Raw genomic sequence first — 142,820 nt, 5'->3', positions numbered from 1 at the left:
GTGGCTCCTCCTTCCCCCGAATGTGTCTTTGCTGAGGCAGTGCAGAGGACAGGGAATGGGGGTGCTGTGGGTCAAACTGTGTCCCCCAAAAAGATATGTTCAAGTCCTAACCCCTAGAACCTGTGGATGTGACCTTGTTTGGAAACAGGGTCGGTGCCGACGTAATCCAGTCAAGATGAGGTCAGGCTAGGTTAGCGTGGCCTTCATCCAATTAGAGTGTCCTTATAAGATACAGACTCCGGGAGAGGCTGCACGACAACAGAGGCAGAGATGGGAGTGGTGCCACTATAAGCCCAGGGGTGTCTGGAGCCCCCAGGAGCCAGAAGAGGCAGAAAGGCTCCTACTCTAGAGCCTCCAGAGGGAGCATGGCTTTGACCTCTGGTCTACTCCTCCTTGAACGGTCCACTCTTCTCCAACTTGCTCAGACTACAGGGCTTGGAGTCACACCTGCTCCTCTCCTCTCTGCCCCCACCGTCCAATCCAATCCATCAGCATTCCCCTTGGCTCCACCTTCAAGCACATCCAGAATCGACTTCCTCCAGCACCTGCACTCCCTGGACTGCTCCCTGCATTTTCATCACCGCCCTTGTGTGCCAGCACCATGGGAGGAGGCACAGAGCTGCATCCTGCCACTTCATGGCTGGCTCCATGGTGTCCCCTGAGGCCCCGACATGGTCCCTGCTTTGCAGGTGAGGAAACCGAGTTATGGCAAATTCTGGGATTTCCTTTCCCAGAGTGGTGACCTGAGTCCAGGGTACCCTGGAGGAGAACCTGCATGGGCAGGAGCTCTCAACTCCAGCCACCCTCTAGGGGTCTCTGGCCACATGAGCCACACTGTGGTCCTCGAAGGCCCAGCTCAGTTCCCTGTCTGCCCGCAGAGGGGCCCGCTGCAGGGACGAGTTGCCTGCGAGCAGGGTTCTGCCTGGTCCCTATGGGGTATAGCCTGAATAACGCTGATACTCATCCCGGACAAGCCCTGGCTCTGCTGGCTTCAGAGAGCAGCTTTGGCTGAGACCCTGGAGAAAACCACTCCCTCCCTGGCCCTCCGGGTGTTTTTCTTTCATCAGTTGGAGAAAAAATAGGAAGAAAAGAAAAGAAGGATATTTTGCCAGAGACTGAAAAAGGCATTGTGATCCTGTTTATCTTTGATGGCGTGTGGGGTGCTGGGTACAGGGAGTCTCCTCCCTCTGGCCTTTGAGGTAGAGGTGAAGAGAGAGGAGCCAGCCTCGAGTCAACAATGGTCTACAGGACACAGAGTTGGGGATGGGGGAGAGGGTGCGAAGCCTGTGTGAACCAACCACTTGGAGCCAGAAGTGAGCCTGAAAGAGAGAGAGAGAGAGGAGAGAGAAGATTCCACAAGGTCAAAGGTATAACAATTCAGTGCTGTGCTTATAGCTGGTGCTCAATAAGTACTTGTTGGCTGGATTTATAAGGGGGCTGGAAAAGCCATTCTGAATCCCATGGAGTCTGTTGACCCTAACTTCTTATGAGAGCTGTCTCCTTGTCTTGGCCTCATGATGACAGCCCCTTCCTCTCATTCCTCCATCTTTAATTCCCCTCCTCCTAACTTTGTTTTTTTTACAAAGTATCTGCCTTCTGCTCTAAAAAAGGACTAAATGTGGCTTAGAGAAAATGATGTCTATGCCACAAGATGGTTAAGAGAGATACTAAAAGCCAAAAACCTTGCAAGAGGTCCAAATAGAGCTTTGAGCTTCCTGGCTACCAAAGCAAAAAGGGAACAAGGCATAGCAAATTCATCTCTCCCATTATCTGACCACAGCGGCGCACACATGGGTCACATAGTTTTTCTGGGATTCTTCTAACCAATCCCTACCTCACAGCATTGTGGTGAGATTAAAAGAGATGCAGGTGTTGCATGCCTGGTACACGGTAAATGCATGATGGCTGTGAATCCCTACCATTTGTGCTTGAGGTGAGGAACCAGAGACTCAGTAAGGTACATGACTTGAAGGTCATCATGTAATAAGTGAGTGTAGGAGGGTGGGTGCTGAGAGGGGGCCAGGGCTCATCTTCCATTTGCCCATCTTAGGGCAGGGAGCCCTGGCCCACGCTGCTGCCTGTGTCTGACCTCATGCCCAGCCAAGCTCTCTGAGCCACCAGGAGCCTGGGAGGGGCGATGTGGCTTTGACTCACTTGGCTCAGGCCCTTCCCCAAACCAAGTGGGGTGGCCCGGGAGGCCATGGGCATGGACACTGGACAATATGTGGTCCTGCCATCCCAGACTTCTGGTGGCTTCTCATCCTGCTAGGGGCAATCACTAGAAACCTAGTTTGGGGAAGCTCTTGAGTCAGCTAGGGAGGAATGTGGTGGCGCACCTTTTTCTGCAGACAGGTGACTTTGGGGGTAACGCTGACCTAGGTTGATTCTGACATGGGATGACCTCAACATGGGGGTGACCCTGATCTGGGATAACTATAACCTGAGTGATCCTGATCTGGGGGACCATGACCTTGTGCTGACCTCTACTCCAGAGCTGAGTCTACGGGATGCCACAGCCTGCACCTCCTCAAGATGTGGCTCCTGCATCTTGATAGATCAGGTGGGAGTGGAGACAGAGATACGGCAAGGCTCAAGATAGCTCTGTGCCAGATGCTTCCGCCTGGCCCACCCAAGCCCCTTCAACCTCCAAGTTGCTGGCCCTGCTCAGGGTAGGCCACCTGAGCTTGGGCTCCCCGGCTCGGCCGTGGTCCCAGTGGAGTCTGGGGAGCAAACACAAAGTGCTGCCCCCCCGGGCTAGTCTGGGGTGCGGAGGGGGCCAACCAACAGATGCCACAACACTGCAGGCACATCCTGCTGGTCTCTCAGTTTCTAAAATAATGTGTTTACAGGGAGGCTGCCAAAACAAAAAGGCAAAGAAACATGGCCCAAATGAAAGAACAGATCAAAACTCCAGAAAAAGAGCTAAATGAAATGGAGATAAGCAATCTATCAGATGCAGAGTTCAAAACACTGGTTATAAGGATGCCCAAGGAACTTAGTGAGGACCTCAAAAGCATAAAAAAGACCCAGTCAGAAATAAAGGATAAACTAATTGAAATAAGGAACAATGTATAGGGAAATAGCAGTAGAGTAGATGAAGCTGAGAATCATATCAATGATTTGGAACAAAAGGAAGCAAAACAAAATAAAACTAAAAACACCAATTAGAACAACAAGAAGAGAAAAGAATCTGAAAAAATGAGGACAGAGTAAGCAGCCTCTGGGACAACTCCAAGAGGCCCTACATTCACATCATAAGGATGCCAGAAGAGAAAGAGCAAGAAATTGAAAATCTATTTGAAAAAATAATGAAAGAAAACTTCCCTAATTTGGTGATGGAAATAGACATACAAGTCCAGGAAGCACAGAGAGTCCCAAATAAGATGGGTGCAAAGAGGTCCACTCCAAGACACATCATAATTAAAATGCCAAAAGTTAAAGATAAAGATAGAATCTTAACAGCAGCAAGAGAAAAGCACGTAGTTACACACAGGGGAGTTCCCATAAGACTGTCAGCTGATTTCTCAAAGGAAACCTTGCAGGCTAGAAGGGATTGGCAAGAAATATTCAAAGTCATGAAATGCAGGGACCTATAGCCAAGATTGCTCTACCCAGAAAAGCTATCATTTAGAATAGAAGGGCAGATAAAGAGCTTCCCAGACAAGAAAAAACTAAAGGAGTTCATCATCACCAAACCATTATTATATGAAATGTTAAAGGGACATCTTTAAGAAAAAGATCAAAACTATGAACAATAAAATAGCAAAAAATACATATCTATCAACAATCAAATCTAGAAAACCAAGCAAAACAAGGCAGAATCATGGATACAGAGAGCATTTTGACAGTTGCCAGATGGGAGGGGGGTGTGGGGGAATGGGTGAAGAGGTGAGGGGATTAAGAAGTACATATAGGTAGGTACAGAATAGCCATGGGGACGTAAAGTACAGCATAGGAAATGGAGAAGCCAAAGAACTTACACGCATGACCCGTGGACACGAACAATTGTGGGGGCGTTGCCTGAGGGAGTGGGGGGATGCTGGGTGGAGGGGGGGATGGGGCAGAGGGGGAAAATCAGTACAATTATAATAGCACAATCAATAAAATATAACTTTAAAAAAGTAAAAAATAATGTTGATACTAGTTTTTAATTAAGAAAAAGATTGTAGGAAATAAAAGCAAAGTAACTTGGCAACCTGAAATCCCGTCGATAGCACTTGTTTGCTCAGCACGGGACAGCCCCCGGCCCGAGGCCCCCTGTATCACCTTAAAACAGAGCGTGCGCGATGGTGGTGGGATGGGCTCTGCAGAAAGCGAGCAGAGCCATCTGTGCACAGATGGAGAGGACCCTGGAGATTTCTGAAGGGGGCCTGGAACAGGGGAAGCTGGCCTTCTTACTTTTTAATATCCCTGTCTTGAGTTCCTGACACGGGGCAGGAGTTGCTTTTATAAGGACAACAGTCAAAGAACAGGATCTTCTGCAGGACCTTGCTCTCCCCTGCTGAGCGCCAGGTGCTGCTGCCCCTGCCTGCAGGATCCCTCTGGGGGAGGGCAGGCAGGGATGGCCCACTGGGGGGCCCTGCAGGGCGCCCTCTCATTGCTAGGGAAACTGAGATCAGGAAAGGCAAGGACCCCAATGGGGCCAGGGCCGGTGACCCACCGAGCCCCCAGGTGACTGGCCACCCCCTCCACAGCCCTTGCATCACACCCACACTCTGCCCTCCTGCCCTGTTCCCAGAGTCAGCTCGGGGCCCCACGGACACGCAGTCTCTGTGCAGGTCCCACCTTGTGGGTTCTGGTTGCTCCTGAGTCCTTAGCAAGTTGTCCCTGGCTCTTGCCAACTTCCAGCTTTTAGCATCTCCTCTGGTCTTAATTAATTTCCTTCAAAGTCGTCCCCAAAACAGATCAGCTGCACTTCAATGTGCATGGGTCTTTTTGGGGGAATTGGGCAGGTGGGAAAATGGAGAAACCATCCTGAGTTACTAAATTGCAGGGGCTTTTCTGCTTCTGGGTCCAAGGGCTGCAGGGCTGGGGAGCACTTTTGGCTCCGGCTGCCAGGCAGGCTGCACGGGGCTTGGCTGGGTGGATTGCGACCACGAGGGACATTGTGGCCTCACTGTGGCAGCTGAGAAGGGCAGCCCCCTGGAGACTCCAAACCTTGCCTGCATTTCCTGAGGCCTCTGAGCACCTATGGGGGCTGCAGGGCCCACTGCGCCATCTGCTCCGCTGCAGCTACGTTTAGCAAAGCCTTGTTTGTGTCACCTCACTGGGGACCGGTGGCCCCTTTTTCAGCTTCTCCCAGCCACAGTCCCTCCCAGGCCCCAAGGTGCAGAGGCAAATGCCCAAGGGGCTGGGTAACAACACAGTGAGACAGGGGAGCTGGGGATGGGCAATAGAGGGTGGTGGGGACTGAGTCCAATGGGAGATTCACACCCCATCCGAGGGGGTAGCAGCTGCTTGGTCCCGCCCATTTCCTGGTGGCGTCTTGGCTCACTGTGGATGCTTCTTTTGGATTTCTAACCGTAGCTTGGATACCCTTGTGGACTTCTATGATTTTAAAAACAGCCATGGCCGACCAGTCACATTTGCTGGGTGGATATGACCCCAGGGGCTGCCAGTTTACAGTCCCCATCCTGCATGTGGCTGCTCCCCAGGGTTCAGGGCTCGAATCTTCTTGTTCTACTCCCTGGTCCTCCCTTGCATCTGCAAATGTTCCCTCTGTGTGAAAATCTGTTCCTTGCTTGCCCAGCACCCATCCTCCTATTCCTGGCAATAGCACCTCGAGTTTCCTCTGGGGAACAGCCCTCCCCTCTCCTCTGTCTGTGTGGTCTGGCAGAACGGACCCTCCCTATTCTATTAGACTAGGTTCAGATGCCACTGTCTGAGTATCTGGATCCAGCTGTGCCTGAAGCCTTCCCTGCCTATCCCAGTTATAGGAGCCAATAGAGTCTCGTTTTTGCTTATCCCATTTTGAGTTGAGTTCTGTTCTGATGTGGCTAGAAAGCATCCTGGTCAAATACAACCTCACATGGGACTCACAGGGGACCTCTTGGGTGTTGGCTTCTCCTTGTCTTGGCCTCTGGCTGTTCTGAGGGGCCCGATGTGCCCCATGACCTGTTCATTACCCTTCTCCTTGCATAGCTGCCTGAACTTGCCTTTCTCAGTGGTCTGTGCGTCCTTCCTGAAGCTCCCCCTCTCTTCCCTGCCAGCTCAGAAGGTATGAGGCCCCCAAGGACATACCTGTTTGTGCACTAGCATGCGCTCTGTGCCTGTCCTGGGCCTCGAAGCACCTATCCTAAAGCAGAGATTTCTAAACAACTCTAAGGCCTCCTGCTCTTGCCATGAGACCCGGCACGGACCATGTCCACACCCCAGGAGACCAACAGCTTCCTGGGCCTCGCCCCTTCCTTGCCCTGCCAAGAGGGCCTGAATTCGTTCTGGTTTCTATTAAAAAGGCAAACAACTCATTCACACTGGCAACTTGTTAATACACTACTCAAAACACCCTGCTGGTTGCCAGTTTGTCACACCTTTGAAGGGCCGGCTGATTTCCTTGATGTCTTTACAGGCTACATGACGTGGCATCGGGGGTTTGCTTTAAGGATCACAGGAAGAATAAGCATGGGGGCAGGGACAGACGGAGGCAGATTACCTGGTGTCCGTAACCCTTGCAGCTGGGTGACAGGCATGAGTTTGGGTGCCCTTCTCACTACTTCTGTGCATGTGTGAAAAACCCCACCATAAAAACACGAGGACACTGACCCCCTAAAACAACGACCACCACACAAATTCCAGCTGTTGCTCAGGAGCCCAGGACTGCAGAGGAACCCTGGGGCTCTGGACAGCACTCAGGCTCCATCTGCACGGTCGGTTCTTGGGGGAGGGATGTCTAGAGAGTCCCTCAGTGTTGCCCCAAGAGGTGTGGCCAGTGGGGGTCCTCTTCTTGGCCTCTAGGCAGATCACAGAATGTGCCTGCTGTCCAAACTGGACCCTTCTGAGAGTAAGGTAATTTAAGTTATAAGTGTATAAAAATTGCAAAATACAAAGGAATCCTGACCGAGGAGATAAAAAAAGCCAGTAGAGGTTGACACCAAAGGAGACCGGGAGGGAAGGCTGCTCTGGGGGTGGAGGTGGGGGTGGGGCTGGCCACACCCCACCCCAGCCCACCCTCCCTGGGACTCTGCCTCAGGGGGTGGCTCGCAGGCTCCTCATTCCATCCATTCCCCCACCCTGCTCCTCGGGGTCTGGACCTTGTAAAAGTCAAGAGCATACTGGTCTATATGTATTTCCCACATATTTGAACTCTGGTATGTGCAACTGGGGTTGCATTTATGGTTTTCTCTTCCTAGGGAGAGCTGACCTTTTTATGTGGCCTTTCCGTTCCCTCAGGGTGGGTCGCATGAGGGAATTGGCAGACCTGGGCCAGCTTAACTGGCCATGTGCCCCGGGTCAGCCCCGTGCAGTCCTGTCCAGCTTGTTTCTCACCAGGAAAATGCAGAGGGAGATGAATGGGAGGTGATCCTCTGCCCTTGGACAAAGGTCCAGGGACAGGAGAATGATGCCTGGAGGCAGCAGGAGGGACCCGCCCCCTCTCCGTGCCCCCAGCGGAGAAAGCCCATCCCATGAAGGCTCGGGGAAAACAATAATGGTGGGGGTCTGGGGCCCAGGTGTGAGCCCAGGCTGACTGTGGGGGCGTCAGAGCTGCGAAGAGGGGCCAGGGCACGTTCCTGTTCAGAGAGGGGGAACCAGGGCTCCACTGGGATGTGACATGCCACACAGCATCCTCTCCTCACTCCAGCACCCCAGACTGCCTCCTCCTTAACAACTGCCCCCCTCCACACCCGCCAATCATGCTCCTGTGATATGATAACCCTGCTGTAGTGAAGTGCCCTCCCCTGGCACTGGGGGGCTTCGAGCCACCATTCACCTGGGTTAATTGCCGTCTGTGTTGGTTGGGAAGCTCCTGGAGGACAGGCCATTGTTTGGCAGATTCACCCTTGTGTTTACTGCTTCGCACAATGCCTGGCAAATGCAGTCATTCATCCACTCATCATTTACCATCCGTCCATCTACTCCATCCACCATCCATCCATCCATCCATCCACCATCCATCCATCCATCCATCCATCCATCCATTCACCATCCATCCACCCGTCCATCATCCATCATCCATCCATCCATCCATTTCCACCCCCCGGACTAGAATTGGGTCCTGGGGCCCTGAGTGCTATACTCTAGGCCTAAGCTCACTGCTGCTCGATACCTTGGAGTAAGCAACTGCCTCACCATCTGACCATTTTCTACCTCCTCACCCCCTGCCCTGCCAGTGGATCTGACATGATTGCTGCTGGGTGGCCTGAGTGCCACAGCTTTGTCCCAAGGCTGAGAGAGGGGATAAGCCCCAAAACTCCCCTGGGCTCGCTCCTGGTTAGCTCTGGGGTAATGTGTGGGCAGGGACGTTATGCAGCCATCTGAGGTCTGGGTCCACATTTCTGCTTTGAGCCTATGGAGGGTCCCAAGGCCTCATGGGCTAAAGAGCTGGTGCGGGGCTGGGCTGGGAGAGCCAGCAGCGACGTGGGCTGTGGCCCAGGCTGCGACCATCCTCCCCACTGGGTGGGTGTGTCTGCACGCCCTGGGGAAGACACTGGCCTGCCGTCTTGGTTCCCTTCTCTGGGTCGGCCCAGCTCTGGCCTCAGCAGTCACCGTGCTGGGGTGCTTAAAGAAACCCACACTGCCCCAAGAACGGGGTCAACTCTGCCTGGCCACTGAGGTGCTAAGAAGCACAGGTGAAGCTGGGGCGTGTCCCAGCTCACTCAGTCTCTGACCGGGACCCTGATGCTGCGGCCACCAGCTGACCCACAACCAAGCCAGCCCTGAGCTCTCCCTTTGCTGCTGCTGTTTTCACAGCTGAGAGGAGGACGCGTCTGGAGAGGCTGGTCCTGGACCCCAGGAGGCCGCCGGGCTGGGAGGTCCTGGAAAGCAGGCATAAGCAAAGCACTTCCAGGAGCTCCAGCCGTGGTGTGACTGAGCTCCTTCTTGCCTCACCAGGCCAGGTGGAAGTGCTTCTGGGGGCAGCAGAAGCCATCCTGAAAGGCCTGAGCCTGGGCCGGCCTGCCAGCAAGTGGGCCTCAGTTTCCCCACCTGGAATATGGTGCTGCCATCCTTGCCCGCTGATTTTGTAGCTGAGTCTTTGAGCTGCCAGACTCGGGAGGAAACGGGTGCCGGCCTCAGTTTCTGAGGCAGATCTGCTCAGCTCGCTTGCTGGGCGGGGTTATGAGTATGCTGAACTTCAAAGGTCATACATGGGCTGGGCAGAAATGGGACTTGGGTGCACTGACCCTAGATGTCAGGCTCTTCCACTGGCACCCCAGTCCCCTTCCACCACGAGGGCCACTGGCCCTGTGCTCCCCAGCAGTGGCCATGCAGGCAGGCGCAGAGGACGAGCAGCTCAACTACCGCTTCCCTTCGCCCCAACGCATTCCTCCACCACCCAGGCTGATTCGCATGCTAATTTGTGAGGCTGGCACAGGAATGAAATCCCCATCTCCTCACTGAGGAGCTGAGGTCCAGAAAGGTGTGGAGACTTGCCCAGTGTCACGCAGCCAGGAGCCCCGTGTGCTTGTTCCACCCTGAGGCCGACGGGAAGCCTGGAGTGTGGCCCTCACCTCCTGGGCGCCCTGCTGGGAGAGCGGAGGCAACGCTGCCCACCTGTGGAATCACGAGAACGATAGAACACTGTTGGCTGAATCCCCTGGTCAGGGCTGTTTGGCACACAGCCGTGGAGGGCTGTAGTAGTCAGTGTCTCTTGGCTTTAGTTTCCTTATCTGTCAAGTGGGGATAAATAGAACACTCCCCCGCTGGTACCCAGGGACGTGGGAGGGTTAAACAAGACGGTGCAGGTCCAGCTCTCAGCACAGTAGGGCTGACAAATGACTGCTATCGTAATTTCATCTTCATCTGTTCCTGGACCTATGAGAACGACTGTTTTTCTGCGGGGAAGAAACTTGGATCCCATCTGACCATCTGGTCACAAATCCCATCCCAGATGCTCTGGCTGCTGCAAATGATCCAAATCCACATTCATCCTCAAAGCGCATGCCTCTCTTCATGCTGGCCACCTGACTTCTTCCAGGAATCACTGTGCTTTTGCATTCGCATCCTGAGCAGACAGACCAGAGGTGAGGGGGGACCCAGCCCCCACACCAGTCACTGAGGAGCTGGGCTTCAGGGGCCCCTCCAGCTGCACAGCTGGGGGCGGGGGCAGGGGTCAAAGGCTCTGTCCAGGAAGGAGAGCTATCACTTCCTCCAGCATTGTCTTCATTTGCTGATAGTAAGTGCTTTCTGAGGCTTTTGTTTTATTTTCTCTGACCCGGTGTTGTCCAGTGGGCGGACTGAGGCCTTGCCTTGCCAGCCTGACTGGAGCGATGCCATCTTCCTTGAGACTGGGTAGGGACAGAGGTGCCTCTGAACTGTGCCCGAGGGTCTGAATGCCCTAACACCAGGGGACTGCGCCCCAATGAGGGGCTAAGGAGCTAGGACCGAGCTCCTAGCCTGACTGTCACTCTCAGCCTTCCAGAAGCGAGCATGCCTGGGATGGAGGGGGTTTTTGGTCATCTTAGGCTAGGGTGTTCCAACATGCATAGCCGCTGACACCTTGACTCAGATGTCCAGAAGAAATCTTATGGGGGGCTCTATCTATCTATCTATCTATCTATCTATCATCCTACCTACTTACCTGTCTACCTACCATCTTTTTCTATCCTCTCCCTGTCTCTCGCACACACACATACATACACAACGCCTATGTACGTAACGCCAAGTACAAATACTTGGATTCATACTTATATGTTGGGGCAAACATTACTAACATGGGAAGACGCACAGCCTTGTCCTCCTGACCCTCTGGGAACCCTGAAATTTGCCAGCCCAGTCTCCCTCCTCCTCCTTCCTACCTTCCTCGGTGGCTGGGAAGGGCCCCCAGAGAACAGGAGTGAGGGAAAGAAGGGCATGGCCAGGCCGTGGGACCTTGGTGGGGCTCGTCTCACCCCCAGGTGACCCAGACCTGCCCAGCCATGTGTGCTGGCCATGCGGATGGGGTGCTGGCAAGACGGGGGTCTATCAAGAGGCTCCCCTGGGAACGTTTGCTGGGCTCTTATGGGGGACAAAGGCCTGAGCCAGGGGGCCCTCTTTGCCCTGCTTAAGGAGGGCCTCCTGAGAGAGAAGCCAAGACCGCAGAAGGCAACGTCAAGAGATGGAAAGAGGCCCACTTCTGAGGACCCACCTCCACCCAAGGCCTGCCAGTGCATGGGCTTTTCAGTCCCACAGGCCAGTAAGTACCCTTCTGTGTTGTAGGAGTTCGGTTGTCGCCACTTGCATTCAAGAGGTCCACAGGCCAAGAAGACATAAAACAGCTCAGTGGTCAAGCTAGAAGTGGGGTCACAAGGAAAAAGGGCCCAGAGTTGAGGTGTAAGAACTGGCAAATGCGTGAATGGATGGTGGGTAGCCCTGTGGATAGCCCCGTGGATAGTTCTGTCTTGTTTGGGCCCCAACCCGGCCATACGCCTCCTGCCGGAGTGAGCACCTGGGCGGAGGGATCTTGGCCTGTGCTGAGATGACTAGATTGGGTGCAGCCTCCGGGGTTTACCTGGGGTAGCTCAAGGTGGTGACCTCCTGGACAGGTGTCTAGAGGGACACAGTCTGAATGCAGTGGCTGTTCTTCACTCACTGGGGCCGCCAAGTGGGACTGACACGTGACAGTCTCCTGGCACTGGGGGTACCGTACGTGGACTACGGCTGCCACTGGACTCTGGGGCGACCAAAAGTGAAGGAAACAGGCCTCAGATGTGCACACCTAGGTCCAGCCCCTTCTTCCTGATGGGTGTACAACCTCAGGCCCTCAGTGGTAAGTACGGTGTGAGAGTGGGGCACTGTGGGGTCGGAACCAAACAGATTGGACTAAGGCCTAGCACAGCGCCTGGTCCATGGTACCCAGGAATGGCATCTAATAAGCCAAATATGTACTTTATATATAAAGTCTGCACAATTACATATGACAAGTATGCATTATATAACACACTATATATGTATATAATAACATGTATGTAGGTATTTCATCCCTGTATAGCCTCCTGTCTCTAGAGCTCCCTAACTGGCTATCCATGGTCATAAGAGAAACCTCCTCCTCTCCACAACTTCCCGAGGCCCTGCTTACAGAGCTTGCCCTCAGGTAAGGGGGTCCAGGGGCTGATTCACTCATGGGGGTGGGGTGGGCCACTGAGCAAACCTGAGGCTGCTAGGGCTCAGGTGTTGACCAGGGGAACAGGGAGGAAATGGGTGAGATGGGGTTCGGGGTAGGTGGAAAGGTGCAGGCGCCCTGGGGTGGGCACGGGTACCTGCAGGGCCTGCCGACAGAGAGCACAGGAGGACCACAGTGTTTGGAGTCCGTGAGCTCCTGTCCCTACAGGAGCTGCCTCTCTCCATCCCTCACTCACCGAGCACCCGCATCTCTCCTGGCCTTTGGGGTCTGGGGAGCTCATGGGCCAGTGGAGGAGTCAGAGATGGCAGTGTGAGCTGAGAGAGCAATGCCTAGGAGCCGGGGTCTGCAGTGTGGCCCCATCCTGCACCCCGAGTGCCTGAGGAATGTGAAATGGCTCACTGATCATTTCTGCAGACCACGCGTTGAGATGAAAGTGTTTTGGCTATGCCGGGTTAATAAATATATCATGAAAGTTTGCATCACCTGCTTCCTCTCCCCATGCAGCCATTGGAAAGTCTGAAACCACCCCTGTGGCCTGCACCCCGCTTCTCCGGATGGCACTGGTGTGGACAGTGAGCCTTTTCTCCATGAGGCCCCACTGCGGGTCTATACTTCTCGGCCCTAACGATCTTTCCAGAAGGCCTATGCCTGGGCAATCTGGTTGCCAGGAGGCTGGTGCAGTGCTGTCCACTCCTGTCGGAATACCAGCTGCCAGACTCCAGGCCTGGCCCGTGGCTGACAGAGCTCTTTCGGGCTGACTACCGAGCACACGGGTCTTCAGGTCCATTCTAGGAGGCAGGACTTACGATGTTTGTGCACAGGTGGGGAGACTGAGGCACAAGGAGGTGAGATACCATAACAAAGCCCCACAGCTGCCTAGCTGACCCTCTCCTGAGTCCTCCTCATGCATGACATGACAGAGTCTCCCGTCCTGGCAGGGCTCAGCTCACACACGCCTTGGTAAGAGTCCGGCTTTGATCTTTAACTCAGCAGGCTCTGGGCAATGTGGTCCCCGGGGGCCTCCGGCCTGAGCTCGCAGACCCAGGCACCCACCGCCCAGCAGCGGGCAGGTTCCTCCGGGGCCTCTAAGACTTTAATTATTCCCCAGGCACCGGCCCGGCATAAACACAGCCTAGACATCCAAGAAAAGCAAGCTGCCGGTACGGGGAGCCTTTCCCGGAGCTAAATGCAGCCTGGGCGCTAGGCATGCCGGCAAGCACGCTCAGATAACAATCGGATTCGGCAGGCCCTGAGCTGACCCTGGAGCGGGCACGCTCCCACTCACCGGGAGGGACGGCCACGGCCAGGCTCGAGGGCCGCCGGCTGCCTTTCTTCCGCTGGGAGGGCACTCGGGCAGGCGGGGAGCAGGAATGCTTGTGGGCTGGTCGGTGTTTAGAATGTATTTATAGACAGGGCACGGCTGCCAGGCGAGCGGTACCCTCGAGGTCAGCTTCCTGCCAGGCCCTGTGGCCAGATGTTTACTGAGATTGCAGAGAGACCGACCCACCCACGCAGGCCCGGATTCATTCCACAACCGTGCTCGGAGGCCGCTCAGGACTGAGGGCTTACTGGGCTCTGGGAGTTCAGAGAGCAGAGGGCAGTCTCGGCCTCCATCAGGTGCCGCACTCTAGGGACGATCGAGCCCAGGGCAGATATAGGAAGGAGGAAGGTGGGGGAGGGGACTCACGCTGCCTCGGGAAGGAAGCCTTCTCAGAGGAAAGGCAGGGCAAAGGTGGAGGTGGGTTTTGAAGGATGGATAGGAGTTTTCCAAATATCCCCCCAAAAGAAAAATACCACGTGCAATGGTGTGGTATCAATGGTATCAAGGAAGTGGCGCCCTTTGGGACTGCTCCTGTCCAGGGTGCCTAGACGTGGCAACTAGCGATACAAAGGTGAGGGCTTAACAGGGTCTGTAACTTCAATGTGGGCAACTCTGGCAGGGGAGCTGGTTAAGATGCAGATCCCAGGCCCTTCCCCAGTAGTTCTGATTCTGCCCAGTTTGGGAAACCAAGGCTTAGGGGAGGAAGAGCAGTCTGGGGAGGCTTCCTGGAGGAAGCAGTGAAAGGGCAAGGAGTGCTTGGACAGGAGGGGGACTATGCTCGGGGCGGGTATCAAGGTTTCCACAGCTGAAGGTGCACATGGCTGGTTAGAGCTCAGACTGGTGCCAAGTGTAAAACACCCATGGGACCTCAGGAACCTAAACTATCTCACCGATTTTATATTGATTGCACATTGGAATGGTGATATTTTGGATATGCTGTATTAAATAAAATTAATTTCATTTTTAAAATGTTTTAAAATGTAGTTACCAGAACATTTAAAATTACCTCTATACCTTGCATTTGTGGCTTGCATTTTATATTATACTATACTATATTATATTATATTAATGCACATACTCATAGCCACAATGACATACACCCCCCCCACACATGCTCACACATGCGTGCACACATACACAGCACACACGTGCGACCACTGTCATGTGCACACACAGGCACACAGGCACACTCATGTGGGTGTACCCCACTCCCCACTATGCACACACAAGCACAGACACGAGCACACACATTTATAGACATGTACACACATGTGCACACATGTGCACACACATTCACACAGGCACACTCTCACACACTCACACACATCCCTGCTCTGAAGGCTGCACTCTGCCAAATGCTGGGATAAGAGAAGGCTATGGTTTCTGGCTTTCTGGATCCGGAAGGCGGCCCCTCAGCACAGGCACCCGCAGCCCTCCGGCTCCTTAAAGGGGTTCTTGGGGCTGGGAGGTGGGCCTGGTGAGCATCCACTCATTGCCTGACCTGCCTCTTGGCCATGTCCAGGGCCTTGGACTCTTGATGACAGTTCCTCCCCACCTCTGGGTCTCAGTTTCCTCATCTGTAAAATGACCACAGCAGCCCCACTTCCTGGGGGAGGGAGACACAGCACTCGCAGTCGCGCTGCCGCCTGCCCACCGCGTGCCTTCCCTGAAGACCGGCCCTCGGAGGTCGAGTGGGGGGTGGTGACCCTACTGCCTATGGCAGACCCTGGCCATGAATCCCACGAGGACACTGTCTTCCCCTCAGCCCCTCTCCTTTGGGCCCCGGACAAAAGGGTCTGCAGTAAGAACCAGGGGGAGTTCAAGCCCCGACTCCGATGCTCATATAGCTGTGGGATGGGGGCAGCTGTTCCCCCTTGACCTTTGTCCCTAAAGAAGGGGCTGACTGGGCCTGGGCTACCTCCCAGCCTCCTCCTCGTTCTTTCTAGGATTGGCGCTGGGGATATGCCATCCCCACCAGGAACACCTTCTGTGTCCTCTGTGGCCTCATCTGGTTGGCCTCCCCTGATCCTGCCCAGATGCCCCTCCTTTGGCACCTGAGTGAGCCTTTTCTCCTTTCTTACAGTTGCTACATAGGAAGCCACTGCTTCCTCACCCTGCTCCCTGGCTGCCCCCAGCCAGACTGCGAGCTTCTGCAATGGAAGAGCGGTTGGCCAGTTAGCAATGGCCCTGACGCCTGGAGCAGAGCCTGGCCCCTGAGTCGCTCTCTGTAAGTGATTCTGTGATGCAGGCATGAAGCCAGAGGGTGCCCACCACCTGGCAATGTCAGCCTTCCTGGAGAGGACAGCATCTCTTCTGACTCTGAGTGAGCCTAAGGTTTAGGAAGTCAGCCTGTGCAGGGGGACACTGAACCCCCCGCCCCTCTCTCCCATATGGTAGTGTCCACGTGAGACACTGCTCGGCAGGGGCCAGTGCAGGAGAGCCCAGGGAGCGCACACCTGCCTGTTGGAGTTGGAGACGGTGTGTGGTGCTTGTGGGCCTCACGCTGGGTCAAGCAACCTGACTCCTCTGACTTCTCCCAGCTGTGCAGACTCTGGGCAAGTGTCTTAACCTCTCTGGGTTCTGTTATTCCTCAGCCTGGATGTACTCCGACTGTGCATTCTGAGACTGAGGCAGTAACCACAGGACAGGTTTGTGGGGAGGCTGGGGAAAAGGTGAGCAGTATAAATTGGTGTCCACGTAGCAGGGTCCTGCCTCTTCACTCAAGGGAAGACAGCAGGGAGGGGACACGGAGAGGGCCCAAGGCAGGCACCACGTTTTCAGGAGCCCCTGCAGGATGCGACTGTCCTGTAAAGACACAGCCTCGGAGCCACGGCTGCCACCCTTTTTGCCTCAATTTCCGCATCTGCATGCTCAGAGCTCGGGGCACCTGGGCAGAGGTTGAATCCTGGGCCCCACCTTTGCTGTGCAGCCCCAAGCCAGCACCGCTGCCTCCCTGCGCTGGTTTCCTGTCTGTGGAAAGGGGGTGAAGAGGCCCCCCACCCCCCACATGCTGGTGGGAATGAGAAGAAGTGGTGTGGTTGCCATAGGAGACACTCTGGCACCTCCTCCAAAGGTTAGCCTGATCACGTGACCCGCAACCCCATTTCCAGGTGTCTACCCAAGAGAAATGAAAACACACTTCCACGCAAAAACCTGCACACGAACGTTCACAGCCGCGTCACTCAAATGTCCACTGGCATGCGAACAGACAAGCAAAACGTGGTCCATCCACATCCTGGAGCATCACTCGGCCTCAAGAAGGAACGAAGCCCCCATACAGGCTACCACACGGATGGAACTTGAAAACATTACAACAAATTAAGAAAGGCAGTCACAGAAAGAAAAATATTGTGTGATTTCATTCATATGAAATGTCCTAAAAAGACAAATCCACAGAGACAGAAAGTAACTTAGTGGTTGCCAGGGGCTGGGGGAGGGGGTTGAGAGTGACTGCTGATAGGCATGGGCTTTCTTTTTGGGGCAATGAGAATGTTCTAGAACTAGACGATGGTGATGGTTGCACAACCATGTGGATACACTAAACTGCTGAACTGTACACTTTCAAGGGTGAATTGTGTGCTATGTGAACTCTATTAAAAAGTAAACCAAAAGGTTCCTGTCGTGTAGGGCTGATATAGGACGCAGATGCCCCCCAGCACCCGGCAGCGCAGCTTCCACCCCCGGCACCAGTACCTAGCTCCTCCACCCTGTCCGGCAATGGCCTTGGTAAACCCACACTGACCACTCGCTGGCCCTGTCACATCAGCCCAGAGAAGCCCCATTCTGCAGCATCCCTAGAGGGCAGTGCCCTGCTGGCCATAGGAGGGCTCAGAGGAGCAGGCCCTGTTTACACACGGCCACCTTGGCCCGGCAGCCTGCAGGAATTCAGAAAATGCAATGGTCACATTCTGCAGGCAGAGGCCGTGCCCAGGCCGTTGGAAAGACTCAATGGCTGCTCATGAATGTGGATTCTGTTTGGCTGCTGGCTGGGGCGCTGGCCCTGCGAGCAGCCCAGAGTCAGGACAGAGGCTGTTAGCAGGCAGCCAGGGGACAGAATGTCCCCTGTCCTGCCAGTGCCTGCCTGCCCACAAGGAGGGCTTGAGCATGGAAGGGCAGGCTGCTCTGGGCCTGGTCCCACTCATGGGCTCCCCACTTCATTCCCGTGTGTGGGTGCACTCACCCGGTACGCTCACCTGCCCACTCACTCACTCGCTCACTTGTTCATGGGCACACAGCCTCCCTCCCTCCTTCCTCTGGGATCCAGGTGAGGTGACCCAGGACAGGTAGCTAGGCACTGCATCTTGAAGGCAGGCCTACCTGGCCCCCTCGGTAAAGAAACCAGGCCTCCAGGTATGTGTGTGTGGGGAGGGGGGCTGGCCACTGCCCGGTTCTGGCCACATGGCCTCTACTTGGAGGCCCTGAGCCCATGTGTTTTTCACTCCAGGGAGGGTGGAGGGCTGTGGGTGTGTGGATCCTCCCAGGGGAAGGAGAGGAAAGCTGTTCTGCCAGCTCCTCAGTGGACGGTGGTGGGCCCCCTCTTGCTTTAAGTGCTGGGTGAGAGGAAAGATGGGGCGAGGAGGCGGCCTGGGACCACACGGTCAGGGTGTACATGGTAAGCCCCAAAGGCCCCCAGACAAGCCCCATCTTCTAACCTTCGTCTGCAGGCTCTTCCCCCCCACGGTCATAAAGGGAGCTTATATTTGGAACTGTCCTCCCCAAAGCCAGCTCTATTTAAACAAGGATGTAATTCTCAGAGACCACTTCAATCCCAACAAGAGCGGGGATGAGTAATGAGCAGGGAACCTATAGTTTGATGCCGGGGTCATAGCCCCCAAACTCCTGCCAACGAAGTGGTGATCTCACGTTCTGGTTGCTGGGAGTCAGGACCAGCAACCGCAGGCGGCTGTGTGAGGGGGCGGAGCCCGAGGGCTTTGAAGAACATCTGGAGGCAGGAACTGGCAGTGCTAACCACAGCCAGGCCCCGAGTCCCCCGGCACCACCGGGGTGGGTCCCTGCCTGCCCGCTGCCCTGCTTCCCACCCCTCTCCACAGTCGTCTCGGCACACCCGGGCCGAGGAGGAATCTGCAGGAATGACGTGGACCCAGGAAAATGCTGAGGGGCCTGGATGCTTGACAGCACCTGATGAGGGAGGAGGGAATCCCAAGTCCGAAATGACAGATGCTTTGGCATTCAGGGCCTCTGGCGGGGCAGCTTCCAGGGCGCACACGTGACAGGGTTGCGTGTGAAGTCCTCAGGAGCGAGGGCAGTGGTCCATGCACAGCACACATGTCTAAAGCGGTGCCATCGCTCGTGCTCCAGCGCCTTCGGGTGTGGAGCACGGGGTGTTCGCAGCCCCAGCAGGCCAAGGCCTGAACGGCGGAGTGGGGGCTGGGGAGCCTAGCGAGTGACCTGCCCAGCTACACAGGCCCATCTTTCCTTCCACTCAGGGAAATGGTTAGTCCTTAGCTGAGTTGATGCAGGGACTGAATTAAAGGATTGTAGTCAGTCCCCGAGGGCAGCCTCAGCCACCCCCGGCCACCCCAGCCGTGGCCACCATGTGAATGAATGGCGAGGATACACCAGCAAGGAGAGACTAAAGAAACAGGCCCCAGCCACCTGCAAGGCCATCCCATGAAACTCGCCCCTACCCTCCGCCTTCCATCATGCTCAGTCGGGCCCCCACCGGGTTATCCGCCAATTCCACCAGAGAACGAGGCTGGGGACAGAATCCTGAGTGTCCTCCAGCCAGTGTGTGCTGACTGCCTATTGTGCCTGGCTGAGTAGGTTGAGGCTCTGGACAGGGTGTCGTCAAAGGGGACAGTCTATCAGGAACACACACAGACCACCAAGGTGGGGTCTGGAAAGTCTGAGGGCAGAGCAGAGGAAGGGGCGTTCTGATGGGAAGGGTGGGACCACGTGGCATGGCAAGGAGGAGGCCGGCTGGTGGAGATGGAAGATAGGACACTGGTTGTCCAGGGCTGGAGGGGGCGGTGGGGGAGCCAGTGTTCTGAGAATGGACCATGAGGACTGTCTTGGGAAGAGAGAACGGGGTTGGACCATGGCCAGCCTCGAATGCAGGGCTCCAGTTCTAGCTCTGCCTTCAGTGGGCAGGAGAGCAGGCTGGTCACACTCTTTCCCAAGTCTCTTCCCCATCACGCGCTTTTAGAATGAACCAAAGGAAAGGTGGGCCGCTAGCTTGGGTGAGCTGCTCTCTGGGGAGGACCAGAGAAGGTGTGGCCAGCAGGACCTGGGCTGCAACCTGCCTCATCTGCATGACTCAGTCCTGGACTTTTAGCTGGTAGCCTGTACCCTCCTAATTTTATTGCATCTTGAAAACACTTTCTGCAGACCCTGGGAATCTGTCCAGGCCCGTGGGTAGTAACCGCAGTAGCTAGCATTTGCTGCATGCTCACAGTGTGCTAGGCCTGCGCTGGGAGCCCTCTGCCCCTCAGCCCTTCCCACAATCCTTGTGAGTTCGCCTCATTCTCCTCATTGGGGAATCGAGGTGAGAGATGCTGGTGCCTTGCACACAGCCCCTGAGCAGCTGACTCTGAAGCCTGCACTCCTAATGAGTACCTCACCTTCCCCTCACTCTCAGCCCTTCATTTTGGATGAGGAAGCAGACCAGTAACTGAATTCTCAGAGTCAAAACCAGAAGGGAGTGGGGGTGGAGCTTGGCTTGGAAGTCTCGGGGCTCCAGAGGAATCCACGGTGTGAACTGATGTCAAGAAGCACAAGCGTCTTTGGCACCATCCGTGGTGGCAAGGTTCCAGAGGGAAGGAGGTGAGAGCAGGTCTCTGCTTCCAGGCCACCCTGGTGTTCAGCAAACGTGAAGACGGCCAGACACCTACCGGCCTTCTCCAAGGGAGGAAGGCAGGACGGTGCCTGACTTGGAAGGTCAAGTCAGGAAAGGCGCAAGACCTGAAAAGATTAGGCCTAAAGGGACCTAATCGCTCTGTTAACATTCCCCCAAGGCAACCCTGCGTGAGTTAACCTGACATCTTGTGTGCTGCCCATGATGACAGAACCAGGGTTCACCAAAAATACAGGTAGGAGGCTCTTTGCTCAACCGGAAGAGAGCTTTCTCATAACCTTTGGCTTGCTCCAGGGGTGGGATCATGGAATGGTCTGCTGTGAGGGGGAGTGAATTCCCCATCGCTGGGGGTATGCAAACAGAATCAGTAACCTGGGCAGGGTATGGTGGAGACTGAAGCCATGATGAAGGGGCTGAAGTTCATGACCTCTAAGTTCTCTTTGACCCTGAAATTCTGGGACTGGTTTCCTCACCGCGGGGGCTGAAGCCGGCCTGAGGTCCGGGCACAGCGAGGAGGCCACATGCTCTCCACTTATGCCTCCCAGGCTGAGACACTGTAGGAGCCACGGTTTCCCCTCAAGACACCCAGCCTTCCCATCCCTCCCTCTTCCCACTCACAGGTGAGCTCTTGGCAAACTCTTCCCTGAGGTTCCAGGTCCGGCCAGGCCTGGCACATGGCACAGAAGGGCAAGCCCTCCTAGGGGCTGGCAGGGCTGCGCTTCCCAAAGCGGTAACTGCCCAGCTTCCCACCAGCTCCCAGTCTGATACTATCCTGGCATTTTACCTGTTTATCTTGTTTGTTATCAGGAAGGCAGGGGTCTTTGTGGGGCCTGCGTGGGACATAGAGAAGGCTCAAGACACATTTTTCAGCCAATAGGCAGATGTGGACTGGAGTCTGTCTGACAGAGAATACCAGCTATCGCTGCTCACCAGCTGTGCAGCGCTGGCCCAGTTACCTAACCTCTCTGACGCTCGGATTCTTCCCCTAGAATATGGGTACCACCTAGCTCATGATCTGAAGATTAAAAGCAGCACCACGTGGCACAGTCTCTACATTGTACCGAGTGTAAGCAGTGAACCGTGCAGCCACCAGCAGAGCGCAGGAGGCCACTCGCTTCAAAGCATCCCCACCGCCTCCCCAGTGCCCACTAGCCTGTCCCCCCGCCCCCACACACTTTGCTGCCCAGGCCGAAGGTGCAGCGTCAGGGTCTGGGTGGCCGCGGGAAGTCCCTGCGAGCCCCGCCGGCCTTCCCTTCCGGCCGCCGCCGCGCGGCGCCGCGTCCCCACGGGTCCTTCCAGCCGACTCCCTGGACGCGGGAGCCGGCCAGGGGCACGGGCCGGGTGGGGGCGCCGCGTGGCCTTCCCTGCAAGAGCTCAGCGGCGTGGAGTCTCCGGGCGGCCCGAAAGACCCCACCCCGTCCCATGCGCTGCCTCCGCCACCGCCACCGCCCGAGTGTTGCGGGCCAGCCAGCATGCCCGGGGGCCGCCCGGAGGAGGCATCGGTCCGGCTTGAGAGACCCACTGCTCTACTCCTCAATGAATGAGTCAGTCCACGGCTGCGCACCCCCCGGAATCCCCAACCCTGTCTCCCCGATCCCCGCAGTACGGCTGGGTGGACCCTGCTCCCCGGCGTTCCCGCTCGGTGGCCTCGGCGGGCACGCAGCATCGGGCATCCGGGCTGCACTTTGCAAAGTGCCCCTCGGACCTGGTCGAGCTCTGCAAACGGCACTGGGCAGGGTTAAGGCCGGCCAGCCCGCGCGACCCCGCCGATTCCCTGGCGTCTTGGCGTTCGTGGCACTGCACGTCCCGGGGCCGGACGAACGAGGTCCGGGAGCCGGGCCGGGGCCGCGGCTCAGCGAGGCCGGGACAGTCCGTTCGGTCCCGCCAGAACACCCTACCGACCCTACCGAGGGCACGGGTAGGAGTCAGGCCGGGGACGCGGGGGCAGGAGTAGCTAGGTGACACGGGGGTCCGAACCCATGTCCCTTTGAACCGGAGCCGGTGGCCCTGCCGGGAAGCGCAGGCGGCGCGGGGCGCGGCGCGTCCACACTCACCTCCCGCTCCGAGGGCCCCGCTCAGCTCGCCGCGCTGGCGGACACCGATGAGCGCTCTGCGGCGCGGAGCGCAGTCCCATCCCCGACCGCAGGCCCGCCCGGGCCGCGCAGACGGGCCGCGCGCCCGCCGGGCACCGAGCCGCCCCGCCGCCGCCGCGCTGCGCTCTACCCCTGCGGGGCGGGGTGGGGAGAGGAGGAGAGCAGCCTCCACCCGCTTCCCAGGCCGGCGCGCGAGCGGGCCAAGTCCTCTCCAAACAAGTTCTCGGCAGTGGCTGGGTGCTTGGAGGGCCCTCCGCCCAGCGTTGGGCAGCCCGCTGGTCAGCCCCCAGGCACAGAGTCGGCTTCGGTTACAAACTTCACCCCCACTCCTGCAACCTCCCCCCGCCCCACTAGCTATTTTTAGCACGGCTCTTCCTAGGTGTTCATTTCATGGGATGCACTGTAGTGATGGGTGTCCCTCATGGGAAAGGTATGGAAGCCACCAAACCCTTTGCCCACGCCCCCTTGCCAGCCCACCCCCGAACAGGCAGGGCTGTGTTGCTCTGAGGCAAACCTGGATTTAGCACGGCTCTCAGAAGTGCTGGCATAAGTGTGCCCATGTGGTTTCCAATGCTCCTTTATTCCCACCCCCTGCCGGCCTTGTCTGCGGCCCTGGACTGGGTGCCAATGCATTCAACATTCTCCTTTTGTGCCTCTGGGGAGGAGGGTGCGGGGGTCACACCACAATGGTCACTGGGCACCTGCTCGGGGGACTTCACTTTGAGGTCCCCCAGGTGGGCACCTTGAGGGCACCCTGGAAGAGGTGCTCTTTTCTAAGGTGGGAGTTGATGTTCCCTAGAATCTTGGCGCCTTTGCTCTGGGTCCCCTTGTCCAGCCTCAGGCCTGTCATAGACTGGCCTGGTGGATTCTGGAACCCAGGTGGTGGGGAGCTGGAATCATGCAGGCTCCTAGCACGGGAGGGCCAGTATGGGTCATCTATTCAATGATGAGGACATTGAGGCTTAGCAAAGGCAAGGGACATGCTTAAGGCCACATAGCCCAGCACGTGTGACACTGGCTGTCTTGGGACAGGCAGGAGTGAGAGGCTGTGGGGTCTCCTTCAAGGTCAGGATAGCCCTCATTGGAGGAGTCCACTGACAGATACGCCCCTCCCCCACTTTAGACAAACTCCAGCTGTGGACTTAGGGCACTTCCAAGCAGTGAAAGTGTGGGAGTGATACTTCACTTTGCAGAAAGGCATCCTTTCAGAATTAGTCCTTTGAGCCACATTCCCCCTGAGAATGCTGCAAGCATGCTTTAACTTATGCAAGTTCAAATTTCACACCCTCTTAGGAGCACCTTTATTATGTAAAGCAAGGCATAGGTAGAGCACAGGATCCTGCACACTGGCTTGGAAATGAGTGAATGGGCCTGTCCCCGGGCCCCGCCTGCAGCATTCTGGGTCCGCACGAGGCCGTGAAGCTCTGAGCTCTCCGAGAACAATTTACAATATGCAAAAATACAATGCAAGCCCAAGCTGCTTTTCCTGTGCCTGTTCATTATAGCATCTGAAGGAGGTTCCAGAAACTCCTGCCAGTTGACTTGAAAACTTGAATAGAACAAGGGACAAGGGACTCAGGGGCCCCTGCCCCCCCAGGCCCTGCTTGGCACTAAGAGGCTAGGAGCCTCAGCTCACGTTTCTGTGGCATCATTCTGGGCTCGCCCTCTCCATGGAAAATGGCACGGAAAGGGGCTGAGAGCCCCCCTCGAGTTAATCGGTATTTCAATCAAGTTGGTTTCCTAAAGTTTCTAGTGCCGGGGATCCCCTGGCTCAGACAGAGTTCCCAGAAGGTATTTTCTTCCTAGCCCTTCCTACTGGGTCTATTATTGTTTCTAAGAAAGGCCACAGTTTCAGAACTCACTTGTGTGTGTGGCGTGTTTGTGTGTGGATGTGCCCAGCCCACGGCACACAGGAGCGCTGCTTGGGGGTGAGGGGCCAGTTCTCGCTCACGAATGTGTGGAGGTGGCAGAGCCCTCACTTAGTGCTGGTGCCCAAGCCCAGTCCTGGGCACTGGTGGACCCTGATGTTATGCAGATGAACGAACCCCACAACCTTGCTCTTCCACTTCACGGGGAGGTTTAACCCGTGCCCCAGGCCATGCAACATGCCATTCTGCCCTGGGGCCACCGCCACAGAGCTGGGAGCTCGGCCCTTCGTGTAGAGACCCTGAACTCTCACCCCAGTCCTCCAGGCCCGCCTGTTTCATGTAACCCTGTGCTTCTCAGTGGGAGGGGTGGACTTTGTCCCTCAGGGCACACTGGCAAAGTCCAGAGACATTTTTGGTGGTCACGGCTATGGGGCTGCTATGGCATCTAGAGACCAGAGATACTGCTAAACCTCCCATAATGCACATAACAGCTCATGACAAAAAATGACTTGGCCCCAGATGCCAAGAGTGCTGGGGGTGAGAACCCTGGTGACCTCGGTCTCCTGGGGGAGGCCAGTGGTCCTGGCCCCTGGATCCCGGCACTGTCCCGCCTGGCCCAGTAGCACCTTCTTTCTCTTCAGCCAGCACCACACGTGCAGCCACATCCACCCCTCCTGGAAGGAGTTGCTCAACATCGGACACCCACGGGTGTTGAGGAGGGGCCCGTGGGCTGGCAGGGTCTCCCGTGGGAGTTCCTGTCCCTTTGGGCCGAGAGTCTCTAAGCTCCGTGCAGAGACAGCCCAGTGGGCGTGCTGACTGACTTGCCCAGAGCCAGAGACATGGAGCTCAGCTCTCCTGCTCCCGGCCAGCCCCCACACCGCCTGGTACCTGAGCCCCACTACCCACCACCCGCAAGGGGCAGAGGCTCCCTGGGCCCCCCGAGAGAGCCAAGAGATCCAGTCAGCACTCCTGAGTCATCCTCTTGACTTTTGCTTGATGTCAAAATGAAACCACGGACCCAAAGCCAGCCCCGGGGTGGGAGGACTGAGAAACCTCCAGCAAATTCCAGGGGCATGGTGTCACATGGCTGCTCCGGCTTGACACTGACAGTACCTTGGTATGTGGACACATGTCTGTCCAGACAGCCTCGAACCTTGAAAGCAATGTCCCATACCTGTGCAGTGAGGAGGTCCATGCCAAACCCAGTGGGGTCCCCAAGGACAAGACCCTTGTCCTGGTGAGATGAGACCTTGGCCCGTGGACCGGGCCTGTGGCTATGATATGGGGTGTCATGTGTTTAGGCTCTCCTCGGGTTTTCATAGTAAGTCACCTGTGATCTCTTGGGCTACTTCAGGGTCCTTACCCCCATTTGCCAGATGAGGAAACCGAGGCTGGAAGAGGCAGGGAGCCTGGGTGCTGCTTCTCTGCTTCTCTGCCTGCTGCTGGCCTCCCCACAGAGCTCTGGGTGAGGGTACGGTGGCCCACAGCTGCTTGAGCCCTGGGGTAGCGTTCCAGCCTCACAGACATGCCTCCTGGGTGCCCCCACTGCTCCCCAAGGCCCTGGCTGGTCGATGGGGGCACATGGATTTGTTGATTCTCATGCCCTGTCCCATTAAGATGCACTTTAGTACAGAGGACAGCAACTGTGGAAGTCCGCAGAACCTGAGGCCTCTTCAGGAACGAGCGACCTGGCCTGTCAGAGCTGATCACCTGGGCCCCAGCCCCCAGTTTCCAGAAAGCAAGCTTCAGGGAACCCACCTTAGGAACACAGTCACTGTTGGTAGGGTTCACCAATTGGCCGTGAACTCAGGGAACGGGGCGCAGGCAAGCCTGGCCAGCTGTATGTCCCTGGGCAGGTCAGCAGCCTCTCTGAGTTCCTGCCTGTTCGCCTGGGAGCTGGAAGTACTGAGGCCCACTACTCGGGGAGGGTTTGCGAGGCCAAAGGGCAGAGCCAGCCCCTGGGGTGTGGTGGGGCAGCGCCAGCTCCTCCTGAGAGTGGCTGGGACCTCTGGGGGTCTCAGAGCAGTGGGGCATGACAGTGGTGTTCCGGGGAGGAGGAACAGTGGCCTCCGGGACCCTCGATACTCAATGCCCGTTCCTGCAGCAGACCCTCTCTGGTCCTGCGCCCCTCAGGCACCCAGACCCGGGTCTGGTATATCCGAACACATACAGGCTCTGGGGTACAGAAAGGAATATGCAAAGTGGAAATGAATGAATTTTTATCTACCAGGAATGGCCTTACCTTTCCTGCTCAGCTGCCATGCAGCTTCTAATGGTCGCGCGTAGCCCTGTGTTTGGTGAGTCTCGTGGGCGCATTTACAGGATCTGCTGTGACAGGGTGAGGCCCACTCGAGAAAAGAAGGTAGATGAGGGGAGAGGAGAGAGAGGGGTAGGAGGGAGGTGAGGAGGGAAGGAGAAGGAGAGGAAGAGGAGAAGGGGATGGGAGGAAGGGGTCAAGGAGGAGGGGCAAGGAGGGAGGGAGGGAGGGAGGAAAGCCCCAGAGTGGCTCAGCGGGTGGGGCTGAAGCCCAGGAACCTCTTTCCAAGGAGACATTCCAGACTGACGGTGGCGGTGGCGCATGACTCAGCCACCCTGAGAGAGGTTGTTTTTGCCCCTGTCTTCCTGCCTTCCAAATGGTCCCATTTGTGAGCAAAAAGAGGGCACGGAAGAGGTGCTGGAGGAAACTCTCACACAGAGACACAGGCACGCCCTCCGCTTACATACCATGCTCTCAAATGCTGAGCCAGCCCAGGCCATAGGACCCACAGCCCAGCAGAGAGCCTGGGCATGTAGGATTTTCTGAGGCGGGCTCTCCCCCTCCTCCCAGACACCAGCTCCTCTGCCTCCAGGAAGCCCTCCTTGCCTCCACACTGGCTTAGGTCTTCTGTGTTTTCTGAACTCCTCCCAGCCGGGCCCGCAGGCAGCTGGTGGCTCAGGTTCAAACCCAAACTCTGCCTTCTGCCCACCACGTGGCCTGAGCCTCAGTTTCCTCATCTGCCACAGTAAATGGGCTGGGGCCCATGAGTGCTGGCTGTTTACCTCCTGACAGTCTCAGCAGAGCATCCTGGACTCAGCCTCTCGCAGGCCTTCAATATGGGAATCCTTCTAATGAAAAGAAAACAGAGGTCGACAGAGACTGGCCCAGCCACGGTAACCCAAGCCAGCAGCCTGGTACATGAATGGGCCCTTTCATGGGGTGGCCGCAGTGTGAGGGCCTGGGGCGGAGCTATCCGTGCTAGGCTTATGGAATGGCAGTGCCCGGGGCAAGGAGGAGAGGGCCCTCGGCCTTTAGCTCCGGCCTCTGGCTTCGGGACCTCAGGGCCCAGCCTCCTCCCCTCCGTGTCCTGGATGCCCCATGACACCAAGTCTGGCTATAGGAAAGGAGCCAGCCATCCCGGTCCAAATGCCACTGTCCTTGTTTTTTTTCTTATAATTACATCTCTGAGGGATAACTACAAATTTACATTTTGCTCAGCTCAGTCATTTATTCAGAGCTTGCGCGGAAGGCCAGGCTGTAAAAGGCGCATTGATGTGTGTTTTCGTGTTGCTGGGGTGACTGGCTGAGGCTGTGGACACAACCGGCCCTTTTAGCCAGGGCGGCGCTGCGAGCAGCATCGCCCTCACCACCTGGGCCTGTGCAAACGCCTCCGCTCCGGTCGCCATGAATGACTTCAGTGTAGAGAGGTTTTCTTTTTCCATACCTGGCCACCAAAACTTCCAACATTCTTCTAGAAAAAATGTGGCAAGCTTCCCCGAGATCATTTTCTCGCCGAATGGCGCATCCATCCTGGTCCCGCCCAAACATCTGACAGCTCTGCTTCAGCTTAGCGACACTGGAGACAGACTGTGCTTCCACTTTTGCCACCTGCTGCTCTGGTCTCAACAGGGGTCCCCTTCTGACTCTATGGGGGTGAAGGCTAGCCGTCAGCCACTTCCCTGAGTCTTTGAAGGAACACCGACAGGCTGACCAGGTAGCCCTCTGCCCTGACTGCCCTGAGGGTATCCAGCCCACAGAGGTGATCGGGCCCCAGTCTGGGTGCAGAACCAGCCGGGTGGGCCCTGCTCTGGACCTCAGCAGATATTCAGGTGGCCCCCAGCCTGGGCGTAGGCTGTCCTTGATGTCCCCGCCCACCCCTGCCAGGCACTGCCAGGATGCTACCGCTCTACCCTGGCCAGTGACCTTCAGAAGGACACCTCCTCCAGGGAGAACGCTGATGCCAGGAGAGGAGGGGACGTTGGGCAGATGGGTAGGTGGCCTGACCTCAAATCTGTGTGCGAGTGGATGCATGTGCACGGATGTGTGCACACAGGCGTGTGCATGTACATGCATGTGAGAGGATGTATGTGTGCCAGTGTATTTATATGTGTGAGTGCATGTACCATGTACATATAGGTGTTAGAGCAGTGGTTTTCAATGGGTGTTCTGTGAGAGTTTTTAAAGCATGCAGTACCTGACTATACTGACCTGTTTTCCCTTAGATATTGGTAAATAAAAAACTGACAACAGCCAGCACAACAATAGCTGTCTGGTGTGAATGAATCAAAATTATGCCTATTTTTTTTGTCAGATTGGAAAAAAAATTTTTGGTGTGCTGCAGAATTTTAGTAATTAGTTTGTTATGTGCCATGAGATAAAAAATGTTGAATCTAGTTGTGTTAGAGGATGCGTATGTATGCATGAGTGTGGGTATATTTACATGCGTGTGAGAGAGCACATACAAGTAGGAGCATATATGTGTGTCCAGGGATGATTCATTTTTACACATGTGTGAGTGTGAGCATGTGCCAGTATGTGTGTGTGTGGGCATGTGTGAGGAAGTATGTATATGTATGAGTGTGGGTATATGTGAAGGAGTGTGTGTGCATGCTTGAGAGTGTGTAGGTATGCATGTGTATGCATGTGAGTGTGTGTTCACACCTGTTTCTGCTGGAGTGCAGGATGCGTGACCTGGAACTGTCTCGCTCAAGCTGCAGGCTCGGTGCCTGCGGCGGGGCCTGGCGCGTGGAAAAGCCCCTACTTGTTGAGTGAGTGAGGGTCATGTGATAGCCTAACGACATCTGTAGGGGCCTGGGGAAGATGACGAGGGTGAGCCGGGGACCACTGATGGTTCGAGCAGCCTCAGGACCCGCGGCCCCAGTCGGGGGGCTCTTCAAGGGCTTCACTGGGTTAATTTACTTGGTTCTCAGAACTCACCCAAGCTGCGAGGGGCCCAGAGGCTTCTCTGAGAGGCTGTGTGACAGAGTTTTGGGTTCATGCCCACTTCTGTCTCTCATAGTAGGTCTTGGCAAGTGGCTTTCTTGCTCTGTGCCTCAGTTTCCCCATTCCTGTCCCTGGAGGGTGGTTGGATTATTGACAGCTGGCTACAAAACACTCAGAATCTGATGGATATGAACTCATTATTATTGTCAGGGCCTTTCTTGGGTGACTTATTTATTTTCTCCTTCACATGTCCCCAAATTTCCACAGTGGTCGTGACTTATAGTCCATAATCGGAACAGCCCAGAGTGATCGCCACTGCCCCATCTCTTGTTTCTGCTGCTTGAGTCTGGGCCTGTCTTTTCCCGTGACCCACCTCACACTTCCCTGCCCCCTGTGCAAGGTGCTTAGCCTCTGGTGACGTTCAGAGCCCAGGGCCCCAGGCCCGCAGATGCTCCACACAACAGCCGGGGAAGATCGGGTCTTCCCATGCCTCACCCCCAGGCCTTTTTGCTTGTCCATGCCATGGCCAACCAGGGTCCTCGGGGCGGGGGGACACACTCCCATGTGGCAGGGCACTCTGCTGGCTTCCTGTCTGAGCACAGTGGCCTGGACAGTGGACTTTGTAGCATCATGCTGGCCCAGGCCCCTAGGGCTGGCTGCGAGGTCTTCTCAGAGCTCTCAGATAAACCCTTGGGACTGCAGGCTGCATCCTGGTGTCTGGGCTGGACGGCGTGTGGGAGTGAGGGAGAGGCAGGGGGTTTACAGCCCAATGACTGGGTCCTGACCCCACAGAGCTCTCTTGTCCTGGTTCCTTGTTACTTCCAAGTCCTCCCACATCCTGGGCCTCAGACCCCAGCCTAACCTCCCTCCTGGTTCTTGTACACATCTCTCTTCCACGTTCTGCCCGCTCGCCTCCTGGCCTCATCCGCGTGTCCTGCTCTTCTCCCTGTGCCCTGCCGCCCCCTCTCCCTTGGCAGTCCCAAGCCTGCCCCCTCCACCACGTCTGGATGCTCATTACCTGCCCCTCCTTCTACACTTTCCCTGGGCCAGCCTGCGGAGGGAGAGGGCTGTTCATCTGCAGCCCTTTTCCCAGGCCAGCACCTTCCTTGGGGAGGCCTGGGAGCCTTTGGAGAGAAGAGCAAACAGTGTAAACAGCAGCCCTGTTCTGGCCTCATCTGTTACCAGGGCAGTCTGCCCCTTCCTCCCAAGCCACGCTGCCATGGCCAGTAGCTGCAGGCAGTGTTTACATTCAAATTAAAATTAAAACTCAATTTCCCAGTTGTGCTTGCCACATTGCAAGCGCCCAGTGGCCACTTGTGGGTCATGGTGCAGCGCTGGGTGGTACAGGCGGGACCCGTGGCCTGAGTTACAGGCAGTGCTGGCAGACTTGCAGCTCGGGACGGGGGCTACACGGTGCACCCGTGGCAGGACGTAGACATTTCTGAGTCTCTAACCCAATTCCACGGCACCATTTCCTCCTCCCAATAGTTAGGGGGCAAAATCCCCCCAGACGTGCACCTACGAAACCTCTATACTTTACCAAATGAACTTGCCCTTGCCCATTTAGGCCCCATCGCTTCCAGCAGCGGCGGCAGATGGAGAGGTGAACAAGTGGTGTTCCAGCACCCAGGACAGACGACACCAGTCAATCACATCTCCCTGTCCTCCTCAACTGCGCCTCCCTGGCAGTCCTCCCACAGGTGGGAGCGGGCACCCGACACCGGTTCACACCTGGCCAAGGACTCAGAGGAACTGTAAAAACCCACTGTCGATGGTCCGTGTGCATGGTCCTAGCGTTCCTGCCCACACGAGGTTTTTATGAATACAGCCAGTTCTCATGCCTTCAAGGCCCTGTGCTGTCTGGGCGTCTCACTGCCAGCTGTTTACTTCAAGCAAACGAAACATTTATGTATCACGTGCACTCCGGAACACACAGGGCACCACGCCACTGCTAGAGCTGAAGCACGGCCAGCCGCTTCCAGGGCACAGACGCTGCCTCAGAACTCAGGAGCAACACGGTCCCAGCACAACCCTGCGCACACTCAGCTGTTTGTTAGTGAAGTTCCAGTTGTGCAGAAACGGCAAAAGTGGGTTAGTGTCAACAACAGAACGGTGTCCTCCTCATCGCAATAATGTCCATGAGCACTTCGGGGTGATCTTTCTAAAACACAAACTTTGCCACGCCACGCCCCTGCTCACGAGCCTCTGTGGCCCCCCTAGTGCCCTTAGGAAGACATGTACCCTCAGCTGGAGATTGAAGGCCTTTTGTGCCTGGCCCTAAAGCAGTGTTCCCGGTCCCCACACCTGTCCCTCTTCTTCCTGGTGATGATGATGGTGATCATGGTGAAGGTCATAGTGATAGTGATGATGATGGTGGTGATGATAAAGATGATGGTGATAATGATAGGGATGGTGATGATAATAGTGATGGTGATGATAATAATGATGGTGATGGTAGTGATGGTGATGATGTTTTCACTACTACATCCTTCAAAGAATGTTCCTATTTCCTGCTTTGCTTGCTTGCAACATAGACCTTCATGGGCTGCTGAGCCCTGGGTGGGCAGCAGGTGTGCAGTGAGTGTGAGGGGAAAGAGCTCGTGTTCTGAGTGGCGTTGGCTACGTCTCTTCCCCTCTCTGGGCTCTGGTTTTCTTATCTGTGAAACTGGGTGAACTGGATGATACTTCAAGTGTCCTTCTGGGTTTAAGGCTTTCTGACTATCGGTTTTTCTATTATATCAAGCACTTTCTCGTGGTCTTCCTTCTTCCTTGAGATACCTGTGCTTTCCTGGGAGAGCCGCTCCATCCCCAGGGACAGGAGTGAGTGGGGTGCAGAACTTGGGCTGTCCTGTCTGGACAGGCTGGCTTCTCTAGCCTTGGGTGAACTTGGGTGATGAAGGGCACATTCTGAACCCCCTGGACTTAGTTTCCTCCTTGAGTGACTGTCCCACCGCTCAAGGAGGCCCGAGGACACACAGAACAAGGCAGAAAAGGCCTGGGCTCAGAGTCTGTGGCTCTGCAAACACTTGGGGACACCCAGCTCTGTCTGGCACTGTTTCAGAGTCTGGGACACAGCTGAGAAGGGACAGATGTCGTCCCTGTCCTCCTGGGCTGTCCTCTCCATGACCTACGTCCTTCTCTCTGCTGGGAGGTGTGGTGCCCGAGGTTCTCAGCCATGGTCCCTCAAGAGATGGTCCGTGGGCCTCCTCTCAGGAGTTCCTCTCAGACCCCAAAGAGTGGCTCTCAGGAGACCTGGCATCTCTTTGTGAGGGCTTGTCTTTCCAATGAGCCCAGTGTACTGGGTTGAGATGGGTCTCCTAAAAGATGTGCTCAAATCTAGACCCCAGCCAGCCCCTGGGAATGTGGCCTTCTTGGGAAAGGGGTCTTGCCAATGTCATCCAGATGCAGTACTGCTGGGCTGGGATGGCCCCTGATCCAATGGCCGGGGTCCTTATGAGAACAGGGGTTTTGGACACGGACTCAGGGAAAAGATCACGTGCTCGTAAGGGCAGAATGGAGCCGAGAGGCGCCCAGAGTCCCTAGGAGCTGGAAGAGGTGGGAGAGATCACGCATGCAGCCCTCAGAGGGGTGTGGCCCTGCTGACATCTCAGTTTTGGACTTCTGGCCTCCAGGCTGTCAAAGGGTCAATTTCTGTTATTTTAACCCACCCATTAAAAATTTATTTTGTTGTATTTTTTCCATCATCACTTAGCCCCTTCTACTCCCACCCCTGCCCCACCATAACTCACCCACTTCGTGGTGGTTTGCTCCAGCAGCCCCAGGACACTAGGATACCCAGGGACTGAGGGACAGGCTGGGGACACTGACAGACCACGTGACAAGGCAGATCAGCAGCCAGTGCACACGAGTGCCCAGTCCCAGGAAGGGACACGGAGCTGCACTGTTTTCTTTAGCAAACTGCCAAAAGCTCAAAGACTTAGATTTCCAAGGCTGGCCGGCATGCAAGATGATGGGGGTTCCCGTACTGCTATGTTCTGGCACATTCCTCCGTTTTGTGAGTCCCTCCTGAGGAAGAATCTGATTCAGGGTGAAGAGGTGTCACCCGCACTCTGTGATGTCACAGGAGGGCAGACCACACAAACGCTCGCTGCAGAAGATGGTTTAGCTACATGCACCATGGCCACGTGGCACTGGGGAGTGATGCTTCTACTGATGTGGGAAGTTGCTCCTGGTGCGCAAGTGCAAAAGGTCAGACCTAAGAGATGCCTGTGCTAATTTTGTAAAAAGGCAATGGAAGGAGATGCTCGCCCCTGGGGCAGGGAGCCTGTAGGGGAGTTCGAAGCGGGCACCTCTGGGCCCCAGAAGGGTCATTTTGAAATTCCCCTGTTTGGACTTTGCAGTGGTCCCCAAACTTTGTGTAAAGAGCAGGCGTTATTTTTGAAACATGAAAACAATGCAGTGACAAGCAGCAGACTCAGCCTGAGTGCTTGAGGCCATCGCTGCCCAGGCCAGCTGGCGCACGGGATGGGGCGGAGCAGAGTGGTGGCTTCTGAGGGTACGGCAGGAGCAGGGTGCCGTGCTGGTGCAGGCATCTCTGGGGCCAAGGGTCGGGCCTTCTGCAACTGAGCTTTACTTGGCCCCCCTTCAGCGGGTCTATGCTCAGCCCATGAGAGCTTGTTCTGCCCTCTGAGAGATGGGTGGCGGGATAGCATCACTCCATAGGATTGTCCTGACAACGGGCACATGCTGGGAGAGTGCCATGTGAGTGTGAGCTGCATCATGAGTACCTCAGTGCAAGATGAGAGCTGGGCTCAGAGAGGCCAAGCAACTTGCCTAATGTCACACAGCGATGGGCTGTGGGCCAACATTAAACTTGGTTGTGTCCAAATTCAATTCTCATATACTTCCTACATGGGTTGGTGGCCCTTCATGTAGAGAAGCAGGACAGGAGGTCCCAGAGGCACCTGTCCTGCTGGGTGGCCCTCATTGGGCTCCCTGGGCCAGCCACATGCTGATCTGGAATAGAAGTGGCTCAGCCTATATGCTGAGAAGTGCCAAGGAGAGTGGAGGAGCCCAGGGAAGAAACAATAGGTCTTGGTCCAAAGGGGTGGATTTGCATGTCACTGGCGTGCTGGGCTGAGATGTGGTTCTCTGATACATGGGTGCGGGCATGGCCTGGGAGATGGGCTTACCCGTGATAGAGCCAGGGAGGGACCTTTGAGGTCACTGATGGGTGGCCAGAGCCATGTGTGGGACACATATCGCAGGGTCAGTATTTTCTCTGGGATCCTCACCATCAGCTGGAGGCCAGCCCAGACCAGGTCCTCCTCTTGGAAGTGACACTAAGGCTCAGAGGGCTGGGTCACCTGACTGAGGCTCCCAGCAGGAAGTGGCCCTGCTCCAGAAGGGATCTGTGCTGGAGCTCCAGCTATCCTGGGGGAGGGCTTACTCCCAGTGGGGGCAGAGGAGTCCCTGTCCAGACCATCCCTAGAGGTCAGCAGTTCGCCCCCAATGCTCTCCAGAGGAGAGTGGTGGGGACAAGCCACTCAGATTTGAGGAGTGAGAGGAGCACAGCAAGCCAACATTCACTGCAGAGGCCACGCTCTCTGGGCCACACTCTGCCAGGGCTGCTCCCAGCCAATGACTACACTCCATCCTCGAGAAGAGAGCCCAGAGGCATAAGAATGCTGCAGAGAGGAAGGACAGAGCTGCTGCCTTGCAGTGCCCCTGGGGTGCTCTGCCTTCTGTCTGCTGCCGGAACAGGGCCATGTCCATCCCCAGGAGAACCCTCCGCAGACTCTCATGCACATGGGGTCTCTCGCCCCCTCCTCCCTCCCCTCTCTTCAGTTCCACCCCGGCTGTGACCCAGAGGCTCAGCCATCTGTCCAGAAAGGCCAGGCCCTGATGCCAAATCCCCTTCCTGGGGCAGAGGCAGGGTGAGCAAGCAGGCGTTTGTATTTGATATAAGTGCTGGATTGTTCTCTCTGCCCTCGTTGGCTATTATGCACAGGCAAGTCCTAAAATAATATTGCACTTCCTCTCTCATAATTTGGAGGGAGGACACTCATCCGGAATTGAGCTGGATGGAGATGCTTTCATGTACGGGCACCAGGGACTGTGCACTGCCTCCTGGCGTGGCGGGTAAGAATGCTAGGCTCTGTGCTGGCCACGTTCTCCAAGCCTGCCAGCGTAGGGGGCTGCCCTGGGAGAGGACTGCTCTTGTGTTTTAATGAATATGTCTCTTGGAAAGTTGGTCTCCTCATCGGATTGTTCAGCATTCTGGATGGGGCCATGAGTCCTGGGCCCCAGAGACCCAAGCCAGTGACTGGCTGGCGACCAACAGTGAGTCTGGCTCGTGAAGGCACCCCTGGGAGATGGTGGTGCCTGGCGCATAGTGGGTGGTCAGCACATACTCGAGTTGACTCCGGCACAAAGAGCACTCACATAACAGCCTTCTCTTTGCTGCCAGGGGTCGCATTGCTTTGATTGCTGAGTGTTGCTTTAGCTTGTGACAGTGGCTGGGATGTGCATTTCCCTCTGTGTCCTTAACTCCTTTCTGTGTTTGCTGTCCTGGCAAGTGTTCTGGGACCCTAAGCATTCTGGGAAGGGGCAATCATTCTTCCTGGTGGAGGTGAAGCACAGGCTTCCACGCCACTCACACCTCGTTCAAACCCCAGCTCCACCTCTCATGCTGGGACCTGGGGCTTCACCTTTCCTGTGCCTTGATTTCCTCACCTGTAAAATGGGCTAAAAAATACTGACCTGGAAGCATTGCTGTGAGGATTGAGATAAGATAGCATAGTGCCCAACATCTAACTTAATACACGATGTTACCCTTATTCAAATGAAGAACATGTGTGTAGCTGGACTGTGTGCCAATGTCTTTCATTTACTCCACAGGCACTCACAGAACAGACCCTACGGGGGGCACCAAGGGCACACAAAGAGGGACGTGGATCTTGTCCTCAGGTGAAACAAGATGCTGATGGTGACATTGATGAAGGTGATGATGGTGATGGTGATAGGATGATGGCTATGATGACTGTGATGGTGGTAAGGATGGTGAAGATAACGACAGTGGTGATGATATCAGGTGAGGTGATGGTGATTGTGATGATGGTAATGGTGGTGATGATGGAGATGATGGTGATGATAAAGAGAACAGTGAATCATGCACCTCCCAGATACATCTACCTGGGAACCAGTGGATGTAAACGTGTTTGGAAAAAATGTCTTTGAAGATGTGATCCAATTCAGCTGAGATAACCCTGGGTGTCTGGGCATGCTGTAAATCCGATGGCTGGTGTCCTCACACAGAAAGGCAGAGAGGAGTTTGAGACCCAGATGCAGGGGAGGCCATGGGAAGACAGAGGCAGAGGCTGGAGTGATGTCTGGCGCCACCAGAAGCTGAAGGAGACAAGGAAGGATACTCCCCTCGAGCCTTTGGGTGGAGCGAGGCCCTGGGACGTCCCGATCTCAGACTCTGGCCTCCATAACAGGGGGACAATAAATTTCTGTTGTTTTAAGCCAGCCAGTTTGTGGTCATTTGTTATGGCAGCCACATGGAACTGATATAGTTCTCCCGGGAGGCTTGGAAACATCCAGATTTCTAGACTGCCCCAGACCAGTTAAAACCAGAGTCTCTGAGGGTGGGGCTGGGCATCCGTGTTTTCTAACACCTGCTGGAGCACAGAACTCAGACTTTGGGGCTTGCCCAGGGCTAAGGGGGCGGGGCCTGGGGAAAGGCATTCATCGGGAGTCCCGAGTCCTGAGTTCTCACCTGCACTTGCCACCCACTTGCTGGGTGACTTTGAGCCCATGGCCCCTTCCCTGAGCCTCCATTTCTCCATTGCCATCTGGTTCTTCAAGGCATTCTGCCAGCAGCTGGGCATCCAGAAGGTCCCCTCTTTCAGAGTTTACAGACCACAGGCATTTGAGCTAGCCCCTGACCCCTTCCCTGGGCTAATCAACAGGGACTTTCATGGAGAGGGGGCTGTTGGGAAAACTCCTGCCAGCCATGAGCAAAGGCAGTTCGACCAGCCCCACGGCTCCCACTCTGTCCCACCCAAGTGCTCCCGACCTTGTTTGCAGTGATATTAGAATAAAAGTAAAGACCCTTTGACACACACAGTTTCAAAGGCATTTCCCAGTATGACGAACAGGACCCATGGTGGAGATCCAGTTGTTTGCCCTGTTTGTAGAATCACAGTGACCGGGTCAGATATGCCTGCAGGACAAAGAGGGCTCCGTGTCTGGGAGGGCACTGCCATTGAGTTGCCCCAAGGGAAAAAGGAATTCCTAGTAAATCTCTAAAAAGCAAGAGTACCATCTTCTCTAACGTACACTCAGCATTTGCATTCCTGGGAAAGTCGGTGTATGCTAACACTGTGCACAACTGGGACCGGATGGAGACAGTTATTGTAAAGACATGTGACCTGCTCGGACGTCCTGCAAGACGGTCCACAGGCAGATGGGTGGTGCGACACTTCTTCACAGAGAAGACAAATTTTCATTTTGAAAAATGACAGCAGCTCCCACAGTTTGGGGCACTTCCAAGCAGTACCTCAAGATCCCCCTACCCACAATTATCCCTTGAAAACTGCACGCTGTTGCTCGGGCACTGGCTGTCCTGTGTGTTGTCTCAAACTGTTACAATGTGCACTTCTGGGGTGTAAGGGCTCCAGGCACAGACAAGCGAACTGAAGAGGCTGTTCAGCTTCCTGCCCCAGGAAAGAGGAGTTTGTTTTCACTTTGGGCAAAACCCAGCTGCTCTCATGGTTCCAATGCAAGTTCCAAAAGGGCTGACAAGTCTGGGGCAACCTTAGCAACAAAATTAATAATGAGAGTAGTTGATTATAACCAATAGAATGAAGTAAATGGCCGCTAGTCCACTGTGGTATAAGTAATTGTCTCAGTACATAAACTGGGGGGCACAGGCAACCCCTCTTACAGCACATCCCAAGTACAGCCACAGTGGGAGTGACACACACAGGGGATCATTTTGTCCAACACCGAATTATAGTTGGTGGTGGCAAGAACCATCAGTGGATGTTAAAATTGACAAGCCAAAGTACAACAAGAAATAGAATGTTTATGTCCTTGCAAAGATTCACCCACAAGATACTTCTTAATTACAAAGAGAAAAAGAACAGTTTACAGCCCAGAAATCCAGTACCACTTAACCCAGTGATCAAAGCTACTCCTGCCCAGAAAGGGCCCCAGAGGCGTCCTGGGCTCCCCAGCTCCTGCGCTGAGAAGGACCCAGTATCCCTTCTGTGGGGCTCCTGCCACAATGCACAGCCCATCTCATCTTGAAAAATGTCAAACACAAATTGAGAAACATTATCAAAGTAACGGGTCAATACTCTCTTCTCAAAAGTATCATGGTTGTAAAAAACTGAGGGATGGGCCTGAACTGAGACCAAGGGACACCACCAGTGAGTGCAATGGTAATAAATTATAGCATATTGACTTTAATTACCCCATGGTCTTGGTCCAAAGGGGTGGGTTTGCATGTCACTGGGGTGCCAGGCTGGGATGCAGTTCTCTGAGATGTGGGTGCGGGCATGGCCTGGGAGGTGGGCTTGCTTGTGATACAGCCAGGGAAGGACCTTTGAGGTCACCGATGGGTGGCCATCCCAGGCTCATGTGTGGGATGAGTGTCACAGGCTCAGTATTTTCTCCATCAGCTGGAGGCCAGCCAGGAACAGGTCCTCCTGAAAGTGCCACTAAGGCTCAGAGGGATGGGTGACCTTACAACCTCTATTGCAATCTCACAGATTTTCTAGGCCTCAGCATCTCCTGCTCCTTCTCCTTTTCCTAAGGCAGAGCGTAGATGCCTCCACCATCCTGGTCATGCTCCTCTGAATGTGCTCCCAATGGCCAAGATCTTTCCTCAAGCCAGTGCAGACAGAGTAGGGACTGAAGCCAGGGGGCAGAGTGCCAATGGGCCCCGCCCTCCATGTCTCTGCACCTCCATCACCTGGTCAGTTGCGGTGTACTCATGACTCCAGTAAAGACTTGCAGACCACATGAGCCCCGTCCCTGGCTTTCACCGCCTGTCCCAACCCTTCTCTTCTATGCGCCCCTTGAGAAAAGCACCTGTGGTGAGCAGAATAACGGTCCCCAAAGGCATCCGTGTCTGAATCCCGGGCTCTGTGGATATGCTACCCTATGTGGCAAAGGGACAGTGAAGATGTGGGGAAGCTGAGATGGGGAGAGGGGGAGACGGTGCTGGGGTATCTAGACAGGCCCTGGGTCATCATGAGGGTCTTTTTCAGAGGGAGACAGGACAGGCAGAGCCCCTGGGAGATCTGCAGAGATCTCCACACTGCTGGTTTAGAAGATGGAGGAAGGTACCATGATCCAAGGAACTCGGGCAGCCTCTGGAAGCTGGAAAAGGCAAGAGAATGGATTCGCTTTTAGAGCTTCTAGCAGGAATTGGGTCTTCAGACACCATGATGTTAGGCCAGTGACACTTCTGACCTCTAGAACTGTGAGGTAATAAATGTGTGTTGTTTAAAGCCACTGAGTTTGTGGTCATTCGTCACAGTAGCCGCAGGACACTCATACACTGGGTGAAGCAGTGGTAATGATAACGAATTAGGTTATCTTGAGTGCTAACCCTGTGCTTGTCTTGATTTATATCATTAACATGTTGATCTCTACAAGAATGCTGAGATAGACAGAATTATCTCCACCTCACGGACTCACAAGCTGGGGTGAAGCTGGCTGCCCACACTGGTAACATGGAGGCAGGGCATGTAGCAGCTGGGATTCAAACCCAGTAACCTGACTCTTATTGCTTTCTGATGGTCTGTGTGGTGACAGCCCCTCTGTTGTGATAAGCTAAATGGGACCCTTGCCTCCCTTCCCCTACTTGTTCCAACCACAATTCTTATTTTTCAAGTGTTCCAAGAATGGTGGAGGACATTCACAACCAAGATCAGCCCTGTGGCCTATAATAATCCTGTGGAGTTGATTGCTGGTGGCCAGGACCCTCTGGTGGGCTGTGACAAGTGACAGAAGAGCCAGCCCAGATGAGCCAAAGCTAGAAAGGGACTTTTTTTGTTAATATATTTTACTGATTATACTATTACAGTTGTCCCATTTCCCCCCTCCTCTCCCCTCCACCCTCTACCCCCTCTCCCACCCACGTTCCCCCCCTTTAGTTCGTGTCCATGTGTCATACTTATGAGTTCTTTAGCTTCTACATTTCCCGTACTATTCTTGCCCTCCCCCTATCTATTTTCAACCTACATTCTATGCTACTTATTCTCTATACCTTTTCCCCCTCTTTCCTCCTCCCACCCCCCCTGCTGCTAGCCCTTCATGTGCCCTCCATTTCTGTGGTTCTGTTCCTGTTCTAGTTGTTTACTTAGTTTCTTTTGGTTTTGCTTTAGGTGTGGTTGTTAATATTTGTGAGTTTGCTGTCCTTTTACTATACATGTCTTTTCTTCATCTTCTTTTCTTAGATAAGTCCCTTTAGCATTTCATAAAATAAGGGCTTGGTGATGATGAACTCCTTTAATTTGACCTTATCTGAAAAGCACTTTATCTGCCCTTCCATTCTAAATGAGAGCTTTGCTGGATAGAGCAATCTGGGATGTAGGTCCATGCCTTTCATGACTTGGAATATTTCTTTCCAGCCCCTTCCTGCCTGTAAGATCTCTTTGGAGAAATTAGCTGACAGTCTGATGGGAACTCCTTTGTAGGTTACTGTCCCCTTATCTCTTGCTGCTTCTAGGATTCTCTCCTTCGTTTTTACCTTGGCTAATGTAATGATGATGTGCCTTGGTGTGTTTCTTCTTGGGTCCAACTTCTTTGGGGCTCTCTGAGCTTCTTGGATTTCTTGGAAGACTGTTCCCTTTGCCAGATTGGGGAAGTTCTCCTTTATTATTTGTTCAAATAACTTTTCCACTTATTGCTCCTCCCCTTCTGGTACCCCTATAATTCGGATGTTGGAACGTTTAAAGGTGTCCTGGATGCTCTTAAGCTTTTCCTCGATTTTTTGAATTCTTATTTCATCATGCTTTCCTGCTTGGTTGATTCTATCTTCCTTCTGGTCCAATGTGTTGTTTTGAGACTCAGATTCCTTCCTTTCACTATTGGCTCTCCTCCGTATATCTTCCTGCATCTCTTTTATGGTAACCTGCATCCTTTCATTTAAATTGCGCCTAAAGTCAATCAATTCCGTGAGCTTTCTGATCACCAGTGTTTTGAACTGTGCATCTGATAGATTGGCTATTTCTTGGTCGCTCAAAAGGATGAGTCCTGGGGGACTGATCTGTTCTGTTGGAAACATATCTTATGTCTTTCCCTATGTCTCCTTGTTTTTTTTTTCCAGACTGGTCGCTCTTGTTACGGTGGGGGGCGGAGCCTTAGGTGTTCACCATGGCTGGGCACCCCAGTCGCTAGATTGTGACGTTATATGTGGGGGCGGGGGTGGGAGTGGGGACAGGAGGGAACAATGGCGGTAGTTCCATTCTCCTGGGCTCAGACCCTTCTCTGGGCTCCTGGGCTGCGAGTTCTGCCCTGGTCCACAATCACTGCCTCACTGGGTCCCCCAGCTGCAGCTTGTGTACTCAGGGATCACCGCTGCGTTCTTGCGCCCCGGATGGCTGTCGCACCGATTTTGTGCCAAATTTTCCCCGACCTCCGTGCACCACTGACTCGCGCCAGCCCTGTGCCTGCCCGGCTCGTCATCTCCTACCAGTCTGGATGGACATGTCTACTTCAACTTCTTGGCTGTCTGACTTCCATTCAGATAAATCCTCTGTCAGTTCTGAGAGTTATTGCCTATAAATTATTGTTCTATTCTTAGTTGTGCGAGGAGGTATGGTGCGTCCACCTATCCCTCCATCTTGCCAGAAATCCCGAAAGGGACTGTTTTCACTAACATAACTGAAGAGGCCACCAGCGGCCCTGGCGGTAGGAACATAGCCACGACAACCTTAGCCTCGAGCCCTCCTGGTTCTGGTTCAGCAACAAAAGGGGCCTAATTCTCTTCCAACAGCCCCAGAGTACCAGATCATTGCTGCTGAATAGGTCACATGCCAATCATGGTGGCCAGGGGGATATGCTACTCCATTGGAGGTGCTCAGAACTAGGCCCATCCTTGAGCTGTGGGTAGAGTCAATACCAGCTTGATCTCAGGAAGATAAGCAGAGTGGCATAAACCAAAAAAGAAGGGAGAGTGTATGTTGATGGTTAAAAACTTGACAAATACCTAGTACCTAGGCATAGCTTCTATTCTGCAGATAAGAACATAGAAATCAGGAGATCTACCTATGATTACTCAGCTAACACTTACAACAAGGTCCAGGACTTGACTCAGATCCGCAACAGTGCTATTTCAATGTCTCCACAAACAATTAGAAAACAAAATAAAAAAAATACCATTTGAAACATCAGAAAACATCAAGTATCTAGGAATAAACTCATGAAGAATGTCATGAAGACATTCAAACAGAAAACTAAATAATTTTACTAAGAGAAATTAAATAAGAACCAAATAGAGCTTCCAGGCAAGATGGAGGCATAGGCAGATAACACTTTGTTTCCTTACACAACCAAAAGAAGGACAGCAGCAAATTTAAGAACAAAAAACAACCAGAAATGTCGGAAAATTGAACTGTATGGAAATCCAACAACTAAGGAGTTAAAGAAAAAATATTCATCCAGGCTGGTAGGAGGGGTGGAGATGGGCAGTCAGGGCAGGGAGGATGCATGGCAAGGTGGAAGCTGGAGGACTGGAAGGGCAAGAGGCTGCTGGCATATCTGTGTGGTCCCACATCCACGTGCAGACAAGCTGGGAGAAACAACTGGAGATCAAGATACACCATGCAACACAGGATTCCAGTGCAGGAAACTAAAGCCTCAAGGCCTCTAGCTATAAAAACCTTTGGGGGTTGCAGCGGTGCCAGGAGAAACTCCCAGCCTCACAGGAGAGTTCACTGGAGAGACCACAGGTCCTAGAAGGTACACAAACCCACCCACCTGGGAATCAGCACCGAAGGGCCCAATTTGCTTATGGATAGCAGTAGAAGTGACTGAAAGTGGGGTGAGACCTGAGTGAGTGGCATTGTCTCTTCTCTGACCCATCCCCCACATACAGTGCCACAATACACCAATGTGGGTTACTCTGCCCTGTCAAATACCTAAGGCTCCACCCCTTACAATGTGATAGGTGTGCTGAGACAAAAAAAAAAAAAGGCCCAAATGAAAGAACAGATCAAAGCTCCAGAAAAAATATAACTAAGTGATGAAGAGATAGCCAGCCTATCAGATGCAGTTCAAAACACTGGTGCTCTGGCTGGCGTAGCTCAGTGGATTGAGTGTGGGCTGCAAACCAAAGTGTCACAGGTTCAATTCCCAGTCAGGGCACATGCCTAGGTTGCAGGCCACGGCCCCCAGCAACCGCACATTGATGTGTTTCTCTCTTTCTCTTTCTCCCTCCCTTCCCTCTCCAAAAATAAATAAATAAAATCTTTAAAAAAACCCACTGGTAATCAGGATGCTCACAGAATTGGTTGAGTACAGTCACAAAATAGAGGGAAAAATGAAGGCTATGAAAAGTGAAACAAAGGAAAATGTACAGGGAACCAACAGTGACAAGAAAGAAACCAGGACTCAAATCAAAGGTTTAGACCAGAAGGAAAAAAATAAACATTCAACCAGAACAGAATAAAGAAACAAGAATTCAAAAAAAAAATGAGAAGAGGCTTAGGAACCTCCAGGACAACCTTAAATCTTCCAACATCTGAATCATAGGGGTACTAAGAAGACAAGAACAAGAGCAAGACATCGAAAACTTACTTGAAAAAAATAATGAAGGAGAACTTCCCCAATCTGGCAAAGGACTAGACTTCCAGGAAGTCTAGGAAGTTCAGAGAGTCCCAAAGAGGTTGGAACCAAGGAAGCTGGACTCAAGGAAGCACACACCAAGGCACACATCATAATTACATTACCCATCTAGAAATGTAGAGTTTCTAAAACACGTCACTCCCAATGTCTAGGGTGCAATTGAAAATAAGGAGAGATTCTTAAAAGCAGCAAGAAAAAAGGAGAGAGTTACCTACAAAGGAATTTCCATAAGACTATCAACTCACTTCTCAAAAGAAACCTTACAGGCAAGAAGGGGATGGAAAGAAGTATTCAAAGTCATGAAAGGCAAGGACCTATATCCAAGATTACTGTATCCAGCAAAGCTATAATTTATAATGGAAGGGCAGGTAAAGTGCTTCCCAGATGAAGTCAAGTTAAAGGAGTTCATCATTACCAAACCCTTATTATATGAAATGTTAAAAGGACTTACCTAGGAAAAAGATAAAAACTATGAACAGTAAAATGACAACAAACACAACTATCAATGACTGAACATAAAAGAAAAAACTAAAAACAAACTGAGCAAACAACTAGAACAGGAACAAAATCACAGAAATGGAGATCACATGGAGGATTACCAGTGGGGAGGAGGAAGGGGGCAAATGGGGGGAATAAGAAGCATAATTGGTAGGTACAAAATAGACAGGGGGCGGTTAAGAATAGTTTGGGAAATGGAGAACCCCAAAAACTTATATGTATGACAGAGGAGATGAACTAAGGACGGGGGATGCTGGTGGGAGGGGAGTTGCAGGTTGGAGAGTGATAAAGGGGAAAAAATGGGACAATTGTAATAGCATAATCAATATAACATACTTAAAAAAGAGAACCAAATAAATGTAGGGAAATACCATCCTTCTGGAGTGTGTTACTCGAATGTGTAAATGTGTCAATTCTTCCTAGATTGGTCTATGGATTAAATGCAATTTAAATAAAAATCCAAACAGGTTGTTTGAAATCAATAAGCTGATTCTAAAATTTATGTGGAAATGTAAAAGAACAAATATAATGACATGTGGTTTCTAAAATATGTCACTTCCAATGTCTAGGGTGCAATCCAAAATTATATGAAATATGAAAAAACAAGAAATTATGACACTTTTTCAAGAGAAAAGACAACCAACAGAGGTCAACTATGATGTGAAACAGATGTTAGAATCGGTAGACAAGGATTTTAAAGTACTTTCACCATGATCAAGGATATAAAGGAAATTATGTTTGTAATAAGTGAAAAGACAGAAAATCTCACCAGAAAAATAGAAACCACAGAAAGAAAGCAAATGGAAATTCTAGAACTAAAAAAACCCACAATGTGTGAAATAAAAATTCTCTAGGTGGGTGAAACAGCAGAATGAAGATAACAGAGAAAAAAGTTAGTGAACTTGAACATAAATCAATAGAAATTATTTAATCTTAAATCAGAGAGATAATGACTAAAATTAAAATGATCAGAGCCTTAGGACCTACAAGACAATATCAAAAGGTCTGTGATGTATAATTGGGGTTTCAGAAGGAGAGGAGGGCAAGAATGGGCAAAAAAATTATTTGGATAAACAACAACTGAAAATTTCCCCAATTTGGTGAAAGACATATATTTACAGATTTAAGAAACTAATTGGATCCCCAGAAAGAGAAATACAAGGAAGACTACACATGGGTGTGTTATGGTCAGACTTCTGAAAACCAAAGATAAAGGGAAAGTCTCAAAAGCAACCAAAGATCAATGGCACCCAAAATCCAGGTGACCAATGATCCAAATTACCAAGGAATTCTCCACAAGCACAATGGAAGCCATAGATTCTGGATTTTTCCCACAAGAGGTTAGTTTTTTCTTGTTCTAGATCTTATATAGAGGGAATCATATACTGTGTCCTCCCTCCGTGGGATGCCAGGGGGGCACAGATTACCTGGGATAGGGCATGAGGGTACTATCTGGGATCCTTTACCTTGACAGATTTTGGCTTATATTTGTTGGAACTCATTGAATGACATCTTTAAGATCTGTGCACTTAATTGCACAGGAAGTTTACCTGAAAAGAATATTAAGAACCATAAACAAATACTGACCTCTAGTTAATAATATACAAGTTTAAGAATTTGGGCAATGTATACTAGAGTCTGCAACTTATTTTGAAATGCATATAAAAGCTCAATAGGTAGACAGAGATATGATAAAGCAAGTGTATTTGATGTTAACTTTAGGATCCAGGTGGTAGATATACGTGTGATCACTGTAGAGCTCTCTCAAGCTTTTTTGGTTTGAACATTTTTATAATTAAATATTAGGAAATAAAAGAATCAATGAAAGCCACACAGTTCGAGAATATATTTTCAATGTTTTTTTTTTCCCAACAAAGAGTTGGCACTTAGAAAATAGAACACAGCAGCATCTTAGATAAGTGGGCAGAGACTTAAGCAGACACTTCATAAAAGAAGATCTCTCCGTGGTCAATGACGTTTGAAAGTTCTCAATGTCCTTAGTCAACAGTGAAATGCCAGTAAAATCAATGTAGTCCTTCCCATGCAAACCAGAATGGCTGAACTGAAAACAGATCACAAGAACAGATGTCACCCGATGTTAGCTGAGAGAGCCACTGGAATGCTCAGGTATGGCCGGTGGAAGGGTGGCGTGCTACAGATACTCTGAGCACGTGTTTGGCAGCATCTAAGTAGGCTGAGCATGTGCCCATCTGTGACCCAGCGACTCTACTCCTGGGGATAGTCCCGGCAGAAATGGGCGTCTCCGTGGACACCACAAATATGCTTAAGAATGTTCATCGCAGTACAAGTCATAATAGCCCTCAACTGGAAACAACCCAAATCGTCACGGATGGCAGATGGATAAGAAAATGTGGCACCCTCACACAATGGATATGATACACCCAAGGTGTGGGTGATTCTCATAATGTTGAGACATAATGTTGGTGGGGGGAAAAAAAAGCCAGACACAAAGAGTACATTCTGAATCTGAATGATCTCATGTATATGGAACTCAGAACTGTGAGCCTGGTCACTGGTGATGGTCACAGATGCTGGCCACTAGTGGGTACCTTCCCAGAAGGTTCCAGTGTGCTGGAGTGTCTGGAAGTTGGTGATCATTACATGGGTGGGTGGGTTCACTTTGTAAACATTAGAGTTATGCAGTTTGCTGTATATAAACGATTCTGCAATATTCCTACAGGACACACTTTATGGCACTCAGCCCGTCACAGCCTGGGAGGCTGGGCGGCAAGGCCAGTCCCTCCCCGTGCAAGGACTTTCCAGCTGGCGGGGTCCCGGGGGTCAGAGGTCTGAGACCCTGGGCACTGGGAAGTCCAGCCCTAGTCTGTTTACTTAGCTGGGCCTCCTCACAACACCCCCTCTGTTCTTCCTGGCTGACGTCACGCACTACGGTTGCAGAAGGAGGTGGCCTCTCAGGCTGCCAGCTGGGGATGGAACCCTGCAAGGACTCTGGAGAAGGCAGACCTCAGTCTGCCCTAACTCCTCATGTGTATGTGCAAGCTCCTTGAACCCCCAGCCCTGGGCTTCAGTTTTCTCCTGGGCCAAGTGAACTTTGGGGCAAAATCTACGGCTCTGAGCAGCCCCGAGGGGGTGATAAAGGAGACTTGGAGGAAGAGCAGCTTCTTGTTTCCGCCCATCTGCTCCGGCCACTCGGGGTCCTCACCACCCACTCCCTCCTGCCTCCCTTGTCTACACCTCCTGGCCTGAGTCACTCACTTAATAACTAACACAGTTTGGGAAACATTTAAAGCACGCTGCACATTTTTTGCATTGCACGAGCAACAAGAGCATTAATTGAATCATGATCTCCCATAAATGTGTATGGGAAATAACTCCGCACAGCCTTGAAATAGACTTGGCATGCTTTCCAGCTGAGTTGTAGCTAACTCAAACCAAATCCGCTGGTTTCTTTACCGTCTGCGCTACCGCCCCAAGCCCAGCCCCATCCTGAGCTCCAAGTGAAGCCAGCTCACCGCAGCTGCTGGGACTTCTTAATAAAGGCCTCAGGGTCAACTTCTACCTCCCCCCGGATGCCCCCAAGGTCATGGGACAGGAAGGGGCTCCAGGCTCCAGGCTGGGCTCAGACTAGAACCTAAGTCTCTTGGGAGGCTGTTTTCCAGGGCTCAGTGATTAGGTGTCAACATGCAGGTGAGGGAGGCACAGAAGTTGGTGTTAAGGCTGCAATGGCTGTAGGTCCTGCCTCTGGTGCCTTCGAAAGGTCCTTATGACCCCTGGTCCTCACAGCTGCTGAGGCGGGGTTGTCATGCCCATCTGACAAGTGGGAAAACTGAGGCCAGGAGAGGCTGCCTGAGGAGAGAGTAAGTGGGGTGGGAGACACTGCCGAGAACAACCACAACTTCACAACTATTTCACAGCGGAGGAAACTAAGCTTCCAGAAGGGTCTCTGTGCTTACCCAAGCTTGCACAGCTGTTAGCAATAGAACAAGATTCAGCACAAATAAGCCTGGCGTGGTGCATCTTGCCCCCTCTCCAGCTGCAAGCAGTTCCTGCCCTGAGGAGCTTTCAGGCTAACGGTGGAGATGGGCGTTCTGCCTGGCTGTTCTAGGACTGGCTGCTGCATGGGGGGCTGGGTCAGGGTCTCAAGGCCATTGAGGAGGGGGCAGTGCCTTTCCGCCATGTTGCCTTCTTCATTTGCCTGCCACTCCTTGACTGTGTCCTTCAGAAAATTCTGATTGAATCCACGCACAGCTGACAGGAAGTAGTGATGATGGCAAGAGTACTTATGTGTTTACATAAGCATACACAAACATGCACACCCACACAAGCACACACACATAGGTACACAGCAGCACATGTGTATACATGTCAGCACACACAGGTACACACCCACACACACTAACAGTCAGGAGCAGCTATTCCCATGGACAGAGGCTCACCTACTGAATCCTTTTCCTGGAAGTGCACTGAGACTCAGAGTGTAAACGCACAAGATCACATGGAGCTAAAGAATTTGACCCTGGGGCCTCTGAACCCAGCCCCTCCGCTCTGACCTCCGAGGCAAGGCTCCCATACTCGACCCCTGGCAGGCACAGCACCGGTCCTCAGGGCCTTAAGGGCCCCTGCGCCCCGGGAGAAGCCCCTTGAAGCCACGAGCTGGGTGTGCAAGGGAAACAAGCATATGGATCTGATTTTCTTGAAAACAGAGAGATACAAAATGGAGCGGCGGAGGACCTGGCAATCCATTCGGTTGACATTTGCAAGAGGTTGTGAAGGCCAGTGGGCCCAGCTTGGAAGAAGCCCAGGTGAGGTGGCCATGCTGGGGATGACTACAGGAGACCCCACAAGGACGAATCCTCTTCCTGAGCTCCTGTTTGCCAGCTTTGTGTGAGACCCAGAGGTGGGTGGAGCCTGCCCCAGAGCCGACCCCGAAGAACTGGCTGGTGAGGGCCTGTCTGCAGTCCAAAGCCTCCTTCTCATCCTCCCTGGGGAGTTCCATGCACCCTCTGGTCTGGCCCCAGCACCTCCTCTGGCGTCCCCTCCTGAGAGTTCCCACGACACCTGGTTGTGGCTCTGCTGGGCGACCACCACGCTGCAGAGGGGCGGCTCAGAGGTGTCTCTTTTCCATACAGGTCTACATCCCTCAAGGGCAAGCCTCTCTGGGTCCTCCTCTGGCCTCCCATGGATTCTGAAAATGCCCACCCACTAACCTGCAGCTGGGACAACCTGAGGACCACACTGTGATCAGCGTCCTGGCCCCGGGTCCCTTACCATGCAGTAAACCCACCTTGCAGGCTGGGAGCGGGCCAGGCAGGCTGTGCGTGCCAGGCTGGTGGCAGCTATTACTGAGAGTGTGAGGGCCAAAGTCACTGACACCGTTTGCTCATGTTCCTCAGCTCAGTCCCTCAGGCCAGGTGTACAACCAATGAGGAAAAGGGTGTGTATCACTGTTCTGACCACGAGAATGGTTAGACACGGGAGGGACCTGGGCTACAGAGGTCAGAACCTGAGGTTACTGTAAGGAACCCATGTTTTGTACTCTGCTGTGCAGTGGAGGAAACCAAGGCCCATGAAGGTTAGGGGTTACTCAGGGTCACACTGCTGGAGTCAGAGTGACAGACCAGATTGCTCAGTTCTGTAGAGCTGTGGCCTGTGGGGTTCAGCAGTGTGCACCGTGGATTCCATGAAGGAGGTGTGGCCGTCTCATTTTAGAGCTAAGAAACTGAGGGCTAGTGGGGCTGAGTGGTCAGCAGCTTACTAGATGGGCCTAGCTGGACCCAGCATCTAGTTCTGTCCAGCGTCATGCGCCCCCAACTGCCCTTGGTACACCTGAGACCTGTGGGAAACCAGGCTTCGTGTCCACATTCCCTGCGTATCAGTGGGGGGAGATAAGAGCCCGGAGGAGATAAGCAGGGCTGGAACTAAGGAAGAGAAAGTCTTTCCAGCTCCTGGGTGCCCTCCGCTTGGGACCACCCAAACTTGACTCATCTCCAGCTCTTCGCTGGCAACACCCTGCTTTGATCTCCGCTGCCCATCAAACCCTGGAACATTAGAACTAAGAGGCCCCTTTTGAAGCCGATGGAGGTGGTTCTAGGACACATAAAAGGCAGCACTGTTTAATGGGCTGTGGGGAAGCTTGGGGAACCTGGTCCCCTTGGGTGGCTGTTTGGGCTGAAAATAGAAATTAAATTCAAGGAGGGTTTAGATAAATTAGTGTGTGATAATAAATAGCTGCTATTTCATGTGTGCCAACGAGCCGGGCACGGCGCAAAGCCCTTCACATACATCCTCTTACTTAATCCTCAAACATTCCTCTTTTAAAAAATTTTTATTTTGATATTCAGAAATACCTATTAGTTATTTTTTTTGTTTTTTTCTTTTTTTCATTTGTTGTTCAAGTATAGTTTTCTTCATTTTCCCTCCACCCAACCAGTCCCCCCACCCCACCCATCTCCACCTCCAACCCTCGATCCTACCCCCCTTTGGCTTTGTCCATGTGTCCTTTATACATGTTCCTTGATGACCCTTCCCCTTTTCCCCCTGTTACCCTCCCCCTTCCCTCTGGTTACTGTCAGTTTGTCCTTTATTTCCATGTCCCTGGTTATATTTTGCTTGCTTGTTTGTTGTGTTCATTTGATTCGTACTTAAAGGTGAGATCATATGGTATTTTACCGCCTGGCTTATTTCACTCAGCATAATGTTCTCCAGATTCATCCATGCTGTCACAAAGGGTAGGAAGAACTCCTTTCTTCTTTCTGCTGAGTAGTATTCCATTGTATAAATGTACCACAGTTTTTTTGATTCACTAATATACTAATGGGCACTTAGGTTGCTTCCAGCACTTGGCTATTGTAAATGGTGCTGCTGTGATCAAACATTCTCCTTAAGGTTTCATTAGGGAAACTGAGGTATGGATGGCCTGCATGGCTGACTTGAGGTTACATGGCTGGTCAGCACCAAAAGAAGGACTTGACCTGAGTTCCTTCTGACTCCAGATCTTGAAACCACTATGCAGACTGCCAGTGCCCCTGTCTTTTTTCACACCAGCCTCTCTGCTTCAGACCAGATCCTGGGCTCCAGAGGACAATACCCAGAGAGCTCCTGGGGAGCCAGGACATCGCACCCGCTCCCAGGACGTGAGGCACCACCCCTTGTTCCTCCCTTGCCCAAGGGAGAGCTCTGGGTGTGGATGTGGACACCGGCAGACCCTGCTGTCCTCTGCAGAGGGCCAACTTCCTTCCCACAGAAGAGAATTCTTCGGGTTCAGAGGGGACATCACAGGGAGTTGTCTTGATTTTTGATGCAGTCAGTTAATTAATTCATTCAATAATTAAATTCACAAGTGTTTATTGAGTGTCTACTATGTGCTAAGCATTGTCCTTGAAGTGCTAAGAAGGGTTTAGAAGGAAGGAAATAACAAAGATCAGAGCAGAAATGAGTAACATAGAGATTTGAAAGACAAGAGAAAAGATCAACAAATCTACGAGTTGGTTTTTAGAAGAGATAAACAAAATTGACCAAGCTTTAGGTAGACTGAGAAAGAAAGGGAGAAGACACAAATAAATAAAATCAGAAATGAAAGAGGAGACATTATAGCCTATACCCTGAAATACAAGGGATCATAAGCATTAACTATGAACAATTACATGCCTACAAATTAAATAAACTAGAAGAAATGGATAAATTTCTGGAAATATACAACCTACCAAGTCTAAATCATGAAGAAATAAAATATCTGAACAGGCAGATAATGAATAGGGAGATTAAACAGTATAGAGATCCTCCCAACACATAAAAGCTCAGGACCAGATGACTTCACTGGTAAACCCTACCAAACATTTACAAAATAATTTAATATCAATCCTTCTAAAGTATTCCACAAAACTGAAGGGGGGGGCACTCCCAAACTCATTTTATGAGACCAGCATTACCCTCATACTAAAACCAGACAAGGGCACTATAAGAAGAGAAAACTACAGACTAGTATCCTTGATGAATATAGGTAACTTCTCAACCAAATACTAGCAAACCAAATTAAAGAGCATATTAAAAGGATTATACACCATGGTCAAGTGGAATTCATCCCTGGGATGCAAGGATTGTTCAATGTACTCAAGTCAATCAACATGATACACCACATTAACTGAATGAAGTATAAAAATCACATGAGCATCTCAATAGATGCAGAAAATGCATATGGCAAAATTTAACACCCTTTTGGGATAAAAGTTCTTAACAAATTAGGTATAGAAGGATTGCACCTCAATAGAATAAAGCCCATGTAGGACAAGTCCATGGCTAAACTCACTCAAGATAAAGAGTTGAAAGTTTTTCTTCTAACATCAGGAGCAAGATAAAGGGTTCCTGCTCTTGCCACTTCTATTCAACATTGTCCTGGAAATTCTAGCCAGACAATTAGGCAAGAAAAACAAATAAAAGTGATTAAAATTGGAAAAAGAAGTTAAATGATCTCTGTGTACATCACTGATATAATCTTGTATATAGAAAACACTAAGATTCCACCAAAAAGCTACTAGAAAATAATTCAGTAAAGTTGCAGGATACAAATTCAACGTACAGATATCAGCTACATTTTTATATGCTGACGGCTATCCAAAAAATTTGAAACAATCCCATTTATAAGAGCACCAAAAAGAATGAATTGACTTAGGAGTAAAATGAATCAAGGAGGTTGAAAGATCTATAAACTGAAAACTATAAAACACTGATAAGGAGAAATTGAAGAAGATACAGATAATTGAAACGCTATCTTGTGTATACACATGGATTGGAAACATTGATATGTTTTAAAATGGTCTATTACTACCAAAAGCAATTCTACCAGATTTTCAATGTAATCCCTAGCAAAAGTCCAATGTGCAATTTTTTACAGAATAGAAAAAAAGAATCCTAAAATTTGTATGGTGAACTACAAAGACCCCAAATCCAAAGCAACTGGAGAAGAACAAAACTGGAAAGCATCACATATCCTGATTTAAAACTACATTACAAAGCTTTAGTAATTAAACAGTATGGTACTGGCATACAAATAGACACATATATCAATAGAACAGAATAGACAGCCCAGAAAGAAATCCACATATGCATGATCAACTAATGTTTGACAAGGGCACCAGAATAGCCATTGGAGAAATGTGCATCTTCAGTAAATGGTGTTAGACCAAACGGACATCCACATGTGAAAGAATGAAATTGGAGCCTTATCTTATGCCACACACAAAAATCAACTCAAAATGTGAAAGACCGTAAATGTAACACACAAAACCCTAAAAAACCCTAAAAAACCTAGAAGAAAAACAGGGAGAAAACGTTTCTTGATGTAGTCTTGGGCAATTACTTTTTGACTATGGTATCAAAATCACAGGCAACAAAAACAAAAATAAACAAGTACACTACATTCCACTAAAAAGCTTCTGCACAGCAAAAGGAAACAACTAATGAAATACGAAGGCAAACTTAAAATGGGGGGCAAAATTTGCAAATAATGTCTGACATGGGGTTAATATCCAAAATATATTAGGAACTCATACAACTCAATAGCAAAAAAAACAAACCAAAACCAAAACCAAATAAACTGATTTTAAAAATGTACAAAAGACCTCAATATGCATTTTCTCCAAGAGGACATACATGTGGCTAAAAGGCACATGAGAAGATGCTCAGCATCACTAATCATTGGGGAAATGCAAATCAAAATCACAATGAGCTACTCCCACACACACCTGTTAGAATGGCTGTCATCCAGAGGACAGGAAATAACAACTGCTGGTGAGGATGTGAAGAAAAGTGAACCCTGGTACATTTTTGGTGGGAATGTAACTTGGTGTTTCCATGATGGGAAACAGCATGGAGTTTCCTCAAAACATTAAAAAGGGAACTACCATGTAATCTAGCAATCCCACTTCTAGGCAGATATTCAATGGAAGTGAAATCAGGATATTGCAGAAATATCTGCACCCCCGTATTCACTGCGACATTATTCACAGTACCAAGACATGGACAGTGTCCATGGACTGATGAATGAACAAAGAAGATGTGATATATACCAGGGGCCCCTGAAAACTCTCTCTGTGTGAGATTTGGGACCTCAAGCATGTGCACCATCAGCCTGACTGTTGTTAAGGACCCTGGTATTTCCCCGCAATTCCCATCCTCTCCCCAAGTTCTCTGGACTTCCAGCCTGCTCAGCACAATGCCCTCCAACTCTGCACTGTCTCGGGTTTGCTTGGCCTGAAGCCTGGCCTCTCCATTGCTAGCTCTTTGGCAGCCCCCAGACCCTGAGGCTTGAGAGCCAGCATCAGTCTAACTTTTCTGCTGGGGTGGGCACTCAGCCACCAGCACTCAGGCACCTCACCCTGATGGAGCCTGTAGTGGGCAAGAGCCCAGGGAAGCCGATGCACTGGGTGGGCTGAGGGGCACAGCCTGTGGGATGAGTGCTCATCAGAGCTGGGAGGTCGGGGACAGCCAGATATGGACATCTTCCCATGACACAGAGATGCCCAGGGAGAAAGGAGGAGGGGGTGAGACTCTCAGGGATGCGGCTGCTGGGGCCACGGAGGTGGCTCCGCTCAGGGTAGCTCCTTGCCAGCATGCCTGCCCTTGAACCCTCCCAATGACCCCATGAAATCAGCCCCATGCTCATCCCTATGGTACACATGAGGAAACTGAGGCTGGATGCCTGAAGAGCTGGACTGACGGCCTGGCATGAGCTTAGCCCCGCCGTGTATGTATGTCTGAACAGGATGCACTGTGCCTGGCACTTGGAGGTGGTGAGGATATGTCTCTTTGCTCGTGCGGTACCTCCAAAGGGTGATGCCCAGTTATTTTTAATTAAAAATAGGTTTTTTTTTTTTTTTTTTACAAAAGATTGGTTGCTAGAGCTATATGATTTTCATTGGCCATTTCTGTAGGTTTACATGAGCTTTAGTGTTGCAGTAAAATACACATACTTAAAATTTCCTATCATGATCATTTCAAAGTGCACAATTCAGTGGCATGAGGTACATTCACAGCATGCAATCGTTACCTCTGTCTAGGTCTAGAGTGGGTTTTTTAAATCTCTGCGAGAGTAAACCCTGAACCATTAGCAATCACCCCTGATCTATGCCCCCCCACAGCCCCTGGTGACTACTGATGGACTCTTTGCCTCTATGGATTTGCCTATTCTGGATGTTTCGTGTAAATGGGGTCACACAATAGGTGGCCTTTTGTGATGGGCTTTTGTGCTTTGCACAGGCTTTTGAGGCCCATTCGTGTTGCATCCTGTATCAGAGCTTCACCTTTTTTGTGGCCGAGTATTATTCCAGTGGGTAGATGTGCCGCATTTTGTTCCTCTACCACCCCTTGGATGGCCCGGGTTTGAAACCCACTGTGGGCATCACAATAGTACGCTGGAGGAGAGTCGTTTTACCCACACAGACGACACCAGAGGTGAGGGTGGGCGGTCGGCTGGGACATCTGGGCTGGGTGGCCCCCTAGTTTCCCTTCGGGAGAGTCTCCAACAACCCCCCTCACCTCCGGCCAGCTGGGCAGGCGCTGTGGGGGCAGTGGGCTCCCTCAGAGGCTGTCTCAGCACAAAGACAACCAGCTGGGATCTGCACACGGTGACCTGGAGTCCGCACCTGCCATGGACTTTTCCCAGGGGAAGCAGGGACATCACAGCCACCCTCTGTGGCACGCGGCCCCCAGGAGTCAGGGCTCTTCTGAGGCCTCATCCTTTGATTTGAGGTTTCTTGACAACACACCCTTGGAGCCCAGGGGGGAAGCCAAGTGAGCCCGAGGGGCAGAGAGAGATCCGGGAAAGTCACCATCCCCAGTGCCCTGTTTTATGGATGGGGCCATCAAGGCCCAGAGCAGTGTGGTGACATATTAGCAGGTGCCTGGGGCCCTCAGCAGGAAGGGATGGAAGTCTAGGCCTTTGTCCCCGCCCCTTTCTGTTGTGCTGTGTTGTCTGCTCCCCTGCCCCCAGATGCGAGTGTGTGCGGGGCCTGGGAGAAGCTATGCGGACAGGTGCTTGTCCCCTCTTTTCTGAGTGCCCAGGGTGGTGGCCTTGCTGCATCCCCCCTCTGCCATGAGGGGCGGACTGCTGCTACCCCACTCGTGACAAGAGAACCCAGCGAGGTGAGGACACTGGCCAAGGTCACACAGGCACAGCGGGGGTGGGGCATGAGGTGCCTGTGGAGCTGTGACAGATCACCACGGAGGTGGCTGGAAACAACACATGTTTATTCTGCCAGTTTTGGATGTCAAAAGTCCAAAGTCCATCTCGCTAATGTGACTGGAGTCTGGGTGTCACCAGGCTGGTTCCCTCTGGAGGGTCCAGGGAAGCATCTGTCCCTCTGTTCCAGTTTCTAGAGGTGCCACAGGCCTTGGCTGGTGGCCTCGAATCACTCCGACCTCTGCTTCGCTGCCTCTCTCTGTCTCTCTGCCCTGCCTGCCTTCCCTCCTGAGGAGTCTGTGATGACTTTGGGTCCGCTTGGATGGATAATCTGGGTCACCTCCTTTAATCACAGGTGCCAAGTCCCTTTGCCATGTGAGGTCACACACCCACAGGCTCGGGAATTAGAGCACGGATGTCCTTGGAGCTGCTGGGCTTGAACTTAGACTGTCCAGTCTCCCAAGCGGGCATTTCACAGAAGGGCAAACTGAGGTTCAGAGAGGGAGGTGAGGGGAGCTGTCCTGGTGGGCGGCCCAGCTGTGGGCCGAGTGCTCCAGACTGGGGGCTGGCTGCCCTGGGGTACATGACAGCACCTGAAGCCCATGCTGGGTCCCGTCCAGGTCCTACAGGCTGAGGACGGGCAACAGGAGGTGATATGGGGACGGTGGGCAGGGCCCACCCACTCTTAGGAGGGGGAAACCTGCAGAGGGGCCCCCCTCGGCAGCAATATTTGCGGAGTCAGGTTTAGAGGGGCCATTGTGGCTGTCTTTTCTTTAAATGTGGAAAGTATTTTTCCTCCAGTAACTAAAGCAGTTCTGTGTTTATACCATCAGCCCCCGAAGTGGGGGCAATGGGAGGGAAACATCTGGAATATGGGGTTTGCTACGGATCTGTGAACAGTGACCTGGCATCCATGTGCTAAGCGGGAGCCCTGCTGACTTCTGTGGTGGGGATGCCCTGAGGCATGAAAAGTGGAGCTATGTGCCATGTGTCTGCATGCAACATGCACATAGCATGCGCACACATGTCACATGTGCATAGCACACATGCACATGTGTGCAGATAGCTTTCGTGTGCATGTAGCATGTGTGTATGTTGCATGCGTGTGGGTATTGCTGCCTGGTAGGGCTGGGTGTAGCACTTTCACTGTGAAACTTGGGTCCTGCCTCCGTCAGCCTCAGTTTCCTTATCTGTCCAATGGGGATGTGTGCTGCTGACTGGCTGTGTAGCTGGAATCAAGATGTTGGCAGGCACGAGGCGAACGGCTGCCCCGCTTCTTTTTCCAGATTGCTGGAAGCTCCCTCTGCCTCCTGGCGGGAGCCGTGCTGGCCCGCGGTGCCGCAGCACCTTCAGATCTTTCCGAGTGAAGTGATGGAAACTGGGGTCAGAGAGGCTGACGGGCTGCCCGGGGCCCACAGCCGGGAGGCAGGAGACAGAGGCCTTTGGGATCAGGGTGCAGCAGCTGGTATCTTTCTGGGAAGGGCTCAGGGGTCTGAGGGCCTCTACCCACTGCTCCTTCCCTCCCCCCTCAGGGGTCGGACCTGCATGGATGGAGGCTCTCCGCTCTCCAGGTCTTACCTCCACAAACCTCTGGCAGGACTAGTCCCATTTTCCCCGGGGGGAACCGGACAAACCCACCGGTCCTGGAGGCTGGGGTGTGGGGGCAGTGGTGTCCTGGGCCCCAGAGAGGGGCCCTTGGGTGGGGGGGGGATTAAGTGGACACTGGAAGGACAAGAGAGTGGAAGGAACAGTGTGTGCAGAGTCCCGGAGGTGCCGGTGAGGTGGGCAAGGTGGTCTGTTATTTCTTCTTAAAAGTAGGGACTCTGGTCCCCGCCCCCAGGGTCTGTCCTGTGGCTTTGAGGTGACACTGTGTGGAAGGGCCCAGGCAGAGCTGGGCAGAGGAGCTCTTGGCAAGCAGATGAGAAGTTTCCCAGAGAACACTGCCAGGCCCCAAAGCCTCCGCTTCGGACACCAGCAGACGAGGGTGGCTGACCCCTCAGCCCTGTGGGCTCCATCTCCCCCAGAGTCTCCTGTGGAATGAACGGACCACAGAGGCCAGCGTCTCCCTGTCCAGCTCCTCAGCTGGCTGGACCAGGGGTGGGGAGAGCCATCTGGAGAAAATGTGCCTGGGGCAGGGCCAGAATCCCCTCCCCAGAGATGTCAGCTGGGCACCAACAAAGAAAGAGTAGAAATGGAATAAAAATTCTTTTTTAAAATGCTCTCGGCTGCTAAGTTCAGCACTTTAGCCAGAAATCTGAGTGAAGTGCTCACACCACGGGCTGTTCCAACAGTCCGCCTTTCACGCTCCCGCCGGGTCCAAGAATCATGGGAAGCCATTTTCCTCTGGTCCTTCCAGGGCCCTGTGTTGCCAGGCCGTTACCATGAGGTTGGATGAGAGCAGAGCGAGATCATCCACGATGAAGGAAGACAGGCCCGGTGAACAAAGGCGAAGTCACGAGCAGCACGGCCAGGTCGCCTCTGGGGCCCACAGAGGCAGGGCTCGTGAACTCGACACCGGGGCCTGAGTGGGCGTGCTGGCCTCGGGTTCCCCGCTAGAAAGCTCTCTCCAAAATCTGCCCTCCTTCCAGGCCTTGGGGGTTTCGTCGGCAAGCGAAGAACCCAGCCAGCGTTCCTGCGAAGCCTTTTGGAAAATGACCCTTAGCGGCACTGCAGCCCTGGGGTTCTCTGGGACTGTGTGCGAAGCTGGCTCGGAAGGAGACCCCATGGCGGGGAGGGAGGGCAGGTCCAGCCTGCCAGACCTGAACTGGTATTGCTGAAATGTCGCCCTGGGCTCAGGGTGGGGGCGGGGGATCCTAACAGCGCTGTTGGACCGACCCTTTCGTTTTACAGGCGGGGTTGCCGAGGCCAAGGGGGGGAGTCACGTGCCCAAGTCATGCGTTAAGTAACCACCGAGGGGCCCTAGCTTGGGTCTCCTCCCTCTTCATCCCCCATCACCCCCAAGCGAGCACCAGCCTTATAATGAAAACATGGAAGCCCCGGTATCTAGCAGTGTAAGCTTGAGTGGAAGATTTCACTTTCCAGCAAAGCTGCACTCTCTCCTCCCCAACCTCTGGGGTAGGGTTAGACTCCTCTGCCCTGTGGCTCGAGGCCGGGGCCCACAGGATGCGAGAAGACGAGATGGTGTGCAGGTTCTGAGCCCAGGACTTAAGAAGCAGCTGTGTTTCCATTTGCCCCTGGGGTCTTCTGCGCGGCCGGGAGAGGGGCAAGCCAAATAGGTTACTCTCCCCTGACCGAGAGTGTGGGGCACATCTGGAGTGAACCCATGACCTGGCGCCGAGGCCAGCTGAGCACAGACTAGCCCAGACACACCCCAGTGGATCTGTAGACGAGCGAATAGGAAATGTGTTTCTTGCTGTATGCCTCTGAGATTTTGCGGGTGTTACACAGCCGTAGCTGACTGACAGAGCTCAAAATCTGGTAAAGAGAGAGGGAAGACGGGAGAGAGTTCCTAAAATCTGCAGTGTTTTCTATGGACCACGGTTTTACCAGGATGATCTTATTTTATCTGAATAGTGCTGTGAGGTTGGAATGGCTAGCGCCCTCATTCTGGGACAATGGAGCAGGCTCAGATTGGTGACACGGCCTGCTCACGGCAATGCAGGGAGGGAGTGGTGTGGCTGGGGTCCAAGCCCATGTCTGCGCCCCCCAAGGCACTTGCATTTCAGCCACTACATCTGCACTGTCCAGTTGGGTAGCCACTGGCTACCTGTGGCTGTTTTAAATTTAATGGATTAAATAGATAAACTTAAAACTCAACTCTTCACACTAGCCACCTTCGAGTGTTTGAAGCCACGGGTGACTGGTGGCTGCTCAGGGGAGCAGCGCGGATTCCCACGTGGCCCAGGGAGTTCTGGTGGGCGGGACCGTGTGGGCATGGATCCAGGCCGCCTGGGAGGTGGTTCGCTGGTCCCCGCAGAGTCTCTCACTAGTTTGCTCTGCGACCTGGGCAGCAGCTCACCTCCCTCCTCAGTCTTGTCACCTGTAGGACAGGAGATGGGGCAGGTGGATATTCTCAGGCCCTTCTAGAACCTCGATGCAGGACTCTGGGGCCATGCTGGCCGAACCCACTGTCAAGGCAACTGTTCTGACAGATAGACTCTGCTCTCAGGGATGTAGCGGCCACAGGTTCAAACTCTGGGCTGATGTAGGAAGTCCCAGATGATGGGGCAGGGTGACAGGAGGGGGTGGTACCTGCAGCACTGAGCCAGTCTGTGTTCCTAGGTGTGAGGTCGGGTGCTGGGAGGGGGGCCGGTTTAGGAGGAGGCCCTAGCCCTAGCCCAGCCTCACCATCAGGGTGGAGGGCACATCCCTGAAGGACAGTTGGAGGCCTCAGGTAACCCCTCCTTAGAACCTAGATGCTAGATGGGGGGAACTTCTGGATGCATCCTAGATCCATCACAGCCCTGTGGAGAGCTGCTCTCCCTTACCTTACGTGATGTGGGCAGATGGCTGGAGAGCATGTGGGCGCCGCCTGAGGGCACACAGTGGCAAGAAGCAGAGCCCAGCACAGCCAGCAGCTGGCCCCTAGTTCCAATGCGCCCCACCCGGTGCAATTCCTCCCTGGAGCCCAGCCGCTCACCCCTGCCTGTGTGCAGACTCTGTGATCAAGCGAGCCTCTGGCGCTTCAGTAAGCCGTTGACTTTCAGAGTGTCTTGGGATTGACCGAGCATTGCAAAGTTCAGTGTGGGGCTGATCCTGCACGCCCTCACGCCATCTCCAGCTTGTTTGCACCTTACCATTGCTGGGTACAGTGGCCACAACAAAGACACCAGCACGGACACATGACTTCGTTCAGAATTTCCTCAGTTTGTCCTTCATGTCCTGCCTCTGTCCGGGATGCCACCCAAGGTCCCATGTGTGTTTAGTCGCTACATCTCCCCTGGGCTGTGATGGCTTCTCAGATGTGCCATGTTTTCGACGGCTTTGCTGAATTTGTTCTACGGTACCAGACAGCGAGGGACTGGGAGAGTCGCCTGCTGTCCGCTAGGCTGGGGTGTGGGGTGAGGACTGGGCCCCCACCACCTACCCCGGTGAGTGGGGAGAGGGGGAGACGGTTCCCCTCCCCGGCCCTCATGTGTCACCCAGAGATGGAGGCTGCACAGGGCTGCAGCAGTGTGGGCAGTGCCATCGTTACCTGGTGGCGTCGGAGCCTCTGCTCCCATTAGGAGGAACACTTGCTCTGAGAGGGGTGGAAGGTGCTGTGTGGAGTGAGGGGCCTGGAGCGGAAGCCTCTCTCCCCTCCTCACGTGCCTGTTTCCAGCCCTGCTGCCCTTCCCCGCTCGCCTTCTTTGCCTCCTGTTTTGGGTCTTCCCCTTCCCCTGCCTCTCCAATATTGCTGTTCAAGAGCACCTCAGTCCAGGATGCTGACGGCAAGCCTGTGCGCTGTCAGGGCTACTACCTTCCACGGCCTGAGCCCCGTCTTTCTGTCCTTCCCTGCCTCCCCCCTCCCACCCTACTTCTCCAAGTGGACACACCTACCATCCCCAAGTCTGCACGTTATTGCTGAGCTGACCCCACCCAGCTGGTCCCAGTCCTTCCTTGGTGTCCCTAGGTTGCCGGGAGCCCCTTGGGTCAACCTTGACCCCTGGTGCCATCATGCCCTTGGTCCCTGAGTCACACTGCTGCCCCAGGTCAATTCTCACCCAGTAGGTCTCCATCTGTAGCCCCTCAGGCCCCCCGCCCCCTGTGGAGGTCAAAAACATGCACTTTGGCTGTGCTGCCTGCTGGCCCTCCTCCACTCTGACTCTGTAGTACCCACTGATGGGAGCTAAGAACATGCTGGGATATAGGTGTCTGCTCTCCGGGCAGGGAGTGAGTCAGTATGAAAGGAAACCAGGATTAGATCAGAGCCTGGAGGGGGGCCTGATGTGAGGGGACCTGGAGGTGGCCCAGGATAAACCAACCCCAAAGAGAACAGATCAGAAAAGCAGCAGCTCGAGCTCTGTGCTGCCCCTTCTAAGTCTGCTAGGAAGAAATAATATTTTCCTCCTTAAACGCATTAACCTCCCAGCTCTGGGTCACCCGCTTGCTCTTTCCTTGTTTGAGGCAGCAGGAAGCACAGAGGAAGGAAAAGTGTTTTCCTGGCCAGCTCACTTCTTTGCTGTGTTTCCCCCAGGGCCTGGCTTCGGAGGATGGGGGCGGCAAAGGCCAGCCCAGGCGTGACTAGGACGGTGAGCGGCGTGCCCAAGTCTCCCCATTCCCTCTGGACCAGAGGCCCTAATGGTGACCTGGAAGTGGCTCCAAGAGTCCGTGGGCCCATCATGACGTACAGAGAACCCAGAACCCAGAATCCCAGCCCTGACCCTGCCAGTGACCTCCCACATGGTCCAGGTGAGTCAACTTCTCCCCTCATGGTGGTCAGCAGATGGCAAGAAGGTTCTGCAGACAGGCCCTGGAAATGGAGGATGCATCAGCGTTAGGGAGAGTCTCCACGTACTGCCCTGCGTGAAGTCTACAGTGGGAGGAAGGAAGAGCAGTGAACTCAGGTCTAGCTGCCATTTCTTATGCACTTGCCCCTTCCTCCAGGGAGCTTTCCTGGGCCCCTTCCTGGCTGTTTGGGGCTTCCTGCCCTCTCCACTGCTGTGCACATGCATCATGCTGGCTCGAGGGTTTGCGTGAACACGTCTCTTCCCAGTGCCAGGCCCAGGGCCTGCTGCCTGCCTGCTGAGTGAGTGAGCGGCCTCGGATGCCTTGTTGGGTAGATGGTGCATCCACACCAGTGTGCAGAGTAGGGCTGAGTCCACAGCGTCAGATGCAACCTCACGTTTTCCCTCGCTCGGCCCTGTAAGCTTTATGTGGTTCTGGGGGCGGTGATCTGCCCATGACTTTCTGCTCACTTTCAGGGGAGGAAGGTCATAGGCCCATTGTCCCTGCCCCGTGGTTGAGTTTCAGGAAGGAAGGACTCATTTAACCATTGGTGACTTAGCCTTTCGTGACCAGGCCCTGGGTCCATGGTGGCTCAGGTGCAGTCCCTGCCGGGGGCTTGGAGCTGTGGGCCAGGGGGGACAGGGTGGTGCCAACACTGCTCAGGGAGTAGACAGGTTCCAGAGGTGGTGATGCTGTGAAGGGAACCCTTTAGCTCTTGCACTCCCGCCAGCACGTGGGCCTCTCTGCTTTGGCCCTCCTGGCAGGGAAGCCAGCTCCCAGCCACAGCCATGAGCAGGGTTCAGTCTACCGTCTTCCCACCAGAGGCCAGTGGGCGTGGGCTCACCTCCCCTGCGAATGAGCGCCCTGGCCGTTTGCAGCAGGGATGTTGATACGGGGTGTGGGGCCCTCACACACATCAGCAGGCAGTAAGCACCCCATAAACCGGGTGAAGATAGCCAAAGGGGATGGCCACAGCCCATGGTACTGCCTGTGAGATAGGAACGATCTTTACATTTTTAAAGGATTGTTAACAAACAAAAAAAAAGTGATAGAGACCATATGTGGCCCACAAAGCCTAAAAGATTTACTATTTGGCCCTTTACAGGAAAAGTTTGCAACCTCTGAGCTAAAGGAAAGGGCAGGGCACTCAGGCTGCACAGGAGGGGCCTTGGGTGATGGCCAGGAGGCCTGCAGCTGTGCTCCCTCTTGGGCATCAGCCTCCGCCAGCCCAGACCCCTAGTCTGTCTGCAGGCCCCACCTCCCTCCCTGGCCTAGGCCTGGTCTTTCTAGAGAGCTCTACCTCCCCAACCCAGGCCTGGTCTTTCCAGAGGATCCCCCCACCTCCCCCACCCAGGCCTGGTCTCTCTGGAGGGCCCCACCTCCCCGACCCAGGCCTGGTCTCTCTGGAGGGCCCCACCTCCCCCACCCAGGCCTGGTCTCTCTGGAGGGCCCCACCTCCCCCACCCAGGCCTGGTCTCTCTGGAGGGTCTCACCTCCCCCACCCAGGCCTGGTCTCTCTGGAGGCCTCACTTCCTCTGTCCTCTCTATGGCCTTTCAGAGCTGGTCCTGCCAGCAGACACGTGTTCTATAGACCAGACTTCCCCGCTGGCCCAGGCCTGCAGATTCTGTTCCAGGGCGCCTCCCTGCGCAGCCCCCTCCCCCTGCTCAGGCCACGGAGCTGTGTGGCCCTGAGCCCGGTGTTCCTCCTTATGGGCCTCAGTTTCTTCATGTGCTTGGTGAATAGGTCTGCTTCCCTCTCCCTTGGGGCCTTCTCACCTTCAAATGCCCCTATCCTCCAATCCCCCCAAGCTCGAGGACCACCTGGAGCTTCACGAACGGGAGGGGCATCCTGGGACCTCAAAGGCCTTGCTCTGATACCCGGCCTGTGTCGCCTGGCTCTAATACCTGGCTAGTGACAACTGGTTCGCTGCCACCTGTGAGGCACTCTATTCAGAACAACACGAAGCCATCCTACACGCCAGTTCCACCAGTGGCCTCGTGGGCCTGGGCTGCCTTGCTGGGAAACAGCCTCCGAGATGGATTAGCAATATCTGCTGCAGGTGGAGGAGGTGGTGACAAGAATGCCGGGGACCTGCTGACCCCATTTTACAGTGTGGGCAGATTTCCTTAGCTCGGATCCCAGCATGTTTCCTCCCTCAGAATAGAATCCAAACTTCTCATCTCAGTTAGGAGACCTATCTTCTGGCCTCCTCTGCCTCGGAGGGCCTGCGAGCCCTGCCATGCAAATCAGGGCTTAGTGATGCCCAGTTCCCTGCTTTGCTTGATGTGGGACCCACAGGGCATAGGTTGGCGGGACCTGCCCCAGAGCCAACCCCCAAGAATTGGCTGGCGAGGGCCTGTCTGCAGTCCAAAGCCTCCTTCTCACCCTCCCTGGGGAGTTCCATGCACCCTCTGGTCTGGCCCCAACACCTCCTCTGGCATCCCCTCCTGAGAGTTCCCATGACACCTGGTTGTGGCTCTGCTGGGCGACCACCAAGCTGCAGAGGGGCGGCCCCGAGACTCCCGTTCATTGTCAGGGACCCTGGAGCCAGGGGGCTGGTGGCTCAGCCCATGTGCCCTGTGACTTTTCTGCTCCTCCCAGGATATCGCCTCTGTGGCCTCTGTGTTCCGTGCCCTGCAGCTGCCCGGACCCTGGCTGGCACACCTGCCCTCACCCTCTCAGGAACTGGGGTGCAGGTGCTCCGTCAACACGGGGTGCCTTGGAACAAAATGGGGCCGTCTTCTGCAGCTCCCTGGTGGCTGAGTTTCCAAGAGAAGGGCCCTCTGAGGGCTGAGCCCTGGATTTTCCCTGAGAAAATAGTCAAGTCCGAGGTCACCCTCTTGGTCCTGTTTGCCAGAGTCTGCAGGACAGCCCCGAGAGCCCTGTGTAGTCCCCAGGGTCGTTGGATCTGCAGAGCCATTTGTACATGATCTTCCTCCTCACAGGGACAGGGGCGTCACATATTGTTTGTCCGGCTGTGTTTCTGAGCTGTGTGGGCTGTGTGGGTGGAGCTGTCTCATTCTTGACACCTATTGCAGTCACCGAACTATTCCAGAATGATAGAAAGAGAGCAGAGGGAGTGAAAGAAAAGCATTTCTTCACACTTCTGGGAAGCAGATGAAAGAAGAGGTGTACCATTCACATAAATTTGACTCTTTTGGACCAATCTGTGTCACTTTTGTGGGGCCTGATGGCTGAACACTGCATGCTCACCCCCTCCCCCAAGGAAATGAAGACCAGCCCCCTTGGGGGAGGACTCAGGGAAGAGGAGCCTGGCCCACACCAGGCACGGGCCCCGGAGTGCCTGGGATTGCACCCCAAAGGGGCTGGTCCACTCAGACTGAGCTCTGCCTCCTTAGGACACAGTGCCCATGGGGAGTTAGCGCATGAAGTCCCCGGCGCTCTGCTTGCATGCATACTATCAGGAGCCATGCTAGGTTCTGGGGTTGCTGGAACAAAGTGCCACCACCTGGGTGGCTTCAAACGACAGACATTTCTTCTCTCCCAGTTCTGGAGGCCAGAAGTCCAGGGTCAGGGTGTGGGCAGGGCCAGGCTCCGTGTGAAGGCACTAGGGGAGGGCCCTGCCTGCCTCTTCCAGCTCCTGGGGGCTGCTGGCACTCCTCGATGCTCCCTGGCTCGAGGCAGCACCACTCTGGGCCCGCCTCTGTTGTCACGTGGCTTTTCCTACGTGTGTGTCTGTGTCCAAGTTTCCCCTCTGATAAGGGCACCAGTATGACCTCATCTTAACGAATTACATGAGCAAAACCCCTATTTTGTAACAAGGCCGTGCTCACAGGTTCTGTTGGGCGTGGGTTTGGGGCACGCTGTTCACCTGCACAGAGGCCACACCACAGCTCTGACTCGTTTCCTTCTCTGAACTTCTGTGGGTTTTCCACAATTACAACTGGGAGAATGATGGGTGTTCTAGGGATCTCAGAAGAAGGAAATCCTGAGGGTGGCCCAGTAAGGGTACAGAGTGTCCTGGGGGAATGAAGCAACAGCGTGTCCCAACATGGCCTTTCCTAGTCAAACAGCTAACGTGTCACAAAAGACACTAGCACATGGGTGGCACTCTGGCTGTCAGGGTTCATTTTGTGCCAGGACAGACATTATTAATAAATCACAGAGCCCTTCCTTGCAAGTCTGGTTGCAGCTTAGTCTTGCCTCAGCCCTGCACACAGTGATCTCCACCACCCAGGACCCCCTCTCCTGGGGCCAGTGGGTCTCTCCCCAGCTGACCAGAGGAACTGGATGGGCTCCTCGGAGCATGCAAACGGAGAGCCAGGCAGTTGGCCTGTGGCCTATGAAATGTCCTGGATATGAGCACTAAAATCCAGCACCACTAGTCACATCACAGCCATTTTCTGAGATATGTTACCTAAAGCGCCAGTAATCAAAGGAAAAGCAGTCAATTAGACTTCATCAAAACAAAACAAAACATTTGTGCTTCAAAGGACATCACCAAGAAAGTGAAAGACAACCCACACATTGGGAGAAAATATTTACAAATCTTATACCTGATGAGTTTAGTATCTATAGAACTAATATACTTATAGAACTCTTCCAACTTAACCACAAAAAGGCCAAAAGATCTGAAGAGACGTTTCTCTCAGGAAGGTGTGTGTGGCCAACAAGCACATGAAAAGATAGTCAACCTCGTTTACCATCACCAAACAAAAAATCAAAACCACAAGGAGATGCCACTTCCCCCCACTAGGATTGGCTAGAATGAAACATCAGACAATAACAAGTGTCGACGAGAACGTGGAGAAAGCAGTGCCCTCCGGCACAGATGGTGGGAATGTAAGATGGTGCAGCTTCCTTGGCTGGCATTTCCTTGAAATGGTAAATATGGAGAGATCACAGAACTCGGCAATCCCACTCCTAGGTGCACACCCGAGAGAAATGAAAACACGTCTCTGAACAAAAGCATGTATATAAATGATTGTAGCTATGAAACAGCCTAAATGCTCATAAGTGATCAATGAATAAATAAAATATGATCTATCCATATAATAGAACATTATCAGTCATAAAAAAATGAAGCACCTTGAAAACGTTACGCTAAGTGAAATAAGCCAAATACAAAAGGACGAATGCTATGTGAGTTCACTTACATGGACTTTCCAGAGCAGGCAAACCCATAGAGGTAGGGAAGTGTATCTGTGGTTGGCCAGGGGTGGGGGGAATGCGTACGAGTGAGGTTTGCTGTGGGGATGAGGAAAATGTTGTGGAATCAGACGCTGGTGACTGTTGCACGACTCTGTGAATATGCTAAAGCCACTGGACTGTATGCTTCCAAAGGATCAGTTTTACGGCGTGTACATATATCTCGGCTGTAAAAGTGTCATTTGTTTATTCATCCAGCACTCACCAGTGCCCACCCTGGAGAGTTGTTAGGCGGGAGCTTCTAGTCTGGAGGATTTAGGACTGGGTTCTTGGTCACATTCCCCCATACTCTTCTGATGAACATTCCCCCCGCCCCCGCCCCGCCCCCTCACCGCTGCTTGGACTGTGCCTCGGTTACAACCTGGTTCTATGGCTCTGCCAGGAGCGCAGTCCTTTCGGGTTTCCCTGAAAAAATGAGGGGCTCCCCCTGGGGGCTGGGTTTGCCTGGGCAAGGAGGGGACATGGGAGGGGCAAGGACTGAGCAAGTGGGACTGGGAAAGTGCTTTGTAAGGTGACCCTCTGCTTCAGGCATCATCGTTAGCAGAGGTGGTGGAGCCCCATCTGATGACTTTGCCAGGGCAGTGCTGAGTGCGGCCCCAGACGGAGCCAGGGAGGCCCAGAGCCTGAGGGCAGGTGGGGAGGCCGATGGCTAGCAAGCAAGCGCAGAAGCCACTGGAAGCACATCTGGGTCCCGGTATCTGGACTTCCACCCAACATGGGGAAGCTGTGATGTACAGTTTGCGGTAGGGCCAGAGAGTTCTCAGTTCTGGGAGTCAGAGTCCTGGGTTTGGTCTCCTCTGGTCCAGTTTCGCCTGATTTGCTGAATGGCCTTCAGGCGGATTCTCTTCCAGACCCTATGTGCACCTGTCATGTCCCCTAGGACAGACACCCACCTGGAACCTGTGAGCATGACATTATTTACACGCAGGGTCTTTGCAGAGGCCATGGAGTTAAGGTGAGGTCATCCTGCAGTAGGGTGGGCCCTGATCCAAGGGGACTAGTGTCCTTATGAGAAGAAGGGACACGTAGAGGGGAGGCCTCAGGAAGTGGGGGGCAGAGACTGGCCGCAAGCAGGGCTCCCCAAGGACTGCGGCAACACCAAGAGCTGGCTGAGGCACAGGAAGGATCCTCCTCTGGGGCTTCCAGAGGGAGCATGGCCCTTTGTCGCCTCCACTTTTGACTTCCAGCCTCCAGCACGTGAGACAATAGAACATGCGTGAGGTGTCTACACCGTGAGACCGAGAGAAACAGGGGAGGGCTGGGAGGAGTGGCAGGGCCATGCTCTTGGCTGCTCCATCTCGCAGAGGCTGGAGGCACCACCGGGTGGAGGACCTCGGAGTCTGGCAACCAGTCGGGGAGAGTCTAAGGCCACACAAGTGACACGTGACGAGAGGCTGGTTCTGCTTTCTAGACTTTGGGCCCGCCTCCCAGCTTGTTTGCTGCAGTCCCATCACCACACCATGCCCGGTGAGAAGGCTCCGGGGCCTGACACCCACAGCGATCAACTGCCCCAAACAGCTCAGAAAACCGTGACACGTTAGCACCACCTTCAGAGAGAAGCCCCACCGGCCGGCTAAACAGGGAGATTTACAAATGGAGCGAATGGACCAGGAAACACACCTCACCCTTCAGGGTGGGGTCTGAGGAGGCAAGGAAGGGACAGACATCTTGACGCAGGAGACTCGGCCCCAAAGCAGCCATGAGACACCAGGGGTGTGATTCAAGGGAAGGAGGAAAAGTTAAATGCTGATATGCCATCAACAGGCCTGCAGAGTTGGCCATGAGCCAGTGACCATTGGAGGGTACCCCAAAGGGACCCCCGAAGGGACCCTGCAATGTGAGCCCCATCGGGGATTTCAGCCCATGCTGTGGGTGTGGTTTCCCCCTAGCAAATCCAGTTGGTTTTCCTGGTCTGAGGACTTATCTGGGGAGAGTGCTCCTGCAGCTTGTTCTGCAGGCAGGAGAAGCCCCGAGACCCGGCCTTGGCCACTCCCCCACTCCCTCCGCCCCAGGCTGGCGAGCTGACCTTTCTGCAAGGGCCCAGGCATTGCCTCGGCAAAGGACCACACACTCAGCACCTTAGACACAGAAGCACATTCTATGTCACTTCTGGAGACCAGAAGTGTGAAGTCAAGTTGTCTGCAGGGCGATGTTCCCTCGAAAGGCTCCAGGGGAGGGTCCTCCCTGGCCTGTTCCAGCATCTGGTGGCCCTGGATGTCCCTTGGCTTGTGGCTGCATCACTCCAGTCTCTGCCTCCATCTTCACATGGTCTCTCCCTGTGTCTGTGTCATTCATCTCCCTCTGTCCTTTTAAATCCCTCTTAAAAGGACACGCCATTGGATTTAGGACTCATTGTAATCCAGGATGATCTTTTCATCTCAAGGTGCCTGCATTAACTACATCTGCAAAGACCCTATTCAAGACAGGGCACACTCTGAGGTTCCAGGTGGACATATATTTAGGGTCTGAAAGTCAACCCCCTCCTCCTCCCAGACAAGTTAACCGCTCCTGGCTCTGGGAGCCACACCCACCTAGATTCTCACACTGTGCTGCTGGGGGCTTTGTGAGCAGGGTTCTCCATCAGCAGGCCCTCACTGCTTTTGGCTGTTTTAGTTACTATTACACCCTCAGGACTGATCTCAGAGCCTGGAGGGGTCCGAGGTAAGAAGTGATAAACTGAGCTGACTCCTTCACCCCATTCTCCCATGCCCAGTGTGGGCCGACTCTCACCTTCTCTGTTTATTTTTACCTTGCTCATGGCCTTTAGGAAGAGACCAAACCTCCCTGGCCCTCAGCCACTGGAAGAATAGAAGCTCCTTCCTCTTGGAAGGTGAGCAAAGCAGCTGTGAGGGATTATGTAGCCACATCTGTTTCCCAACAACTCTGTTTTTGTGCCTATCCTTTTCCCCACCCCGTCAGACTGGTAGGAAGTACCCCCAATTTTAATGATCTCCATGAACTCTCCTGTGAGCCTCTCCATGGCCCACTGGTCCCCAGGATCCGGATTCTGTTCAGCACGGACTCCTGGGTGGACCATAGACTCAAGGATGCCCATTTTCTCCACAAGGGCCAGGGTGCGGCCAGGGTCTGTGATGAGAGCCCAGCTGGGCTCCTTCCACCGAGCCTCACAACAAAGTCAGCAATGGGAGGTAGCAAAGGTGATGATAGCACACCGTGGTGGAGGCATCGCTCACTGGGAGCACAGCTCAGTGGCTCTGAGGGGCAGAGGAAGAGCTATAGGCTGGGAGGCTGGACCCCAGACTGAAGGGTCAACCTGGGACCTTAGTCTTCTCACCTGTGAAATGGGGTAATGATGTACCCCTCAGATGTCATTAATGTAGACACCCCATGGGAAGATCTTGGCAAACTGTAAAGTTCTGGGCACTGTGCGCCATAGAGGATCCTACCGTGTTCCTCAGCACCCCTCCCTCCAACCTGCCTCTTCTCAACTCGTGTGTGGCAGGGCTCAGCATGGAGGCCTTGCTTCATTCCCTTGACTGGTGCCTTCTCACTGCCCATCCCACTGTAGTGCTTGTCTGGTGGCTGCACGGAAAGGGTTTGTCCTACTAAGTGGCCCTCAGCCCATGAATCAGATTCAGAACCAGGTCAACACCAGCCCCGGCCGTGCTTGTGAGGACCGCTTGCTGATGGCTGCTGCCAGCTCTGAAGCTGCGCCTAGCGTGGAGGCGCCCACGCAGCAGCGGCTGGGGAGCCGGCGGGGGACCGGCACAGAGCGTGCGCTGACAGCCGAACCCAGGGTTCCCACGGGTGTTTCCAGGCCCCAGGCACTCCCGCAGCTCCCCACACAGACGGCGTCATCCTTTTGCAATAAGCCACAGCATTTTTGGATGCCACGCTGAAACCTGACCCACTTAATACCTAAGGGGATGGAGCACTCGGAATGCTGTTTCTTATGAGTCATTTTCCGTCCTCCATCTGTCAAAAATGCAATTTTGTTTATTTACGAAAGATTTTCTCAGTGGCTTTATTGATGACAAGCAAACACAAGGGAAGGGGTGGCGAGAACGGCCGTCCCACTGGCTGCTCTCAAGACCACGAGAGGGGGAGCATCTGCCGAAGGGAGTTGGAGCTCCAGAGGCACAGTGTGGGCCCGCAGGGAGGGCCTGAGACTGAGGGGCCAGGCCTAGACCCAGCTCTGCTCTCAGCGAGACGGCCTTTGGCACGTAACCACCACATTTGGCCTCAGTCTTCCTGTGAGCAAACAGGGGACTGTCCCCAAAGCCCATGTCCTGTGGTTCCAGGACATAGGAGTGGACCCATAGAGGTAATATGGGTGGTGATGATGAGGAAAGTGGTGGTGATGATGATGGTTATAATGCTGTTGATGATGGTGATAGTGATGATGATGGTGATGGTGATGGTGATGATAATGATAGCGGTGATGGTGATGGTGATGATGCAGCTGCGTAGCATTTAGTGAGCACGTACTGCAAGCCAGGTGTTTTTTCTGACACACTCTCTCACTCAGTCTGTGTGACCCATTTGTACAATAGGGAATGCTGTTCCCTTTCTGTGGGTAGGGTTCAGATGAGTGAAAAGGCAAGCCCAAGGCCACAGGACAGCAACCAGGTAGTGTGAGGTTGCGGCCAATCTGGCCGCCTCTCCGTGGGCAGGCTTCGTGTAGGAAGCTGTGGGAGTGGAGGCCAGGGGAAGGCCAGGAGAGCGCTAGACCCTCCCCTGGGGTCACAGGCCTCACTTCCTCCACCCCAGCCAGGGGCAGGGGCAGCAAACCAGGTGGGAGGGTCTACTTCAGCCCCACCCTCCACCAAGTGCTGGTCCATGGGAACCAAAGAAATGCAGAGTAAAACTAGGAGATGATGTTTGGTTTTTGGTTTTTGTTCCATTGTGGGGTCCACTGGCGACACGCACAGCTGATGCAGGCATGGTGGCCAGCATTTTGGGAGGCTCGGTGGTAGGCGTGAGGACTTTCCCCAGCACTGCTGTGGCCCAGCCGTCCTGTGGCTGGGGAGCAATGCTGCAGAAATGCCGAAAGAGCCCTCACCCCTGCACACACGGAGTGCGCTCACGGCGGGCAGCTCGTGATGGCGGAAACAGCAACGACCCGCGTGTGCATCACCGAGGGACTGGGTGAGTGAGTTGTCAGATGTGCCCGTGGAGAGGAGTCCCTGACAGCACAGTCAGTGGGCCAGCGTGGTGAGCGAAAAACACGCTTTTGGATCCCACTTATAACAACACTAACTACATATCCACCAAGGCATAGAAAGTTCCAGAGTTACTGTTCACAGTAACTCTTTGCTGACGGGGAGGGCCCGGGTCTCCCTTGGACGTGACCTCATTTAGGCAGAGACTGAGTCTTAGCTGCGACTCTGCGTCCCCAGCCCTGAGCATCGTGCCCGACAGGGCAGGTGGGGGTGTTATGCGTGGGTACACAGTGGATGAGCTGAGCTTAGTAGGGGCCAAGTGAACTGCTGAGCAGACGGCCAAGTGCAGTGCTTACAGTCTGAGGCCTTGGTCAGGTTACTGGCCCTCAGCCTCAGCTTGCCTCTGTAAGACGGGGTGTGAACGGCCCTGCTGCACAGGCCTGCTGTGAGGGCAGAGCCGCGGAGTGGACACGAAGGGCTGCGCACCGGGCTCCCTAAATGGGACTGCCACTCCCCTGCCGCTCCCTGGTTTCGCCCGCTCTTCTGAATTAGCGAGGTGAGGGCAGACATGGTTGGAAAAAGATGGAGAATGGCCATAAATGAAGGCAGAGGCCTGAGGACTTGCCCACAGGCCTGGCCTTTTCCTCCACCCCTCCCTGGAGTCAGCAGTGAAGTTCCTGAGCAGAAACTTCAGGCCCCTCTCCTCTGACCCCCTCCCTCCCAGCGGGGGGATGGGCAGGCAGAGGATTCCGAGAGAACCTCAGATGGGCCGCAGTTAGGGGAGGTGAGCCCTGCACGACCCATGGGAGAAGGCAGGTGGGGCCTTAACGAGGGTCCAGAAGGACCTGACGGCGGGAGGCCCTTGGCTGGCCTGGGCGTCAGGTGAAGTGGCTCCAGCTTCAGGCAGGCCGTGGGGGAATCTGGGTGTGGGGTGCAGGGCGACGGACGGCCTGCCCCAGTTTGCCCATGACGGGGAGGTTTTGAGGTGTGGGAATTTCAGAGTTAAACTCGGGAAGGTTGGTCCCCTGGGGCTGTGGTCTAGGGTGACCAGTTACTTTGGGGCACCGCACACCTTCCTGCTGCTGCCCGCTGGCTGAAGGGGTAGGATCAGTTCACAAGTGGCTAGTCCCAGCCCTGTGCCGGGCCTGGCTGCCTGGGGTCCTAGGGTACAAGGAGGTTCTGTGGCCCCAGCCCAGAGCTAGCCACTTGCCGAGGGTCTGTGGAGCCCTGGTCTGCGCCCCCAGAAGCGGCTGGAGGTTGGATTGTGGGTTGGGAGCAGCGTTTCCGATAGACAGGCTCTGGCCCAGAAGAGACAGACACGGAGCCCCAGACCAGGGAGGTCGGCATGAGCGGGGGAGCCACTGGGAGGATGAGGGGGGAAGAAGGGGCAGAGGTGGGCAGAGCTGGGGGCACAACCTCCAACACAGAACCAGGAGTGGCTACGCTGGTGATTAGGTGGCTGTTAAGATACCATCGCCATAATTTCCTCAAAAAACCCCGAAATTGCGTCATTGGCTGATGGGTGTAGTTTTGCCGGAGGTGTGCGGAGGCCTCCCTGGACACCCTCTTGGCGGTGTTGTTCCCCACACGTCTGGGTCCCTTGGGGAAGCACCGCTGGGTCTCAGAGAGTCACGTGAGCTCTGAGCTCTTGTGCCTGCCCCCAGCACACGCTGGCTGACTGCTGGAGCCCCGCCCCCACACGGACCTCTAGGTCCTTTCAGAGATCTCAGAGACACCGAGGCAGCCGCTGGCTCCTCAGGCGCAGGCCTCGTGTTGACTGTGGCTCTGTGTTTCCGTGCCCGTCCACCACAGGGGCCAGTGCCACTGGCCCTCCGCATCCACCCCCCTCCCAGGTGCCAGACTTTCCCTCTCAGTCCATAACCCAACCAGCCATGGTCCTTCTAAAAAGAGAGTGACCACCAGATGTCCCAAACAGCAGCTGCTCTCGGGACAAGTCACGCACCAAGAGCCCTCTCAGAGATGTCATCACCTGTGGAGCCGGGTCCGGGGCTCCTCCCGCTCTGCAGAGCTGGTGGGGCGGGCTGCCCCAGAGGAGCGGCTGTCGGGACTGTCTGAGGACTGCCTGGGAGGCTGTCCTAGGCCAGGGGCAGAGTAGGGAAGGGACGCTCCACCCACAGCATGGGACTGGCCTCCCCCCCCCTCCCCCACCCCCTACAGCTGCCCCATTACCTGCTCTGGGGAAACGGCTGCTGGGACGCTGCTTAGTGGGGACGAGCCTGGGCTGGGCCTGGAGCATGTCAGGGCCCCTCACTGAGCTGCTCCAGGCAACTGGCCCGAGTCTTTGCGCAGGGCACAACGTGCTGGGCAGGAGCTGAATGAGCACCGGTTGAAGAAAGAGAGAAAAGACAGCAAGAAAGAGACCCGACAAGTGGCCTGTAGGAACACGGCACCTGGAGGCAAAACCTGGCCCCGGAGTCACCGGAGCAGACGCCCCTCTGCAGTCCCTGAGGGACGTGGGCTACAGCAGGCACTTGGGGTCTGTTCCCCTGGCCCCGGGTGGGGTGCCACGCCCCGGTTACAGGGGCAATGTCCAAACGGCCCTCTGTCTGGGCTCCTGCCATTTGGAGACCTGGACACACTGATGGGCCCAGTGGCCCCCAGGGCATTGAGGGATACACGGGGACAGATGACCTTGGCTCCTTGCGCTCCTGGAACTCAGAGCTGCAGCCAGCGCCTTGGACAGCGCCCCAGGCCCCACACTCCTGTAGGCCACGTCTACTCAGGACAGTGAGCCTTTGATCTGGATTAGAAATCCGAGAATTCTTTGAATTCCCTCCTTCCAACAAAACAGAGTCAAAGGGGGTCATGACCTCGTCACTTCGCCTGCAGGCCCCTTGGCGGAGGCCTTACAACCACCACCTCTGCACACCCCTGGGGCCACAGCAGTGCCTGTCAGTTCTGCTCTGACAGAAGCCAGGGCCGCAGGCATATTCCTTCGCTTTGATTTTAATACTTTCTTTGGTAATTTAAAGATTACCCAAGTAGTACTTATTCAGTGTGGGAAGGAGTCAGACCTGCAGAGGAAAATGAGAAGTGATTCCTCCCACCAGATGGAATCACTGGCGACTCCCAGCCAGAGTGAGCCACCTTTTGGGCTCGTCTGGGGCTGAGGGGCTCCCAGGACGTGGGCTCAGTGGGGGACCCCATCCTGGGACGTGTCAGTTGAAGCTGCCGAGGCTCATCTCTGACCATGAGGCCCTCTGAGGAGCCCGGTTCAGGTCCGATGACATCCCACCCCACGGAGCACCTCGCTCCATTTCCCCACTGGCCCCCTCTGCCTGGGGGCTCAGTGCCCACGCTCCGGCCGCCTCCACAGCCCACGTGGCTCCAGCGCTATCAGGCTCCGTCTCCTCGAGGGAGCATCCCGCTGGGTCATGAGGAGCGGTTAGTGGAAGGAATGAAATCACATCACATTCATCCTCCTGTCTAATCTGCCACCTGTTTCCACATCTGGACCGAGGATGCTAACCCAGACTTTCCCCTCTGGCAGCGTTTCTGAGTTCTCAAAGACGAGGGAGCCAAGCCCAACGGAAAGTGCTGTGGAGCCCCCACCATCCTGTCCACGCTCCCTCCCCGCCCAGTGAGGACGGCACTGACTGTGCTACTCCCAGCCCCGAACCTTCAGCGGCTCCCTGTCGCTGACAGTAACGGTTAACATGCAGACCTCTGGGCCCCATCGCCAGGGATCCTGATCTGCGGGTCCACAGCAGGGCCCAAGAACTTGCATGTTAACAAAATCAGAGGAACTTTGGAGAGGGGTGGTCTCTGACCTTCCTTCCCAGGACTCCCCTTATGCACCAGTCACAGCCCTGTGTGTGGCATTAAAGCTCCTTGCATGATCAGGCCCCGTCTGTCCTTCAGCTCTGTGCACCTCTACGCTCTTCTCTGCCCCTGCTGCTCGGGCCAAACTGCATTCATCTACCTTCACGGCCGTGTTCATTCCCTTCTCTCTCTCTCTGGGAAGCTTGACTCTCCCCGTGGGTCTAAGTTCCAGCTGAAGTGCTCGCCCTCACTGGCGGCAAACCTCCCTGGACTGGACTCTACGATGCTTATTTCTTCCCCCTGCAGTCAGCTCTCAGTCCTGGCTCCCGAAGGTTAGGTTTGCTTCATCTCTGTTCCCCTCCCCTGGTGCCTGTCATGGGTGGTTGCCGCAGGAGCGATCGCTGCTGTCATTGATGCAGTGTAGTGCAACTGTTGCCCGTGCGCTCTGAGAACTTGGCGTGGGCATTTGGAGGCAGAGGAAGGCTATTCCCCAGTTTTCCTAGCAACCTGATGGGGGCATGCCTGGTTCTGGGCAAGTGTGCGGAAGGATGTGTGTACAACACCAGGCGGCGCCCTCCTCTGCCTGCATCCTAGCTTTTGGGGAGTGGAGGAAAGCTGTGATGGCAGGAGCCGAGACAGTTATCTTAGGCCATGAGGGAAAGCTGAGGGGTGAAGAGATAAGAGCATTGGGGAGAAGGACCCGGGGCCTGGACATCTTGGAGATGCTGCGTCAGCTCTGGCATTTGCTCAGACGCTCCAGCAGAACGAGTCAACTGCTGCTCTTCGTCGGGGCCGTCGGCAATGTTATTTCAGCCGCTCGCCCTCCGCATCAGCTAACATGGCCAGGCCCTGGGCCGAGGGCTTCTGGAGACATTTTCTCAGGGAACTTTCTTAACAATGCCGAGAAGTGGAGGTTCTGATCGCTTGCTGCCTAAGCCTCAGTCAAACAACTCATGGCAGAGTGGGAACTTTGCTCTTTTAAAAAACATTGAAAATAAACTTTAAAAATAGAATATAGCACATAAACAGAGAGAGACATACTTGCTTCCATGTACGCCTCAGCTCAGTGCACCAAGTAAGCAGCAGGCAGCGCAGAGTCCGGGGACTCCCGATTGCCCCCTCCCTCGCGGCCCTGCCCTCCACCGGGGCCTCCCTCCCAGCTCCTCCCTTCGCCTCCTTCAGCGTCAGGGCCGTGGAATCACACTGTGTGTGGCTGCTTCTCTGTGTCCGGGAGAGCCATCCTGCGAGCGGAGGTGGCTTGTCTCTGCTGCTCTGTGGCACCCCCGTGGCTAACTCTCGCTCTGTGGGGGATGGCACATGAGCAGCTGGGGTCTGGGGCCATGACCCATTGTCATGGGCACCCTGTGCTGAGCGTGGTGGACACGACTGTTGGAAAACACTGTCCCAAGCTATGCTCCCACTGCTGAGTAGGTGAGATCCAGTTGTTTTCAGGAGGACCGGGAGCCCAGGCCTGACCACAGACCCGGCCTCCTCATGGGTCCCAGAACCCGTGCAGGGAAGGTGGGCAGGAAGGAGGAGCACAGGGAAGGAGGAGGCAGGGTGGGGTGGGCTTGCTGAGATTGCTCAGCCCCCTCTGAATCACGGAGGGAGGACAAGCCTCGTTCTGCTGGGGGTGACTGGAGCCAAATGTCAGCACGGCCCTTCCCAGCCAGACATCCTGTCTCTCGGAGGACAGCCCAGAGCATGGCCCCAGGTGCCCTGGCACATCCAATGTGGGCACTCAGCTCCCACATGCCTGGCCCTGACCCTCACAGATTCTACTCAAGAAACAGAGAATCATGCCTGTTCTCGCCTCCACACTGTGGATGAGAGGGAGGGAAACCCCTGTATCTCTCTGGCAGGCCGGAGGGACCCACCAGTGGGCCCCACCATCAGCTCTGCCTCAGCCAGCCTGTGCACTTCGGTGCTCCGGGCACCCACCCCGCTCTCTGCTGGTGGATGGAACCCCTGTTTTGTCCAGGGGTCAAACCTCCATTCAGCTGAGCACTTGGGGGAGGGACCACCCCCAGTGGGGTCAAATCTTGATGACTCTAAGCCAGGCATGGTTTGAGAAAGGGCAGCTCATGTTGGGTTGGCCCTTGTCAAATTAGTAAAAACTTGACGAAGGGAAAACCCAATCCAGACAATCCTGTGCGCCACGAACCAACCCTGGGAACCGCCAACCGTCTGCTCTGAGTATCCAGTGATATGGACCACAGGCTCTCTCAGGGCCCACGGCCCCTGGGGTGGGCTGCTCGCTGCCCCCCGCCAATACACCAGTCATGCTACCATGATGGGGCAGCCACAGCGGGCCCTGGATGTCCTCCTGCACCTGACTGTTGGGTGCAGAGTGACAGTTATGCCTGGAGACCCCCCAGGGAAGAAGCTGGGGGATGGAGGAAGGACATGCTGGACATTAGCCTCATGCCAAACATGGCTGTTCTTATGGTGTTGGGGGGTGCTTGGTGTAGCATCAGATTAGAGACAGAGGGTGGGGGGCCGATGTAGACAGAAAGAGGGACAGACAGAGGGAGGGACAGGGAGCCCCTGGGGGTCTGTGCAGTGATGAGAGACGGGTCAGGAAAGTGCTAGGGGGTTCAGAGAGCAGCCTGCCTGTCTGGGGGAGGCCTGGGTGCTCCCTGCCCCAAACTGGGTTGTTCTAGAAGGTCCATAAGGCACTTGCCCAGCTAGAACCCAGATCAGGGAAGTTGGTGCAAACACCCAAAGGTCTCTGGGTGCTAAACTCCTAGGTCTTGGGAGCAAGGTGGCTGGAGGGTGACCTCCAGCCGAACCACCCTGTGTCCTAGTCCAGCAGCTTCCTCTTCCTGGAAAGGGACCTCAGGGCTCTTTCCAATAAAAGTATTGGCTCAGCAACAGCCAGAGGCCGCAGCTTCCGGGGAATCTTGTGGTGCAAGGGGCTTCTGGCCCTTTCTCTGATTGGCTGTCAAGCCCAGGGTGTCCTGGAGACTTGTGGACAGTGGAGCCTGCAGGCCACCCCTCGCTGCCAGCCCAGCCCTGGGCAGGAGGCTTGCTATCTGCAGATACAGTGGGTGTTTGCCTGGGTGGCAAAGGGCGGGGGCATCAGCTAAGTTCCCCACCTGGCCTTGGATAACAGTGAAAGGCAGGCTTCCAGCCTTCTCTCGGACCCTCTGGGATTCCAGACACTCTATACCCTCTGTGGTTCCGCCCCACCGGGCTCCTGACAGTGACCCGCACCCACGAGCAGCTGGCAGCACAGGTTGCAGGGAGCCAGAGGCCCCAGGATCATGCTGTGCACCAGGCCCCCCGGCCCTGTCTTGTGGATGTAATATGGGGGTGCTGCTTGCATTCCCAGGAGGCTGTGAGCTGGAGTCAGCACACAGTAGGTGCTCAATATGTGCTTGACCTTTGTCCTCCTCTGCAGGTATTTCCAGATGCTCAGTGACTCCAAAGGGCCACCGTGGGGGTATAGGCTCTTAGGATCCTGGGCTGCCCTCATGGGCTGGGGATAGCCTGTCCTTCCACAGGAGCGAGTGAGAGGGGACATGGGATCGGGGCTCCCTCCTTTCTCTGTAGGAGTCCTATCACCCTCCTGCCACTGGAACCCCTAGCAAGGCCAGAGCTCTGTGCCTTCAGCAGGTTCTCAGCTCCTGGGGCAGCTTCTGGGCAACCCAGGGGCTGGAAGGAGAGCGGGCAGTTGCCAGGAATGGGGCGCAGCCATGTCCAGCAGCTCTGGGCAACTTCTGACCCACCTGCCCCCTCCATCACCTCCTCCTGCACGGTCCCACTGCATCTGACCAGTGTCGGCTGGCTCGTGAGTGATGACCGATCAAGACTGGGGTGGTGACAGTGTGCCTGAGGTGGGGCGACTCCTTGTGTATCATGCAAGGAGTCACAATGGGGACTCGGCACCTCCTGAGATGTCCAGAACAACCCAGACAGGCACAGTTATGGGATACAGTGGGACTTGGGATGGCACACCTGTGAGGGCCAGGCTGTGCGCCCCACAAGCCCGAGCTTCTTGAGTGTTTCTGCCAGATTGCCCCCATCATCCTCGGGCTCGCCCCATCTGGGGACCAAGGAGCCTGCCTGCTCAAGCTTGGGACTCAGGCCAAGTCTCATGTTTCTCAATAAAAGTCCATGCTGAATCCATTTCAGGCGGAATATAAGGGGAGGCTTTCACTTATTTTCGGATTGACCTCTCCTGCTTTTAATCACCAAATAGAGGAAAACGGATGCTCTGAGCAGGGGCGGCTCCCCTGCGTCTCCTCAGGGGCACGTGTTCACAGTTTGTGAGGCGCAGCCCCCTCACAGCTGGCTCCCAGCAGCATCTCCACATTGTCGGGCCCCTTGCAGGAGGGAACTCAGGCGCCATCTCGGGCAGGTTCTAGCATTCACTCTCAGCCCCCAGACGGCGACCGCAGCTGCTAACGATGTCCCACTGAATTAAGCTCATCAGCCAGAGTGGAAATGAGTGACAGCCTTGTGCCTCCACATCCGGCAGCCAGTTGTTCAATTAGCTGTCTGGCCTGTGGGAACCGCAGCCCGTGCCCAGCAGGCGCCAGGCTGGCCAGGAGGAGGACAGGGAGAAGGTGCCCGCCGAGCCCCCGTTGTGAGCGTCAGGCCCGTCCCCGGTCAGATGGGACAGGGAGGGAAAGGGAGAGTGGGTGCCTGGCTGTCTTTCCTGGATACATAAGCAGGAGCACGAGGAAGGGAGTGTTTGCGTGGGGGTGAGGGGCTTCAACTCCACGGTGGGCCCACCTATGGCTCTGGTGGTGGGATCAAGAATGTAGGATGCTCGGGCATTGGTCCCTGAAATAAGAGGCTGTTGGCTTCCTTTCTTCTTTCCTCCCTCCCTTCTTCCCTCCCTTCTTCATGTGTGTACCAAGTATCCGTCAAGCTCAGCCATTCTGGGGCTGTGGGCATCAATGAACCTGGGGGGAGGGGGCGGGTGATGAGTGACCCACATCAGTCACAACTGTGCTTTCAGACCACAGGAAGTGCGGGGCAGCATTGGCTTTTAAATGTCCATTCACCACGAGCTGGCACTTTGGGGACATGCCCTGCTCGAGGCGAATCCACTAATCATGTGCCAGGATATCAGACATGTGGCCAGGCTGCTAGAGAAAGCTCTAGAAGTGGTCTCTGAATTTCTGTGCTGGTGTGCATGGCCTGGGGCACTTGAGTCCATCAGAGGCTGGTAAACACAGCCAGGGATGTGCAGGGCTGAGAGGGTAGGTGATGCTACGGCGGAGGAGGGGCAGAAGTTTCTGGAAGCAGGAAGGCGAGAAGACCCAGGGACAGACATCCCCCATTCCCAGCGCGTGTCCACACATGAACAGGTGACCTGGGGAACACAGATCAAAAGCACGCGGCACCACCTCACACCCATTGGGATGCTGTTACGACACGCACACCCGGGAACAACAGTGTTGGTGAGGCTGTGGAGAGGCTGGAGCACTAGAGCACTGCTGGTGGGGAGGTAAACGGTGCAGCTGCTGTAGACACAGGACGGTGGCTCCGAGACACGTTGAACACAGAGTGAGCAACTCCACGGCTGGGAGTACACACTGAGCACTGAGACAGGCACTTCCGCAGCTACCTGTGCGGCCCTGTTCACAGCAGCGTAACGGCCAAAAGGTGGGAACACACCGGGTGTCCGCAGACGGATGAACGGGTGAACTAATGCGGCCCGTCCCTGCAGCGCAGCGCTGTTTGCCACGAAGGGGAGGGCGTTCTGACACACGCCGCAACCCTGCTGGACCTGGAGGACCTCAGGCCGAGCCAGTCACAGCAGGACAAGCACTGCAGGATTCCGCGCCTACGAGGTCCCTAGAGGAGTCGGATTTACAGAGACTGAAAGCGGCATGGTGGTCACCAGGGGGTGGGGAGGAGGAAGTGGAGGCACAGTGTTTAGTGGGGACAGCGCTGCAGGCTGGGAAGCTGGGAAAGTCCTGGGGACGACGGTGGTGTTGGGTGCACGGCAGTGTGCATGCACTGAATGCCATTGAACTGTGCACTTAGAAATAATTAAAGCGGCAAATTTTATGTTATGTTTATTTTACAAAAGCCCTCCAAAACGCCCACCCCAAAGTGTTCATTTTTCAGTCCTCTTAATCAAGCCATAACTCCAGTTGTTGAGTGTATGTGCTGCCCTTGCAGTGTGACTCGGTGCGGCAGGAAAAGAGCGGGGCACGAGGAGGCGGGTCCTATCCTCCAGCCCAGGCACACGGTACACAGTCCCAGCACCACAGGCCAAGACTGCCATGGAGCTGCGTTGCACAGGGGGCAGGGGAAACATGGGAGGAAAGGAAACTGACTGAGGGGGAAATGGGGCCAATCATGGGAGGCTTCTTGGAGGAGGCAGCATCAGAGCCGGGTGTTTAGAAATGGATGGGTGCAAAGGAGGATGAGTCAGAGAGAGCTAGAGGCACCCACAGAAGCAGATACGGGATGCCTGGGCTCAGTCCCAGCACTTGTCTGTAAAATGAAGAGACCCTATGACTCACCCAGACCGGGATGCCTGTAGATGGGGGCAGGGAGGTGGACACGACAGCCAGAGCAACTGCCACTGCTGGCAGAGTGCTCAGTGCTTTGAGACTTGAATTGTTTATTCAGTTTTCATAACCTATTGACAGCAAGGACACTGAGCAGAGGGGCGAAGCAGAGGCCCCAAGTCTAGTAGGACAGAGAGTGCGTCTCTGTGGTCCTGCCTGGGGGTGCAACATGCAGTGCGTGTAGAAGGAGGAGGGAGGGAAGGATGGAAGGAGGAAGCTAGGGCACTGTAACTCAGCAGGAAGGGTGTGGGCGAGCCCTCGGACCAGGTGTCCTGGCTCTGCTGTGGACTTGAGAGGTGGCCTTGGGGACTGAAGCAGGCTCTCTCTCTGGCCTCATGGCCATGGCTGCATCAGAACCATCAGTCCTAGAGGCCCCTTTTCAGCTCTAGTGCCTGAAAGCCAGGTCCCTTCTGGCAGACTGGCAGGTGTCACTGTCCGTAGTGCCCCCTGGTGGTGTGTGGTGGGCAGTGGGGCTGTCTCTTCTGGGCTCTTGGGCCCTTGGGTCTGATTAGGAAAACGTGTCCTCTGCCATTTGGGCGTAAATTGAGAATCAAGACGTTTTGAGGGGAAGCGCTGCCTCTCCGGATACGGCACCAACAGCTGTCTTGTGTGGGCGCTGGCCTGGTGGGAATGTGCTGAGTCTGAGCCCCAGCCTCCTGCTTCTTGGAGGGGTGAGCTGGGCCTCAGTCTCCCTGTCTGAGAATGCGGGTGTGGTGCCCACCTGAAGCCTGCCTGAGAAAACTACTGAGGTCATGAACGTGACCCAGTGAGTGGGAGGAAAGCAGAGCCGCGGGAAGGACTCTTCCCAAGGTCAAGGGGGGGACCCAGGGGCAGAGGGAGGTGGGAGGCTGGGCACCGTGGGAGTGACGGATGTGGCAGCCTTGGGAATGAAGAGAGGGTGTGCCCAGTGCCCCCATGGCACTCTGTAAGATGGTAGAATGTTCTAGATCTGCACAGACCAATATGGCTGTTACCAGCCATGTGTGACTTCTGGGCATTGGGAATGTGGTTTTTGTGACGGAGGCACAAAATCTTCCATTTTGTCAAGTTTTAGTGAATGGAAGTCTAAGGAGCCCTGTGTGGCTGGTGGTGACAATACTGGATACCCCAGAATTAGAGGGTGGGGGCGGCCGGGAGGGAAAGCTGTACGCAGAAGCTGAAAGGCTAGTGATGAATTTGAATTCTTTCGAGTTACAGGTAGTGGCTTTGGGCGAGTTACTTAGTTGTCTGACACAGAGGCTCACATCTGAGAAATGGGGCTGCACCCCAGCTTTGACCAACACCAGAGTCCTGGACAAACATGCGAGGGCGGAGGTCAGCGGGCTGGTCTGTGTGTCCGCGAGCCCAGCAGTGCCCGGGCTTGAGGACCTGATCTCCGGGGCGGCGGCTGGAATGAGCCTGAGCTAACCGGGGAGGCCGCGGCCATCCTGTGGCTTGTCGTCATGGCATGACGCCTTTAGCTAATACGATTTCATGTTTAAATTGTGACAAATGACTTAATGGGAACCAGGAGCTGACACGGGGCCCAGCAGCAACCCGTGTCCCAGGCAATCACTGTCACCAGCTGGCTGGGGAGGGTGCCGGGCCCTGCTGGGCAGAGGGGCTGCTTCGGGGGTGTGGCAGAGGCTGCAGGTGCTGGGGTCTCAGCTTGGGATGACCCCCAAGGATCCTCCCCGCCCCCTGCTCTCAACCCCCTTGGCTGCCACCCTGGGGTGGAGACACCCCATCCCTGTTCAGCGACAGACCCCGTGTTCCCTCCTGAGCCACAAAGGGGAGGGCCTGTTCACACAGACCCTGGACTCCACAGACTGGAGTCCCGCCACGGATGAACTTCAGGAAGTCCTGCCACCACCTCTGACACTGTCGTACCCTCAAAGTAGGTGTCCAGCAGCTGTACCTGTCTCTCGGCAGCTCCTCACACCTCCCTGTCCACTGTAGGGTTCAGGGCCACCCTCCCCATGATGTCAACTAGATCTGCAAGTTCATTTTGTGTGGGGACAGACAGGGCAGGAAAAGGGCCTCTTGGTTACATCAAAGCACCGGATGGAGGGTCCCCGAAGGAGGCTGCCCACAGCGGAGGTTGCCTGCATGGTGGAGGGGTCTCAGGAAGCCAGCCAGACCCATTGGCATATCAAAGGACGTGGCAATTTGTTTGGCTGAGGCGCTCAGTTCTCCTGGCTGCAGGAGGGACGCAGGGACCCACATGAAGCGGTGTTTCCTGGGAGGGGGTTAGAGGCAGGGAGGGCAGGCACAGAGATGTGGCCATGTGGGACACCAGGTCCAGAGAGGACTCGGGAACAGCTGGTCCAGACGTCCAGCAGTCATTTTACAGATGAGGGAACAGGGGCTCAGGGAGGGATAGCTGTGCTGGCGGTCAGAGCCTGAGCTAGAGCTGAGGATGGGCGGGCTGAGAGATGCCAAGCCCCACCTCCCGCCCACAGGGCAGGGTGGCCGCCCTTGGAGAGTTCTGGGCAGGTCAGTGGGTCAGATGATGCAGACCCCCCGTTCTTGTGCACTCTCCCTATTAAGGGGTGTGTGGGGCCTGTGTCCCCTTCCCTTCAGCCTGGACTTCTTGACCGAAGGGAGAGTGGCAGGGTGACACCGAGAAAGCTCTCAGGCCCAGGCCTGAAGAAGCTGGCAGCACCCCCCTCCCCCCCCACCCCGGTGCTGTGAGGTGCAGCTGGAGAGGCACCAAGAGCCATGCCACCCTGAGAGCGGACCACGCGGGAGCCCCGTCTTGCAAGTGGACCCTTTACACCCACCCAGCACCCCAGCCGATGCCTGCACCCTGCCCGAACTGTAGACCTGCGTGTGAGCGGAACCAAGAACTACTGCTACTGGCCACTTAGTTTGGGGAGGTTGGCTAATCGGTGTGGAGAACAGGGACAGATGAAATGGTGGGTATGCCCCCCCGCAGTGCCAAGACTGCAGGGCCGGTCCTGGCTCCGTCACGCTTGCTGTGCGGCCTGGGGCAGATTGCTTGCTCTCTCTGAGCCTCACTGTCCTCATCTGTAGGATGAGCACAGTGACTCTGCAGGACAGTGGGAGGACTGAGTGAGGGGACAAGGGCAGGGCTGTGGCATGTCCCCGGGGACAGCAGGCCCCTACCATGTGCATGACCATTATCTGCCATGGGTGGCAGCTGGCCCAGGGAGCTGTCCCACTCACTGTGGGTCCTCCACCCTGTCCATAGGACAGTGAGGAGCTGCAGGGACCAGGACTTCCCCAAGAGGGTGGTTGGCTGAGGGACCTCCCATCAGGTCCTGGGTGCTCCCGGCACCGTTTTCCCGTGTTCCCAAGGCCAGGTGTGCTGGCCCTCGCACTCACAAAGGCTTCAGCTACTGTGTGACTTCAGGGTCCTCCAAACACACATGCAGTCGGGGAACAGGTGAGGAGGGAGGTGGTCGTTAGCATTTCACAAGTAAAACAGCCACCATGTAAGGCAGCAGGACACAGCCCCAGTGTGACAGGACTTTCCTGATCCACTGAGAGAGTGTGTCAGGGGCTGAGGGGCTGAGGGATGGGGCCGATTGGTGCAGGCGGCCGTGGGTGTGGGAAGACAGCGCAGATGTGGTAACAGAGGAGGAGATGGCCTCGGCCGCCTCCCCTACCCCCCCGGGCCCTGGCAGCTTAGATCGTCAGTTTACAGATTACTTAGGGGATGTGGCCCTTTACAGCTTGCAAGGATTTCAGAGCTGTCTCCTCTGAGCCCCACCTAGGGCTGGGGCAGGCTGTGCGGAATGAAAGATGGCGGGCGATCACGTAGCCTGGCACAGTGTGGAGACCCAGGAAAGGCAGCACAAACCGATGACTGCCCCCACTTTACAGATAAGGAAAACTGAGCCCCTGCTGGATCAGGATGACGATAGCAGCTAGATGGCTGTGGCCACAGGGCTCACTGTGTTTTCTGATCCTCAGAGGGACACAAGCCCCGAGGGCTGTGAGCTGCTCCTCTGGGCAGCGCACACCTCTCAGGCTCTGAAAGGCCAACACTTTGGATCCGGGCAGCTCTGGGCCTGGCCTTCCTGTCCTGGGCCAACTACACTTGTCACAAGCTCTTTCCTGAGGGAGGGGGCAGTACTCACTCAGAAGGGCACGAGGTCATGCGGGGAAGGTGTGACTTGGGTCCCCCGAGGGCCCCAGAGCCCCTCCATGGGGGTGCGGCCTCTGTCCACTCTGCACAAACGCTCCTTGTAAACACGCCCTCCCCGGCATCACTGGACTGCCCGCTGCCGCGCCTGCCATCTGGGGCCAGAGCCACAGCACACTGCTTGATATCGAGAAAATTGCCACTGGCATTCCCCATTAAGGAGGGCAGCTGCGGGCCGCACCTGCCAAGAAGCTGTCAGGAGGAATGTGCCCAGAATAATTACGTGAGGGAGGGAGAGGGCAGGGGACTGGAAATGCCATGAAAACTAGAAAATGATCAATGGTTCTCCAGGCCGCCTCACGTGTCACCACTTGTGTGACATGGGACAGTCACAGCAGATGCTGGCTTGGGCCTGCCCAAGATTGGCAGTAGGGCCTGGGGCAAATTCTCCTCCCCAGGGCCCTGGTTGTCTGGGGTAAAATGGGTGGGGAGGTTAAAGTGCCAGCTCTGAAGTTCTGGGGCCTCGTCTGTGCAGGGAGCTGCCACCCAGAAGCTGGGAATGGACGGCCTAGGGTGTGGGGAGGGTCCGAGGGGTCCTGGGCTCCTCCTGCCTATCATCCCATGATTCTGTGACCTGTAGGCACATGGGCTCTGTCTTGGCTCACAGGGTTTGATGGCTGGGGTTACGGGTCAGTTTGCCCAGGCTGTGGCCCCCAGTGACTCAACCAAACATGCGGGTGTTGCTGTGAAGTATTTTGGAGATACAGACGACGTGTATAATCAGTTGACCTTAAATAAAAGAAATGACCTTCTACAAGGTGGGTGGGCCTCATCCAATCAGGAGAAGGCTTTAAGGACAGACGGAGGTTTCCCTGAGATGCAGAAACTTTGCCTCAAGCTGCAGTGTCAGCTTCTGCCTTGTGCACCTCGGACTCACAGGGAAGCGAACCTGGGCCCTGTGTCTTCCCAAGGGGCAGGCTTCATCTTCGGGCTGCTGGCCGTTGGCCCGCCTCTTCCCCTGACCACACCCCGTTTCAGACCAGGTTTGCAGGGGATGTTTGAAGTTTGAAGGTCAGGATGTGTTTTCATCTCTTGCCAGTGCACATTCCTAGCTCCTTCTGTCGGTCAGCGCGAGGCATGTCCCCAGCCCCGCTGTCCCCAGCGGGGTCCTTCTCTTCCAACAGAGCACACTGCTGTCTGCCCAGCTCCCTCGGGGGCACCGCTGAGGCAGAGGTGGTCCTGCGCTGCAGCTTGTTCAGTCCGGGGCAGGGCCAGGAGGGCCCTGAAGCCCCTGGCCTGACCCCCAGCATTCCAAGGCAGCCGTCGTCTCGGTGTCCCCACTCATCGGCCTGTCTCCGCACCCACACCTCACTTCACCCAGGGTCCCCTCACATTCGCAAAGTCCTGGGGGCTAATTGTGCCCTATGTTGACTTCTGTTGGGCAAAGCCACCCTGAAATCATAGACCAGTGAAACCAGTGCCCTCAGGTGGCACCCCAGGTCATCTGGCGACATTCCCCAGGCTGATTGTTGGTGGGTAAACTGGGTGACAGGCCCCTGAACCATTTTATTGCTGTTTCAGTGTTTTTCTAAGAATACCAGAGGTGTGACTAGCTCCTGCCCCCCATTGCTCTCTTCCCACCGGGTGGGTGACAGCCAGCCTGAGAGGTGTCCGTTCAGCACATGCGAACCTGAGTGCACGTGACCACGAGGTGGGGGGCTCAAGACAGCACATCAAATTCAACAGCAGCTTGTCATTGTAGAGAATGTCATGGCTGTCATTTAAAAAATGATGACACTACTGTTAACAATAATTATTCTTGTTAAATCTATAATTTCCATCCTGACAGATATATAATCATATATATTGATTACACACTGAAGATGATATTTTGAGTCCTTAATTTCCTTTGGGGTTCACTCAGTAAACATCTATTACCCACCTTCAGCTTTTTAAACTCACTCCATCAAAGCACTTCCCATCATGCTGCAAGAACACCTCCACACTTGCCTCTGAATGACTGCAGAGTATCCCGTGGATGGTGACACGCTACTGAGGATTAAGAGGCGGGTCTGGATCAGGCCTGCCCAGGTGCCCCTCAGTGAGGGATGGTAAGCCCTGCTTTGCTGAGTTACCTGCCCCAGTCCCACCCCTGAAGGTTCAGGACCACTGGGTTCCACAGAGCAGAGGCTCCCAGCCTGTAGGAAGTGAGGGTTCACATGCTCGCCTGTCCCCCGACACCCCGGATCCTCTGTCCCTGCCTCCAAAAAGCCTGAACTCCAAATCCAGCATCCAGAGCCTAAGCCGGGAGATGCCAAAGCACCCTCAGAGGACCTGGGTGGCTGAGACTCCCACCCACCCACCCCGGTGTGCACGGCTCCCGCCCCAAGCCCGGCACCAACAACACGCCCTCCGCTGTGGGGTCCGCTGGAAGCCTCAGGCCCGCCCACATGCTAGACATCTGACGTTCTCCATGAACCTGGACTCCCTTCAACAAGCTCTCCCTGGGTTTCCTCAGCTGATATGGGGAGGGAGGGCCACGGCGCGTGAGGGACCGGCTGTTTCCTGTGGACTCGGACCCCGGCCGTGGGATCTTCACCTTCAGTGCTGGTCCCCCTGGACGTGACTCCCTCCCGTGCTTCCCACACAGACGAGCTCGCTCCCTTTCTACGTGCTGCAATCCCAGGCTCTTCCTTCACCCAAACTATAACTGAATCCTGAAACACTGGGCTCGTTTGGTCCATCCGAGAGACAGCACAGCAGGTCCAGGCAGCCATGGGATGGGCCCAGGCATCATTGTTCATGAGGATGGAGCACAGGGGGCCCCCTTCCCGGACACCCCGCCCTCGGCCAGCAGAAGCCACGGCTTCTCAGCTTTCTAGAGGGCTTGTGGGGAGAAACCACCCGGCCCTATGATGTAATTTCTGGTCCCAAAGCCAGTGAGCGGGCCTGCCGCCCAGGGATGCCCATTCCTGCCTGCCCGGGGGACTGGAGTGTCAGGTAGAGGAGGTGGTGGTGACCTCCCCAAAGGAGAGGAGGCAGCTGGATGTGCTGTTCCTCAGAGGGGTGGCTCCCTCCTACCTCCCTCCCTTCCTTTCTCCCCCCATCCCTTCCTTCCTTCCTTCCTCCCTTCTTTCCTTCCTCTCTTTACCTAAGATTTTATTTATTTATTTTTAGAGGGAGGGGGAGGGAAGGAGACAGAGGAGGAGAGAAACATCGATGTGCAGGAGAAACATCTATTGATTACCTCTCGCACATCCCCAGCTGGGGACCGGACCCACAACCCAGGCACGTGCCCTGACTGGGAATCACACCGAGGACCTTTTAGTCTGTGGGACAATGCTCAGTCCACTGAGCCACACCAGTCAGGACCAAAGGGGCAGCTTTTACTCCATGGAGTGTCCCTGGTGACCCCCTCCCCCCGTCCCTGCACAGCTCAGCAGCCCTGGGAGCAAAGAGAAGCCTGCTAGGATGGAGGTCACTACTATCTGGCCATCCAGACCCTCAGTGGCTGGAGCCAAGAGTCCCGGGGATCAAGGTCCCTCTCACCACATGTGGGACACGTCTCTGGTGCCGGAATCTGTGGTCATAAATACCTCGTGATGAAGAGATTGCAGACTGGGGGCAGGGCTGGGGCGGCAGCCGGGTCAGCGGGGAAGGGAAAAGCCTTGCCCAGAGCCACCAAGGCAGCCCCACCACACGTGCAGGCACGCGGAGCCCCCCCCGCCCCCCAACACTCAGCTGCAGTTCACGAAGCCTGGGCTCGTCACCACCCCGAGAGGAGGGCGGCCCAGCCTGGAGACAGGCTAGCTCAGTGACTCCGAAAACAGGAGGAAATCTGGAGAATCCTTAACTGGAACCAGATGGACTTAGGGAGATAAAGGGAGATTTCTGGAAGGTTCCTCCGAGTTCCTGGGGACTGGGGTAATCGTCAATGAGAACCAGTTGGGAAAATGTTTGCACAGACTTCCTGAGGCCGAAGAGACTTGTGGCTGGAAATCAGAGTGGGAAAAATAAAACACCCGCACAGGGCGGGGGACGAAGGGAGTGGCAGGCACACCACAGGGACTGCAGAGGTCGCCTTGAGAGGAAGGAAATATAAGGGTGATTGTTGACCAAGGGGTTGCCCTGTACACTCCAAGTCCCGCGTCCCCCCCGGGTGACCCCCTGACATCAGTGGAGGACAATGTCCACCCCAGGTCAGGGAGTATCGAGGAGAGGCCCTCGGGTAGGGGTCTATGGACCTCACGCTGGCCTCTGCCCTCTGCTTCCAGGGGATGCAGACCTCTCCCAGCAAGCCCCCAGCCAACCCCTCCTGAGCCCCTCCTGTGTCAGCCAGGTGTGCAAAGGTGCAGACACAGTGGGGGTTGTGGGCCCCAGAACAAGCAAACCCTCCCAATCCATGTTTCAAACATGGGAAGAATGGAACATGCCGGGTGCTGTGGGTGCTCTGCCTTGGGGAGAAGGAAGAGGACGTCTCCACAGACGAAGCGATGTCTGATTTGGGCCGAGACATATGAGCAGGAGTTCATCATGTTGGAGGAACAACTGGGGAGCTCTCCTTGCCTTCCTGCTCCTGCTGATCGAAACCACTGGAACAGAACAGGTGAAATTCTGTTCACGCCACCTGCCAGACTAGGAAGGGGCCAGGTCAGCCTCTGAGTAAAAGGGCTTCAGCCCTTGGTGGATTTGATTCTCTCAAACTGGGAGCAGGGGGCTGCTCACATGTCTGAGCCAAGGGCAGCCCGTGTGGCCACTCCCCTAAAGTCTCTATTCCATCAGCCCATTACTCTGCTCCAGATCGCACCATTCAGAGTTGATTTATTTGGGTTAAGCATTGTCCCCTCTCAGCCTGGCTGGGGAGGAGAGGACTTAGGCCAGAGGTGCTGAGCTTTGGGCTCAGAATCCTGAGGGACTTATAACTGTAGGTATGTACAGGTCTTCTGCAGAGAGGGTCTCGCTTTCAGCAGACTCCCAGCATGATGGGGGGTGGGGCATTGTGATATTGTCCACACTCCCTGGTGTTGTCCATTGTGAGCTAAGTGGCAGTGTGCGCAGGCCTGTTGCTGGGGCGGCCCACATTTCCACTCACATCACCCTCGTGCACAACAAACCCGAAGTAGCATTCTGCCTGGTTTTCTGGATGAGGAAAGACGGGGGCAGAGAATGGAAGACCCATATCAGGGAGAGCCTGGGCAGAGCCGCCATCCTGGCCTCATGAGAGTGGTACTTCGTCCTGTCCCATAGACCTGCCGTACAGTGGTGACAATGCTGGTGTGACTGAGGCTGGTGGCTGCCATCATAGTCCTCCTTCAAGTTAAAGATTCCTGCAGCTCCTTGCCTGCTCTTGCCCACCCTTGCCTGCTCTATTCAGATGACAGGGAGTTAAAGAAATAAAATAATACAACTTCTCTGGAGATTCTGGCAGAAAGGAGCCTACTATTTGCATTTCAGTTTGGGAGGCCATGGGGGGAGGGGTGGCCCACTGCTCTGGCCTGGATTAGGGAGAGTGGCCTGGTGGCTGGGAGCCATGCAGAGCCGGGCTCGGCTGCCCTGGGCTGTGCCTTGTGGCACATAGGCCTTCTCTCGTAGCTGGGACCACACACGTGCTACAAGCACCAGTGGTGTGGGGCTGCAGGTGCCTGGCCGATGGAGGCCGTCTTCCCAGGGGTGTAGCCTTGCTCAGTTCAGCTCTGTGTGCACTCGGTGGTTTCTGTGGCAACGCCCACAGCAGGTGGCCTGGGCAGTAGGGGCTGCACGTGGAGCCTCTCTGTCTCCCAGAAGACCCTCACCTGTCCCTGCAGTGGCTCAGGAGGAAGCAGAGGGGCAGGAAAACCGGCTGGCCAGTAGTCCTCTGCCTGACACCCTCCGGTCCTCCTCCTCCCAGGCCCCGGCCAGGGCCAGCCTCTCCTCTCGGTGAGACATCCCACTCCTGGGCAAGAGGTAGAGAAGGCACCCTTTGTATCCTTGGGGTGCTCAGGGCTGAGCTCCTGGGGGAGGGTCTTTTCTCACTCTCCTCCTGCACCGCAGACACACAGCTGTACCTTTTGAGTGGAAGCTCGCAGCCGTGGAAGCCATCCCACCCTGGCAAGGCTGCAGCCTTCCGAGAGCCTCTTGGGCCCGACTTCCTCATCTGTAAAGTTACCTGGCCATTCTCTTGGTCACAGTTGTGATAAAAATGAGCCAGCTGGGGGGAGCAGGATCTACAAAGAACAAGTGAAATCGTCTGTCCCCACTGGTGGAGGGGTCAGAACCACAATGCGGAATCTTGCCAGGGATCAGGCACACAGGTGGCCCAGATAGTGAGGATGGCAGTGGCCACTGATTGCTGAGCCTGTGGCTGTGGGCATCTGACTGTCCCCAGTGACCTCCCTTCACCTTGTACCTGTGGGCCATGGGCGCCTGACTTGACTACTTGGTGTGCTGGTCTTCCCTGCTCTGAGATGGGACAGCAGCCCGCACCCCATGGGGTTGTGGGGATTAAACTGGGAGTATTTTGGGAGATGGTAAGAATAGACCTTTTTAATATTAACTCATTATTGCAGAAAGGTTCTCCAGGCTACCCCCAAATCACCCAGAGAATCACGGTTTTAAAGTCCCATTCCTGACCCAATGCAGTCCCCATTCCAATCCCAGCTGTCCCCCCCTCCCCCAAAATGCTCAAGTTAACCCTATAATTCCCATGGAAATGCAAGGGACCCAGGCTAGCCAAAACAATCTTGAAAAAGAACAAAGTTGACGCACATGTCCTCATTTCAACACTTACTAAAAAACTGAAGTGATCAAGAGCGTGTGGTGTTAAAATAAGAATACATACATTTATTGATGGAATAAAGTAGAATCGAGAGGCCAGAAATAAACCCTCACACTTACAGTCAATTGAGTTTCGATGAGGCAGCCCAGACGACCCAACCGGGAAATAATCTTCACAACGTGCGGTGCCGGGCCAGCCGGGCTCCCACGCGCAGCAGAACGGCGCTGAGCCCCACCTCACGCCGCACACAGACCCACCCACAAAGGGCCGACAACCTACACATCAGAGCCCAAACTGTAAGCCTCTTAGAATAAAACAGGAATAAATCTTTGTGACCTGGAGTCAGGCAATGATTTCCTAGCTGTGACACCAAAAGCACAAACAACAAAAGAAAAAAAAAATAAGCAGGACATCATCAAAGTTAAAATTTCGATGTTGCAAATAACATCATCAATAAAGTGAATAGGTAACCCATAAAATGGGGGAAAATTTTGGCAAATCATATGTCTGATAAGGGATTTGAATCCAGAATATATATTTAAAAAAACTCTTGTAACTCAATAATAAGAAGGCAAAATATCCAATTAAATACTGGGCAAAGGACCTTGGCTGGTGTGGCTCAGTGGATTGAGCACTGGCCTGCAAACCTAAAGGTTGCCGGTTCAATTCCTGGTCATGGCACATGCCTGGGTTGCAGGCCAGGTCCCCATCTGGCGGCATGTGAGAGGCAACCGGCCCATGTGTTTCTTGCACATACATGTTTCTCTCCCTCTTTCTGTCCCCCTTCCCCTCTGTCTAAAAAGTAAATAAATAAAATCTTTAAAAAATATATTGGGCAAAAGGTCTGAATAGACATTTTTCCAAAGAAGATATGCAAATGGCGAATAAGCACAAGAAAAGATGCTCAACATCATCAGCTAACAGAAAAATGTAAATCAAAACCACACTCACTCACCAAGGAGGCCATAATCAAAACAACAGAAAACGACAAATGTCGGTGAGAATATGGAAAAACCGGAGGCTTCCTGTTGCTGGTGGGAATGTAAAATAATGCAGCCGCTCTGGACAACAGTCTGGCAGTTCCTCAAAATGTTAAACACAGAGTTATCATATGATCCAGTAATTCCACTGCTATGTATCTACCCAAGGAAAACGAAGATCTATGTGTGCTCCAAGACTTGGACATGAATGTTTATGGTCGCATCATTCATAATGGCTACGAAGTGGAAAGAGCTCAGATATCCATCAGGGGAGGAAGAGACAAACACCCTGTAGTATATCCATGCGCTGGAGTATCATTCAGTGCAAATGCAGCACTAACACAGGCTACAGCATGAAAGAACCTTGAAATCATTTGCTAACTGAAAGAAGCCAGCCGCAAAGGGTCACATATTATATGGTTCTATTTATGTGAATTGTTAAACCCATGGAAACAGAAAGCAGATAAGAGGTTGCCAGGGGCTGGGAGGGTGTGGAGGGGAGGAGTGGGGGTGTGATGGGTAAAGGGTTTGGGCTTCTTTCGGGGGTGATGACAATGTCCTGGGATTAGATAGTGGTGGTGGTTGCGCAGCTCCATGAGTACAAAACCTACTGAATGAACCGTACATTTAAAGAGATGAATTTATGGCATGTGAATTATATCTAAATAAAGCTGTTTGAAAAAAAACCTCACTTCTCTATACTGTCTGTGTGCAGCAGGACAGAATGAAGATGGAATAAAGTCAGGCCCCCTTGAAGCCTACCTCTGGGACAAAGAAAGACAGACTTTGCGGACGCTCATGAAACACGCACGCACAGCACTGAGGGGCCACGCACAGTGCCGTGCCCAGCGTGCTGTCGGTGCCTAGCACGAGTCATTGACCGTGGACTGGAGGCTTCCTCGTGTTCCTGAGCCCACAGCAGGTCTGATAGGAGCGCCTAAGCCCAGCGTCTCCAGGTCCTCCCACATGGAAGTGGAAACTGAGGTGTGTGACGCTCACATTCATGTATGTGTGAATGGATGGGTGTGAGCGCACGTGTGTGCATGTCCACGTGTATGCAAGTATGTGCATTCGCATTTCCTGGACATGAAGAGACCCCTTGACCTTGACCGGCCCCCCACTAGGCATGGGCATCAGAGGCTCCAGAGGGTTCCTGAGATTTTACGCTGGGGCATCATCGCATCTGCCGACATGCACCACTCGCAGTTTACCCCGCGTGGGTGCCAGAGACCGACCTGTCTCCAGCCTGGTCCTTGCTGCCCTGGCGTCCAGGAAGCCCCTGAACAGCCCAGAAGCTGGGTTGGGGAGGGGAAAGGGGGGCTCCCAGATAGAACATGGGTGTAGCTTGGAGAGGCCAGAATTCAGGACCTCGGCAGAGGGAGCCTGCTCCAGCATCCAGACCCTTGTGGGAGAAGCAAGTCCTCTGGTCTCAGGGCACAGGCTGCCCCGGGGGCCTCCCTCCATCGACAACACGTAGTGCAGTTTCCTCCTCAGCCAGATGAGACAAGGCAAATTCCTCAAAGAATCAGCCCAAAGCCATAAACTGCTTTTGCAACATCCAGGAGCAGCTGCTCTTTGGGAGGAATAAAATGCTAATAAGATGGGAAAGAATGCGCTGGGCTGGTGCTTGCCTTTTTATGCTCCTTGGCTTCGAACTCCTGAGGATGAGTACACCACGGAGACCAGAGCAGCTGGGCCCCATCGGATGCACAAGTTCCTAAGTGTGTCTGGTGAGCGTGGGGACACGCAGGCCCTGCCCGGCACCAGGGTGAGGGGTGACTCAGTTGCTGTAAGTCAAACACCCTCCCTGCCTGTTTGGAAAGGGAGTTTTGGACGGAGGCCAGGTCTGCTTGTTCCTCTGCCCTGTCTCGTCTCAGTTGCCCATTTTCAGATGATTCCAGGCTGTTGGACAAATGCATGTGTGGGCTCCATCATCCCTGTTTACCGGGCGGGGCCACGTCCGTGGCGCTGGGCTCTCAGGGCATCGGCCACCTCTAGGTAAATGGGATGGAGGTCCATTGTCTCACCCCTCCTCAGCCTCTCCCACACCCTCAGGATAGCTTCTGAAAGAGAGCTGCGTAAGGCTCCCCACCCGCTTGCAAAAGCCTGTGAAGACTCTCCCCACAGCAAGTCCCCACAGGGCTCGCTCCAGCCTGAGTAACAGCTCCAGAACTGGGGCTCCTTAGCCACCTCCGGACCTTGGCCCCACCGGCCAGCAGCTCCTGCAAAGGCAGGTCTCCAGGGAAACAGCGGCAGCCCTCGGACATCACCGGCAACTTTTGACAAGAGCAAACAACGCCAGGTGGTGGCCTGTGGTGTGTGCTGCACACGCCCCCTGAGATGAGACTGTCCCTGTTCCCATTCTCCAGAGGGAGCCTGGAGATTCGACAGGAGGGTCTCAGCTCTTCATGAAAGGCAGGAGAATGAGTAGGAGAGAAAACAACACAAGAGAAGCTGGGGCTGTGGATCCTTCTGGAAGATATCATGTGGGAAGACGGAGCTGAGCCTGGTGTCCTTTGAAGGTCCTTTCTATCTCTGTGGTTCTGAGATGCCTCAAGACGGCACAAGTGGGGCACTCAGCCGCGAGGTTCTGTGTGCGTCCGGCAAGCGGAGCAGCTGCAGGCCGGTAGCGGGCTCGGGAAGCTGAGCGCAGGACCACAGGCAGAGGTTTGGGGTTGGGAAGGGCCCCCTGGGTTAGACGGCACTCCCAAAGGTGCAGAGCAGCTGCACTGCCCAGGGGAATGCAGGCAATGATGCTCTTGAAGGTGGCTAGCATTACTGAGGACGTGAATGCTTAACTTCCTGTAATGATAATTTACTTAGCTGTAAGTAGCTGCACATGGCTAGTGGACACCGTATGTAGAGAGCGCCTCCAGATACATGGACAGCCTGTGAGCACAGAACCCTCAGACACAATTCCACACTTGATTATCGGGCCAGAGCTACAGGGGGACTGACGTTTTGGCCTGACAGATGGAGGCCAGGAATAAAGAAACTCACCTCTTGACTTATAGGTTTAAGTTGAAACCTCCTGGACCTGCCCCCTGGGGGACCAATGACATGGAGGCTGGCGTTCCGTGCCAGTGCTGGGGGGTGGAGTGCACAGGGGCCAGAGGAGGCTGGCGCTATTGGGTACCGAATCCTTCCCACCCATTTGATTTTCTGGGTTTTTCTGGGATTGCCGGTACGCACCCCTTTCAGGGCAGCCTCGCAGAAGCCCAGGGAGGAAGGTGCTGTGGTGCAGCCTCCCGCCACCACCCACCAGCCTCTGCAGCACAGAGTGGAACCGGGAAGTGGACAAAAAAACAGGGAGGACAGAGACCTGGGGGCTTTGGAAAGTGGGCAGACGGGGAGCGTAAGAAGCAGCAGCCAGGGCCTCAGAGTCCAGACAGAAAGCCAGAGCCAGGGAGAAGATGCAGGGCCACCTCCTAACGTCCTCACGTCCATTCTCTCTCACTGGCAAGCAGCTCTAGGTGCCTTCTGCTCGCACGGAACCTCCTCCGCCAGAAGGACCCCAGCCACAGACCCCAGTGAGCACAAGCAGCTGTGAACAGAAGGGGGTGGCGGGAACACGCTTCGCTTTTAATGGGAGAGAGCTGACAGACCACGTGCTGGGGATCAGGCCGGGTGGGCTGTGCGTCCTTGGCCAAGGGAATCAACCACTGAAATAGATTTTTAAGACGTATGAAGCACCAGATTTAATATATTTGCTCTTAAAAACAAAAGAAAGGAATGAACTTTATCTTGAGAGACTGTCAGCCAGACCCAGAGATGAAATATTTTTACCATTAATATCATCTGGGCTCGTATGTATTTGTTTCATAAGAGCTTGGGGCCCCGGGCCAGCAGCAAGGACAGCGGCAGGTCAGGCGGCAGACGGCCAGGCTCCTGTTCCCACCTTGTCTCACCTCTTCCTGATGTTGGTTACACCCTGGGTCTGCCACCACTCAGGACACTGCGATACCCCTCCCCCAGCGGAGACCCCGAGGGACACGGCTCTGCCTGGGCTCCGCCTGGAAAGGCCGGCGCTTGAGCAGGGACTGGCCCTGCTGAGATGCAGCTGTGGGCTGCTCTGTGCCTCAGTGTCCTTGTCTTCAAAGTGGGCACAGTGACGCCCATGTCACCAGTGTCATTTGATGATGAGCACCTGGGAGTCGCTGGTGAACTAGGAAACGGCAACCTCGGTCGGAGACCTCCACTCTCCCCAACAGTAATTCCCACTCTCCCACCACTGGGGGTGCCGAGGCTGGAGGGGGGCCTGGAGGGGGCTCAGGAGGCATAGAGGTGACAGAGAAGACGGGAAGAGACGAAGCCGGGCTTGACCTGTGGGTACCAGGAGGGGTCCCACGCTACCTCAGCCGACACCGCAGCTGGCTGCTCTGGTGGCCCCCGGGAACTCTCGGCTGGATTAACTGTCCACACGTCCCACACAGGCCTGGCTACAAAGGACGATCTGTGCCCTGCTGGCCCAAAGGCTCCCTGAAGGAGCAGTGTGGGGAGTGTTCCCCTGCCCCTACCGTGTTCCGCTGTGTGCAAAGGGAGGTTCTCATCTGGAAGGTTATCCCTTAAACAAGCGAGGCTGCTCCCTCTCAGCTGTCATCCAGCTTCTCACGCAGGAGGCCTGGTCCCAAGGGCTATATTCGGAGTGAGTCTTCTTAGGGGTCATGGTGGAGGCCCCATGGGACTGGGATTTTTCCAGATGCAGACTCATGCCGATTTACCTGTTAATTATTTCAAGGGGCTCAAGTCTGCCCTGCAAGTGTTAGCTCCACCTGTGGCCCCCCCAGGCTCCCTATGTGTGTAGCAGTGCAGCCTGTGAGAAGACAGCACCCTGCTGTTGGGTGGCAGCTTCCTCTGGCCTGGGTCCAATATCTGGGGGCGCCATCAAGTGCAGAGCCAACAAGTGCTCTCAGAGCTCTCTGAGGGACGCGTGCCTCAAGCTCTGTGTGGGTTCCGACTCCATAAAAGAAGATAAGGTGCGTATCTCTAATGACAGCAGCTGAAGATGGTGACAGTCAGTCAGTCAAGGTGATTGACTTCTGGGGGTGGAGCCTGGCTCTGAACTTGGGTCTCCTAGCTATAAATTCAGTGTCCACCCATGAACACTTTATCACTACCACCAAAGCCGTGTCCATTCCTGCACAGTAGTGGGAGAGCTTCCAGAGACCCATTGGCTCCTGATGGAGAACCACCCTTGTTTACATCAAAGTGACTATGGGCCCATGACAGAGGGCAGAGGAATTCCAGTTTGTTTTTTCCCTGGAACAGACAACCAAGGTCAAGTTGTGTAAGCTAGACCACCTGGAGTTGGGCCTTCCTCACTGGGCTCCGAGGCATCCAGGACCCACCCAAGTTCCTTCTCCTCTGCAGAGGCCCGGGCCCTGGCCCTGCCCCGCTGTCTCCACCACGGCAGCAGGCTACACTGCGACAAGCCTGGCAAGGGACCATGTAAACCTGCCACTTAAAGATCCGATCCTGCTCAAAGGAACACGCCACCCACCATGGGCAATGCTGGCTCACTGCCAAGAGAGGGGAGCCCCAGGCTCCTGGTGGAGAAGTCTACACGGCTCACAGCTGGGCGTCTCTCACTGGCACAAGTTCCCCGCAGAGGGGCAGACCCAGGGCCACCATCCTGTCCCTCCACCTCATCCAGTGGAAGCAACAGGAGAGCTGGCAGAACCTCTCACAGCTTTGCCCACCCAAAGTTCCAAAGACCACCCAGCACCTCTGGAGGGGTCGGGGCCCAGCTGGGTGGGTTCCTGCAGGACCTCTCGCTGCCCAGGAACAGACATCTGCCTGCCCTGCCCCTGGGAGCCTCTGCCCAGACTCCCACCATCTCAACTCCACTGCAGATTTCCACTGGGTTTTGCCCGTGGCCCCAGAAAGCTGCAGCCTCGACACGAGCCCTTCACGGCATCTAGTGCTACGTGGTTTGTCCCTGTCCTCCTGCTCCTACTTCCACAGCAACCTCTGCTAGTGCCTGGGACCGCCCTGCCCTCCAGCTCGTCTGGACCCCTCGTGCCTACCTCCTTCCTCACAGCCCCTGCGACACCCAGCCCCTGGCTCTTCCTACCCCTACTCGAGTGCCATCAGCCCACTATTCTGCAGGCCAGGGACTCCGGGAGGGCGGCCTGGGTTCTTCCCACTCGGCAGACATCTGCCAGGTGTCTGCATCCCCCAGGAACTCATCTGGCTCTGGGAAAGCTCACGGTCAAAGGTCAACATTGGAAGGGCTGCTGTGATGCAGAAGAGGGGCTGCCCCTCAAAGGGGACCTCGAGGGACCCTGCATGGATATGGGCTTTGGCTTCAAAGATGGAAGGAATTTCCAGAAGGTCTGTCCACTTAAAGACAGACGGTCCTCCTGCCTGCATAGTTGTGAGTGCCACCTCAGGAGGGATTCCCGTACAGCCTGGGGAAACTCTCAGGAGGGTGGGACGCAGGAGGGTCCGATAACAGAGAGTGTAGAGGGGCCCTGGGACCTCTTGGGGGTTGCCTTCCTCGGGGACGAGAGCCAATACGCAGGCATAAATGCTTCCACACCCGTGTGCTTTATTACATTTTCCTAACACAAGAAGCTAAAAACAACAAGAGACATTCCCGGGTTCTGCCTTCTGTGGGCTGCCTTGACCTGTGGTTGCCGCCTGTCAGCCTTTCTCCAAATACAACTTCCCGAGTGGGCGACGCCAAGAGGCTCCTCTCGGAACTCGGTGGCTGGGCCCGGTGAAACCTGGCTCCGCGCGCCGGATCCCGCCCGTCTCCCCAAAGGCGTCTCTGTGCGGCGGCACCGGGAGGAGGGAGGAGCCCCGAAGAGGATACTCTGTCTGGGGTGCTGCTGCCCACCCATCTCAGAGGGCCGCTGGTGCCTGCCGCCGCAGATAGCCACAGGCCCCGAGGCCCCCTTCCGGAAGTCTGGATGGAAGCGGTGACAGGGTTAGGGGAGAGAGCTCGAGTGTTGGGGACCTAGGTCCCCCTCAACACCAGCCTGTGCACTGCGGCACGGGTGGGGGTAGTCAAGATGGGAGAGTCATGTTTGCAACTGTCATTTTAGAGTACTTGGGCCATTTGTAAATCTGAAGACAGAAGGATTCGATGTCCAGGGTGCAGGGCCTTTGTCCTGGAGGTCCCCATCCCAACCTGCTTTCCCCTCGACCCCCTCCCTCCCCTCAACTCCGAGCCAGAGCTTCCTTCCCAGCCCTTGGTCCATTTCTAATGGGGCGGGGGAGGTCACGTCTCCACAGAGCAGTGTAAACAGGATGTCAGGCGTGGGAGATGGCAACTCACTTCGACACTTTCTCCTGCCACCTTGCTGCTTGCTGCGAGCTGCGGGCGTGAGATGCAGAGGGGACCTAGCCAGGCCTGTGACCCCCGGCTACTTGGGGAGGCAGACACAGGTGCCGACAGGTAAGTGCTCTGATAGAAGGTGGAAAAGAAGGAGAGAAGAAGCAGGGCAAAGTTGCCGTGGGAACAGCGGGCCTGTCACACAGGCGGTTGCCCTACATGGCACTCGAACATGTCTTAACGGGACCCGGAAAACACACCTCCAGTGTTTGGGCTGTTAGCATGGTCAGGTGACCTGCCACCCGCCGCCGCCGGCTGCTGTCCCGTCTCCGCCCAGTCGCCGGCCCCATGTGTGTCAGCTGGACTTCCAGGGCAGACGGATGCAGGTTGCAGACCTGTGCCAAGTGCAGCCCCCGCGCCAGGAGACGGGCCGTGGGGCCGTGGTCGCCGGCGGGGAGACAGACGTCTGTGGGCTGCACGTCTGCCCCAGCTCTCCGACAGAAAAACGGTTTCTCTGAAGTTTGGGAGACGTGCTGGTTGAACACAGCACTTGTTTCCACAGCTGTTGTTTTCACTTCTGACCCGCCTGGCACCCGAGGACCCCACTGGGGAGCCACACCAGGCCACCATTCCGCCGGGGGGGGCAGAGGGGCCCTCCCACCCTGCCCCATCCCACCCCCATGTGGCGGGAGCCCTGGGCCCTTGGAGGACAAGGACGCCCCTGTGGAGCCTGGTGGCCTGCCAGCTGCAGTCTGGGACCGGTTATTGGAGGCCCCGCTCCGTGGCCTTGGGTCTCTTGCAACACATGGGGGTCTGTGAGGGCTGCACTGGAAGGAAAGGCGCCTGGAGGAAGGATCTGCAGAGAAGGGGAGGTCGCATGGCACAGCCAGGCGGGGCCGCTTCCCTCCCTTCAAAGGCAATATCCTCCGCGGAGCCCGAGGGAGGAGGGGCTTATCGCCCCAGGCGCCCCACCAGGAACGGCGCCCAGCAGTCAAGGCTTGCTGTGAGCAGAGGGGCCCACGGGCGCGGCCTGCATCAGCTGCCTCCATGCTTCTCGGGCCCACTGAAGGCAGCTGGCAGGACTCCTGCTAGCTGCGCTGTGCACATCGAGGGCATATCACACTGGCTGCCACGTCTCACGTGTGCAGGGAGCACAGGCATTCACTCGGCGTCTTCCCCAGATCCTCCCCGAGAAATGACTCTTCTAGAGCTCAGCTGTCTCAGAGCCACGAAACGCAGCAGTGGGCGGGACTACCCCACCAGCACCGCCTGCCCCGCCCCCTGGCGTGGCCCGTGTGTGCGTGCAGTCAGCCGCAGTCACTGCTTTCGGACCACAACCCCGGTCACGCGCCTTGGCTCACTCAGCCTGGGCGTCTCTCCGAGACAGAAACGGAGGCTCCCGGCTGGAGAAGCACCTGGAACCCACCGGATCGCTCAGCAAGCCCATCCTGGGTGCCCTCTCTGTGGGAAGCACTGTTGTGGGCGTCAGGCAGGGGGCAGTCCTGTTCACGGGGGAGCACACGATTCTGCAGCCACACCAGGAGCCGCAGGCACAGGGTGGGGGTCCCCAGGGAAAATGTGTCCTGAAAACAGGATTGGCCGGATGTCTACCAGGTTGTTTTTGATCAGGGTTTGAATAATTGGGTGCCTACTAGCTGTTGCTTCACTCATTCCCTCACTCATTTATTCATTGATTCACTCAGCAGGCATGTATGGAACACCCCCAGCATGAAAACCCGGTGATGACGGCAAAGCTGAAGGAGCCCAGACTGGGAGAACTAGTCTGGAGGTGGGAGTGGGGGTGGCTAGACAGGAACCAACTGATATTAACGGTGCTACTTAACGTACGAAGCTCAGAGTTAGGGTTGTTTAAATTCTTAACATTTACTAATGGAAAATTGCATACCCAGGATGGAGCCCCAGAATTCTTAGGAATCCCTTAGGAAGGGAACGACGCCGCATCTCGCACGTGATGCTGGTTGGGGCTCTCTGAACTGAGTCCCGCTAGCTCATCGTGTGAGACTGAAGGTGGCCCCGAGCGTCACTGTCCCCACTCTGTGGAGGGAACTGTCTGTGGGGGAAGGGGCCTCCCATACCGTGCTGGAGGCAGGCGGCTCAAAGAACTTTCAACATCCGCCCCTTTTGTGCAAAAAATGTATCTCTATCTCTCCCCTTTATGGGCACAGTTCAAGAGGAAGTGAGAAGTATCCAAGAGACAACTCTGAGATCAAGGGCACAGGAAATTTTGCCTTTCATCTGGAAATCCATCAGCTGCAGAGGAAACGCGCAGCCCGGCTGATGCCTGGGCAGTGGCTCAGAGCACATATTAGTTCCTGCTGGTGTGAATAAGCCCGTGGAGACGGCTCCCGTCTGCGGTGAGCGCCTCATATCTCTGGGATGGAGCCACCCCTTAGACAGCCCATCTGCGGTGTCCACAGCTGCTGTGTGTGCTCCAAGCAATGCCCAGACAGAGTCTGTCTCCTTGTGTCCCGACAGGGCTCCAGGCTCCGGACACTTCCGAGTGTCCATTGCCCAGAGCAACGGCGTGAAGTTTCTTGGCCAGAGAAAGCTATTTCCTGGTGAGGCAATGTTGCAGGGATTCCCTCCCTCCATATAAAACATGCAACAGCCATGTGTTTTGGAAGGTTGCATATTTGTTCCATAAATCCTAACGGGAAGCCTGCTACTCTGTGCATTTCTGACGGCTGTCGTGAGGATCTCGAGGTGCATGGACCACGAGAGAGCTCGCCGCATGCTTGCTGGTATGCGCCTCTCTTTGGAGTCCCCTGCCTGGAGTGAGACGCCTGTCCCACCCCTCCCAAGCCACTCTGTTCTCTCTGTGTCAGTTTCTTCGTTTGTACACTCACTTCCACCCCCATGGAGTGGGGGCGGGTGTTTTACAGCATTTGTCATCTCTTTATATTAAGTTTTCTTTGTTCATAGTTGTTATCACAAGGAGCACAGAGTCTGGAAATCCAGAGACCTGGGCTGGTTCTTTGCTGGGCAAAGAAGTCCCATGATTCTCTGGGTCTCAGTCTCTGCATCTACACGACAGGGGATTTCATGGGGTGATGTCAGGCATCCCTTCTAGCTCCAAGATTCTAGGATCCTTCTTGATGGAAGGGCTTGTTTTTGATCCATTGTGAAGTCCCTCCACACACATAATAGGTGCTCAAGAAAAGCATGCTAAATTGATGAATAACTACAATGAGTATAAATGCCAAAAGGATAATGCAGGTAATATTAAGTATCATAAGGCCTAGAGGGAAGAAACCATTACTTATGACTGAAGAAGTCAGGAAGGCTTCCTGAAGGAGGTGGCAGTTGAATTTAACCTTAAAGATTCATAACAATTTGAGTGAGTAGAAGGGGAGGAGATACTACCCAAAGCAAGAGAAGTAGAGTGAACAAAGGTGCAAACGATGAATGGAAAAAGGTCCTGCCACAGAGGAGCCTGGGTGACAGAGTAGAATAAACCCATTTGAAGACGTGCAAGTTCTCAACAAAGGTACCTCCCTCGAGCTCTTTCTCAGAAAGCTATAGGGGATGCACTCCGGAAAAACAAGAGAGTAAACAAAAGAAGTGAAAGATACGGATCGCGGAAGGAGGGGATCCAGCACAAGAGCAAGGGGAAGGTATTTCGGGGAAGACGAGGAAAGGAGATCCCTAGAACATCAGTTGGGCACCAGGCACGGAGAACACACAGTCCAGAGTGGAGCCACAGAAGACTCCAGAAAAGCTTTGGTCATGAGTATGAGATGCAAAGATGGTCTAATGTGTTTCAAGGTATTGGGGGAAGATTTATACAATGGGGAGAGAGTTTGGGGTTGAACTAGTGATGAGTGCACAGAAACGCAAGCCAGCCAAACACAACCAACCAGCTGAAATCCCAAAACACTTATAGCAAAATGAGCAATAAAAAAGGAAATTAATTACGGCATTCGACCAAACTCAGCTAGGAATTGTGACCAGGTGATTGGTATGAAGTCGACACTGCGGAGCTAACGGCAGTGGGTGCGAGAGGTCTGGTGTGGAGAGCGAACACGCACTGTCCAGAACAGAACTTCACAAGGTACCAACACACAAATATTCATTGTGACTCAGAGGCCAAGGGCCCAGGAAACAGCACCAGGAATTGAGCACAAACACTCAAGGACAGGAAACAGTTCCTAGGGGATGGAGGGCCGGGGAGGGACATTGTTCCTCGTACAAGACTTATAGAGCTGTTTGACACTCTGAATGATGTGCATTTACAATAACGATAAAATGGTAAACAAAATAAACAGTGAGATGAACAATTTGCCACCACTCGATTGATGAAGAAAAATAGGAAACGCTGTGGTGGCAGTGCCTGGAGCCAGGGCTGCCCTCTGGTGGGCGTGGACAGTGGTGCAGCCCCTTTGGAAATGCCTGGCTCCGCTGGTGCAGTTGCGCATGCCTGTCCTCCACACGCAGCATCCATGTGGGTGCTTGCACCTGGAGCAAGCTTTGTACACCGGGGGCTCAGGACGTTCACAGCTGCTTCATTGGTGATGGTTAAACCCTGGAAACCCCCTTGTGTCCGTGACAGGAGAATGAGGCAAACAGTGCTGCATCTGCACAAGGGAATATTATATAGCAATGAAGACGAAAGACCTCCAGCTGTGGACAGCACCCCAGATGCACCTTAGAATCAGAGTATTCGGTGGAATAAAGCGAGTCACGGAATGAAATACACCCTGGATGACACCCTGCTAGTAGAATTCAAAAACAAGCATGACAAATTACAGGGCTTAGGGACACTCTGTATTTGGTAAGATCATAAAGAAAGCAAGAGAATAAAAGCACGAGGAGTGTGGCTGCCCCCGGGGGCACAGTAGGGGGAGGGCTCCCAGGCTATTCCAGAAAGAGGTGCTGTGGAGTGGACAGGCTACATCTTGACTGGGGAGTGGGTTCGCAGGGTGGACTTTGCCTTTGAGCTCACGGCTCTCTTGCGCTTTGCACATATTCACATGAGCACATCAAACACATCATTACAAGGATGGGTAAAAAGATTCCATGGGAACCTTTTCTTTCTTTTTCATGGGAAATGTCTTGCTTTCTTTATGATCTTACCAAATACAGAGAGTCCCTAAGCCCTGTAATTTGTCTTGGTTGTTTTTGAATTCTACTAACATGGTGTCATCCAGGTGTATTTCATTCCATGACTCACTTTATTCCACCGAATACCCTGATTCTAAGGTGCATCTGGGGTGCTGTCCACAGCTGGGGGTCTTTCATCTTCATCGCTATGTCATATTCCCTTGTGCAGACGATTCCACGGGGATCTTTTTCATTTCCTTCAAGGAGCCCTACGGTGTGGGCCACACGCCACTCTGGGAGTGTGACGGCATTTTTCGTTGCTTCTCCAGCTCACAGCAATTCCCCTATATGTCAGACACCCTTTCAGTTCATCCCCAGCTGAGACGTAGCATCTCCTCGGCACTGACATTGCATTCCCTCCCACACCTGCTCAAGACAAAGCCCCGGCCGAGGCCCAGCCAGGTGAGAGCAGGAGGGCAGGCAGGGAGAGGACGGCCCTCTGCAGCCCAGACGAGTGACCCCCGTGTGCGCGGCCGTGAGAGGATGGTCTGGGAGAACTAGCTTCTGCAGACAGGTGTGAAGAGCAGGGGAAGGGAGAGGAATGTGGGGAGAGGCTTAGAGCAGACTGGCAGGTGCAGATAGCCCTGACCACCACCTGGGATGGAGTCTCCTCATAATAGCAGGCAGATGCCCAAGCCGGGACTGCTGCCCTGGGCTCTGAAATGCACATCAGTCCTGCCACATGGGGAGGCAGGCTGAACCCTGAGTCTCAGCCTGTAAAGCGTTCTGTGGGCAAGGACATGGGCCTCTTAGGGGGTATGGCATGATGGTGCTGCCCTGACCCTATCTGTCTGTGCCTGCCTACAGCACCTCTTGTCCCTCCTTAGAAGGGGCCCCCACCCTGGGAATGTTGGGGGTCAATTTCATGCTTGTTTTTACTGAAGTCTGTTTTCAGGGTTAGCCGTGGGCTCTGTCTACTCACGGAGCTACGAGACCACCGCAGCAGCATCATCAAAGCATCTAGGAACCTGGCAAAGTTGGGTATACCTGGGGGTCACTTCGAATTGGTGTTCACAGCTAACCTGCTGTCCCTTACAAACTCAGTGTCAAGATGCTTTGAATTCTGTGTGCCTGTTCACAGAGCTTAAGGGCTGCCAGGAAGTGGTGCACTCTGGGAACACCTGCTCCCCCTTGCAAATCATTTCAGAAGCAAGCCCAGAGAAAGGACTTTCCAGAGGCAGGTTTTAAGCTATAGTCAACAGCTGCGGCTGTCCTGTTAGGAGATGGAAGATGGGACTGGTTCTCATAACAGGGGTTGCTGTTGTGGGCAGGACAGCCTCCCACGTTTATGGTCAGGTCCTTTCTCGTGGTGCTTCGCCACAGCCCACAGATAAGTGTCGTGTGTCGGCGAGTTGACACCTGGATGAGCAACAGCGGCACACTCTGCTCGAACCCGGCCACATTCTGCACCTCGTACGCATGCGCCCACTGCACACATGGCCTGCAGGTGTTCCCCCGGCACCTCCAGCAGCTGGGGCATTGGAAGATCTCTTTCTTTCCGAGGAGCATCGAGAGGCCGGGTGTGGGCCAGCACACCACAGGTGGTGTGAGCACGCTCTGCGTGAGGCTCCACTCCCATGCCTACCAGGGGCTTCCCTGCCAGGCCCAGAGACAGCCCCAGGTGATTTCTCAACATGGCACCAGGTGGCTGCTATCCAGCACCCAGGTCTGGCTTTAGATGTGACCCCGGTTTTCAGCCTGGAGCACAGGGTGGAGATGGACAGCTGGAGGCACTATTTCCGACCTCTGCCGAAGCACCCGGTGCTCACCCAGGGCTGCCTTCCGCCCTCCTGTGGACACAGCCAACACTGCCCTCTGAGCCACTTCCATCAAAGGCTGCAGACCTGGCTAAGGATGATTTTCCTGTCCTTGGTCCATTCCAAGAAACACTTGAATGCCTGGGTCACATGCCTTGTCCATGACCAACCCAAACCGTGCACAAATATTAGCTCAATACTAACCACGTACCAGCGCTGACACAAAACTAACCGCCTGTACCAACATCAGCTCAAAACTCGCCAGGCACTGACGTCGACGTGATGCTAACCGTGCCCCAGCTCCGGTGCCAAACCAGCACAGGCATCATCATCCGCTCAGTCCTAACCTGGGCACAGTATAGCCTGTGACGATCAACCTCCAAAGAGAAGAGAAAGCTGCCTCTTACCTTTGCGATACCAGGTCCAGGCCAATATTTCTGCTCCAAGGGACAGGCCAGTTGGCCTGCGGGTCTGCAGTTCACACAGCTCTTCCTGCTCAGCCACTGGCGGACTCTGCAAACGGTAAACGACCACTTAGATGGAAACACGACGAAGCAGTGGCAAGACTTCACGCACCCCGGGAAACTGCTGTGGCTCAGACCCATGGGCGTGGGGGGTAAGGGGATGGCTGCTGGGGCGAGTGGCAGGTAGGGGCACTGCCTGAAACCTCCTCTTCCACCCCTTCTCACAGACCACCTTCACTGCCCTCCTCCATGTACGCCATTCAGCCCCTGTGTCCCGCAGTGACGATCAGATGTGCGCGGCCACATCATCGACCAGCACAGCCGTGGAGCTTTCCAGGGCACTGTTTCCCTGACACCTCCCTTCTTGTTCTCACTCCACATGCCCCCTTTGAGGTCAATGGGTACAATTCTAATGTGCCCTCGGTGGTCATTGCCTGGTGTCCCTGGGGGCGGGGTGTCACTAGAGAGAGGGGGGCCTTGTTTGCCCCCACACCGTGGGCATCATGTGCTGCCCTGCACAGGGCTAACTGAAGCATGCTGGGAGGGACCTTGCAGGGCAGGGTGGGTCTCTCCCACAGGCTCACAGGAGGGGACCCTCATCTTGATGGGCCTTCATTGCTGCTTTCTCCAGCCTCCCTTGTCCTCGTCCTGCTGTGGGCCTTCCAGCCGGCAGTGTGTGGTTTGGCACCTTCCCCTCCCCTCCCGTGTCCCCCGCCTGGCCCCTTGGCCGGTCCTCAGACTGTTAACTTGCTCATCCTCCTCTCCATCCACCGGACAGCAAAAGTGGCAAGAAGCCAGATGCCGACCAGGACACTTCCGTTCCCATCCACAGGCCCAGCGGGCTTTTGGGAAGGGAAGAATCAAAGCTGTGACAAACGTTTATTTAAAAACTGTGCTGGATTCAGAGTCAGCAGACTGGGTCCCACCCCAGCTTCCGGGCTGATTTTCCGGGGCGCCCGACACCCGCCCTTTCTTTTGGAGCCTCGGTTGGCCTGTTTAGGACACAAAGATAAAGACCCGTGTCTCCCTCTCAGGACTGTTACAAAGATGGAATGAAACTGTGAAGACTCGAGAAGCTCTCAGTGTGATAGGCTTTGGAGGTGGCTCCCCACCCCCAGCTGTCAACACCACGCTGGGGACACCGATGGCTACAGGACTGGTGAGCTCCGAGGGCGTTTCCCCGGGTGATTGCTCTGAGCCTCCGCCCTCGCTGGCCCCCGGTATCTGAACGAACTCTCGCGGATCTGCAGTGGTCCCCCGCAGAGATGCTCTCCTGCCCTCCAGTGATATTTCACATTTGCAAGTGAGCAGGCTGGTGGCTCGGTCTCCGTAGTCACAGCTGTGTTCTCAGGAAGCTGCTCGCGTTCATCCTCTCCAGGTGCTCGCGGGCTACTTCCACCCTCTGGTTTATGTAGAATCATTTGGACTGTCAGCAAAGCATAAAAAATAGCTGCCTTCGGAGGCCAAACACACCACAGCCTCCTATCTCATCTGCTGCCTAATGAATAGTTTCCAGGTCACCGTGGCCCTTGGGAACATCTGGCCTCCATCTCTGCAGCCCACAGACGTCAAGGTAGAGACAGGCACACTCTCTGGAGAAACCCCCGCCCTTTCCCCGTACTCACTCTCTCTTTAAGGAACATTTGTGTGTGTTTTTTTAATCTTTAAATTGGAGAATGCTGGTGTGCATGTGTTTGTAACATAGCCTGGCCGTTCGCACGGGGGCTGGAGAGACCCCTGTGGCCCGCCTTCTTCAGCACAGGCCTTCGGACCGACCGCGCGGGTGCTCTGAGGGAGTTCCTGTGACCCGTGGTGACGAGGGAGACTAACGGCAGTACGGTCGGTCCTCCATGAAGCTGTACACCTTTATTCCACGGTAGCCCTTCTGTATTATTACAACTTTTCTCTGAGTGTAACAGACATAAGAAAAGGCAACACACAGTGCTGAGCACGCCCGGTACCCAGAGCCCCATCGAGAACGAGAACGTGGCCCCTTTTCCCTGCACCTGCCCAGGAGTGGCCCGCGCCTCACAGCCCAGCGGGCTGGTCCGCTGGGGGACTTCTGTCGGTGGAATCACAGTGTGCGGCTTCTTTCCTTCAACTCTATGTTTATGAGATCCGTCCCATTTTTATTTTTAATTGTTGGTAAAATAAACATGACATAAAATTTACTGCCTTATTTTTAGGTGTAGAGTTCGTGGCGTCAAGGGCATTTGCACTGTTGAACCAACCATCATCACCAGCCGTCTCCATCACTCTTTTCTTGCGTGGAACGGAAACCGTCCTCATTAGGCAGTACCTCTCCATCCCCCCTCCTCTCAGCCCCCCGCAGCCGCCACCCTCCTTTCCGTCTCTAGAAATCTGTCCACTATAGGCCCCTCACGTAAACGGAATCATAAAATATTTGTCTTTTGTGACTGGTCTATCTCACTTAGCACAATGTTCTCAAGGTTCATCTATGTTGTCCCACGTGTTGGAATTTCCTTCTTTTTAAATGCTGAATAACATTCCGTGGTAGGGATAGAGTGCATTGTTGCTCATTCATTTGTCAGTGGACGCTTGGGTTGTTCATGCCTTTTAGCTATTGAAGACACCTCTGTGAGCGCAAGGGTGCAGATCTGTTTGTGAAGCTCGCTTCCACTCCTGTTAGGTATGTGTCCAGAAGCAAATTGCTGTGCCCCATGGTGATTCTGTTGTTAGGTTTCTGAGGAAGTGTTTTACTGTTTTCCCAGTTTGTATTCCCACCAACAGTGCACGATGGCTCTGACTTCTCAGCACCCTCATCGACACTTGTTGTTTTCTATTTTTTTTTAGGGCAACCGTCTTAATGGCTGTGCGTCGGCATTTCACTGTGGCTTTGATTTGTATTTTCCTGACGATTAGTGATGTCGAGCACCTTCTCATCGGTAAGAGTTGTTCATAGTTTTGTGTAAATTCTACTGTGTGAACTCGATTTATCCATCCAGTCTACTACTGATGAGCCTTCAGGGAGCTTCCAGCTTGGGCTGCTAACAATGTTCCAGTCCATGTCTCTCATGAACGCACATAAGCATTCCCACACAGGAGGGGAACAGCGGGCTTGTGGGCAGAGAAAGCTCAGTGGTTTTCTGGTCTACATTCCCCTACCTACGCACGTGCCTTCCAGGAACTTCCTGTTCTCTGGATGCTTGGCGTGGCCCAGGGCTCCCTTTCCTTCACTCTAGACCTTCTGGTGAGTGGACAGCCGTATCTCACGGGGGTTTCAGTTACATGCCCTTGATGGCTAATAAAATCGAGCATGTTTTCCTACACTCAATTGTTTCCTGTGCTCCTATGTTTACTATCCGTTTGGAGTTCTTCTTTGTGGAATGTATGTTCAAGACTTTTGTCCATTTTTCTGCTGGGGTGTTTGTCCTTTTCCTTTTGGTTCGTAGGAGTTTTTTAAAGACACATTCTGCATTAAGGTCTTTCGCTGGACGAACATGCACTGAGAGACTGCTGTAAGGGACAGAACTATAGCTGTCTCTCTTGGAAGGTCGTTTTCCCCTAACACACCATCATGCTTGTTGCAGCAAACGGCTTCCACTAGCAACTCCATTCCTTCATTTATGCACATTGGAGAGCATTTGCCACATCTGGAGCCTGGCACAGCTCCCCATCCCACCCCACTACTCCGGTCTCAGACATAGCTGGGGCAAAGTGGCACCAATTGCCATGGCAAGTGGCTTCCTTTCTATGCTGTCCAAACCTCGCTCCCTGGGCATGCGAGGCCCTCATGGGCTGGCCCCCCTGTGGGCTCACACCCCTCCCCAGGAGTTGGGAGCACTCCGGTCTCACACATCTGCCTGTGCTAGTCCCAGCTGGACCCCCTTCCTGCGAACTCACTCTCTACAACCCCTGAGCTGCCGGAGCCCCTCGCCTGCCCCTCCCTGGTGCTGATGAGCCACACCTGCTCCTGAGTTCACATGTGTCCAGTCAAGCCTGTTCCAGAAGCTTTTGCACAAAGGCCATTATTAATGAAGATGAAGGGGATGGTGGCCGACCTTGCTAAGTTCTGCTGGAGGCCAGAACGTCCTGTCCAGAATGTTCCACACAGTATCTCACCGACTCCTCCTAACAACTCAGAAAGCAGGTTCTATTGTACTATTATTCTTATCTTACAGATAAGGATGCTGAGGTTCAGAGAGGCAAAGCCACTTGTCCCAAGCCACACAGCGAGTAACAGGTGGACTCCACAATTTCAGAGAGGCTGCCAGCCCTGGATGGGGGACAGGGTCTCTATGTTCCTAAGCCAAAAACCAGAATACATGAGTGAAAAAATGAGCAAAGGCTCAAGTATACAGCACAGGTCTCAAAGACAGAAGGGCTCAGAGTTAGCCACCGACTGGGCGTCTCCCAACATGCCCTAGGACTGCCTGGTAACACAGACCTTCCTTCCTGCACAGGAACAACAAGCAGGAGGGAGGAGTCAAGAGAAGAATGGTCAGCAGAGAAAGTAGCCTCAGAAACTTCCCCTGCAGCAAGCGTGATTGCTTTGGAGATTTGGAATCTGGGCGCAGTTGGAGAAACATCAGGTCATGATCAGTGTTTTATTGCGTTTGCTGCAGGCAGATGAAATACGGCTGGAGCGGCTCAGGAGCGCGCCACTCGAAGGCCCGGTGAAGCCGTCCTGATAAACAGGACCTGACGCCCTGGGCTGTTCCTAGTGCCCGGTCACTCTGCAGGCACAGGATGCTCACATTCATGGGGCTCAGGGAGCTGGCTGTCCCGAGGACATCACAGAGCCTTCAGAGCCAACACGTTTCCTGCCCGGCTCAGGCCTCACTCAGGGCCCACAGGGTCTGGTGTTGTGAGCCTTCGTGGAGCTCACACATGGTGTGTCTCAGCTGCAGAATCATCTGTCCTCAGGAAGGGCCGAGGCCAGGGCCCGGGCCGGAGTCAGGAGTCGCGAGGTCCGTGCGAGCCCCAGTGTAGGACGGGGGAGGCCCTTTCCCCCTGGGCTTCGGTCTCCCCAGTGTACAGGACCCTGCTGGGCTCGAGGGCTCTGGGGCTGCCCCCGCGCAGGGCACTGGGAAATCTCACCCGTAGATCGTAGGTCCCTGTGCACCCAGGAGGTGAGGTGAGTGTTGAGTGCAATGAGAGAACCCGCCTAATCCAGCGTGGAGCTCCTGGCATGGAAACGCAGCTGTGGCACCCCCTGGGTGGGAGCACAGAAGGGCCGGGGCTGCACGCAGAGCGGGCATCTAATCTGAGGGTTGGTGAGGGGAGGGGACACACCTCTGCTCTGCAGGCACTCCTTCCCCGGCACCAGGGCGCCCTGGCTTTCCGAATGTGGATAAAATGCTGCCCCTGGGCTGGGGTCTGCTCTCTGGAGCGGCCCTGGCAGATGGGCAGAACTTTCGCTCCAACAGGGCCCACCCAGACAGTGGGAACAAGAGGGAAGGTGCTGAGCAGACACCTGCCCTCCTTTCTCTCCTGCAGGTGCTGTGAGGGGCGGTGCCTTCCCTCTCAGGGGGCCCTGCTCACTGAGCTGTCACACCGGCTGCATTCCTGCCTGGCCCCAGAGCTCCTGGTGACTGGCTCCCAGGCAGAAGGTACACCTAATGCACCCCAAATAACAGTAAGAGCCTATAATCTTTGCTTCCTCTCTGTGCTCTGGAGCACCTGACTGAGGTAACCAGAGCCATGGATCTCACTCCAGAGGTACTGGAATGGGGTCAGACCGGGCCAGGGGGGTGGCTCAAGGGGAAGGAGGAGAGGGATGTGACCAGAGGAAGACGGGGGCCTGTGGGTGGGGCCAGGGGCTGCTGCAAGCCTGACAGACAGCTCTCGTACAGGGAGATGTGGGATGAATCAGCACGTGTCTCCTATTAACCAAGAACTTCATCTTCTCGTTTTCTGTGGGCAGAGAAACATGTCACATGAATAAAGTGAGACACAAGATTTGAAAGGCAGGGAGGGCTCTCTGGAGCCCCACTGTCACACGTGTGAACTGGAGGCCAGATCCCACCCTTTGGGGGAAGCCGAGCCCCGAGGGCTCCGAGCCCAAGAAGGCCTGCACTGCCGAGGGCATTACACCACAGCACTGTAAGTCCGCTGCCTCGGACTGCTCAGGGTCAGAGGCGGCTCTCAGGGGGGCTTTGTTCCTGGGAACCCCATGGAACCTGCAGCCACTCAAGCCTGGGGACATTTGCTGAGACCCTCACCAGGCTGAGAGTACGCAACAGACCCTTGGAGAGCCACGGCACCCTCCTCCTCAGGCTGGGGAGGCTGTTTGGGGAACATAATAGACCCAGAGCCTTAAAGATTAGCCAACAAAACAGCAGCCTTTCAAAGAGTGAAGACAAAAAATTGAAGTTGAAAAGTACTGCAAGGCCCAGCCAAACAAACCATAGCAGAGGCCAGGCAGGGTCTTTCTGGGGAAGACAGGATGATGCAAGCATTCCCACACATGAGGATGTCTTCCCCAGAAAGAAAACCGGAAGAAACTAAAGCAAAAGCAACAACAACTAGAGCCAGAAACTGGGCAGGAGCCTGCCAAGGTCAGAGACCCCATACAGAGGCCTTGAAGTTCAAGGCCTCAAGACTCAGAAAATTCAGACAAGTCAGACTTGGAGTGAGGCACTGAGTCTGCTCCACGGAAGGCGAGCTGGTCAGGCAGCAGGTGGCTGAGGGCTGCCCTTTCCGGGGGCAGTCACACACTCTCTCTCCCAGGACCCCCAAGACCCCCTCCTTAGGAGTCCCTGTGACCTCCATTATTGCTTGGACCACCCCAGACTACCCTGCTGTGTCCAACACATGGCGAGGTGCCCTCTCTTCCCCAGCAGGCCCCCAGAGGGAGGACGACCCACACCTACCCTTCTGTTTGGAGACAACAGAATTGGGACACCCAGCAGCCAAGAGACAGGGCCACACAGAGAGTATGTCAGTCCTGGATGAGCAAGGTGGCTCCCAATTTTGGTGCCATTTATTTTCTCCCCTCCTCTCTCGCCCCTCAGTTGAGCTGTCCTGGAACCCAGTGGTCGCTTTGCTTTAAAAAGTTAGTACAACAATTATTCGCCACTGTCACTTCCTCTGCTGGCTTTCCCTAGTTAGCCTGGAGGGTCTGAGGCGCCCCCCCTGGCCCCCGCACAGCCAGTTGGCTGTGCAGCATGAGTTGGTGGGGGCGAGCGTGGTGGGGGTGGAGTCCCAGATCTGGCAGGTGGCCTCACAGGAGGGGCTGTGTGGGCACACTGGGGGCCGGGGCGGGGTGTGCGGTGGGGCAGCGCCAGCTCCCAGCCTTGCTTGGCTTCCCCTGGAATTCTCTGCAGGAGCCCCTCCACCAGGTCGCTGGGGTGGATGGGGTGTCACACCAATCCCTGACACCCCTGAGTCTTTGAGAAAACATGTCTGTCATGCTGCCATCACCGGACAGATGCCTCCAATGGCCACAGCCCCGTGGGCTGGCTGGTGCCAAAAGTGAGATGCTGCAGCTTCCCATCGGCCCCTGTGTCCACCTCGGTGGCAGGCCCCATGCCACAGCTGGCCTGGGAGCCGCAGCGGTGTCTCCCCTGCTTCTTCACCCAAGGCACACTCAGGAATGTGCTGGCTGACCCTGTAGCATCTTGGCAGAGGGGGGTGGAGAGGGCAGACGTGGCTGTGGCCACCACTTTCCTGTGGTGGCACAAGGGCAGCACCATCCACGTTTTGGTGCCCTGGCCAGCTTTTATAAATGACGTGCTGTGTTTAAAAGCTTCTGCCTGGAGAGAGCAGGTCAGCACATGCTGTGTTCTTTGCAAGGTGGACCCCCTCCTATACCCCAGCCCCGTGCGTGCCGTGGGCTTCACTGGCTGGCTGAGCACACACGTGACACTGAGCTCCCGTGACCTTGCTGTGGAGGAAATAGGGCCTTGTAGAGGGCCGATGGACTGACCTGAAGCTAAAGATGACAGGTGAAATTCCCTTAATGCACATACAAACTTCTAGAATCATGAGAAGCACCATGTGTGGAAACGCAGGTAAAGGATATGAGCAGATGGTTAAGGAAAAGGGCTCCCAAACATGTAATAAGATGCTCACCCTCATTCCTAACAAATGAAATGCAAGTTAACTTATGCTCAGCTACAGATCTACGTCGATAAAGACAGTGCAGTTTTGGCAAAGGGACACATACAGAGATCAATGGAATAGAACAGAGGTCAGAAATAGGGCCGTACCACATGTAGTCAACAGATTTTGGCCAAGTTGCAAAGCCCATTTAAAATGGGTCACATACCTAAATGTATAATGCAAAGTAGAAACTTGTAGAAGAAAAACTTGGGAAAGATTCTGCTTAAACTTCTGTTTGCCAAAGGGTTTTTAGATTTAACACCCAAAGGCTGATTCATGAAAGAAAATAAACTGATGAGTTGCATCAAAATTTTAAAATTTTCTCTGTAAAAGTCAGTGCTAAGAGAATGAAAAGATAAGTCACATACCAAAGGAAAATGTTTGCAAATCACGTTTCTGATAAAGGACTCATATCTAGAAAGTATAAAGAACACTTAACAAGAAAATAAACAAGCTAATTTAAAAATTGGCAAAAGATCTGAACACTTCACTTAAGAAAACACACAGATGGCAAACAGGCATATGAAAAGGTGCTCATCATTTGTTAGTGGGGAAATGGAGATTGAAACGTGGAGCTACCTCTGTACCCGTCAGCATGGCTGAAATCCAAGAAACCGATAACACCAAACGTCGGCGAGGATGTGGGGCGGCAGGAACTCCCTCCCACTGCTTGTGGGAGTGCAAAATGGTGCGGTCACTTTGGGAGGCACTTGAGCAGTTTCTTAGAAAGCTAAGCATCGACATATCACTCGACCCAGCAGCTGTACTGCTAAGTATTTAATCAAATGAGCTGAAAATACGTTCACACAAAAACTTGTGTGTGGATGTTTATAGCAGCTTTATGCCTAATTACCCCAAACTAGAAGTAACCAAGATGTCCTTCAAGAGGTTTATGGAGAAACGAACATCATGGAGAAATGCATGTGATGGTATAGTACCCAGTGATGAAAAGGGACACGCTATGATTCACAACATCATGGATGAATCTTAAATGCAACTTGATAAGTGAAAGACACCAGACCCAAAATGCTACATATTATATGACTCCATTCCCGTGACATCTGGAAAAGGCAAAACTAGAGGGACGGACACCAGGTCAGTGATTGCCTGGGGCTGGGAGAGACGCCAGTGGCTGATTACAAGACACACACAGAGGGTGTTCAGGCGGATGCAACGGCGCTGGGGTAGTGCTTGTGGGGCTCCGAGTGTTTACATCACAGAGATACCTTCGTGCCACGAAGAGTGAACTTGAATACATGCTAATTAAAAATAAACCAGTCCGCATGGTGGGAGATGCCAGGAGGGATGCAGACTGTGATCAGAGAATCTAACTGTATAGCAAACACTGACACAACCTCCCTGCGGGAAGGAGCGGACCTGAGTAACTTTGGGAAATGGGGCTTAGGCTGGGCACTCACAAAAAGAAGAGCTCCCTGTGCATCCAGACTTCAGCTGGTGGAGTTGCATCCCATGGGGGGACAGGTCAGTTCTCCAGCTGTTTTCCACGGATGGGGGGTTGAGAAGATGAGGACACAAACGGGGGACAGTGGAGCCACGTGTCTCTGTATTGGAGTGGGAGGCTGCACATGAGCCAGGACGATCCACGTGGTGCTAGGGTAGCCAAGGACATCAGCATAAGCTCATGTGTAGCTTTATAGATAGATAGATAGATAGACAGACAGACAGGCACAGATGGACAGATAAAGAAATATTTGCAGATCTGTGTGTATACATGAGCTAGCACACACATACATTCTCTAGTGTTCAACCTTTTGGTGTCTCTGGCCCACACTGGAAGATGCAGAGCTGTCTTGGGTCATACATTAAATGCATTGCAACATGTAATCACAAAAAAAAATTCCTAATATTTTAAGCAAATTTACGTTTTTGTGTTAGGCCGCATTCACAGCCATCCTGGACTCCACACAGCCCGGGAGCCACAGGTTGGACACCCCCGTGAGCCCATACACCCCCTGGTTCCATGTGCTCAGCAGGCGGACAGAGAGTGGCATCCATAGCGAGTGGCACACCTGATGCCCACACCTTGGTTTCTAATGCCACCTCCAATAAAGGGACCAGGGCTTCTTGGGGAAACAGCTGCCCCCAGGGCTGGGTCAGCAAATATGCGAGATGAGCCTGGAGTATCTTGTAGCACCAAAAAGCAAGGAAGTGCCCAAAGAGTAAAAGGATGGGGGTGTCACAGGGACGCAGGGACCAGCCCGAAGGAGTGCCTGCTGGCCAGAGCGGAAACACCTGAGCAACAGCACAGAGGATATGGAATCAGGGCCCAGCCTGCAAAGTCAACATCGTGGGTTCACACCGAGAGAAGGAAATGAGTGAATACCTAAGTACGCAAGGGAGAAGAGACACATCTGCCACACGAAAAATTTCAAATGACTTATGTAGGTATGCTCCCTTTAGGAGGCAGACCTTGACCTCTTCTGTTCCTCAGCATTGAAGGTGGCCTAGATTCAGTGGCTTGCTTCTAAAAATAGAGCAGTTTAAAGTGGAAAACCAGTCAACACACCCTCAGCCTGTGATCAAGGTCTACATCAATAGTGCTAGCCATGGTTACGGAGTGTACCCCTCTGTGTGGGGAGGGGTGGGGAGGGATGGAGCACTTGGCCTCTGTGTGTTCTTCCCAAGCCCCACGACCTCAGTCTAACCATCGGGAAAACATCGGACAAACTCAAACTGAGGGGCATTCTACCGATTGTCTGACCAGGTTTCCTCACAACTCTCACGGTCACAAAACCCAGGGGAGCCTGAGAAACTGTCACAGCACGGAAGAGGCTGAGGAGACTAAATGTAACATGGTATCCTGGATAGGAGCCTGGAGCAGAAAAGGAGACATTCGGGAAAACCTCCTGACATCTGAGCGAAGTCCAGCATTTAGTTCATTGTGAACACACCAACGCTGTTCCCAAGTCCCGAGTTGTGACGGCGGCACCACACCGACGCGAGATGTCAGCAATGGTGGAGACCGAGTGAGGGGTGCTCAGGAACTCTCCATGCCATTGCTGCAGCTTTTCTGTGGATCTACAATCCTTCCCAAATAGAAAGTTTATTTTTAAAAGAAAGGCAAAGACTTGAACAGGTATTTTGCCAAAGCAGACATATGAATGGCAAGTGAAAAAGTTTTTAACCTCATTAACCATCAGAGAAGTGCAAATTAAACCACCAAGAGGTTGCAGCTCACACCTGCCAAGACAGCTCTTGTCCCAGGGACAGGCCACACAGGCAATATGGGCCACAGGGGAGGGAGCTGGGGAGGCCACGGACACACCGGGGCTCAGCACCGCGGTGGCATTAGGATGGGACGGAGCTTTGCAGTCTGGTAGTATGTTAAAGGATAGACAGAGACTCACCCACTTCAGCCCTAGTAATCTACTCAGGTCAAGTGAAACCTGTCCACACGGAAACCTGCATGCAGATGTTCATGGCGACATTATTCGTGAGAGCCCCGAACTGAAACGAGAGCCCAGAAACATTCATGGCAACCCAAGTGTCCGCCGACTGGTGAGTGGATGAACCAAATGTGGCATGTGCATACACTGGAATACAACTCACAGTAACAAAGAACCAGCTTCCGATACAGCTGCAAAATGGATGAACTGCAAGTGTATTATGCTAAGTGAAAGAAGCTACATTTAAAAAACTGCATGCTCTGTGATTCCATTTCTATCAAATTTCCAGAAAAGGCAGCTCTCTAGAAAGGGAAAGCAGAGCAGTGGCTGCCCGAGGCTGGGCTGGGAGCTGGGACTGCCTCTGGGTGGGGGGCCCTTTCTGGGGTGACGGAGATGTTTTAGGGCCATACTGTGGTGAGAGTGATATAACTCTATACATGGCCTTAACGTGGGTTGTACCCTCACAACGAGTGAGTTTTGTGGTGTGTGAATTATACCTCAACAAAACTGCTGAGAGAAAAGAAAGGAGATGGGCAGTTCCGTGGGGCAACTTCACTTTCAGTAACTCTCAGATGGGTCTACTGTGAACGTGCGTCTTTAATTTCTGAGAGTTCCTTGGAAGAAGGAAGCAAGTGAAATGCAAATGCAAAGACTGCATGCTCTGGAGAAAGCCCGCACTGTGAACAAACCAGAGCACACCCAGGAGTCCAAAGAACAGCCGATTTGCTTCCCTGCTGCCCCAAATGGCTCTGAGTGCAGCCATCCTCGTGGACGTGGGTAAGTCAACCCACTGACAGACACCCTCCCCACCTGTCCTTGCTGTGCTGGTAGGAGACCCACTTGGTGCTCACCACGCAGTGAAGAGCCCCATGGAGGTGCCCCGCTGCACAGCGTGCCCACAGAGGGACGGATGTGGCCCCCCCCCCACCGAACCCTGCATCTCATCCGTACATCTCTCAACCAGTGACCAAGTGCCACTCTGCGCCCAGGGCAGGTCTGACCCTGGTGGGAGGCCCCCAAGTCCTGTTGCCGGTGACCTGGGGCACCAGGAACACAGCGACAGGCTCCGGTACTCACTGCCCCGAGTCTGATTTCTGAGATGGCCGTCCCCTCCCTGCCACATGGGCTCTGGCCAATGCCACCTCACCCCATGCACCCCCACGTCTCTCTTCTTGACCTGGCTGCCTGAAGAGCCATGCTGGTCACCAGTTCTTGCAGCTGGGCTTGCTCCTCACATACTTCGAGACCTGAACTCCCAGGGGCTGGTGTGCAGCAGGCACCCAGTCTCTGTGTATGTGGATGAAACGGCGAACTGCCACGGAAGGGTTCCAGCACAGAGGGTGAGAGAACACACTCATCACTGTGTTCATATGGGCTGTGTGTCCTTAGGGAAATCAGTGCGCTTCTCTGAGCCTTGTGCCCACGGAGGGCTGATGTCACCCTCCAGGGGCAGACACTCCCGGGCACAGGGCCTGGGGATGGAGAGCTCGGCCACTGGAAGCTTCTGGTGTTCTCTGCTCCCAGGGCTGCCTGGTTGTACTGCTCCAGGGGCATCAGCTTCGTCGTGGCCAGTATGAATGGCGACCCTCACCGACAGCCACCATGTCCTCATTACGTGAGTCACTCCTGGCTGACACGCTGGCATCAAACACTGCTGAGAAGCCGGGTGATTCTGCATAGGCCAAGGTTCGCCAAGGACACCTGAGTTGTCAGTAGGGGCAAGCTGCCATCCTATGGGATGCAAAGATGGCCGGCGCCTTGTTATAGAAAGCACAGCCTAGACAGGGGTACGTGCAGAGGCCTGGCCGACTGGGGAAAGTGGCTAGCCCACCCTGGGGGAGGGACACTGGCCAGGCAGTCAGGATCCAACAGGAGCGACTTTGGGCAAACCACGGTTGGTCAGATGAGCATGTTGGACTTTGTCCAAACCGAAGCACGTGAAAGAGCACGTGAACCGAAGACTCTGGGAGTCTGGATTCAGGACAGAAAGTGATGAAGCAGGCAGCGGTGCACCCAGCTGGGCCGCAGGCACACCCGGGGCTCACCTCCCTCCCAATGCCTGCGATGGCAGTGGGTTTCATCGCCCCACTTCACAGGTGGGGATACTGGGGCCCAGAGGAGCTTACCTCAAGCAGTGCTCCCACTGCCCTCAGGGAGTCTCCTGGGCTGGTCTGCTGGCAGGTGGGTGGGCAATGGGGTGCCTCCCCAGAGCACCAGGGTTACCCAAGGGTTCAGGGGTGCACCCAGTGTGCTCCCCAGTTACTCGGATGCTTTTCCTTGGGTTGCTTTCCCTCTATCGGGAGAATATTGGGTCTCAGAGCCAAACCCTGCGAAGTCACGCGGTGGTTGCTGGAGGAGGGAGCAGTGACTCAGCCGCACGAGAGAGACACGGGGTGCTTCCAGACCCCAGCGGGGAGGGACGGCCCGTCAGGAGGGCAGCTCCTTATCACCCCATTGGAATCCAAAACAGAGTCGGCCCCAGGTGTCCCATGCAGGGTCAGAGGTGATGTGGTAGCTGCTGAAATGTGCAGTCTCTCCCCACCCCTCCCTGCCCCCTTGACCCTAGTACTTCTAAGTGGTCAGTGTTGGGGTTCCGAAAGTCTTGCAGGGGAGTGAAGTTCTGTTTTGGCTAGACAGAAAGGTCCACTCTGTCTCTGCCCCCGATGGATGAGCAAGAGAGGAAGGAGGAGGAAGGAGAAGGCATGGCTTACGTCACCTGCCCCCTGAAGGTTTGTGGGGCACCCAGTCCCCAAAATACACTGCAAATGCAGCCCAGTGAGCACGGTGGGGACACTGATGTGTGGAGGTGAGGGTCCGAGACTGGGAGCTGGCTTGGTTCGGTGATTTGAGGCCAAGGCAAAGCTGAGCACCGAGTCCCAGAAGGAGCAGGACGAGCAAGAGCTTGGAGATGGAGGCGGAGGGACAAGCTCTACCTGGGAAACAAAAGGACCCGGGGGTCCCCTGAGTGGTGGGACCACCCTGGGTAGCGAGGGCAAGTGAGCTGTCCTAAAGTGGCTGAACCAGAGCTACAGAGGCCCCTGGTCAACAAACTCCCTGCTGCCAGGGCTCCAAATGGGAGGCTGGTGGGGCCTGGAGGCTCCCTGGGGGCCGGGAAGGCGAGGAGGGGCCTGGCCTCTCCTCGTGCACCCCTTCCAGGGCCTGCCGGTCCTCCCTCCAGGGTGCAGACCAACTGGCCAACCAACAGAGAGCACCGGGCCTGTGCCCACAGCTCCAACCGCCCCCCCCCCCCCCCCCCCCCCGGGGACCTCACTTCTCTGCAGGAGACGGGAATGGGGGGGGCAGGGCCACCGTCTGGAGAAAGTCATCGCTCCTCATGTTGACAAACCAATGAAACATCCGGGGTGAAAAATTCAGGAGAACTTCTGAGGAAGCCGCTGAGCATGGCTTGGTTTCCTGTTTGACTAAGGTCCAGAACTTTCCCCGCGCACTCCCCCGCCAAGTCTCGTGGCCATGACTTCCCTGGATGGGAAGGCTGTTGGGGTCCTGCCAGAGGCAGGAGGGCCTGCCTGTCTGAGCTCTGCCGGGCTCCCTGCAGAAGGCACTTGCGTGAGGCTAGGATCCCGGGGACCTGTTCTTGGGGCCTTCCCCGCACCTCGTTCCAGTCTCCTGCCAGTGGGACGACACCTGGTGTCGGTCTGCTCCCCCTGCTGGACGGGGGATGGGCCGTGTGATGGGTTCCAGACCTGCTCCTGGGAGGTAGTTTTTAAGCCGTCCACTTCTTCCCCTGGCTCTTAAGTGACTCCCAGCTGCCAACATCACGAGAGTCCCAAGCTCTTTGGGGACACGGAGACTTCTCTGCTCACGTGGCTGGGCTCCCCCCTGCCCACCATGTCCACTGTGTTGCTGAATTGACATCCTCCACCGATGGCCCTAAAGTTTCCTCTGCTCAGGCAACTCTTAGCGTAGGACCCAGGCTGAGCGCCGCCCCTCCGGGCAGACCCGTGAGCAGGTTTTCCTACTTCTGCAGGACTTCCCGCCTCGTGGCAGGGTGTCTAGCAGCTTCTCCCCAGTGACAGGTGTGCAGTTCCTGTGGCTCAGCCACTGAGTCCTGACTCGGCCCACATGCCACGGCCCGACGGCTGGGAGGGTCCCGCTCAGAGCAGAGGAGATGTGCTGAGGGTCCCAAATCTCTGTACGTTCAGGGGACACAGAACAGCCCAGCGCCTGACACGAACTCTAACACGAGTCCTGTGAAGACGCAGCCCTTACACAGTCTCAGTGCTTCTTCCCATTTGGGGGGGGGGGTGGGTTCTCACAGGTCTTGCTTCCCGTAGGAGGCTGCACCTTTGTGTTCGTGGGGAGCGAAGCGCCAGCTGTCTCTCATGAAACCCGCTCCCGACGGCGCTCTGCTGTGAGTCAGAGCTTGGCCACCGGGGCACGTTGTGCTGGTCATGCCACCACGCAAAGCAAATCTTTTTTTTTTTGCCAGAAGTCTCTGTTTTATTGTGCTTTGAATGATTTCCCAAGATAAACCTCCAAGAGTTTCCTTGTAAGCACTTAGGCCTTTGTTTATGAGAACCTTTGATCCACTGAGAGTGTTTAGAACTCAGGGAAGCTTCTTCCCCGCCCTCTTTACCACTCGGGGAGCTTGGCTGCCCAGTGACATCACCAGCCTGTCCTCAGTCTGGGGGTCCGGGGCCCCGACGGAGAGCTCCTGTTCCCAGGGGGGGCCCTTCCAGGCTCACAGCTGCCCTTTTCAGAACAGAAGTTCTGTACTGAACCCTGGATAGCTACTGGGAAGGGGCACATTTCCTTAAATCCTATATGGGAACTTGGCCTTCAAGCTGCAGCTCAGGATGGGGTCTGTTACCTCCGCCCCCATGGAAGGCAAGGCACTTACCAGCCCCTTGAGTTTGAGGTATAGCCCCCTCCAGCCCCCTAAAATGTATGACTGTCTCCCAAGTGCCCAGCCCACTTCTGAGTGCCCCCATCCCCTCCACGTAATGTTGTCTCCAAGAGCCTTTGCAACATGCCCAGTCCTTTTGTTATTTCAGGTTGTTTCACTTCCAGCCTAGATTTCCATTCTGTTACCACCAGGAATGGAAAAGGCCTCCTCCATCTGATTCCCACAATCCCGAGATTCCAACTCCTTAAACAAAGCCGAGTGTGGTTTGGGGCAGAAACAGCCTGCAGGATCCAAGATAATGTGAGGGTGGGCGGCCGCGTGTGGTTGGAGTTACGGGCACCGCGCTGAGGTCACCCGGCCTGGTGTCTGCGATGAGCCTGGGGAAGCTACGGACCAGCCTGGAGACTCCGGAGGCTGGTTCGGGTGCGCGGCCGACTCCCGTGCGTCTCAGGCCAGCGTCTGCCTCTTGGCTTCTGTTCTGCGGTTCTGGTTCTCTCGGGCCGGGAGGCCTTCCCCTGGCTCAGAGAGCACAGTGGAGTCCTCATGGACCGACTGACTTCAGAGGCTCCCGCAGAAGCCTCCTCCTAGCCAGCAGGGAACCTTCAAGTCAGCGGTGCCATCCCGAAGCTCTGATGCATTTCTTCGTCCCCTGTGCTCCCTGCTCGCTTCCACAGCCCCCACAAATGACACATCATCTGCAGGCAGCACCCCCAGCCCCGTCCCTGACTTGCTCCCCGGTGGGGACCCTCGATGAGCAGGACGCACAGAGGTCTGGGGGACGGACCTGCAGATGGTGGATTTGCCAGTTAATTTTACTCCTCTGTGCTTTCAATCCTGTCTCGATCAGTTCCAAGGCCAGGACTGCAGTCTGGACTCGGGTGGCACCAGGCCTCCATTCCAGATGGTAGGTTTATAATTCCACAAAGTCAAGGACTTGGGGTGACCTGCAGCAGGTCGTTTGTGGGAGGGACAGGGTCATCTTCAAATGCCTGTAACTCACGTGTGAGGTGAGGGGTCAAGCTCTGGGGCCTCAGACAAGCACTGTGGCCTCTGGCATCTTGTCTCTCACCTGAGGGGTTGTGAGAAAGGCCACCTGTGGGGATGGTGGTCACACACTCATATCCATAACCGTGAGTCGTGAGCCTCCCTGACCCAGAAATGGGGTAGAAGGAGGGAGTGCAGGCTGCCACAGGGCAGAGGGGCCGGGGCTGGTGGGTAGAGGTGTAAGGCAGGCCCGGGGCTATTCTCATGAGGCAAAAGGAGCCCCTGTGCAGTGTTGACCTTTCTGGACCCCTGCTCGCTGGACCGAGGCTCCCTTCACCCTCATCCCCTCAGTTGTCACGGCCCCTGAGAGACCCACACGTGTCCCCTCCCTGCCCACTACACGTGAGAACTGGATTGGCCCCTGGGCCACAGCATGCCCAGACCTCTCCAGAAACCCTCCCAGCTTACAGACAGGAAGCTCCTGTGGGCAGGGGACACTCTGTGGGCTGGCCCCAGGCCCCCATTTGCAGCTGAATCTGGCAGATTCATTGCCTCCCGCCCCTGCAGGCGGGCCTTGGCTTGTGGCCACATCCCTCCAGCTTTCCTCTGTGTCTGGGGCCTTCTCCTCTGTTTGCATCTCAGATCTCTCTTTCTCCTTACAGGGACCCCTTCAGGGTCCTTAACTCAACCATGTCTGCAAAGACCTTTTATTCTTACACGATCACACTCACAGGTCCAGAGATAGGACCTGATAGCTCTGGGGCCATTACGGGCAGGTCTAGGGTTTGCTAATGGAGGTAGGAAAAGATGGCATTTAGCTCTGTATCACAGTGAACAGCAGCCACTGTATATCATTGAGAAGAAATTGTCAAAAATCAAGTGTTTTTTTTTTTAAGATTACAGTCTCTCTGCTCTATCTCAATTCCAGCGAATTTCTCAGAAAACAGGGACCTCTCCTCTGAGAGGCAGGGCGCTGGTCTTCCAGGAAGGGTCAAGGGGTGGAGAGGGGCCTGTGGGCCTCCAGGGTGCCTTCCCCATGATTGTGTCACCCTGAGTGAGTGCAGGGGCGGAGGTGGGGGTTTTGACTCCTGCAGCACCAGCTGAAAGCTGCAGCCCCTGACGGCAGTAGCGTTGGCGCCTCCCTGCCTCCCTCTGTCTACCCACCCACGCCTGCTTCAAGAGGGGCATCCTCCCAGCGGCAAACACAGCGGCATATGTATCGCACACACTGGTATGTGTCATTTCAGACAGTCTCCGGTGTGAGGTTCGGAGCCAGATGGACCCCAGGAGAGACGGCTTGAGCCCCGCTGCTTCGGCTCTGTGTCCTTCCTGAGCAGCACGGCCACCGCAGCCAGGTCTTGCTGAAAGCTGGAGCTCATCAGAGCTGGAGGGGCCCCAGGGTCCATTGGCAGCGTCCTTGGCTGGCCCAAGCCCACACAGGGCCAGTTCCTTACCTGCCCCAGTCCCAAGCCCTCCCCGCTCCTCCTGCTCTACGGCCCCGTGGTCTGGGGTCATGTGGCACAGGGAAGAGTCGGAGATGCTGAGTGTGGAGCTGGGCACCAGGGGGACTGGGGAAGTGGGAACACGGTGGCGCCAACGATCAGAAATACGATTGTGACCAGGTAACAGGAGCAACAAGGTATCGAGAACCTTCTATGTCCAAGGCTGTTGGCACAGCCGATATGTGCCATGTCATACAAATGTCCATTCCTTCATTTAGTCAAACATTTTTTAAATAAACTTTTCACTTACAACACTTTCACATTTTCACAAAAACTGTAAGACAGTACAGAGAGGTCCCATATGCTCCACTCCTAGTTTCCTTACTGTGAGCGTCTTACATTACTGCAGTCCATTTGTTACAACTAATAATTAATATTGATACATTATTATTGACTGAAGGCCATTGTTTATTCAGATTTCCTTAGTTTCCCCCTGAAGTCCTTTTCTGTCCCGGGACACCAGGTGACGTTTAATCATCATGAATCCTTAGGGCTGTGGGGTTCAGGGTGTGGGCACTCCTCTCTACAGACCGAGGGGGCGGCACTTGAGGAGCCAGAGTGTGGGAGGGCACTTCACTCAGGAGGCACGTGCTGGGGCCCCGGGGGGCTGGGTGTGAGCGAGGGATGGGAGACAGGGAGAAAGAGGTGGGGGGGGCATGGTGCTAAAAGAGTGGCCAAAGTCCTGGAGGCCACGGGAAGCAGGGGTCCTGGGGTCATTCTGGGGGTCTTGGGAGCAGGGCTCTTTGGAGGCAGGAGGGTCCCCTGCAGCTGCGGCCCTGGGACAGTTGGGGGGCCAGGCCTCCGGGGTCCTGTAATTCCTCCCTAAATGAACAAAGACCGCGAGTTTCTGCGTGTGGAGGAGAAAGCATGCAGTGTATCTAAATCTATAAAGGCTCCAAAGTGGAAAAACCTGTTGTTTTCCCTGAAAGCAGAGCCTGGAAACAATGGCGGTTTTGTTTCACAGACTCTCCCCTGGCTGGCTTCCTGGTGGGAGAAGGGGTGCAGGGTGCCGGGGAGGAGGTGGGAGGAGGAGGAGATGCCTGTTGGTGGCCCTGCCATGCTGTCCCCCGCAGACACCTCTGCAGCCACCTCCCTCTGGAGGGGCCAGCCTGCCATTGTCTGCAAGGAAACCTCAGGAGGATCCTCTTCGCAGGCCGGTGGGTGGCCGTGAGACCTGAACTCAAACTGCTTTATTCCCAAGACTCTTTTTGCTCATGGACATGACTTTTTTTAAAGAATAGTTGCTTGAAAAGAAAGAAACAAATGCACTGATCTCTGGTCCTTCTAAGGGCTGAGCTGAGCGGCATCAGGAAGCCACCGCGCAGTCGCTGCTGGAGAACGTGCCCCCAGGAGACTCAGCAGGTGGCTCTGCCCTCTCACCCCGCACTCCGCTCGCACCCCAAGGCTGGGGCCTCAGACGCAGGCCGCCATCCCACGCTGTGTGGTGTGGGCAAATTCCAGACCTCTCTGAGGCCCAGCCCCTGAGGGTGAAACAGGTGTAAGGATAACGCCTGTGTCGTAGGGTTATTGTGAGAACTGTTCCCCGTGTGTCAGCCTCTGCTAGACGGCAAGTTCGTGACGCCAGAGTCCTGTCTTTTCCACCTACCGCATCAAGCTCTCCGCACTGTCAGCTGCTTTTGTCACCACCACGGTGACTATTATTATTATTATTATTATCATCCCAAACTCTCCAATCTCCGAGTTTCTAAAAGAAACAGTAGGTTCTCGCCAAGTGCTACAATGCTTAGCATCCCATAACAGGATCTAAGTCTGCCTTCCGAGGTTGCTGCCTGAGACTTCCAGCCCAGAACCTCGAATGAACCCAAACTGCCCCTGGGCTGGACCTCCTCCAGCCACAGCTCCAGGCCCCCAGCCGGGACGGCGAAAGCTGAGCAGCGCCGTGGAGCGCTGCGCCGTGAGGGGAGGCCTCCTGCCCTGCTGCGCTGGGCTGTCACAGGGGCCAGCCTTCCCCTTCCAGGAAACCCCCCTTGAACAAGATAATCAGACATCATCCAAGTGGTCTTGAAACCCCTTCCTCTGGGGCCCAATAATTCAGAGATCCTGACACAGTCTCCCTGAAGGCGGAGCCAGGTGGCTGCTCCCTCCCTCCCTCACACACACACACGCATGCATGCACGCACACACTAATTTTGTCAATTATGTCATCTCCCACAATTTTTGCTTTACGCTGTGAATGCCTACTTCCATTGGTCTATACCAGATTCTATTAAAATAACTTCTGGTTGGGGCAAAATCGCACATTTAGTTATTTTGCGAGTGTTTTTTAGTGTTCCCTAGTAGGTCCAGGGGCTCTGGGAACAGTGGTCGGAGAACGCAGACGGAAAGGGAAGCATCGGGGCCACGATTCTGTTCTCCTCGTTTCGGAGTCAAGGCAGGGAGGGTGTTTGGAAGGGGAAGTGATTCTAGAGCTTTCTGTGGCCTCTCACACAGCTCAGTTTGCACAAAGCTCGGCCCCAGCTGCATCCTCTGGACCGCACAGAGTTTGGGGCTCCTCTCCTGATCAGTGGGGGCCTTTGTCCCCGTTACTCAACCTCCCCAAATCGCATCTGTGAAACAGGCCTGCTTTATGGTCTTGCTCTGGGGTCTAGTGGAGAGTGAGTGAGGAGCCATGGGGGGAGAAGACGCCTGGCCCACAAGGGGAGTCAGAGGGTACCTAATTATCACCCACACTGAACCCACGGACTGCACCTGGGCTAGCACAGCATGGAGGGTTGGGAAAACAGTACACAGTTGTTCATAGGGAACATACCACAATAATCAATAAACAATAACACAAGAGCAAAGTTGGTGTTTTGTGTACTCACAGTTGTAAGCCTACTCTTGCCCCACCCCGCATTCCCAGGTTTGGGCGCAGAGCCGGCGCTCGACGCACGTCTGAGGGACGACTGAGATGCCGGAGCGGCCGAACCCACACGGCGACCGGGGCGGCCCGCCGCTCGCCTGTGCACGCCAGCGCCAGCCCGTGTTACGGTGCTCCGGACAGACGCTCAAACTTTAGGCCTCTCTCTGCCACCAGACCCCCCACAGCCCTAGAACGGGGCCTGTGTCTTATACATTTATGTCTTAAGGAGCTTCTGACGGATTCTAAATTGAAACTACAAAACGTTATTTTGAGAAATTAAGAAAGACCTAAATAGATGGAGAGACACACCACGTCTATGGATTCACACAGAGAGCCGTCAGGATGTCAGCGTTGTCCCGGATTTAAGCATAGAGTCCAACCAGCCCCACTCACAGTCCCAGAAGGCCTTTTTTTTGGTACAAATTGATAAATGGTTTCTGAAAGTTACATGGAAATGCAAATGATCTAGAGTAGTCAGACAATGTTTTAAAAGGACAAATTAGAGGAGTTACATGCATGATTTTAGGCCGTACTATAAATCTACAATAATCCACAAAGTATTGTTGATGGGCAGATAATGCCGTAAAGGCCTAATAAGGAATCCAGAAATAAGATGCAAAAAGACAATTAATTGAATTCTTTTTGAAAAAAGGTGTCATTGGCAACTCAGTGTGAAAAGGAGAGTCTTTTCAACAGAGAGCGCTGGGACACCTGGCTTCCAAACGGAAGGAAGTGAACCTGTGCCTCGTCTGTGCCCACACACACTAGTGTGCAGGGTACTGAGGACAGGAGAGAAACACTGAGGACTCAGACCCCCACCCCCACACACACACAGAAACAGGGCTCGGCCTGCGTGGGTAGGCCCCTGGCGGGACAGCAGGGGTGGGAGCAAGAGGGAGCCAGCTCAAGACACCGCACGGTGGAGAGAAGGGGGCCACCGCAGCCCATAGCCCAGGTCCCAGGGCCCGCCGCCGCCGCCAGAGCTCAGCTTGCACGGGCGGCTCTCTCAGTGCCCGAGGTGCGGGTCTGGATCACACAGGGGTGGAGAGTGTTACGAAGGTCACAGGTCTGAAGTGTCATTATACTGAGCTCATAAACCTGTTATAGAAACACCCTCTTGCCCTGGCTGGCAACAGCTCAGTGGATTGAGCGTGGGCTGGGAACTAAAGTGTCCCAGGTTCGATTCCCAGCCAGGGTACATTCCTGGGTTGCAGGCCAGAACCCCCAGCAACCGCACATTGATGTTTCTCTCTTTCTCTCTCTCTCCCTCTCCCTTCCCTCTCTAAATAAATAAATAAATAAATAAATAAAATCTTAAAAAAAAAAAAAAAAAAAAAAAAAAAAAAAAGAAACACCCTCTTCTTTTATTCTATTTCACAATTAGTCTATTCCGCCCCTGCCCCCCAACACACACTAAATGGCATTCTTCTAGCATGCACTCGACTTTGTAAATTCTACAGAAATTAAAACTAATTGGGAGGAAACTTTCTAGAGTATTGCAACTCTTTGAGAAATAAATTGGAGCAATATTAGGAAGATTGCAAAATCCAAGGACGTCTGCTCAAAGGCTTTATCAGACGGCTCCAGCTGACCTACTTTCCCATGTTGGGCAATATCTGGCTTGATTCACACATGAACTCTTTCCTTGATGATTTCCATGGTGGCTTTTAAATGTCTCTGCATGTCCACGTGAAGTTTCCCACTCAGGGACTGGGCTTCATTCAGATTTGGACTTGGCTGTTGAATGGTGTATTTGGCTCCGTCTGAGTGGTCTGAGTGGCTACTTGGACTGGGCAAGGCTGGGCAGCTACAGCAGACTTCTGTCCCAGTGACTTCACAGTCTAGAATCTGCTATGAGTGATGCTCCCGGATGCGGGGGGCCAGGAAGGTGGACATGTGGGGCCAGATGGAGAGACCGGACGGCTGCAGATGATTCACCTATGAGGCTGGGCTTGCCGGCGTGGGGGAATCCCTCACAGCTGATGGGGGCACCCATCCTGCCCACACACAGCCTCTCCTACGGCTTCGCTTCCTCCAGCCTGGTGGCCCAGGGCACTCAGGCCTCCCACGTGGAGGCCCGGGCCCCAGCACGAGTCCCAGGGACAGGGAGAGGGCCAGCCTGCCACGCCAGCCTCCGAAGTCCGGCTGCATCTTCCATCACCGTGTGTCAGAGAAGAGCACGTTCCACTTTCAAGGGGAGAAGACCCAGTTGTAGACCAGACCCTTCTCTCGGAGGTTCGGCAGGCTTTAAACCTCCATTTCCTTGGGCTCTACTCAGTGGCAAGAGGGAGCAACACACACGATTTGTCGCTGCCCTAACTGATTCAAACTTTCTGTGGACGCCCTGCCCCTGGGGTAAGCCCTCACTCTTGGCTCTGCCCTCGGGCGGGCTGCCCAGCCCAGGCGTCCCCACTTCTTTGCCAGTAGCACCCTGCTTTGTGTTGGCTTCCTACGCAGAGCATGGCCAATGGTCAACATGGCAGCTCTGTCGTGCTAGGGTGACAAGTGGGGAGTGTCCCTAACATAGCTATTTTAAAAGATCTGGCAAATTCTTCTGCCTTGGGTTTTCCAAATGAGCATTCATTTTAGGCCAATACAGATTTTACCATGGGAAATGCGGCTTACTCTCCACTTTTGTTAGTGGTTTGTTTAGGAACTTTGAAACTCAGTGTAGTGAAACTGTTCCAATACGGAAGTAGGAATAGTAATAGTTTAAGAATGTATATAGTAGCCGAAGGTCTGCTCCCTGAGCTCCTGGGTTACCTTGAATCGACTCCCTAGGGCTGGGGGCGAGGACAGCACTCTGACCATGGACCTCACCAGAGCCTCTCCACCTTCATGGGCTTCCGTATTGGGTGGACGGGCCATTGGTTTCTTTGGGAAGCAACAGTGATCCTCCTGTTCTGGGGAAGTTGGAGCAATGACGTTTCTACAATGTTCTATCAGGACGACAAGTAGCAATGTTCCATGAACCTGCTTCTACAGAAAGTAACCGGCACAGGGAAGGGATGGTGTTGGATGAACAGCATCTGAGAGTCAGGTTGGAGGAGACCCAGGGAGGAGGCACTACATGTTCGGGGGGTCAACCACATGGAGGTCCTCTCCAGGCTTGTCACAGCTGTACTTGTGTGTCCCCTCCACACTGACCCTTGGCCTCATCCATGGGGTTTGGAGACCAAGTCAAGGCTGACCTTCCAATTGTGTGGTTAACATGGTTGTCAGCCTCAGACCCTATACACATGACCTTGTCTATAGGATATAAGAGAGAAGCTTAATCTTGGTAGACCCAATTCTACCATCGCAAAAGCAACTCATTCATTTGTTCGTTTGTTCATCGGCGCTTCCACCCCTACCCTTTGCACTTGCTACTCTGTCTGCCTAGATCAGTGGTTCTCAGAGTGAGGTCCCCGGACCCACAGCAGCAGCATCCCTGCAGGCCTGTTCTGAATGCAGATTCCTGGGCTCCCTGCTGACCTGTGAATCAGAAACTGGGTAAAGGAAGGTCATCTGTGCTACAACAGGGCCTCTGGCAGATTCCAATGTGGGCTCAAGTATGGGAACTACTATGCCAGAACATCCCCTCCCATCCCCCTCTGCCCAGCCATGCCAGCTCAACACTCCCCTCTTCCCGGAAGCCTTCTGTGACTGCCTGTCCCCAGCCCCTCTAACCTCCCCACCATAATATATGTTTCTGCTTGTCTCTTGGGACAAATTCCCTGAGGATGAAGCCCATACCTCCCACAGCAGGTGCACGATAAATGTTGTACGGATGGATGAATGGATGAATGGATGAATGAGCGAGTGAATGTGTGAATGAATGTAGACTTTATCAAGCCTTTTCTCACTGTGGAATTGGGGTTGTGAGCATGAATGAAGTGGAGCTCCTACTCTTGGATTGCTCTCAGTCTGCTGGTGGCGGTGGAGAAGAAATGGGTGGAGCTTTTGAGGGCCTCAGGTCAGGACGGGCGGCCTCCGGGCGGCTGCTCTGTGAGCCCTGCTGGTCCTCGGGGCCAGTGATCTTCACGCAGCACCTGGATCGGTGCTTCCCAACCGCTTGCACTGGGTGAGCCAAAGCAACCATTCTGGCCGCGGTCCAGGCTGGAGGATGTCCAGGTGTCATGTGGCTACTCCAGCCCCATCCCTGTGGTCTGGCTGGGCTGCCATTGTCACCAGGGCACACGGCAGCCGTCCCTCCTCCCTGCCCCCTGTTTTGGAGCCCACAGTGGGATGGAGCGCTCCCAGAGCAGCTCTGGTCCAGGGTAAACAAGTCTTGCTCGCCGCGACGCTCCGGAGAAACAGCCTAAAAATAGGTGGGGAGGTTTGACTCATGGAGGGGAGGCACCCTGGGGGATGAGAAGCTCCCTCTTCGGGGCTGACTTGTTTGGGCTTGTGGAGGAGGAGGAAGGTGACTGTCACTCGGTGACTCATCTGGGAACTCTCAGAGGCGACCACTGCCCATCAGCCTTTGATTTCTCCCAGGCAGCTGACCTCCTGGCCTCAGGACGGACACATCACCAGACTCACACAAGAGATGACAGCAGGGAGCCGTGGGAGGGCAGGGTCCAGGGTGGGAAAGGCCGGGAGCTGACACATCCTCTCCCCCACTCTTGAGAAATGGTCCTGCCTCGGCGGCCTACGGACTCAGTCAGCCTCGCCTCCTGAGGTTCTTACGTGCATCTGCCCCGAGCTCCTCATGCTGCAGGCAGCCTGCTCCGAGCACCCAGAGGAAGATCCTCATCGGGAGGGGCAGCCTCAGAATACACTCCTCTCCCTTTGTACCCCAATTGCAGCAGGACCCTCAAGGAAGCCGTCAATACCGCACCAAGACTGACCACCTGGGCAAAGTCCAGTCTTCTGGAAAGTCCTCGGACTGGTCCATGATCTTCCCTTCAGCAGGGATGTGTTGGTGGGGGATCTCTTCTTACCACTGGCAATGAATTCCAGGTCTCCTGGGGATGATCAGTTTCTCCACTTTCCCAGATGATGGGCTCTCTGAGCCACCGCCCTGGGCAGATAACATGCCTGGTTGTCACTGTCAGGTGAATGGTTTATGCTCATCAGCCCATCCATCCACCCATCCATCCAAAAAACACACACGAAGCAGCTACTCCGCACTGCTTCCTGCATGCCCACTGGGAGCACAGGGTTGAATGAGGCACTCCCTTCCCTGTGCTCCCCCGGGGACTCGGGCTGAGTGGGGTGTGCTGTCTCCTTGAGACGTACAGTCTCTGGGCGGCCCAGGAGCAGGCAACTGCAGAGCAGGGGACAAGTGCCAAGTGTGGATACAACTTATAGGCACCTATGCTGCCTGGGGGGACCGAGGAAAACTTCCAGGAGGGCTTGTGTGTGTCCTGCATTCCCACTGCAGTCAGAAGCCACTTGCAGACAGGGCCTGGCATCCATCTGTGTGGACACAGGGCTGTTGAGCAGGACCAGCATGAATGAAGAAGGCTCACAGATGAGCATTCACAGGCTATGGACAGTCCTGCCCAGCACCAGCGGCCATGGCACCAACACCAGGGACTGCCTCAGGTGAGGGCCTTGGGACGGAGTGGAGCTTCTGTGCGGAGCCAATGAGTGCGCTGCTGGCCAAGGGCACCTCGCTGTTTTTCCAGCCTCTGAGAGCCATCTCCTGACATCTTGTGCCATTATAAGCAGTGACTTAAGCATCTGGAGAGCGGATGCAGGGGAATGCAGACAGCCAGGGCCCCTGGGGCAGGGCAGGGAGCTGGGAGCTGCGAGGATGGTAAACATTCCCAGTCAGCGGCTCCCCGCGGGGGGCTCAGTGAGTGAGTCAAACGGCTTTTGTTCCTTTTGTTTTTGCTCATTCCATAAAAGATTTCACTTGACTCATGGTTTCCCAACCAGCTCCTTCTGCAGCTTAAGAAAGCTAGAGTGAATAACGGCTCTGGGTTTCTGCTTCTTGGGTTTTCCTTCATTACAGGAATGTGTAAACAGCCGAGGTTTTTGGAGACGGGCTGCCAAGCCTCATGTGTGAGAGACTCCTCATGCTTTCGGGCAATGTCTGGCATCCTCCCTGGGGGAACTGGGCTGACCCTTTTGGTGAGGTCTGCCGCTTACCAAGCCATTGAGGACCCTGGCCTTGGGAAGTAGCCTTGGCCGTGCTGGATCTTATCCATCTGCCAGGGGCTGAATCATGTCCCCACCCCACCCCCCCACATGCACATGTTGAAGTCTTCAGCTTCAGGACCTCGGATGTGACCGTATTTGGAGAGGGGAGACTTGACCAGACACACACGGAGGGCAGGCCGTGTGGTGACAGAGGCGGAGGCTGGGTAACGAGGAGCAAACTCAGGAATGCCCGGAGTCCCCAAGAGCTGGAAGAGGCAAGGAGGAGCCTCCGCTAGAGCCTGGCCCTGCCCACACCTTGATCTCAGGCTTCTGGCCTCCAGGACAGGGAGAGAACAGATTCCATTGTGTTGAGTCCCCCAGTTTGTGGTCGTTTGTTACAAGAAACTAATTTAGGACCATATAATTCTTTGTGTGTCAGTGGGGGCGGGCCAGGGCACTGTGGGATGTCCAGCAGTGTCCACCCACCAGAAGACAGTAGCACCTACACCCCCAAACCTGATGACCATCAACAATGCCCTCAGACGCTACAAAGCGCCCCCTGGGGGCAAAGTGGCCCCTGCTTGGTGGCCTCGGGGGCAGAGAAGGAAAGCTGCCTGTGTTGGCACCTGGCCTCCTTTGAGGCCTCTTCTGGCCTTGCCTCCTCCGGGACTCCAGGCCTGGGACTCCCGCCCCCGCCTGCACCCCAGGCTGTCTGTCTCCGCTCTGTGTCCTGTGTGGAGCTCCCCAGTCCCGGGATGACAGTGGGGGTGGGTCTGGTGAGGCCAGCGCCCAGACTCTGAACTCCCTGAGGACAGACAGTTACCGGTGGTGTTTACCTGGATACTGAGAAGGGGAGCACGAGGGACTTGGCCATTGAGCTTAATAAACTGGGGAGCATGAGCCTGCTTGCTGAGCCAGGAAGCCGCAGCCTCACACTCCAGGGGACGGCAGCATCGTGCTCCGCCAGGGGAATTAACACTCCTCCCTCCCCCCTCTGGTACCAGATTGGTGGGGGGCATGGGGGAGATGCTGGACCACAGAGGCCTGCCAGTCTAACTAAGGGGGTACGCCCATCCAAAGCTTGCAGAAAGTTTGGGACGTTGTCTGGTTCTTTTGAAGAAGGCACCTGGCCCATCCCAAACCCAAGCTAATACAATCCCAGGGAAACAGAATTTCTCTCTCCCTCCCTCCCTCTCTCTGGCGATGTACTGACCCATCCCTTCTACTCTCTTGCCCGAGAGCATGTAACCATGTGGGCCTAGCAGCTACCAGTCCCGCAGCAGATGGTGGGATCCAAAAGAACTGAGCTCTCTCTCTTTCTTGCTCATGACCTGCATTCACATGGTGTGCTCACCTGTTCTCTCCATGGCCATGTGGCCCTAGCTGCCACATGGCCTATGACCATTGGGATTCCACATGCAATTTCCAGAAGGGAGGCCATTTACCATGGCACAGCAGTGGACTGCAGCTGGAAAGATACACTAAGCTAGCCAGATGCTGGACTGGCTGGACTTTGACAGGGCACAGAATCTCTAGACACTGACTCTCTCCCTGGCCCTGGTTTGCCATGTCAGGATGGAAGGAGAGGGAACATTGGAAACCCAGGGGGCAGCTTCTGTTCCCATGCAAGTAAACCATCTCGCCACCCACAACCTCCTGTGCATGGGCCCTTGGAATGCTTCCCCTGTGATCATGTGGAAGAACCTAATTTCCACCGACAACAAAGCTTCTTCTGGAACCTTCAAGAAGAGCCTGTCCCCGAGGGATCTGGCCACCTTTGACAAGTGGGTAGGTCACTGTTACTGTGCTGAATCCCTGATTTTCATGTGGCCTGTGGGACACGGGTACAGACCTCAGGGGACTTGGCATGTCACGCCTGGCCCCCGAACTGCCTCTCTAACCTCATCTCATTATGCTCCCCCTACTCTCGCCCCTCACAACCCAGGCCCGCCTATCTCCCGGCGCAGTCAGGGGGCCACCTGTATCACAATGGCCTGGGTGCTCACAAAACATGCTGAGCACTGGGCCCCAGCCCAGACACCCAGCTTCGGAGGAGTATTCTTGGATTTGCGTTTCAACAAGCTCCCCAGGCGTCCTCGCATCTGCAGATGCTGGAGGAGCACAGCCCAGGCCCTGAGCAGACCGAGCCGCTCACATTCCCCGCACACAACCCGCTCTGGCCTTCCTACTCTCTCTGCCTAGCAAACTCCTACTCACCCTCCAGGACCCAGGTGAACTGTCTCCCCTCTGAATCCTTAGAGGCTGCACCAGGGGTACAAATTCTTCACTCTGTGCTCCCCTAGCACTTTGCAAACAGCTCTATTAAACCTCTAATACTCTGTGTGGTTTGAGTGTATGAGCACGTTGGAGTGTGCATGTAACACTATTCGTGTGTATTGTGAATGAGCTTACACGATAGTGTGTGTGCGACACTGGGAGTGTATAGGTGTATGTGTGTAGTGAATGTGCGCATTGTGAAAGTGTATATGTGTGTGTCCATCATTCCGGCAGGGCGAAAACTCCAAAAGGGCCCCTGTGTGCACCTCCAGGGTGAGACTCAGCGCCTGGTGTGGAGAAACGAGGCTTGGGGAGCAGGAGCTGATGTGGCGATGAGTATGTCACAGCCAAGGGCCTGGTGGGCTGGCCCAGGGCTGGAGGGGCAGGACCTGTCCTCAGAGTCTCCCATTAGGGGTGGGTCCCCCCAAAGTGGATGGACAGAAGAGGAAGAGGAGAAAGTTTGTGGGGTGGAGAGCATCTACCATCAAAAGTTGTGATGGCGTTTCGAGGGAAAGGCCTGGCAGCAGGCAAGGCTCCCCGGCTTCGGGCACGTGCACACATTTCTACAATCCTGGTGGCCATTTCTAGCAGCTGACAGTGACTGGTTTTTCACCAGAGGGTTTGCAGGTGATTTCCTGACAGGTGTGGTGTCTTAGAGAAGGTGCCCTTTGTCCAGCTTGCTCAACCCCCCACCGAGCACCTCAGGGGCCCCCCAGCTACGACAGCAGAGGGCTGCCCTGTGCTCTGAGAGGCTCTGCCAGGCCAGAGGGCTTCACTGCCCCAGTTACAGAGCGGGGCTGTGCGAGGGCTGGTATTCAGGAGTGGGCTCACTGCCCCCCTCTTTCCCCCCAACCCCATCCCCTCAGAAATGGACCAGGACACCAGCAGGCACGGCGTGTGCCTGCTGCCTCCCTACGTGCAGAGAGGGCTGGGAGAGGAGAAGGAAGACTTGATTTCATGCTTCCCTGGCCTGCCAGGTGCAAATGGTCATGGGCTTGCAGGGAAAGGTGAAGATGCTCCCGGAGGGTCATGGAGGGCTTCCAGACAGACCCCTTCACTGTGGGGAAGGACCCACAGAGCCCCAGCAAAGGGTGGCCGTGGAGGCTTCCAGGGCCCAGTGAGCTGGTCCAGGCTCCTGGCCTTTGACTGCCCAGAGCCAGCTTGCAGAGGGCTTGGCTTGGTGCGGTCATGCTTGAAAGTGGGCCCTCTAGACAGTTGTTGTGCCTATGATCTCTGGAGAAAGCCCTCCTGGCTCCAAGGGCAGCGTTGCTTCCTTCCAGAGGCCCATGCTGGCTCTGTCCAAGGCGCCTGAGCTCCTGGAATGGGCCCTCCTTGCACACAGTCTTCAGTTATCTCCCCAAGCCCCATGGGGGGGCTGTAGCTCACTTCCTCCTGTCTCATCAACAGCAGTGATGGGAAGAGCTCCTCCCATCTCCTGTGCGTCCTACACTTCCAGGCATTTCCAGAACATCAGAGCACCCTCAGTCCCCTCCTCCCTGGTCTCCCTGCCTCTCCCCATCACCTCGTCTCCCAGCAGTGTCCTGGCGGCTTTGCTCTGAGCTCCTGCCGAGACCTGTCAACCTTCCTCAGTGTGGAGGGCCACAGTCTGAGGACCCAGGACTTGGATCCCTTACCTACCAGCCTCCCGAGAGGCAGACAGGAGCGGACTGGGCCCCTGTTCAGTCATTTATATGCCACAGCACGTGATCCCTGGTACCTCTGTTTCCCCTGAGGAACGGCCTCTGTCACCCCAGCTCCAGGTCTGCAGGAGGAGAGCTCGCACAGTGTTGCGGCAGGACATGGTGGGACATGAGGCACTGTATCGGGAGGGTGTCTGGAGACCTGGTGCCACCTCCCCCTGCCCTGGGGGGTCGGGGAAGTTCCTGCCATGGACCTCAGTCTGCCAGCGTGCAACAGAGAGAAACAACCCTCACCACAGGCCTGCCTCTTTCTGGCCGTGTCCCTGGCCTTCACCTGGGCCCTGATGGCGGCATCGGTTCCCACTCTCCTGAGCATCCCAGGTCCCAAATAAACAAACTTCTCATGAAGCAAAGAAAGTACTTCTAACTCACCCCACTGCACTGAGAATGAATGAAGGTTCACGAGTCGAGTGTGTGAGCAGACATATGGTGTGCAGACGTATATGTGAGAAGATGAGCATGTGCAAGACATGTGTGAGCAGACATACCTGTGGAAGTGTATATGACATGTACATGAGAAACACTTGTATGGGATGTGTACAAATAAGTGCACGAGCAGAGGCATGTGAGATGTGCAGACATCTAAGGGCAGACGTGCACGCGA

The sequence above is a fragment of the Phyllostomus discolor genome, chromosome 12 (assembly GCF_004126475.2).
Source record: "Phyllostomus discolor isolate MPI-MPIP mPhyDis1 chromosome 12, mPhyDis1.pri.v3, whole genome shotgun sequence".
In the NCBI taxonomy this organism is placed as follows: domain Eukaryota; kingdom Metazoa; phylum Chordata; class Mammalia; order Chiroptera; family Phyllostomidae; genus Phyllostomus; species Phyllostomus discolor.
The sequence above is the reverse complement of the archived record's forward strand: the minus strand, read 5'-3'. Positions refer to the sequence as shown.